The 131,062-nt window shown below is 39.7% G+C and overlaps 2 protein-coding genes across 7 annotated transcripts; one reads left to right on the forward strand and one right to left on the reverse strand.

Annotated features, from left to right (window-relative positions):
• Positions 1-1,936: 1,936 nt before the first annotated feature.
• LOC124264998 lies at positions 1,937-16,122 on the reverse strand. Its single transcript, XM_046699775.1, has 5 exons — positions 16,004-16,122; positions 5,799-6,100; positions 2,558-2,620; positions 2,121-2,182; positions 1,937-2,014 (listed from the first exon to the last, which is right to left on the reverse strand). The coding sequence occupies exons 1-5, from the start codon at positions 16,048-16,050 to the stop codon at positions 1,937-1,939; spliced, it is 552 nt and encodes a 183-aa protein (XP_046555731.1). The 5' UTR covers positions 16,051-16,122.
• Positions 16,123-22,392: 6,270 nt separating this feature from the next.
• Positions 22,393-114,731, forward strand: LOC124265001 (endothelin-converting enzyme 1-like). Of its 6 annotated transcripts, XM_046699779.1 has the most exons (13): positions 22,393-22,475; positions 24,544-24,671; positions 27,472-27,692; positions 76,417-76,553; positions 80,532-80,722; positions 83,838-83,968; positions 88,945-89,121; positions 90,236-90,412; positions 95,818-95,907; positions 99,484-99,607; positions 101,075-101,296; positions 112,986-113,161; positions 114,649-114,731. In XM_046699779.1, the coding sequence occupies exons 6-11, from the start codon at positions 83,861-83,863 to the stop codon at positions 101,092-101,094; spliced, it is 696 nt and encodes a 231-aa protein (XP_046555735.1). In that variant the 5' UTR covers positions 22,393-22,475; positions 24,544-24,671; positions 27,472-27,692; positions 76,417-76,553; positions 80,532-80,722; positions 83,838-83,860; the 3' UTR covers positions 101,095-101,296; positions 112,986-113,161; positions 114,649-114,731. The 6 variants fall into 6 exon arrangements, with proteins under 6 accessions (XP_046555735.1, XP_046555737.1, XP_046555736.1 ...); XM_046699780.1 differs by lacking the exons at positions 22,393-22,475; positions 24,544-24,671; positions 27,472-27,692 and adding exons at positions 68,977-69,037; positions 70,137-70,286; XM_046699781.1 differs by lacking the exons at positions 22,393-22,475; positions 24,544-24,671; positions 27,472-27,692 and adding an exon at positions 38,884-38,970.
• The last annotated feature ends 16,331 nt before the right edge of the window (positions 114,732-131,062 follow it).

The following is a 131,062-nucleotide window of genomic DNA, read 5'->3' on the forward strand; positions in this document are numbered from 1 at the left end:
CATGTGAAATAAAATAATTTTAATTCAGTTTGATTATGTGATGTATTTATTATGGTCCCTGCGTTAGGTACCAAAGATGTTTCTGCTGAAACCCCTTGGCGTACTGGTCGTTGTGGGGAATTAGCTCAGCAAAATGTCCAAGACACAAGAATCACAGAATAATGTGGGGTGGCCACAGAGAGTCGGTACAACCCTCGTGGGCTGAGTGTTAGAGCTGACCTGTGTTGAAGAGTCTAAACCCGGCTGACTAACATTTGGATTTTCTAACTATAATTGAAACAGTAAAAAGATTACGATTCGTTGATGATACAGAATGGGGTGTGCCTATCAGGGGTGGATCCAGACGGGATGAGAAAGTATCGGAAGGTACAATGGTGTCCAATGGCAGGGATAGTAATGTACCTAGCGCCTTGAGAGTGCATGAAGCGGGGATATGAGCGACATATAAGCGACTGTTACTTACTAAGGTGCGATATTTTATATATGATGAAACATGGTAGCTTTGCATCATAACTTCCTATGGCACAGGTCGATATGTTTTCAAACAAACAGACTGTATAATTCACAGGGCTGTTACAAACTACATGTAGAAGAAATTACTAATCGTATTTTACTTCAGGACAATGTGTATTACATAATCATTGATACAGAAATGGAATAGACAACTTGAACAACTGATATAAAATGTGAAAACTAATGCAATAAATTTTCTTACATGAGCAAAACAAAGTTTCATTTACAAGACCAATTTGCCCCTGGAGTAAAATACTCCAGGAGTAAATATGGTTTTAATTTACCTGGTGTATATAAGTATATAGTTACATGAGTAAATTCGTTTTGTGACGTTTACATGGTCAGTTTACTTACCATAAGTAAATTTACTTACATAAGCAAATATACTCCTGTAAGTAAATGTGTGCATGTAAAAGCGGCTTAAGAGATAAGTCCTTATTTACAGATCGCTGTCATATAGCTGGAATATTGCTGAGTGAGGCATAAAACTAAACTCAGTCACTCACTCACTGTAAATATTCGAGTCTTGACTAGACAGTCCAGTGATCAACAGCATGAGCACCGATCTATGCAACTGGGATAGGATGACATGTGTTAAGCAAGTCAGCGAGCCTGACCAACTGATCCCTTTATTCACCTCTTACAACAAGCATGGGTTGCTGAAGATCAATTCTAACCCGGATCTTCATGGTCACCAAATGACATGTATTTATTAAATGTGACGATTAAACTCAGGTGCATCTCCTGGATGTTCCAGTCGAGACTTCATCCAGCAGCAAACATGTTGGTCGTAACAGGTGACCATAGCTCGGAGCGGTGCGTGTGTGTGTGTGTGTGTGTGTGTGTATGCGTGCGTGCGTGCGTGCGTGTGTGTGTACTTCATTGGGAAGGGAAGGAGGAACGTGCTGGACTTTAACGACATTTGTGTGTTTGAAGATACGTTTAACAGAATTCCAGACATATGAAGGCAATATCTAAATAATCTAATGTGGACCATACAATCCAGTGATCGATATTATGAGCATCATTATAAGCAGTAAGCCAAGCACAGCACTGAACACCCTATCTATTCAGTCGTTTTGTTTGTTTTTTTCAACCAGCATAGCTTCATGGGAAGGTAACACAACACAAGTAGCAAATATAAAACAACTAATTCTGATGCTTGGATTATTTATTCTTAGTCAACATTCCAACGATATCCAATAAGTTAAATTTTTCTGTCCCTTTATCTGTTTTTCCTGTGACCTACTTTTAGTTAAAATTCCTTTAGCCAAAAGCAATTCAAAAGAGACGGCAACACTTTAAAAGGAACCAGTGATTCACAGAAGAAGGAACACATATATAAAGTTGGTTTCTACAATAATTGTTTTCATCCCAATAATTGTTTTCATCCCGATGATGATGGTTTGCGATACAGTAAGCATTATGGCTCTTTCACGAAAGAACAGATAGACTTTATTTTGACCACCGGAAATAATTCCTCGCGGACATTTTTCCAGAGCTGTAATATTCACAAAAGCATTATGTGTCAACGATATTTGCCTGAGATACCCGGACGCGTAGAAATAAAGCACGTCAGCAGGAGCAGCATTTGATGCAAGACGTACATCGTCTCCAACGGCGACTATCCTCTTCGTTGAGCCATAGTAGCTCACTACCATAAGTCTTTCTGAAACACATGTGCATATCAGCTGGTGGTTTGCGAAAACAGCAAGCTCACGACACCGCCGTTTGATGACGTCTTCGAGACGCGGGCATTCCAAATACAGCTTTCTCAGAAAACCACCGAAGTAATCTATGAAGATAAGAAGACCCTGGTCTTCATCCACAGCCATGTGTTTTGCCGGGGCATTAATCACAAGTTTCCATTGGCCCGTTCTATCAAGAGGAACGTTCCAAATCCCAACCGGTTCCATCATGGACACCAGAAGCCGTCTTGATTTTGGCAAGAGGGTTATGCAAGTAATTTTACTGGCATTTCGAAGGTAAGGATATGTTTTTAATTTTTTGCGGTGTAGAGACAGTTCAAAGAATTTAGGCCCACCTTTGGACCATATTGGACCGTAGAGCAACCGTGTCCATCTTCTTTGCTGAGCCTTCTGACCACCTGCAAAAGAGACGCCGTGGTCAAATCAGGGGAACTTAGCACTGCTTATGAATTCCAGTCTTCGATACCTTAGAGGTTGACATTTTCGGTGAACGTACACCAACCTGCGGGCCTACTTCCGTGGGTCTCGTCATCGCAAATTACCCGCCCTTGATCACATTGATTGCACTACCCAATCAAACGTTGATATGAGAGGAAAGACAAGGGAGACGATTTGTATCTAGGAAGACAAATTTTATGGATAACAACTTCTTTTAACTGAGTTAATATGTGAATGCGACGTGTCGAAACAGTCGAGTGAGTGAGATTTTACGCCGCATAGGCGAAATTTGAGCCGTATACGACCAAATCAAATATACAGAGATTATTATACGAGCAAGTGTGGCATACGACTTATACGTAACGAGTGTGAAATTTTGTATACATTTCACACTCGTTTCGTCATATGACACACTCGCTCGAGTGTAATAATTTCTTTATAATCCATTTTATTCATGCACATTTGTTCAGCAAAACACATTATTATATTCTTAAGGGTGAAATACTGTAAATTTTGGTGAAAATAAAATGGTATTTTCACTGAGTAGAATAACATGTTATTTCATTGAGTAGAATATCACTTTTGCCTGGAACTACTTTCTGATTAAAGAGTTACCTCGTCGGATGTCTCGATCATTTATAAACAATGATCAAAATATAATAAATAGAATATTTTGTTAATGTTGTTAAATAACATGTATATTTCATCCCGTGGTCTGACAAAGTTGCGCCACTCGTGAACATATCAACAAATATCCTCTATTTATTACTCTCCCTTGGAAGATACTGCATTATCTTACCTTCATGTAAAATACTTTAATTTCATTGGTCAATGACGGTTTAAGTTTCCGTGTCACCCTCCCAGGAGGGTGACAACTGGAAACAAATATTACCCACTGCCACGGTAACCGCCACACTCCGGCACAGCGATGACTTAACATAACATCACTGCCACAGGCTAATTTGCATATCACGTGACCGGACTTTTCTCTAGTTTGTAATCAAACGCGCATATTCATAATAAGAAGAGACTGGACTCACGAAAGCTTATCGGCGCTCTCTTCATAATGGTTTACATTGTTACATATATATTCTTCCACAACTGCGACAGTTAGGTCTATGACTACATATTTAGATATCAAACTGGCTTCATCGTTTGCTCTCCATCAGCTTCGATGACAGCACGTGGAGCCGTACAACCTATGTAAACAAAAGGATCGCTACGCAAATCGAAATAGTGTTACATGTTTTTGGATATTTCTCAGTGAAACTAAACCATTTTATTAAAGATGTTTAGTTAGATGTGTAGACTCGTCAAAAATATAAAAGTGAAAAGAAATCTGTACATTATATTGAATGGACATTGCAAGATGTGACGAATCGTCACATTTTTCTGGCCTGTGGCAGAGATACTATGCTGGCTTGCCGCATGGAACTCTGGGTAGGAGATTGACCTAACTGAGAGGCCATCGATTATCCAATCAAATCGTTAGAATCTCAGGTCAAGTCGTTACGACACAGGTCAACGCGATACGACACTCGTGTGACGTACGAGATTAGCATGCACCTACCCATACGTTGACCACGTTGAAAACTTATAGTGTAATACTTTTACGTCAATATTACACCAGTGTAATACCGCTAGACATATGACGTCATAATGGTTTACAGTTATGGCGTCTGATGGAGACCTTGCTTGACACCTATGGCGTCTGAGAGTCACCAGACTGTAGGCAGTTTCTATCAATTTATGTTGAAGAATAATAAACAGAATACTAAACTCGTTTCCGTGAAATACCATTTACTCGTGAAAGATTTAGTATCAAACGTACGAAATAAATGGTATTACACGAAAGGTCGTTCAGTATCCTCTTTATATTGTACCGTTATCATTTCTGCTTTATACCTGTACAAGCATCTGTTTCAAAACGTTGCAATCACGAAATAGATGAAGTTGTCATCCAAAGAGAATTGTTATTATTTTACTTCCCAACTTTTAAAACGTAGCTCAAAGAAATCAAACCCACCACCAGTTTTAATGGACATGAACACACCCTTTCAATCAAAATGATTTTGAGTTCTCTCAGTTTCGCGTCGGTCAGTTTTTCAACGTTGAATATCTCGCAAACAACTCAGTGAATCAACGAGACTGGTACTCACGTTGGTATAGCCAACCCAAGATTGAGGCTTGTTTGTGACTTGAAGGGCGAAGCAAACTGGCAGATGGAAATCAACAACGGGTAATTTGACTGACTGACTGACAGTTTGGTTTTACGCCGCTTTCAGCAATATTCCAGCAACATCACGGCGGGGGACACCAGAAATGGGCTTCACACATACGGGTAATATGAGATTGCAATAACAATGGATCTGTTTTCAGGGGTTAGTGTGTGTTTACCGATCCATTCCTGAAGTAGTCCATCGTTACATTCCTTGACATCTTTATTTCTGTTTCATAAGAATTAGTTGAGTGAGTGAGTGGGTTTACGCCGCATTTAGCAATATTAATGCAGCATCACGGCGGGGGAGACATTGTAACCAAGTGGGGAATCGAACCCGGTTCTCCGGCGAGAACGCTTTCAAATTCAATTATCACAACAACAAAACAAGATTAGTGCTGCCATGTTCACACGCCAATCACAGACTTATGAAAAGGGTATCGGAATAACTACTCAGTAATCTTTACGTTTACTTTTCTGCATCTATTTGGGGTAAAGATGGCCCAATCGCCAAAGGTTAGTTGTGCAGTGTTGCCTCCCTTGGCACACCCAAAGCCTTTTATCGTGGGTTCGAACCCCGGCTCGCCCCGATTGTATGTCTCATCTCTCGAGGGCTTCACTAAAGTAGCAAAAGTCTTCAATATCGTCACATAGGGTTATCCTCGCACATTTAGCTGTGATAGCGTTCAAAACGGCGAAAATGCCAACTTACTCACTTACTCACTCTGCATATACCTTCCTCATACCCGCCGTTATGTAGTGGTACAGGTTGGAACTCACTCACTCACTCACTCACTCACTCACTCACTCACTCACTCACTCACTCACTCACACTCACACACTCACTCACTCACTCACGCACGCACTCACTCACTCACTCACTCTGCATAGTCCTAATCGTTTAGACACCACCTTCCTACCTTCCCTTCTGTAGAAATACAGGTCGGTATGCTTGGACCCATTCTGGTGAGTTTTGTCAGCGGGGCACCTTGCAGCATCACTGTAAAACTGACAGGTTCCCTGGAGGGGGTTGTAGTAGAACGACATGCATCCTGACGTCATCGTGCACAGCCGTTCACAGTGGAGTGTACGTGACACGGGACACGTCATCATGATTGACGTCACGTTGACGTCAGGTCTGTGGCCACGACTGTAGGTGGCTTTGAATATGCGGCCCAAATCCAGACCACTGACTCCCAGATGTCCAAAAAGGAGTGCTATTCTGAAAATGAACACGGGAACATATACTAAGTAACTGTGCACAACACAGTTGCATAAAATAAAAGTTATTTGAAAAAGCGTCTCAGCGCCGGGAGTGTGCTTGAAACTGGAATGGCCTAAATGAAGTGGGCAGACATTTTAGTGTCCATCGAAACACGATCTCATCTCTATGGAGACGTTTAGAACATAATGGGAACACGATAGATCTGCCTCGGACCGGCCGTCCACGCGTGACGTCACGTCAGCAAGACAATCACATTCGGCTGACCCATCTAAGGAATCGAATCCTGACTGCCAGTTTGACTGCTCGGACCATTCTTGGCTTACATCCAATCAGTTTCAGGAATGTCCGGGGCATCACATCTCATGGTTGGACTCAACTTGTCATTGTCAATGACAATCTGAGCAGTCTGCAATACAGGGATGCAGGACTTGACATTCGCCCACTCTCTCCTCATAAGACTTTATTTAATCAGAAAGTTCCGAAAAGAGTTTTGGATATTTTACTGATTTCAAAACTTTTAAAAGCCTAGTCAATAGTGACATAATTTCCATAGACTTAGATATGTTAGTTTAGATTTCATGAAAAGAGTTCTGCAGTAGAGATAGATAGAGAGATAGATAGATAGATAGAGAGAGAGAGAGAGAGAGAGAGAGAGATTCTCATCGCACTCGTATTTCGAGACGAGCGATTTCATTAGATGATACTTTTAAAATGAGCCAATCAAAATGAGCGTTGCAAACTTTTACTATTCCTTGTGTCAAAGCGATAAACTGGAAATATTTAGGTTATAGATGCAAAAAAAGTGATCAATGATCAGACAATTGCAAATACACTTAACCAAAATTGCCTGTATGGTCTGGCATTCGTCGCAAGAGTGTTGGCCACTCGACATATAAGTTCAAAAGCCGGTTCCAGACTTGGACATTCATCGAAATCAGCGATTATTTCTGCTGGTGTTGATCCAGGTTTCAGTTTTGTTCGCCTTTTCTTTTCGGTTAGGTTTTGGTGCATTGTTGATACTTGTGACTTAATAGTATCTGTTTTCATGGTTGTGCACCATGTCACAAACGACCCGTTGCATCAACCTTACGACAAAGTTTGCAATACATTTCCCCACCCCTTTCATAACGTGATATTCCAACCAGGGGAATTCCGCCACCCATTTTGTTGGAAAGTAGGCTGTCTTCTTTTCATCTTATGTCCGTTGTTGCTGGAGCTTGTCCTCTTTAGTTTTTGCGTTTTGGGTGGCGGTGCCACATTTGCCAAGAAACGATGCATTTTAAAATTGAAGCACTCGGAAAATCTAGGATTTTTTTTGTTACATTCGGAACATATCGCATTTAGACATATGCTAAACTTTCACACGTTGCCGTGTTCACTCGTTTTGCTTTTTTCATTCATTCATTTATTATTTGAAAGCTCAAAACATGTACAATTATATTGACAACCTTAAATATCTACTAGACCGTCGGGATAGCACTATCAAAGTTGTAACTGGTCCTGTCAACATTTTACTAGACCCGGGCCAGTGGGATAGCATGAATGTCGAGCACATTGGGCATGTGCAGCCGTTCATTCGAGGACAGAGACACGACTTTACACTTCAGCAAGTTAATGCCTATCAACATGTCGCTCGTGATGTGACAGATTCCTGAGACAGCTGAACATTATGGTACTCCTCTGGTCAGCCCTTTCTGGTCAGCCTTTCTCCGGACCCGTTCCCTATTGAGCATGTTTCGGGTGAAATGGAGCGACGTTTATGTCAAGCTCAGAATCAACCACTGACGTAACCTGAATTGGGACAAGCGTTGGTTCACACATGGTACAACATTCCCCAAGCTTCCTTCAATCGTCTTAGCCTGCAACAACGCTAAACGGTGGACACACACGATACTGAATATGTGAACTGACTTTTGACACCACGTCTCTTCAAGGGCGTGTCACGATGCCTAGTGTCAAATCATACAGATTTCGAGATTATCCTGTCAACAGTTAAACAGTGATTAAGGAAAACACCACAAATCATGTAAATATCTTGTGGGATTAAAATTACATATCATCAAATAATACATTTATTTCAGTAGTATATGTAGAACCAAATTCATGTTTTTTTCCTCTCGTTTGTCCCTAAAAATGTGCAAAACTCAATCAATCTATTTTTGAACCTAAAATCAAATTGTAACAAGAAATCTACTTTCTTTATGATGTCATTTATAACCTTAATTGCACTCTTCAAAAACAGAAACACATTTAATATATAAGCCATTTTAGAATAAGTTTTTGCGTTAGTTAAGAAACAGTTATATCATGTAATTTCAATGGTAAAAAGGTGAACATTCACACGTCTATAAACAAAGAGTTCGCCCAAACAACAGCAGCCTTTATTGTTGTGTTTCTGTATACTTGAGTCCACAAGACCGCAGCAATTACTGCTCGGCACCGTCTTGGCACAGACTGGATAGGTCGACGAAGTCGCTCTTGCGGAATTCTTCCCCACTCTTCCTGCAATGCGATGACCAGTTGTGGAAGTGTCTGAGGCGTGTTTTGACGTTGACGTACACGTCGATCGTGTTCATCCCATAGGTATTCTATCGGGTTTAGATCTGGTGATCGAGAAGGCCATGGCAAGACATTGGCGCTAGAACTGGCAAGGTAGCGGACCGTGACGCGTGCTGTATGTGAAGTGGTGTTGTCGTGCTGGAACAACTCCCTCTGTCGGTCCATAATCGGGAGCATGTGACGTGTAAGGACTTCGTTGATGAACAGATTTGCTGTCAAATTCCCCTGAACCACCACTAAATCAGATCTTTGAGTGCTGTATATCTCACCCCACACCATGACACCGTCTCCACCGAATCTGTCGACCTGTCGAATACAGTTAGGGGCAAAACGTTCATTTCTCCAACAATAAACACGCTGTCTTCTACCTCGCCGTGACCGGTTTTGAACAGTGCAGTTTCTATCATTATATGATATCTATACTGTCAGGCAGTCTGGTATTCCGATTGCACCTGTATGTACGACCGTGGATAGAGTAGCCTTGCTTGGTCGACTTGTCCCATAATAGTAAAGTTATAATCACTCACTAATAACCTGTTTCCATGTATAACCAGTTAAAGAAATTTGAACTCAACGTATTCCTTCGTCTTTGTCAACGTGTAATTCTGAACTAGTCCCACTGTCAACATACACGCGTTGGTCGTATCAGTAATTACCGTATTTCCCCTAAAAAGGGCCGGGAGACGAAAATTTGCAAAATTGAGAAGTTCTCTAGTACAAAGTTCTAAGGGATTTTATTATAAATATTATAAACATGATTTATCTTTTGAACCATACCTGTTTATGCCAAAAGCAATTTACATTGCCTATTCTTAAATTTAGAACTAGTAACCAAGACTGGCCGGTGGACAAATACTCCTAGATATGATCGTTTATGTAAATTATGTAACTCGCTGTTGGTGATGAGTTTCACTACCCGTTAAGGTACCAAGCTCTTCACCAACAGCGGCAGCTGTACATACCTCAGTATGTCAATACCTGGCCCAACCTTTATACACTTAAAAGATTACTTTGTTCAAAGAAAGCTAAAATGCTAAAGATTTGACAAAATTAATTAAATGTATCAATAGAAGTTTAGATATAAATACATGTAATTAAATGTTTGTTTCATTCTCTAATGGGACCCTTTTATATATAAATATGTATGTGTCTCGTATTGTACATTATCCTGCTTCAATTATATCTCTCCAATGCCATCTGTATATGTATACAAGTTCCAGTTCACTCATGTATCACCGTTGGTGGAAGTGGAGAAAAATAAAACTTCGAACCAGTTTGCTAGCCAGTTGGGCTAGCTATGCCCTGAAAGTTACTAGCCGACAAGATTATTCACTAGCCCAAAAATTTGATTGTAGAAATTAAGCAAAAGATTACAAAAAAGTAGATTCTACAAGTCGGCATGACACGGGTTTCATGATTAAGCTGCTAATATGGTGAACATTTTTATCAGGCCAGAGTCTTGCATGGTTTGAAAGTGTGTTATAACTTAACAAGTCGAAGAGAATGATATATTTACAAAATGACCCAATGAAAAATCACTAGCCAGTCGGGCCTGTGACTGTGGAGATTTACTGGCCTGACTGGGTTTTACTAGCCACGGGCAAGCGGGCCAGTGGCTATTTCTCACAGTGCTTCAAACCTTCGGTAAACAGCTCACTAACAATTACGGTAATTACACCCAGTACGCAAAACAATGCCGGGACTCCAATAAGCGCCGTGTCTGGAAGTCCGATGAAAAAATAAGCGTCCGGACACTTCTTAGAGGAAGTACGGGGTACTTTAAATGTCTGCTGAACTTGAGCTCGCTGATCCCTAAAATTAGTAACAGACTCGTGTTGTCAATTTCTATCGTACTATATTTTCTGCCTCAAACCATTTCTCGAACCGCAACCCTACAAATTGTATCAATCATTACTTAAAAAAGCCGCTGACCAGGATTGTGAAATAAAGCGAGTTGAAAATTAATGTCACGTTTTAAGGTCTCGTTTATCCCAAAAATTTGCAATAGGGAAATCTTAAACGTCTTTTTATATTCTGAAACATCACTAATGGAAACCTACAGCTTGTTCAGCTTTGACCTGCTCAAGTGAATACTAATGTTTTTGCGTGACCGTGTCTATTATTGTGAAGGTGCACCTTTGTCGCCGTTTGACATCTCAGTGTCGAGAAATCGTCAGCAGTGTCCTAACTACTGGGACAGAAATATTGCAGTTGAACATGAAATAGAAAAAGTGATAATTGAACTGGGTGTGGAGTGATAGCGAGAGTGAATCGGATTGTGAAAGTAACTGACGTCTGTACGTTGTAAAGTTAGTAAACCAAAATATGACTGTATAAACAATTCAATTAAAATATGAAATGATTGTTTTTTTCAGAAGTGTTGTTTTCCGGGACAAGTTTTGTAACGAATCCATGTATGCATGTTTTGCACGAACGCAACATTAATAACATTCTCTGCTCCCCTATTTAATGACGTTAACTCGACCTGCCGTCTGTGCCATTTGACCTCCCGGGTCATGCATATGTAGAGTAGCTCAGGTCAAGCTGAACAAGCTGTACAAATTGTAACGATCATTACTTCAATGTACTTCATGATTGTGAAAGAGTGAGTGAGTGAGTTTCAGTTTTACGCCGCTTTTAGCAATATTCCAGCAATATCACGGCGGGGGACACAAGAAAATGGGCGTCACACTGATTGTGAAAGATGTCCCAATGGATGATATGGTTACTTCAATGAATGTAATACATCAAATCTTTACGCCCATATACAAAAGCCATTTTGATATTAATTGACTTCGTATGACGTCTATGACTTTAATACAACATCCTTGATGTATATTTCAATTATGTATGAAACGCTTTCACGGAATATTATAGAGATCCATTTCTTAACATTTCTTTTGAACCAATATTATCTTTTTTCAATAGATGACATTCAGAAAACAGTACCAATTTGTGACATCCAGATAACGTGATAAATATAGTTACATCGAGGTATGACTATGTTTTGCCCCGTTCAGTGAATAAAACATTGAAAGAGTTTTCCAATATGACCATGACTGGTATCAATGAAAGCATAATGTCAAATATTTATATCGTTTTGGAAGCCATTCAGTATTCGTTAAGTCAATACTTGAAACATAATGATTGTACTACAAACTATTGTTGGAATTAATGATTCTGTAATTATATTTTAATATCAAAGTCTTTTCTACACACCGGATCTGGTGATGTTTTACCGAATTCATAATCGGAATGAACAGATTCAAACTCGAGTACCAACTTTCGGGACACATTCGCCGTCCATCTGGATTGCATGGACACAAATCTGATTATTATATCCCCAGATAACCCAAGCTGAGTGTTAATCGCTATAGAGGGTTACAGTCACATGACTTTATCCCACCGGGTACCCATTTTCTGCTGGGTGAACAGAGGCAATTTTTAATAAACTCACTTTCCTAAGGTGAGACCACATGTATCACATGTACTTCGCTGTGGGACAGGGCAGAAGTCCTAGAAACTCTCAGGAATCAAGCTGCCAAACTCGGTCACCCATGGCTTCTCCGCGCTCAACGTTGCTTAACTTCAATTGATTTGTGACCTGAGCTCTGTTCACAGGACCTCGTAACACCAGTCCCATGCTAATAACAGGACACAGAATGACAGCATCTGATAAAGCTACACCTTGTACAGATGTACAAGTTCAAAGAACCCCCGCTGATCCGCTTCACAATTGGTTTCCAACAACCCATGCTTGTCCTGCGAGGCCATTCGGGAGGTACGCTCTGGACATTAAATAAAGTAGCTTTTCATTTAAATAAAATTACGTTAAAGTTTTGTTAAATGAATTTGTTTCTGTTTTTATGTAATTGGTTGACAATTTGAAATTATTTCAGTACGTTGTGGAAATGCAGAAAAGTCCAAATGAAAGTTCACGACCAACATGATTCCGAACATTAATATTGTATTTGATCAAAGGATTACTATGTAATTATATTTATTTGTAAAAAACTGTATCAACCGTTGCTATAAACTATATCCCACTGGGATATCACGGTCTGTGGAGCGATGTGCACGATGCAATGTAGATGAGGAAGTAACTTCTGCGACCACGAACCAGTGTTCGAAATAGTCACTGGCCCGCTACCCGTGGCTAGTAAAAATCCAGCCGGGCCAGTAAATCTCCACAGTCATTGCTAGTGAATTTGAATGGGGTCATTTTGTAAATATATCACTCTCTCCGACTTGTTAAGTTATAATACACTTTTAAATCATGCAAGATTATGGTCTGAAAAAAATATTACCATATTAGCAGCTTAGTGATGAAACCTGTGTCATGCGGACAATACCATATTCTCATCTACTTTTGTAATATTCTGCTTAGTTTAAATTTCTGGCTAGTGAATTATTTTGTGGGCTAGTAACTTTCAAGCATAGCTAGCCCGACTGGCTAGCAATATTTGGAAACTATTTCGCACGCTGCCATGAACATATCCCCGCCATAGATAAGTGAGTGAGTGTGGCTTTACGTCGCTTTTAGCAATATTCCAGCAATATCACGGCATAAGAATTGGGCTTCACACATTGTACCCATGTGGGGAATCGAAACCGGACGTTCGGCGTGACGAGCTGACGCTAGGGTTACCCCACCGCCCTACATAGATAAAAGAATCATCCACGTAGATATAACAATCAAGGCCCCTATTCTCGAAACGTTCGTAGACCTAAGAATTCTTAACTTTGATCGTAGCCAATGTGTTAAGAACGTTTGGAGAATAGCTAGCCTGCTACGTATGTGAAAGCATCCTTTTAGTAAACGAAAGTATCTTTTACGCATATAAAAATGTCCATTAAATAGATGTTAGTATTTTTACGGGTTTGAGAGTATCTTTCACGTAGACGTTAGTATCGTCTAGTTTTATGAAAGTACCCTTTAAGCAGACGAAAGTATCTTCTACATATATGAAGGTATTCTTTAAGTAAACGTAAGTACATACTACGTGTATGAAACTACCCTTTACGTAAACGTAAGTATTTTCTACACATATGAAGGTATCCTTTACGTAAACGTAATTATCTTCTACGTATATGAAGGTATCCTTTAAGTAGACGTAAGTATCTTCTACACATATGAAGGTATCCTTTACGTAAACGTAAGTACATACTACGTGTATGAAGGTATCCTTTAAGTAGACGTAAGTATTTTCTACACATATGAAGGTATCCTTTACGTAAACGTAAGTATCTTCTACGTATATGAAGGTATCCTTTAAGTAGACGTAAGTATCTTCTACGTATATGAAGGTGTCCTTTAAGTAGACGTAAGTATTTTCTACATATATGAAGGTATTCTTTAAGTAAACGTAATTACATACTACGTGTATGAAACTACCCTTTACGTAAACGTATGTATTTTCTACACATATGAAGGTATCCTTTACGTAAACGTAAGTATCTTCTACGTATATGAAGGTATCCTTTAAGTAGACGTAAGTATCTTCTACACATATGAAGGTATCCTTTACGTAAACGTAAGTACATACTGCGTGTATGAAGGTATCCTTTAAGTAGACGTAAGTATTTTCTACACATATGAAGGTATCATTTACGTAAACGTAAGTATCTTCTACGTATATGAAGGTATCCTTTAAGTAGACGTAAGTATCTTCTACGTATATGAAGGTGTCCTTTAAGTAGACGAAAGTATCTTCTACACATATGAAGGTATCCTTTAAGTAAACGTAAGTACATACTACGTGTATGAAACTACCCTTTACGTAAACGTAAGTATTTTCTACACGTATGAAGGTATCCTTTACGTAAACGTAAGTATCTTCTACGTATATGAAGGTATCCTTTAGTAGACGTAAGTATCTTCTACACATATGAAGGTATCCTTTACGTAAACGTAAGTACATACTACGTGTATGAAGGTATCCTTTAAGTAGACGTAAGTATTTTCTACACATATGAAGGTATCCTTTACGTAAACGTAAGTATCTTCTACGTATATGAAGGTATCCTTTTAAGTAGACGTAAGTATCTTCTACGTATATGAAGGTGTCCTTTAAGTAGACGTAGAAGTATCTTCTACATATATGAAGGTATCCTTTAAGTAAACGTAAGTACATACTACGTGTATGAAACTACCCTTTACGTAAACGTAAGTATTTTCTACACATATGAAGGTATCCTTTACGTAAACGTAAGTATCTTCTACGTATGAAGGTATCCTTTAAGTAGACGTAAATTATCTTCTACACATATGAAGGTATCCTTTACGTAAACGTAAGTACATACTACGTGTATGAAGGTATCCTTTTAAGTAGACGTAAAGTATTTTCTACACATATGAAGGTATCCTTTACGTAAACGTAAGTATCTTCTACGTATATGAAGGTGTCCTTTAAGAGTAGACGTAAGTATCTTCTACACATATGAAGGTATCCTTTAAGTAAACGTAAGTACATACTACGTGTATGAAACTACCCTTTACATAAACGTAAGTATTTTCTACACATATGAAGGTATCCTTTACGTAAACGTAAGTATCTTCTACGTATATGAAGGTATCCGTTAAGTAGACGTAAGTATCTTCTACACATATGAAGGTATCCTTTAAGTAGACGTAAAGTATCTTCTACGTATATGAAGGTATCCTTTAAGTAGACGTAAGTATCTTCTACATATATGAAGGTATTCTTTAAGTAAACGTAAGTACATACTACGTGTATGAAACTACCCTTTACGTAAACGTAAGTATTTTCTACACATATGAAGGTATCCTTTACGTAAACGTAAGTATCTTCTACGTATATGAAGGTATCCTTTAAGTAAACGAAAGTACATAATACTTATATGAAAGTATCCTTTAAGTAGACGTAAGTATCTTCTACACATATGAAGGTATCCTTTACATACACGTAAGTGCATACTAGTTACGTATATGAAAGGACCCTTTAAGTAGACGTATGTTCTACATATATATAGGTATCATAAAAGTAAACGTAAATTTACATACTACGTACATGGAAGTACCCTTTAAGTAGACGTTAGTATCGTCTAAGTATATGAAGGTATTCTTTAAGCAAATGTACATATCTTTACGTATATGTAGGTATCCTTTAAGTAGGTGTAAGCATATTCTACATATTTGAAGCTTAGTCGATGTGAGTATCATCTGCGTTGAAGTTAAGAAATGTGACTGTGACGATAACCCTTTCCAGGGATAATCTATTCATTTCTTCTTCGACAACAACATGAGTCTGTAAAATATATTTGTATAGTCGTTACGTCATTCTGACAAGTATATATCAAGTATATACTCTGGTTCCCTACCTCACAGCTTGAAGAAGAGGTGTCAGCATTGAAGCTTGGAGTGCCATACCTCGGCTGCCGCTCGAACCTGCTGTAAGAACAGAATGATATCCGAGTCCTAGTTCCGATACATCCAGACAACTTGCTTTGATTCCAGCTGGAGCGGATTATTGGAGGTTTCCAAGCATTACAACTCGCTGACGTATAACCATTGAATTCTGTTTATGAATGTTTGATGACGGCTGACGCTTCCCTTTTCAAATAACGTTAAACCAGTTATCCACTCAACTTACTAAACTTGCTGCTGAGTGACTGAACACCTCGAAAAAAAGTTAAGCATCCCCGGTATATTTTACCATGTACGTTTCGGCTAAGATCAGTTGTGTGCACGCACAGTACGTTGGTACGTTTTCAGTAAGATCATTTATCATCCAAAACTGTGTTCCACTGGAGATATTGCTTGTGTGAGTTCAAACGATATCTCACAGGAGATATCGTTTTTTATTACCCACGTGGTCAACGTATGGGAGTTGCATACTAATCTCGTACGTCACACGTGTGTCGTATCGCGTTGACCTGTGTCGTAACGACTTGACCTGAGATTCTAACGATTTGATTGGATAACCGATGACCTCTCAGTTAGGTCATGTTGTGACGGAACTACTTTTTCATTCATAACAAACACGTGGATCCATTCATTCTACAACTAAATGCATTGTGGGAATGTAAACATCGCGAACGTTGCCGTGTCGCTGTTTTATTGTGAGTCGAACTGAGACATTATACCCGTCGAAAAACGTAAACGCAATGTTTCCACCAGTGATGTTAGCCGAATGAAGCAACTGCAAACCAAGAAACGGGTGCGACGGAGTAGTTTACTGTAGGAGGCTGTACGAGGCGAAGACAACTGACATGCATCGTGACGTCGGTTACCAAGGCAGTGACGTCATTACAGTGACGTCATGCAAATATTGTACTACAGTACAAAACTCTTCCGCAACCTCTTTATGAAACCGGTTTCGGTTTGAAACCAAAATATTAACAAAACTACGTTATTTTGTCAATTTAATGCATGTAAGACGTGGGTAATAAATAAAATACCACACTCGGTCTCATTACATACGAATTATACGAAACTCGTGACCTTCCTATGTTATCTGACCTCGCTTTCGCTCGGTCAGATACCATGGAAGGACACTCATTCGTATAATTCGTATGTAATGAGACCTCGACAGTAGTATTCTTTTTGACAGTAGATTTTGAACAATGCTATGACGTCATAGACTTGATGACGTCACAACGCTATTACATCGGTGGAATGCAGGTCTAATGGCAGTACCGTGTTCAGAGATGTACACTTAGGAGATAAACATCATGTGTTGGCCAATTTCCGGGTGTTATTGAGTATTTGAAGCACGGGAATACATTTGGAACCGAGGGCGTCAGCAGTGAAATGTCATCAGCCGGCCGTTTCGGCTGTCTCCCATGGTAGCATCAGGAACTGCTTATTTGTGTCGTCATTAGGACTTTACGTCACATTATGATTTGGATGACGTCACCACTGCTGACGACGTAACAATACAATGGTGTGTGCGATGTTTGTACGTTTTAAAATTACATAATGATGATTAATTCATGCTAGATAATAGAGCTGAACCTGAATTGTTCATGCACAATGATTGCGAATTACACAATAATTACTTGATAGTAGGCTTTTCAAAATTAATTGTAGGCTTTTCAAAATGAATTGATAATAGGCTTCACATTTATCAAAAGTTCATCAAAAGTTAATCAATAGGTCAAGGTAAACACCTTGATCACGATTCATTGCCGGTTTATGCCTTCATATTTCCACAGCCTCATATAGTTTCCTCCGAGGCCAGTCGTTGTTATTGCTCGAAAGCACCCTGATGTCATTCCACGTGATTACATAATTTATTTAAGTTATTTGCCTTGTGCTCCGATATAGCCGACTTATCATTTTGTTTACATACTGACGACTTGTGTTCAGCCACACGGGTGTTGATGGGCCTGAGAGTCTCGCCAATATATTGATATATATACAATGCCGGAAAAAATAGTCGCCATGACTACTCCACCAATCTGTAACGCAGCTCCCAAGTAATGACTGATGTGAGTGAACCACCACTATCGACTACGTCAGTGCGCCGTGTAGCCACCCGTCGAAATGATAACATCTGCCAATTTCTTCCTCATGCTAGCAATTTGGCATCGAATTGTCAGCATCGGAGTTCTCTGCCATTCCTCGGGGTGCGCCTCCGTTAATTCCTGCAGATTGTGAACGGGCGGATCTCTAGCTCGAACTTGGCGTCCAAGACAGTCCCATAGATGCTGGGGTTCATATCGGGGCGTCTATAGGGTAATGGTAATGTTCGATAGTGTCGTTCTGCAAATAGACTAAAACCAAGTGTCTTGACAAAAACGAAACATATTTTGAGTGTGAAAACGGAACGTTGTGCTCATACCACAGCGCTTGCTAGAAATGTAAACAAAGCAAAAATCAGATTTTATACTGTGCAGCATTTTCCATTTTGTAGAAATCAGTTTGTCTGCTCGTAGCATGCATGAGCTCAATAGTTTTAGAATATGCACGGAAAGAGTATCGTAGCAAGAACTAGAAAATTAAAACGGATACATAGAGAATACTACACGAGGTCTCATTACATACGAATTATACGAAACGAGTGTCCTTCCTATGGTATCTGACCGAGCGAAAGCGAGGTCAGATAACATAGGAAGGTCACGATTTTCGTATAATTCGTATGTAATGAGACCGAGTGTGGTATTTTATTTATTACCCACGTCTTACATGCATTAAATTGACGAAAAAGCGTATTTTTTATATTGTTATGGTTTCAAACCGAAACCGGTTTCATTAAGAGGTTGCGGAAGAGTTTTGTACTGTAGTACAATATTTGAATGACGTCAGACTGTAATGACGTCACTGCCTTGGTAACCGACGTCACGATGCATGTCAGTTGTCATCGCCTCGTACAGCCTCCTACAGTAAACTACTCAGTAGCACCCCGTTTCTTGGTTTGCAGTTGCTTCATTCGGCTAACATCACTGGTGGAAACATTGCGTTTATGTTTTTCGACGGATATAATGTCTCAGTTCGACTCACAATTAAACAGCGACACGGCAACGTTCGCAATGTTTACATTCCCACAATGCATTTAAGTGGTAGAATGAATGAATTCACGTGTTTGTTATGAATGAAAAAATAGTTACGTCAGTATGTGACCTAATTGAGAGGTCATCGGTTATCCAATCAAATCGTTGGAATCTCAGGTCAAGTCGTTACGACACAGGTCAACGCGATACGACACTCGTGTGACGTACGAGATTAGTATGCAACTACCCATACGTTGACCACGTGTGTAATAAAATACAGTAGTCTTTCATACGAAAGTTCTGTGCAGCGTGACGCCATGCCAGACGCAAAATCACGGAGAACGACATAGGCAATTATCGGCATTTCTGGCTTTTGCAATAAAAGCAATAGTCAGAATATTTCTGATTACTTACATCATACATTTATGGACAAAGGTACCCTCGCAAAATCGTGGGCACCCATAGGTCTATCCACGAATTTCATGAGAAATCGGTCATCGATAGTGATGCCATACGTCAACATTGTTGTACATATTTGAGGTGAAGGTCGGTTGAATAAGAGTAAACACAGTCACACTGTCCTGCGGATTACACTTTTAGTATTAATGTATAATTTGCATATTGTTCAGATATGTTTCATGAAAATAATTTCATTACTAATAATTTTAAACTTAAGTAAAACTGACAAAATAGATAACAATGATTTAAATGAAATGTATATGCATACATTCATAAAGGAATTGTCTTGTTCAATGAATTTGTTTATGTTGTTTTATAAACAAAACAATGACGTATAATCATTGGCCAGGTGCGCATTTGTCATAACTTTTTCACTATCATTGTTTTCGATAATACCGTGAACAAGTCATCACGGATATATAGCATCCTTATCCACAGCAAATTCTCTCAAAGTGATCTGAGTTACAATGACTAATTGTTAAGCATAGCAGAGTGATACCCCCTTATCTTTATAAGCGTATGAACTTTTGTAGTCATGTGACGTCATAGAGGAAAATCCATTTTCAACACAAATTGCGAGTCATTTTTTAAGATTGAGTGTATAACGTTATACATAAGCACACAAACCAATGTAATCCATACTTATGTCGTTCAGATATCAGTAGTATTTTGTCCGTTTGCACTTTCCGTAAAGATGCCAAATTAAAAATATAGTAGCATAGTACCTTTATCATTGCACGATAAATAGCGGAGACATTTACTGTTTTTAACGCATAGCAAAATTCGGGATAACATATAGCAGTGACTCTTTTTCAAACAGCCTAAGTATTTGCACTTGAGTTTACACTATGATATAGGCAATTAATATTCTACATTTCTGTGTAATTGTACAGGTGTAGGTAGATCCAATGCTGCGCAAACGAAATTCTTGCGCAACGTACACTTTTCCAGGAAGTTAATGACGCTCTAATGATACCCAAGAACCTTCAGTTAATGACGCGCTAATGACAACACGACGTCATTAAAACGTTAGTACAACAGAATTTAGCGATACATTAGTTAATAATTTCGTGCTTTGAAGTTTACACAGATTCCCGAACGTTGGTTGGAGAGAGGGGTCATGTGATCTAAATTTCAAGGTCGTACAAACTCGTAAACTCGCTAGTTCACACGAGTTTGAACAACGCTTTGACATCGTTCATTTTTCAGTGCAAACACACAAAGTGACATTCAAACCTTAAATGAACATTTAATGGCACCTTATGTTTCATCAAAGTTTGATACAACTGGGTCCTGGTGTTCAACATGGTCAAGATGTGCAGTATGGGTGATAAGGCCTGGTATATCATAGTACTTGATTTGATGTTATGTAGAGCTACATTTGGAGGCCTATATTTTTGTCTGTCACATTGAAATTATATATATATATAGCGCTCGTGAAAGGAGCCCCTGAACAGTTTTTAATTTCAAAGTTCAGGTAATCTGGACTTGGACAGTGATTCTAGACTTGAGCTGGACACTATTTTGTATTATTCCTTCTGGTCTGGGAAACAAACGTGTCCCTCGGCAATCTTGTCTGCCAACTCACCCCTTCTCGTGTTCCCGCCATATAGCTGGAATATTGCTGACTGTGGCGTAAAAGTAAACTCACTCACTCACCCTTCTCGTGTTCAGAGGGAAGAGGAGATATTTTACTACGCTTCGCGTGGTTTCGTTACGATAACATGGTCAAGATACAGTACGGGTACGTGATAAGGCCGGGTGTATCACATTACAATGTACCTGTTTTTGATGTTAGACCTACAGAGTCGTGCCAGAAGTATTCGGCACTTTACGTAAGTTCCATAGACTTACATGTTAATTTAGTGTAGCATAAATAATTTTCATGAATTTAATTTTCGTAAGATCAAAGTCAAATTTTGCACATTTGTGAGGAATCATTTTACCTACAATCACATAATTTCTGTTTAATTTTCCGTTGCTTATTTATCGAATGGCAACATTTTAATCAACATGTGTACAGTGCCGAGAACTCCTTTAACATGGCGGCCTATGGGATTGTGCATTGTGGCACCATACGTACGTAAGTTGATAAATGTGATGTCATTAGTTAAATAGTTGAAAATTGAACTGATATTATGTGCGCAGAGCAGAGATGATTTCAAATTTGGCTGTCAAATTTTACAATGATCCATCCTAAACTCACTTCATGAAAATTATTTATGCTACACTGAAATAACTTGTAAGTCTATGGAAATTACGTCAAGCGCCGAATACTTTTGGCACGACTCTGGCACGACTCGTGGTTTCGTGACGATAATGTGTTAATGCAACATTTCTCACAAGAAAAGAGTCTGGGCGCCTGAGAAATACCAATAGCTGCTGCTTAGAGATTTTTAACGTGCGCTGTTCACTGTTCAGTAGGTCAAAGGGTGATGTACAATGGGCTTTTACACGTACAAATTGCAGTGGGGTTTTCACATTACAGTGATTTTACACATTCTACTATACTTTTCTCATATTACGATGGGCCACTAGTGGTACGACTGTCGTAATCGGTGTTCCGATCGTCTTAGCGCTAAGATTGCTTTATGGTACGGGATCCTGCTGTACAACAAAATATCATTGAGTATCTTTCTATATTAATTTCTTTCAGATTTAATTCATATTTTATCCATGTCAGAAACCTCTCGCCGTGTAGAGCTCAAATTCCCATGTTTTAAAATTGATATACGCACCAAGAGAATAATCTTCAATCCGTGCTTGGATTCGAATCTGCCTTTTAAATATTACCATCACGGAAAGAGAAAATAAACGGTGAAAATGCGAGTGACCTCCCCTTAATAAACGTAAACAACTAGGAAGGGAGACGGTTAAAAACTTTGGAACACTTTCACAGGTATTTTTTCAGCTTAACAGTGAATTTGCTCGCTGACATTAGGACTAGAACATTTTCAAGATTTCATCAACTTTTAACCGAATGTCCTTCTGTATCTTTAGTGGGTCAAATAACTGAATGTGTTCAGGAAATTTTTATGACATCAGTCATACCGATCTGAAACGTTGCTTTATGTCGGATATCGCGGGTAGAACTGGGTGTACAACAATGTTTAGTGGTGGTGTTACCAGTGACAGCTTATAATTACGGGCTCCGGCTGCCGTCTGTCTATCGCTCTCTTCACTGAACTCGCTTGCTCTTCGATCTCATAAGTTGTGATAAGGGGTAAGCCAGTCCCACAGTCCCTGAACCATGTTATTTTCCCTTCTGCCCAGCCCAGTCTTTACGTTAAAACCCCTTAATGAAGCAAGTCTTGATTTCTTTGGGTTCTGAATCTCCCATCTCACTGGATCTCTTTTCCATTTAAATGAAGTTATTTGTTTATATCAATTTTTCAGAGACTTTAATCTCATAAGTGGTGTTCAGCCAGTGACTCCCCTTATAGATTTATGAGCTCCAAGTTCTCTTGCACATTTATGGTCTTTAGAGTTAGGTGCCCTTTCTCATTGAGGCACGGGCAGTTGGGTAGCCTAGTGGTTAAAGCTTTCGCTCGTCACACTGAAGACCCGGGTTCGATTACCTACATGGGTACTATGTGTGATGCCCATTTCTGGTGTCCCCTGCCGTGATATTGCTGGAATATTGCTAAAAGAGACGTAAAACTAAACTCAATCCCTCAATGAGACACCTCTTCATGATTCTTATGGCCGGCCAGTGTTCCAGTCAAATACCCCACTACAATCGTTAGTAGATAATTGTGAGTTGGGTAAATTATAGTTCTTTTAAACAGTATTAATCTAGTGTAGTTTGAGGAAATTCCATAGAATGTTTATGAAGTTCTGGAGGATATGGCTTCTGCATCTTCTCATATATGTAAACATTTGGGTGCTGATCAATTAGGAAACGAGCACTAAGTCTAACTACATGTATGTGTAAATGCAGCAAAGGTCAGACGGCAGTGTGTTGGCCAATTACATCATTAGTTTAGCTTCTTTGCTGGCAGTGCAATGTTGACCCTACATGGGGTACTCACTGAAGTCTAAAAGCTGTGCCTGATAAAGTGCAACTGGTTACACTTTGTATTTTTCCTTTTTAGTTTCTTCTTAACTATTTGAGCACTAGCACTGTTCATGTGCAGTGTGTTTGTGTAAGTGGAAAAGCTGTCCAATGCTATGGAATGCATAGTATTTGAAGTTAAGCACAATTAAGTTCCTGGTAAAATGAAAATATGCTTCATGAAAATTGAAATAACCTCGTGAGTGAGACAGTGACAGGATGCTGTCAGTTTCAAATGAAAAGGAAGCAAACGTTTCTTAATCCAAAATATTTATCATCCAGTTTAAGGTGAAATGAAAAGGGCTACTGTCAGAAAATGGATCAAAGGTATTCTACTCATTGTCCAAAGGGCCCACCTGAATATTTATGTAGCACATTTCAAACAAAATACAAACCTTTCTGTGGAATAGGATCTTGTGTTCATTCCATCTGGATTATTTGCAACTGGACAATGAATGTGTAATGCCACTCACCCCAAGATGGTGCGGATACTCAAAATATTGTTTACGGGCTGATAACAAAGAAAATTAATTTAGCCTTACAGGGTTCGATTTAGTGCTTTGTTACTTGCACTGGTGCAACCCAATACTACAAAGTACAACCTAGTTATTAGTCTAACTTGCACCAGATGCAAGTCAATTTTTGAAAAAAAACCTTGCATTTTTTAATAAAAGAGAAACTTTTATCTTTTCTGTTATTCGTTATTTGATCTTAAAGGTAATGAATACATAAATGTCAAATAACACATGCAGTTAATAAAGATAAACGTCTCATTCTGCAACATCTGTGACCACTGTGAAAATCAATATCATCCGAGTTGTCTCCCTTGGCTAACACGTTGATAAACCTGTAGCATGTTTTGTTAGACACATAGTGCAGACACATATGTGTATAGATTGGATTGATTTTGCAGATAAATGTGAAATGAAGTCAGTGTGAGAACGTAGCTGTGCGGGGCTGAAGTATTGACATGTGCATGGACAGAGCAGCAAATGCCCACACGTTCATGTGACAAGTTATCCCAACAAATGGCTGTGTAAGGTGAGTACTTGAGGATGTAGATGTAGACATGATGATGTGACTGATAACTGGCAGTAGGGTCATATTAGTTTCAAAATGTTCCAGAACTTACTGCGAAGATGAATACATTAACATTTCTAAAATTAGCCATGACATTCCACTGAAATAAATCATGCACTTTTTCAAATGCAACCGGCCCTGGGCATGGTGTTTCTGCTTTCCCAAGAAACCTGTTTATTCACGACTGTCAAGTAACCACCATGCTTGGGGATTATACAGGACGCTTTAATCATCCCGCGCTGTGTTTTCACCCAGTCAAGTTTCTTCCACGGTGATTGAATTAATTAGGGTCAAGCGCTTCAGTTAGTACAGTGGAGTGCACCCGTCTCACGCACAAGAGACGATAGACCGTCTCGATACACGTTACGTCTCTGACTGATAATTAATAGGGCCTGTTGCTTGAATTTTGTTGCCATGGTATTTGAAATTGGGAAATTCTGAACTGAAAAATTTAGATGGTAGTATGAGGGCTTGGACAAGGATCCTTTCCCTGTCAGGCCGTATTTCCAACACTGTATAACATTATCACTTGTCTATGCTCCTTAGGTTGTAGGAATGTTGTTCAACAGCTTGGTATGGTCATGTGAGAAGCTGTGCTGTGTTGGTGATAGAAGTGTTATTTTACGTATTACAACCAACCAACTAGTCATAACTGCTGCACGGAGCTTTGCATCATCTGACGCTGGTGGAATCGCACCACTGGTGCTTCCAGTCGGCAAAACGCTTGTTCACAAAATACACAAATTGATACAATGGTAGCACACAAAAAGCTTTTCCCCCTTTTTCCCTTTAAAATAGTGACCTACAATACCAAAATTATTAAAATATATAATATGAAAGCTGATACCCATCTGCTGAACGAACTGTAATTGTGTTCACGAGTAAGTTCCCCTAAAGTTGACAATAAACTAAAATACATAAATATTCATGTAATTAGTATTTTATTCCTACAGAACTATTTATGCCTGGATTAATTCCTGGCTTCTATTTGTGTATAGTCATTACTAACTATCTATTGGCTTCCCTTGTTATCTTATCACTGCTGTTTCTCATCACTTGATTATTTGCAGACCTCCGCCATATAGCTGGAATATTGCTGAGTGCAGCGTAACACATAGACTAATGCTTAGTCTCTGAATATATATAATTTTGATAGTAACATAATTGAAAAGGAGCCCCAGGGAGACCAGAGATTCCTCAACCTGAGGAAATCTAGACTTGCTTTATTTAGGGCTTTAGCACTGCAGAGAGGACTTGGCATTAGGGAAATTAATGTGGTTCAGGGACTGTGAGACAGATTACGTTAAACAACCAACCAACCAACCAACCAACCAAATCGTATGAAAATTGACACAAAACATGCTATTTGTTGATGTAGAATCACAATCCACAAATATGGAGGTTTTCTCTCATGTGGCCTACTGGAGTAGCAGCAGCAACTTCCCTTATGTTGTATGCCACCAGCTTCCTGAATGTAATGTGGCCATTGTCGAATATCAGCATACAACATAATACATATCAGCATACAACAAAATACAGATTATCCATCGTCCAGAAAGTTTATTGAATAACGGTGCCTTGGGGTCCATGGCTGACCCCCTGCGTTATACAGAACATGGCATAAAGTTCAGAACCAGTTACAGAGGAAAGAACACATGTAATATATACTGGACAAAAATAGTTAGGGATATATGTAAATTTTGAACTTATGAATAATGATCTATTAATTCATTGACACACTAATAAAATATCATTCATAAAGACACCAATATCCCTAACTTATTTTGTCCAGTATATATGCGTATCACAATACATGATTGAATGATAATTGCAATAATATATTACAAATGAATGGCTGATACTGTTCGGAATTGGTTAAAATCTCATAATTGATGATTGGTTCATTACAACCAATCAATCATAGAAAATAATGGTTTGCTTTATTTATGAAATTTTCCTGGTTATTTTTGTTTGCACAAAAACATAAGGAAAAAAAACCATGTAGTTCTTTGGTGATTTTTGTGTGTGCAAATTTCACATCTTTAAAGGATGACTAGTATGTTAGGAACATAAATTTCTTGGGGTCTTTAAGATAAATTCAATCTTGACTTGGAATGAGCTTGTAGTGCTCATGAAATGTAACAGACAAAACCAACCTTGTGAAAAATATTGTTAATGCAAAAAGTGTTCCAGAATTGTTGTGTTCGATTATGGGAAAACATGATCGATTGCTTGGTTGTTTAGTCGCTGTGACCAATCAACTGACATATAAAACTCTTAAGCAATACTCCAGCTCTATGATGGAGGCCTGTAAATAATCGAGTCTGGACCAGACAATCCAGTGATCAACAGCATGAGTATCGATCTACGCAATTGGGATACGATGATATGTGTCAACCAAGTCAACGAGCCTGACCACCCTATCACCCTTGCGACAAGAGTCACCTCTTGTGACAAGCATGTGTTACTGAAGATCAATTGTAACCCGGAACTTTACTGTGTATCTCACTGGACTGGAGCTATTAATCAGCTGAAATGCAAGCTGGGACAAGCGAAAGTGTGGTAATCTTGAACCCAACACTGGTGACCCCATTTGACCTTGAGAGAAAGAGAGAGGAAGAGGGGCCTTCATACAGTTGGAATTAGGGGATTGAGAGACAAAAACACACGCATGCATGCACGAAACTCTTTCTGGACAAGAAAAGAAGAACAAATATATAATCTGTCATGCTTCACATTTTTTTCACGTATTCTGTTTTAGGTGAATGCAACACCACGGAAGTCTGACGAGGCAACGACATAACATGTCCTCGCGCAGAGACCGACTAATTCGTGATCAGGATTCCAAGTCTTTCAACAGCGTGATGGCGAGGGAGAGAAACGGAAGCAAACAGCGTCTTGTTCCAGAGTGTCGGGACTCCGCATCAGATGGTGACTCAGACGATGAAGGGTCGTGGGGCTCCATGGATGAAGATTATATTTGTAAGTCAACTTTCCATTTCATATAACTTGGTTTTATCACTTGCATGGTTTCACATGCGTTTTAGAAGATTTTGAATGAAATGAAACATATTTTGTTTGCAGAAGTTGGCTTATAGTATTTCAAGAATAGTCGACGGAAGCCCTGAGAAAGCAGGGTTATGTACATTGTACATGTGTTGACCAATGGTACGGCTGGACACCCTTTCCACAAACACCTAATGTCATTGACTTTCACAAAAGTTTTCACTTTTACTCCAGTGGAATTTTTTTCAGCTGACAACCGTCACTGAATTTTCTCTGTCCTTTGCTTTTTATATCTATGAACAAAATATTATTATCCCTACATATACAAACTTTTCATAGTCTGTCTCACAGTCCCTGAACCACATTATTTTCCCTACTGCCAAGCCCTCTCTGCAGTGCTAAAGACCTAAATGAAGCAAAACTAGATTTCCTCAGGTTCTGAATCTCTGGTCTCCTTGAGGCTCCTTTTCTATTTGTTACAATCAAAATTATATATATTCAGAGACTATGCGTTTGTCAAACTTTGAGTGTCTACTGATATTCTATAGGGTTTTTGTCATTGTAATACTTTTAAATGAAAACATGCCTCATGTGGCAACTAAGAGCCTCTATCTTCATACTTTTGCCACTCAAAATGATTACATAGCTTGTTTTCACTGACACAAATGTAAACAATATTGAAAGAAATATATAACACACATTGGTGGAATAGATGCCTGCCCATGAGCCTGTGACATTAACATTCAAAATTAACATTAAGGTGTTCGGTAAGATAAATACGTTCTTCACTGGTCCCTCGGGGCCCATGGGTTGATGCACCCTCGATGTTTGCTGTACACTGTACATCAGCCCATGCCCCCTTCGTGACCAGTGAACAACTTATATTGTTTGAGTGACTGTAACACTGCACATTGATTAGTTGTAATTTCTGTTTAACCTGTCACAGCTGTGTTACACAAGTAATATTGACTACCCATGAAATTCAAAACCTCCTAATAACTTGCTAGCTAGCACACTAAGTCAGCACTACTTAGTAACTGTGTCGCATGTGGTGGCAAAAGTACCAGCTATTTCATCCTCATCAGCATTCTCTTCCCACAGAGGTTACTTGTCATCTTCCTACGAACCTCTGTTCTAATACGGCCATATTTCCTGGTTCTCAAAAATCCCTTAGTGGCAAAATATCACAACACGAATTATCTCCCTTCTTCCTGTCCAATCAGAAGAAGGGCGGTGGGGTAGCCTAATGGTTAAAGCGTTGGCTCGTCACGCCGAAGACCCGGGTTCGAATCCCCACATGGGTACAATGTGTGAAGCCCATTTCTGGTGTCCCCAGCCATGATGTTGCTGGAATATTGCTAAAAGCGGCGTAAAACCAACCTCAATCAGTCAGTCAGTCCAATCAGAACATGTGTCACATCGACTTAGATCCAACTTGACTAATGCAAGCAAATGTGGGGCCACAAATATCCCTCTTCTGTCGGGGACATGTGTTGATGTTACACACAAGACATTTATTGGCTAGCTTGTCCGTTGTCAACGAGGGCGATGGAGACACCATTGATTGACCATTTACATGACTGAGTTCTGTCTAGTAGAAACGTTTGCACATCGCACAGGGGAAAAGGTTCTAGTTTTTTCCAAAACATATGGAAATTACTGAGGCCTTGCGAATGATCACTTTTGAAACAACGTCGCTGATTGCACAACTAAATCTGATTGCAACCAATCACGAATCCTGAACACTCGCACCATGAAAGGGCCGTATTAGAACAGAGGTTCATAGGAAGATATGACAAGTAATCTCTGTGGGAAGAGAATGCCTCGTCAGGGAATTTTGAGCGGCCGTAACCGTTGTAACATACATAATGTTAAGTCATTCAAACGCTAATGGGAAATTACCTGGCTTTTATGCAACACAGAAATATACGTCAAATACGCAGAAATGTGTTGACTGGATACAGGAAAATATGTTTGGCGTCCACATTAATATTCCACCGAAGAGTCGGGAGACATATTGTTTTTGGTTGAGTTTCCGTTGGCGTTGGCGTCAACGTTCCCATTGTTGCCGGAACATAACTCTAAAACTACTTGATCAATCTTCACCAAATTTAGTATACTGCCTCTCCCTATCATGTGGATGTGCCTTTTGGGGGTTTGAGGTTTTTTTCAATTTTATTTTTTTCTGTTTTCATGGCAACAGTTTGGACTTTGTCTTTTTGAAGGGTTGGGTTTGTGTTCGGAGCATAACTCTCACTCCACCCATCTTCACACAACTTTGAGTTATTGATTTGTTGATAAGCAATTACCAGTAAGATCAATTGAATATAAAAATATTAAATGAAGACTTTACAAACATAATAACATGCTATCAATAATATGTATTTTCATACTTAGAGATTTTGAAAGAATCAAATGAATTGTTTGAGGTCTCAACGTTGAATTGGGGGAAGGGGGAGACATCTATTTTTACGAGTACTTTCTAGTTTTTATGCAAGTACACTGTGCAGCATGAATTTTCATAGAGACTCTCTCGGCAGCGCAGCCTGTTCTCTTTGCTGTTTGTTTGAATTAGGCTTGACGGAGTCAGTGTTTGCCCTAGGTATAAAAATTTAGGAGTCATCATGACTCCCTCGTGTCATGAGAGGGAGTCATGGAAATGTTTGAGTCAACTTCAGTTTGGAACTTTCATCAAGACATCAACTGTGATTGTTTAATAACGACAAAAAACAAGGTGAGGCAGGTCAGGTATTTAATGGGCAGTTAACTAGCAAATATTTAGTTTTAGAGGTTTAGATTATCTAAGAGCCCAGTAGCATTGCTTCAACAAAGATGCATGCTTCTAAATTTACTGCGTATTTGAGATAATTTGTGCATCAAATATGCAGGTTTTCTGCGTAATGGCAAACGCTGCAAAGTACATCATGGGTACACTTCATGGAAGTCTTTGTTTAAAACTCCTCTGGTTTTCTGAGAGGATCACGTTAATATCAAACACAATGGTTTTAAGTGTCCGCTCGTCATGCTGAAGCCCTGTGTTCGATTCCCCACATGGGTACAATATGTGAAGCCCATGTTTCATGTCCCCAGCCGTGATATTAGTGTTGGGAATTGGTTGGAATCTCACAATTGATAATTGGTTCCTTACCAGCGAGCATTCCTCGAAAAAAATTGGTTAGCGTCATTTTACAGATTTTCCTATTCAGGTTGTTATTGCAGATAAGTACAACGTGGTCATCTGTTGTGTTTTGCTTTATTTAGAAACTGTGCACATTGTATTTGCAAATTTCAGATCAAATTTATAAGGATGCAACTTGCTACTTTAAAGTGATGACTAATATATCATGAACATACACTTCCTGGAGTCTTCAAGAAATATTCAGACATGACTTTTCAGTAAGTGAAGTGATTTTCTAAGAATTAAACACGTTTAAATGTGATCCATTGCTTGGTCGTTCGATCACTGCGACCAATCTTCGATTGTTTCAATTAATTGGAACACCACACTACGTGATATTGCTGGAATACTGCTAAAAGTGATGTACAACCACACTACGTGATATTGCTGGAATACTGCTAAAAGTGGTGTACAACCACACTACGTGGTATTGCTGGTATACTGCTAAAAGTGGTGTACAACCACACTACGTGATATTGCTGGAATACTGCTAAAAGTGGTGTACAACCAGACTACGTGATATTGCTGGAATACTGCTAAAAGTGGTGTACAACCACACTACGTGATATTGCTGGAATACTGCTAAAAGTGGTGTACAACCACACTACGTGATATTGCTGGAATATTGCTAAAAGTGGTGTACAACCACACACACTCACTGTTTCATATCAGGGGAGACAACTCCCTATGGCTTAGTGCCCTGTTGACAAGATTGAAAAGCTGGGACAGGTAATTTGTGTTCTTGGTCAGTGGGTTCAGAATAATTCCCAGTAGCCACAAAACAAATAATTAATACCATGTAAGATATTGTTTTATTTATTGAACAAACTTTATGATTATAGGTATATTTTTACTTTTTGTTCACATAAAAAAAAAATGCTCCTGACAACATTTAACTGTTTAAAAGTTTAAAATGAAATGCATAGGTTACCGTATGTGAACAATTTCGAACATTTTGACATATGTATTTGGCCATGTCAAAAGTCCATAAAAATGATAAACCTTGCTGTCATGCCTAATGCAATATCTGATAGTTTTCATACGAATATTTCAAATTTTCGACAACTCTAAAACAATGACAAGTGTACCAAGAGTGCACTTGTCATTCCTCTGTCCTCCTAGTTCATCTGACCGCCACCATATAGCTGGAATATTGCTGAATGTGGTGTAAAACTCAACACACTCACTCACTCCTAGTTCATCTGACCGCCACCATATAGCTGGAATATTGCTGAGTGTGGCATAAAACTCAACACACTCACTCACTCCTAGTTCATCTGACCGCCACCATATAGCTGGAATATTGCTGAGTGTGGCATAAAACTCAACGCACTCACTCACTCCTAGTTCATCTGACCGCCACCATATAGCTGGAATATTGCTGAGTGTGGCATAAAACTCAACACACTCACTCACTCCTAGTTCATCTGACCGCCACCATATAGCTGGAATATTGCTGAGTGTGGCATAAAACTCAACACACTCACTCACTCCTAGTTCATCTGACCGCCACCATATAGCTGGAATATTGCTGAGTGTGGCATAAAACTCAACACACTCACTCACTCCTAGTTCATCTGACCGCCACCATATAGCTGGAATATTGCTGAGTGTGGCATAAAACTCAACACACTCACTCACTCCTAGTTCATCTGACCGCCACCATATAGCTGGAATATTGCTGAGTGTGGCATAAAACTCAACACACTCACTCACTCCTAGTTCATCTAATTCTAATCATACCCATCATGTATTGTTTTAAACGGTGGACTTCTAGTTTACATTTTCTGTTTCAGGACAAACAGGTTACCTAAAGTTCTGTAAAATCAAATTTGAGTCACATTAATTGCCCTAAAAGTTAACTTGTGTATTTAACTTTAGGGATAAAAATAACAAGTTATAGATATGTGTGTGTTACTGAGTGTTGAGGGGGGCGGGGTAGCCCAGTGGTTAAAGGGTTCGCTCGTCACGGCGAGGACCTGCACATGGGTACAAGCTTATTTCTGGTGTCCCCCGCCGTAATATTGCTGGAATATTGCTAAAACAGGCATACCACCATACTCACTCACCCTATTGTATTGGATGGACAGTGAGGTTTCAAATGGCAAGCAGTGATGCCAACCTCTACAATGTTATCGTGATTAAGCTATGAATTTTAGCCCCAAACTCGTAATAGGAATTTGCACTAGAAATTCTACCAAATTTGAAGAAAATTCATAAAATTCAGGATATATAGACAAATCGATTAAATACATTTTCGCCAAAAGAGATGAGATGACAAGAAGAAATGTAATACCAGCGTTTAAAATTCCCACCTGCCCTGTGGAAAGGTCTATTTTCATCTCGGACGGTCAAATTTCAAAAGTAGCCTGTCCCGTGGTCTGTAAGATATTTCTCTGATTTTGACTGTGAGGCAGAAAATGCAACAGATTTCTAGTTTGTAAACCAGGCCATGTACCTTAGCCTTAATGTTACAATATTTGCAGTAAAGATTTCAGAAACTGTTTTTTATTGTTGAAAACCGGACAGGCAAATTTATATCTGGACTAAAAAAAATTTTAAGTTACCAGTCTGGCTCAGAATTTTGGGAGTTTTAAACACTGGTAATACTGATAATTTGGAAATCTGCTGTTAGAGGTATATGAAAGTAAAGCTTCACTCTTGATTAGTGTCATATTATCTTTCTCGTAATCCATCATGATTTTAAGTATTTAGTTGACTACTAATTTATGGTCAAACTACTAATTTTGATCCTTGAAACTACTATTTGCAACACTTTGGGGTTGGCAGCTCTGGGCAAGACATCAATCTGGTGAGAGTGATCTCCCTTGGTTGTTGTGTCTCCATCGTCTGCTCCTAACTGTATTTTCTGTAAAATATGTTCATTTTAGAGACTAGATGTCAGTCTAGTTAATGTGTTAACATGTCTTGACCAGTTGATGGCTACGGCACGTGGGTGATCACCTCTTTATTCATTGTCACTTGGTGATGATTTCAAACAGTGTTCCTGGGATTTCTTAACTGTTGCTCTATAGTAATAAGTCGTATATGTAGAGAATACTACACTCGGTCTCATTACATACGAATTATACGAAACGAGTGTCCTTCCTATGGTATCTGACCCGGCAAAAGCGAGGTCAGAATAACTATAGGAAGGTCTAAAGTCGTCGTATAATATATGGTATGTAATGAGACCGCAATGGTATTTTATTTATTACCCCGTCTTACATGCATTAAATTGACAAAGTAAGCGTATTTTTGTTAATATTTTGGTTTCAAACTGAAACCGGTTTCATAAAGAGGTTCTTGCGGAAGAGTTTTGTACTGTAGTACAATATTTGCATGACGTCACACTGTAATGAGCGTCACTGCCTAGGAAACTGGCGATCCACGATGCATGTCAGTTGTCATCGCCTCATTACAGCCTCCTACAGTAAACTACTCCGTAGCACCTCGTTTCTTGGTTTGCAGTTGCTTCATTCGGCTAACATCACTGGTGGAAACATTGCGTTTATGTTTTTCGACGGATATAATGTCTCAGTTCGACTCACAATTAAACAGCGACACGGCAACGTTTGCAATGTTTACATTCCCACAATGCATTAAATTTGAAGAATGAATGAATTCACGTGTTTGTTATGAATGAAAAAATAGTTACGTCAGAATGTGACCTAATTGAGAGGTCATCGGTTATCCAATCAAATCGTTAGAATCTCAGGTCAAGTCGTTACGACACAGGTCAACGCGATACGACACTCGTGTGACGTACGAGATTAGTATGCAACTACCCATACGTTGACCACGTGGGTAATAAACAGTTTTTTGCCGCCTTTAGCAATATTCCAGCAATATCACAGCAGGGGACACTAAAATGGCCTTCACACATTGTACCCGTGTGGGGAAAAAACTGGGCCTTTGGCGTGATAAACAACTGCTTCATCCACTGCCCAGATAAACCACTGGTTGATAGTTTGACCAACATTCACTGTTATTGTTTGAGATGAAGCAGTCACCGTTGAAGGTTGACTAGATAAACCACTGGTTGATAGTTTGACCAACATTCACTGTTATTGTTTGAGATGAAGCAGTCACCGTTGAAGGTTGACTAGATAAACCAGTGGTAGATTGTATGACCAACGTTCAACCATGTTCACAAGATGAAGCAGTCAGTGTGTAAGTGCGTCTGATTATAAGGGTTCGGCATTGCAGAGAATTTTCATATTGCAATATATTGTGATATGTATTGCAATATATTGCAAGAAGTTTGTTTTAACAATAAACTACTTATAATCGAGTTAACGTTTTATTTATAAAGCAAAAACATAACAAAATCACTAAGCTTTAATAAAAACTTTTGATCTTAAATAATATTTGGCACAAATGAAACAAAGCAAAAAAATAATTTAACATCAACAGAGTGGTTACCAGTTTGAAATACTTTCTCCACTCTCAATAAAAAGCCATGAGATAAACCGGTTATATTGTGCAGCCTTACTGATTATTGATCCAGTCAGTTGAGCAGCACCCCACGTTTGTTTGGCATCCATGTTCTGACAATATGAAGGATGATGCAGTAGCAGATCTTTATCATCAGTCACAGCTGCAAGCTGGCCAACGTCTGGGTGAATTATATACATATATATATATGTAGAGTATTCTTCACTGGTGCATTTTGATATGGGAAAAGTGAACTCAGTTTTATAGGATCAGTTAGTCACTGAAGAACCAGGGCTCGATTTAAGAGATGTTAACCCACTTGCACCAGGTGCAACCTAAGATAAAATCCTAGTTGCACCAATCAAATTCAAGTTGCACTGTTTTTATTGCAATATGTAATATCAGAAATATGCTATTGAATTATTTAGATGTTTTATTCAGAAGTTTACCCACTGAAAATTGACTTGCGCCTGGTGCAAGTGAGACTAATAACTAGGTTGCACTTTGTAATATTGGGTTGCACCAGTGCAAGTAACAAAGCACTAAATCGAGCCCTGAGAACATTTGACAGTTAATGGGATGAAGTTGATTTCTGTTTGAAATAGATTAAATGGTTAATTCTATTTATCATTTCCAGGTTCTCGATTTAGAAACAAATGGACCAAAAATTGTTAAAACTTATTGTATATTTTACAAAGAGATTTATTCCTAACCAAACAAAGAGACCCAAAAGTCATGGAACTATGTGATGAAATATATTCAACCTTGGCACTGGAGATTACTGGATTTTCATTGGTTACATTACCAGCGCAGGTAAACCCTGAAGATCCGGGTTAGAATTGATCTTCAGTAACCCATGTCGTAAGAGGCGACTAACGTGATCGGGTGGTCAGGCTTGCTGACTTGGTTGACACATGTCATCGTATCCCAGTTACGTATATCAATGCTCATGCTGTTGATCACTGCATTGTCTGGTCCAGGTTCTATCATTTATAGACCGCCGCCATGTAGCTGGAATATTGCTGAGTGTGGCGTTCATCAGTACACAAACAAACAAACTAGTTCCAACCGGTGTGTCAGGTTGTTGGTTGTTCAATGTATTTGTGGAGCTGAGAAGAATAAAGAAAAAAAGTGTCTGTGATGGTTGTTTAGTGTGAATTTAATACAGTCGAACCCCGTTTATCCGGACATTTTGGTTACTCTCGGAAATCGTCCAGATAGTGAGGTGTCCGGTTAACTGGATCAAACAAGCAAAACGTATTGATGATGTATATTGAAAATTTATTCAGGTACAGTACAATTACAATGTAGTTAATCCTAATCCTAATTAACATGTTTTTTCGTTACTGATGAGATGTTCTCATGCCTGCCAAATCCTAATTATCAACTGAAGTGACACCCGTCCCTAGTGTTTTCATGGGTAATTCATAAATTCACATCAAACGCCTGCTGAGAGAGATTAACAATGAATACACTTAGTCGTGCTGTAAACATACACATGCACATGAGTACAGATCTTTCCGTCCGGATAACAGGATCATTTTTGAAAGGAAATCTATGGAAATGGTTTGAAAATTCTCCATCTAGCTCCAGAAGTGTGGGGTCCGGCTAAGCGAGTACAATTACTGAAGGTAAGTTTTGTTTCACCTAAAAATCGTCTGGAAGGTGGGGTTTCCGGATATACAGGGTCCGAGTAAACAGGGTTCGACTGTATATCACTCTAGATGATCCCAATACCGGACATGCCACATTAAATGAAACAGCTGTCTCACATGTCAGCCAGCTAAACATCTCTCCTGGCCACTCAGTTGCAAATTCAGTTTAGCATGGTTAAATCAACAAATTGCCTTTATCTCCGGAAAAATCTAAAAACACATAGCGTTTATATCCAAATAGTGGATATGAGATGACATGATTGAGGTTTATTGGATTTACCATTATATCTCAATCTCATTAAAATCTGTTAATAGTTCTTTCAACCATTGAACACTGAACTAAAGAATATGCTTGAATGTCTAACAGATGTCTTAAAATCCTCTTATTCTTTCTGTATTCTTCTGTCGCTCAAAGGTTAGCTGACATGACCTTCTACTGGGGTTTGTGAGACTGGGTACAGCAGTGTAACAATAATACAAAGTTTACTTAGACTGTGTACCTGTGAAGGTCCGGGTTAGAATATTGATCTTCAGTAACCCATGCTTGTCGTAAGAGGAGACTAATGGGATTGGGGGGTCAGGCTCGCTGACTGGGTTGACACATGTCATCGTATCCCAGTTACGTAGATCAATGCTCATGCTGTTGATCACTGCATTGTCTGGTCCAGGTTCTATCATTTATAGACCGCCGCCATGTAGCTGCAATATTGCTGAGTGTGGCATTTATCAGTACACAAACAACCAAACTAGTTCCAACCGGTGTGTCAGGTTGTTGGTTGTTCGATGTATTTGACACGCTTTCATGGTACTTTTAAGGATGTTTATACCCCAGAATTTTACGTAACTCATCCCATGCCCCGCCCATACAGAAGTGCATATGCTAAGTTCAGATGCGGCACTGCACCAATTAATATTGAGCTGGGTAGATATAACAATATTCCACTTAACGACAGAAAATGTTTTCATTGTAAACACTGTGTTGAAGACGAAGTTCATGTTTTAATTAATTGTCCGGTTTATAGTGATGAACGTTTTAGTCTTTTAAATACTTGTGATAGCCTATGTCAGAATTTAGTAATCTTACTGATATACAAAAAACTGCTTTTATCCTGTCCAATAGCAACATCTGTTTTATAGTTGCCAAAACCTGCCATGTTATTTTAAAAAGGAGAAAATCCATATTATATAACTTAATTATTGTTACACATAATACATGTACATGCAATTTTTAAAAATTTTTAATCTCTCGTAATTCCGTATGGAATGGCCCTTATGTAAATATATGTTTAATTAGTTTGTATATATGTATAACAGGGGTGAGACTTTAATAAATAATCTGTCTGTCTGTCTGTCATCGGTTCCCAATTGCGCAGATCAATGCTCATGCTATTGATCACTGGATTATCTGGTCCAGACTCGATTATTTACAGACTGCCGCCATATAGCTGTAATATTGCTGAGTGTGGCGTAAAACTAAACTCACTCACTCACAACTTCAACTGTGTGATGCTCTCAAGTAAAGCATGTCAGTTATGTTGAAAATCATTGTGCATTCAAAGTGTTAATGAATTAGGTTCCTGAATATTTACAAACTGTAATCTCTCTGTCTGGCATGAGTAGTTGAACATATGTTACCAAAGCTGCTTGTAAAATCTAAATGACATTCAATTGAGACAGCTGATGCTGCTTTTAAACATCTCTTTACCTCACTCTAAAGCAGAATGGATAAAAAAGATATTAAATACAAGTGACCTCATTTAATAACAGGATTGACTTTATTGAACATTTATTAGGTCCGAGAACATCTAGGTTTTTTGTATCTGCAAAGTTAATGCATGTATACCAATTTCGTTGTTATAATGAAGTACGATATGATTTAGTCGTGATGTTGCGGACCCAGATTACTCTGTGAGATACTGTTGAGGGAGGGAGTCAGTTGGTTTTGCTATGCCTGAAAACTATCACTCTTTTGAGGATGATGAAGGTTGGTCGAGATTTGGATTCATATTTTTTAGTTGCAATTTGATGTTTAATGCATTAAGTCTGTCTCATTTCCAGCACTTATCAGTAAGTTCAAATGTTTCGTGAACCCAGACTTTCATGTGTTATGAGATAGGTACTGTCCTTTGTCCACAGGTTTATATGTTCAGATTTGGTGTCATGAATGTATGACTTGTGGTTTTTTTTGTTTGTTTTATATATTTTATTTCCTCCTTCCCTGTTACATATGGGGTATGGTTAGAGCGTCCCGGAGAGCGGAAGGTCGAGGGTTCGATCCCCAACCGCGTCATACCAAAAGACGTTGAAATATGGTACTTGTTGGTCCCTATATAACATCCAAGTCTGGTAGAACTTATGTTGATGACTGTTTCTAAAAGCTATGTCCTTTTGTATGGCTTGTTTTAGTCACTATATGGCAGAAATACTGCCGATGTGAGTAAAACTCTTAACTCACTCGATCACTTTTGGGATGAGTTATTCTATGGAGCTGACAGTTGTTTTTTCAGAGGAAGACATTGTCAGTTCTTGTTTCGTTCATCCTGTTGTGGTGGTGGGTAGCACAGCGGTGAAAGTGTTGGCTTGATTGAGCCCAGGTTCGATTCCCCACAGTTGGTGAATATCACCCTCATTCTCCCTGGCGGGGAGATCTGAATTGATGCAGACAAAATGATGACCAATGACATCAACCACCTTTGAAATTTTGATATTAGAATAAATACTGACATTATGTTTAAACATTATTAAACAACTGATTTGTTGATGTTGCTATGACAACCATTGATATATTCTCAATAAGGTACACAGTTCTACTTTTCCAGTTTTAAATATTAGCTTAAATAATGATCAGTAAGGAACAGTATTGTTTTTTACCAGTCCATGAGTTTGTCAAAGTTGTCAGAATTCCCAAAGATGTAAAGGCCAGGCCTACCATGTACATGTATATGTATATTGTCAAATAAGTGAGTGAGTTTTACACCACTTTTAGCAATATTCCAGCAATATCACTTTGGGGACACCTGAAATGGGCTTCACACATTGTACCCATGAAGGGAATCAAACCCGGGTCTTCGGCGTGACGAGCAAACGCTTTAACCACAAGGCTACCCCACCATATTATTGTCAAATGAAATGAAACACCTTTAAGTAAATAACATTAAAACTCCATTATATTTTTTGTGTGTAAATACATATTTGTTTTTAATAAGTTTGCATCTTATCTTATACATACAAATCTTCGAAAGTCTCACTTCTTCAGTATTGTTTTTTCGCTAATGCAGGCCTCCCAAATTAACTTTTGGCCAAGTTGCTGTATGCCTAAAAATGTATTTTCCAAGTAACCTCTTGTAAAATCAAGATGCACAAAGATGTTAAAGGCACAATGTCTAATCACACTTCTCTAGAAATACAAAATGCATTTCTCTCAATAATACTAACTATCAGCCCTCAGGGGCTACCATATCTAATTCAGTTCATGAGTTCATGAAGTCTTCATGAACTTCATGAAGAGTTCACTTAAGAGTTCATGAAGTGTTCATCAACTTCAACCAAAATCTTCATGAACCTTCTTCATGAAGACACACTTCATGAAGACTTCATCAACTTCATGAAGTTAATTCTTTATGAACACACACTTCATGAAGACTTCATCAACTTCATGAAGTTAATTCTTCATGAAGACACACTTCATCACCTTCATGAAGACACACTTCATCAACTTCATGAAGTTATTTTACACTTCATGAAGTTATATTTTACTTCATGAAGTTTTTGTTCATGAACTAAGACTTATCTTATTCACTGTAAATTTCCAGAGTAAACTACATTGAAAAGAAAATACAGACAAAATATTACAAGATACAATACTTTTATTCATGTTATATCAGTGGTTTTGTAAAGGTGAAGCATAAAAATATTTTCAATATATTTAAGAAAGTTTAAATTATCTGAATCTGATTTGTACAATTTTGCTTACATGCTTGATGTAGCTGTGGTCAGTTTGAGGGAATCTGACAAGATCGAGAGCTGGAGAGTGGGTGCTTGTATTTACTACTGGTTCAAAAAATGAATGAGGCTATGATAACACAGTTTCACAGATGGATTTTTCAGCATCAAAGACAAGAGTCAGAGGAGACAAACTTTTAAGCAATTTGAAGAAATTGGACACAGCCAGGTTGGCTTTCTGTATACAAGTTACGCTTTTAAACCGAAATATAATATATTTTAATAATTGCTAAAAGGGCACTGCTTCGAGAACGCACTTTGGCAGGAAATCACAACAGTTACGTAAAGGGTATTATGACATATTTTTGTGGTGCTGTAAGGTTCTTAAAATTAGGCCAAACATTCAAAAATCTAAAGTTGGAAAACATCTACAGCAGAAACGTGTCTTAGATTGTGAGTAGTAGTGTTTCAAACTTTACTTATCCGATAAGTAATCGCACGTAACTGCTGTAGATTTTACACACTTCCTAATTTTTAATGGATCTTTCACGTTATCTACACCAATATGTCTATGGGGCCTTTTAAAATGTTTAATATGCCAAATAAGAATGTGTGGACAATATCAATGTTTATTTCTTTACTATGTCTCTGGGTCCAGTCTGAATATTAATTACGTGCAGTCGAGACTCGGCCAATTCTGAATTTTCGCAAAACCGATCGAACACTGATGTAAACAACTACTGTCTTAGTCCAAGTAAAGTGTGAAAATGACTTAAAACGCTTTTTGTTTTGAAGCCAGTTTCCACCACAGATGAGACATTCAAATTTGACATCGTGTATTTTGACGGTATTTCCTTCTTTTCATGATGGAATCGGTAAATCTACCTCCCGTGAGTCGGGTGCATCCGCCATTTTGGAACGATGGCTGGTACCGGATGATCTCGTCGATTGTGATTTTTTAAAGTATGTATTAAAACTATATAAATGATACAATAAATCTTATGGAGCTTTTAAAAACTGTATTGACTCAGATTTGCTTCTTTAGATATGTTATTTATTTTGAAGAGACAAAAATCCAACTCAACTGATTAACGGTCTTGGCATTGGTTCAATTATGACATCGAAAGAAAGAGCACCTCTAATTGGCTGGAAGCCATTTTGGCGCTTTTCTAAAATCTGAACATGGCGGTACCGAACATGACTGCATCTATGGACGACACTGATCGATCGTGGTGAACTTCCAAAGTTGTCTTCTTTGGTAACGATGGAAAAATCTCTGACAATTTCTTCACCAACCAGGAAAGAAGTTTAGGCAAAGTTCTGTGTCAAACTACCGCTACCGCCGCTGTGGGAATCAAAGGTAAATGATCGAAGTTTAAGTTAAAAAAATATTTGCTTCTGTGTTGAAAAATCGCGGTGAGCCTGTCACATTTGTCAATATTTTGATAAAATCACATCTTCAGCTTGTATAATTCAGTCTTAAAACCCGATTCGGGTTAGAACTGGCCTTCAGTAACCCATGCTTGTCGTAGAAGGGGCTTACCCACGGATCGGTGGTCACACTCGCTGACATGGTTAACAGACAGCCGCCATATAGCTGCAATATTGCTGAGTGCGGTTTAAACCTCCAAGTTCTGTATTCCTGTGATGATACTTTTTGTGATTGCTTGTTTTGTTGTTTTAAAATTGATGTGACAATACCAAAGATATAACTTCATTATCCGGGAAGAAATTCTTTGTGCATCCTTCGCCTAAAATAAATTCTTTTATTTCAGCAAATTCTGTTCTTCAGAAATTGGGATTTAATGTCGATCTTTTGGCAGTAAAGAGAAAGGTGTTTTTCAGAAAAGGACCAAAACGTTTTCAATATCAGGAATGTGATGTGCTTTGTGTTGTATTTATTAACATTGAAGTTCCCAATGATTAGTAAAATATACTATAGCTCTATGACAAAATTAATTACTATGACTCTGTGTGACTAAAGTATCATCACAGGAGCCACTTGTTCCGCTCCATTTACATGCATGAATTTAAACATCATCTCATTGAATTGTTTTGTCTACCAGATCCCAAGGCCAACCTATGTGCCTTCAGGGTTAAACATAAACAGTCAAAACAGACTTGGACTCGACAGGAACCAAAGGTAGAGTTTATTTGTGTTCGAAAGGTATAATTTGTAGTGATGCACCAATGGATCAAATGATCAGATAATTTATCATTTGACAATCAAACTTTGATTATATATTTGAATAAATTCCAATCGATAATACTATACTGTTTTCAAGAATAACAAAGATTGGTGTACATGCAAGATTTGTAAATACCTCCAGGTAGGCCATAATACAGGAGGTCAAGGCTTTTTTAGCTTGCCAAGGAGCCATCGCTTTCTTTGCAGGCAGTGGATAAAAATATTAGTTTTAGGGTGGATGCATATATTATTTAGACCCATGTTTAATAATATGTTGGAATATGCAAGCATTGATGAAGGTTTTGTAAAGGCATGTAGTATGTTATGAAGACATATTAAAAACAACTCCCAAGGTTGGAATTATCAATTAACCCGTTGCCTAACGTCCATGTCCACTGGGTTTTTTTCTGTTGGCAAGCAAATTTGTATATTACACTGTACCGGTGTCCATTTGACTTTCCAATGTTAATTATGTTGTTTACTTAAACCATCAGCAAGAAAACGGTCGGTATAGTGGAAACATTATCAGGGCAAGTTACTTTACATGTGCCACTGTATCAGAGTACACAATCAATTTTAAAGTTATTTCTACCCCTGAATTCCTGATAAATATATCACATTGAAATCGAAACAAGCTGAGCAGACTGTGAAGAAACTGTCTGCTTCCCCACCACATATAATCGCGATCAATTAAAACATTCTGTATTTATGAAAGGCTCAATTCTTATTGAATTCAAGAACATGGTTGGAAATGTATACATTTATTGATATTTGTCACATTCACTCTTAGATCTATAGTCGTTCTATTCTGATTCTACATGGAAGTCGACACATAGATATTGAGGTCTACTTTCTCAATTTTCGCACACACAAACAATTGGCAACATAAGTATCTAATCCATAAAAGTATCTTGGACATCAATGTACAACTTCTAAATGCCACTGAAAGACATCATAAGCATCTATGTCGAAACGTTGCATGTAAGTATTAAAGAAGTTGTTAGCCATAAAATTATCCTTGTCCATTCTTTGAATATTAACTAGTTAATGCCAGTACTACCACCCTTTATAATTTTGTTAGTATTGAAATGCTTAAAGTTTCTTACCATATGTCTTGTTATTTTCTATGCTTCCAGGTGATCCTGCCATCTCTGGAGGTTAAAAAGGGCACGGCTGTCATTTAGTTCAACAGAAGGTAGCCGCGAACATAAAAAATTAAATTTTGTATTCTGCTTGAGCTGAAGAAGGCATGACAGTAATATTAAATGCACCTGGGATATCATTACCAGTATGCGCTGAAATTGGTTTTGAAATATTTCAAACACTTTTAGTGTCACAAGTATTTTATGGCAACTTATGGATGTATAGCATATTTTGTATCCTTGTTATATATTGTATATTGATAATGGATAGACCATACAGAATGTGTTTAATTTGTAAAAGACATATCGAGGATGAGTATCTTTTTTATTTGTATTTGTAGTGCCTAAGAAGAAATTAGAACCAAATATATACCTGAATAATTTGCCCATCCTATATGTCACAAATTTGCAATATTGATGTGCAGAAACAATGAAACATGTAACAGGTTGGGGGTGGGGAACGTGGTCGTCAGGATATATTTTATGTCCCATCCCAACCGTCAATTTTGAAAGTTATGTAAAAATGGATTAAAAGAAAATTCTAACAAATAAATTAAGTCAATGAATCTTTACTCACTGTTGTTGTTATTTATTTTATAGGTGGCAATAACAATTCAAGGATAGGCAACTGCAAGAGTGAATTAAACTTTTGCTCGTTTACTGGCTTGTTCGTTATAACAGTTCAGAGTACTGTAGATCTATTATTCCTATAACTTCCAAATTTCCAATTTCACAAGAATAACTACTGTGCGCAAAGGCAGAGCCAAGAATGCAGCACTGTAATTCAAATATAAAACTCTAATAAACCCAAAAACACTAGAACTTATGTTGAGTCTGTTGTCTCTGTAACTGCTTTTGAAGGAAAGTATGCTATATGAGATGCCGTCATACTTCCTGTAATGCATGTAGCAGAAGCCACCGAATGCAAGAAGAATGCGATCTAACATCCAAATAAGATGTGACATTAAATTAAATGGATATAGTGTACCAATTGCAACCTCCAGGAACACGCCTGCGTAAGTACTTTTTTAATATTCATTTATATTTTAGCAGATTTAATGTATAAACAATCTCTGAATCAACAACACATGTTTTGATGACGTGATCGCGTGACAATTCGAGCATATCTCTGGAGTGAATCATAACCATTAAATCTTACGACAAAATACATTAATATAAACGTGTAACTACAATATACAATGTTTTTACATACAATACATGTATGTTATAAGATGTAATCATGTCTTGAGAATGTCTTTCAGTGGCATTTCCCCCCAAAAAATAACAAGTCTACTATTCTTTTTTGGAAAGCCTGCTATCAAGTAACTTTTGTGTAATTAGCAGTTGTTGTGTATTGACAATTCAACTTTCAACTCTATTATTTAGCATGAATTTTCATCATTATGTAAATAACTCCTCAAACTTACTTATACAGTACTCTCCCTAGTGTACTGTGATGTCACTTGCATTGTGACATCATAACTCAGTTATGACTTCATAGTCCTAACTGTCAGTTCACCTGATGAAGGGACCTGGAATGGTCTCGAAACGTTGTGAGAGAAATTACAAAGAAGTTAAATCCATAAAAATATCTTGGATGTCTTGAGAAGTTAATGAACATGATCTCATAACGTGATAAAAATGCAAAGTCCTCGATCATGTATAGAACAGTGATGTGGGCCTAAGACCACCCCACATCAGAAATAAACTTGACTTCAATAAGAATTAAATATTATTCTACTAAATTATACCCTGTCTTTTTATCTTTAGAGAGCATGGGGTTTAGATGTGAAATTCTGTGTCTTGTGTTGCAGAAAAAAGATGCGTTCGTGAACTCTTCAGGAGGTCTTCATGAAGTCTTCATGAAATCTTTGTTAACTCTTCCAGAAGTCTTCATGAACTCTTCAGGAGGTCTTCATGAACTCTTCAGGAGGTCTTCATGAGTTAACTCTTCATGAACTCTTCAGGAAGTGTTCATGAACTCTTCTTCATGAAGAATTCATGAACATTAAATGAGACATTTACTTCATGAAGTTCCTTCATGAAGACTTCATGAAGTTCCTTCATGAACTCTTCATGAAGTCTTCATGAAGTAAATGTCTCATTTAATGTTCATGAATTCTTCATGAAGTATTTCCAATGAAGACACTTCATGAAGAGATTAACGTAAACAAAATCTATTTTAGTAACTCAAGTCAATATGACTTTTGGTTGGTCCTGGGTTGGAGTCAATGTGCTTCTCTGTCGACAGTCACGTGACCACCTCTTGACCAATCAGGTAGCCAAAAAAATATGCTTGCATATAATTTATTCCAAAAACAATTATGTATTTAGATTACAATATTAAATTGAAAAGTTTGAATGAATGAATGTAATGTTGCATTAAATCGACCCTCACACACTCTACCGGCCCCACATTTTTTTCAAGCGAACCCCATAGAGTTATGTCCCTTGGAGCACCCTTTACGAATATCCTACCCACAACTTGTGATTGAAACCAGTTCGGCAAACATGAACAACACTGTGTGCAGCAGTTTTCGATGTACGGAGCAATTGTTTACATTCCATGTATTGCAAGTGCTCTCTGTTTGGAAGCTGTTGGCCGAAGTTTCAATTATCGATTTCAGGCAAGTCGTAAGGGATAATAAGTCTTTTATTGCATCAATAGGAAGCTAAATTGAGTGCATATGCCCCCAATATATAAAATATAGACCAAAATATTGTCGAAAATGTGTGACAATGTGCCTTTAAGGGCAAGGCATACCCAAGTTATTGTTTTTCAAAATGGTGGATGCTTGAAAAATGTTTCTGGTTGGATTTTCAACTGTTGTTTTTGTGTCGAAATTTACCACAAATGAACATTCTTTGAATTGGTTTCAACCTTGAGGAATTGCATACACAACCAGCCAACATACTCAAACCAAACTGCCAAAATCCAGACATTGAGCCTTTAATGTCTAGACACAGCTACGGGTGTGTAGTGCTGTCATCAATCAGACCTTAGATGTCCAGAAACGGTAACCTCCCACTACGCACACAGGCTGTTCGCGGACGCCTTAAAATAACAGCATTTACGGTTCAATGTATGGATTAGCTACTACCTGTTACCTACACATTATAATGGAATAGTCCAAATAAAAACAAGAAAAATATTTAATGCTAAGTATATATTTATTTGAAAACAAGAATGACATGATATGTTTCAAATAAACAATGTATGATGTATAGTGAACACCTTGTAATGTCATCAAACTGTTTGTATAAATGTCTAGACAGCTTGGAATCTCCATTATATTTCATCAAACAGGCTAAATAAATGTCTAGACACAATAGCTCCCCCCCCAAAAAAAAAACAAAACAAAAAAAACAACCCAAAACAACAACAAAACAAACCCAACATAAATTTGAAAAAAATACAAAGAAAAAAGCTTACTAACGTTTCTGTCATAATCGCCCCTCCCTTTGATCAAACACTGATGAAAGGTCTGGTGGTGGGCCAGTGTACAAAATACACATCATGTCTGTTGGAAAGCATGGAACCATCATTTGTATTCATCAAGCATGTTCAGCAGACCAGGGGTTCAAAAATGTTTTCAAAAGTCACTTGCCACAGGGCAAGTGACTTTGAGAAAGTAACTTGTCCTGACTAATTTTCCACTTGCCCTGATTTTATGGTCCTGACTAATTTTCCACTTGCCCTGATTTTATGAAATAATCGTGATGCTGTAATTATGAAAGAATAAATCAACATCATGATGGTATTTGATGTTAATGTTTACTGGACTATTTATTGAAAAGTGATAAATAGCAAAAAAAGATAACTCTACTTTATTATCATTGCGAAATTGAATAGCTACATTTTGAGCAGATATGAAATTAAATCCAAGTTTATTTTCAGTTTGAAACCATAAGTGGAAATTATCTAGTAGACCACGGACAAGTAAGATACCATTATTTGAAATGAAAACTGATTTGTCCCGGGCGTCGGGCGATGGGATTTTTTAACCACTGTAGACCCAGCCGGGGAGGTACCAGTCAAACACAATGGCCCCATATGTTACTACTGTGACTTTGAAGTTAGCAATAAGCAATTTCATCATGGCCGACAACACTGCGTGCATGATGTATGCTTATTGGATACAATGGTTGAAAGCGTTTTAGTTGACAAAGCACAAATTTACAATCAATTATAGTGAAACCTGTCTAAACCGGCACCCCACGGGAACGAGATAATATGCCGGTTTAGACAGGGTGCCGGATTAGACAGTGACGATCATTTTCCAACATGGCTGCCATTTACACTCGTCGATCCCTTAATCTCTATAATGCTGTTGATGTTTTGTAATTGTGCAACAAATTAAAACAATGTTGATGACAGATAATATTCCTTATTCAGCACTAAACATTGTTCAAGTAACACTTACTAATCAACCAATGCCTATTTATTTACTCTCTGACACATGTCACTCACTAAACAATTAATGCAATCCCCCAGTGTTTATAAAGCATAACCGCGGTAATCCTACAAGCGTTTGATTCACTGCGCAATAAAACTTCCTGATTATCTAGCGTGTTAAGAGGAGTAATTAGTGTATTGGATTATGGGTCCTTTGATTGGCCTGCTCATACCCATGCCGGGTTAGACGTGTTAAGTGTTAAGGCCAACAACAAAAAATGTGTGTTTACAGTAACCCGACCGACCCCTATCCTAGCCCCGACCCTAAATATTTTTTTAACCAAGTCAAAATCATGACTGGTGTGCATTTCAACTCATCATTTTCATCCAAATTGAGTATGATATTTTCATGTTTTTCAGTGTACTTAGGGCTAAAATGGATTGCACAATGAATTGGCATAATGGGCTCTCACTGACAAAACCTGCAAATAAATAACATAAATAATGATTTGCTATAGAAATCTATCAATGTTTCATCACCAGTCATTGTCACAACATGATATGGTATCATTGAAGACATTCTCAGGTGCCCACCTGGTGCTACTTAATAAAAAAGAAGAATACAAAACCGACCCACCTACCCTATTTTTAAAAAAGCATGTAACAGGAAACAGAGATATATTTTGGGGGGGCCTAATTACAGTTAAAATTGCTTGTTGGAACCGGAAAGTCATGCCGGAATACGGAATAGACAGGTGCCGGATTAGGCAATGTTTTAATGATCAGAATGTTGTTCTAAAATGGCGGGACCAAAATTTTATGCTGGTTTTGACAGTGTGCCAGATTAGACAGGTGCTGGTTTTGCCAGGTTTCACTGTACTCAGCTTAATTTATAGCTCAAGTGACTAAAAGTCAAGTGAGCTGATGTCATGGGCTTTGTTGTGTGTCCATTGAAAGTTTTGCGTTGCCATCAGTCGCCACCAATGATGACACCCGAGTTGGTTCATGTGGGTGTGGTGGTGGTGGGGTAGCCCCAGGGTTTTACATGACGCGTTATTCCTGCGTATTCGACGCAACAATTTTGTAAAGGACTCTCAAAATATTATCATACGAGTCAAGCTTGATGCAAGTTTTATAAAATAAAATCGATTTCATATTAAGCAAAAAAAGATATTGTCAGATTGTTCCAAAGAACTCGGAGGAGACAGTAACCCTGGCTGTTTGAATTGAACAATGCTGTAGTTTCATTTGGTGGTGTGACATGCATTTACATACTGAGAATGATTAGCACAAAGAAATATTAAACTTTTCATGACTCCCAAATATTGAAAATGACTCCCCAAAATAAATATTGTGAGTCACCATGACTCCCATGTTTAAAAGTCTGTGTAAAACCCTGTAGCCCAGTGGTTAAAATGTTCGCTCGTCACGCCAAAGACCCGGGTTCTATTCCCCACATGGGTACAATGTGTGAAACCCATTTCTGGTGTCCCCCGCCGTGATATTGCTGGAATATTGCTGAAAGCGGCGTAAAACTAAACTCAGTCACTCACTCAAGTGGGTTTGAAACTGATTCAACATGACCGCCATATTGGAAAACATATTTAGAGACATCACTCAATTTTTCTGATTGAAAAAGTAATGAAATTTGGTATGTGTAAAGGCACAACATATAAATGTCTGATTTTATTGGTAATATATATAATTTTGACGTTTATTTGACCTTTATATCATGATATGTTTAACAGTATCTTTTTTTCTTCCTTTTAGAGATCATAGGTATAACCTCGTGTAATCAATATTCGCGCACCTAACATGTTTCGGCACGGTAAGCGGAATTAACAAGGTACATGAAAATCAACAATTATACAACCTTCATCAATATAAAATGAATATAAAAACATAAGGTTCAGCCTTTGACACATCGCTATCGTAGTGGGACGAAGCCATCATCCACACCACAGTATGTAGGTCAGTTGCGTGCAACGTCATCAATATTCGTGAAAGCTCAAATCCGGACAAACATTATGGTGAATAGTTTACGCCAAAGGCTGATACGGATGTAATATTGTAATATTGTCTAATTTTGATTATTTTTATAAAAAAAGATGCACTTAAACAAGTACAAATTCGAGTAATCTTGAATGAAAATTTAAAAATATTTCACATCACTTTGGAGACTTTAACTGAATAAACACAAGCTTATTTTCGTAATTCATTAATTAAAACTATTTGAATTCATCATGTAAAGTCATTATAATTGCTTTTACTTAGTAACTTTTCATGAAAATGTGTTGTTAAGTTATAAAGATTGTGTATGAAATGGGCTTCCAAAATTATTTTTCCCGGGAAATGACCTTTCAGCATTACCATTCACCAATGCAGACGATGGGTAGATCGGTGCTGTCATGAATGAAAACTATTTTTTAGGGCTCATTTTCGCCTGGATGTTTTTGCAATAGTTCAGAAGCATAAAAATATGTTGGCTAGAAAACTTTGGATAAAAAACTCTCATTTGAAGCTTGTGATTTCCAAATTATGACAGCAGGAATACGAAGACGACTTCATGTTTACAAACACAAGCTCTGACATCATGACTTTATGTGTAGCGACCACGTGAACCTGGAAATGATAGGTGCGCGAAAATAGATGTCCGCGAATTTACATTACGCCAGGATATTACACACAAAATTGAAGAGAACGTTAGTAGGTAAAAATAGAAAGAGTTATTTCAGCTTCGTACAAACAATATATTGTGGTGAGCACTTTCATTCAGTTTAAATTTCACTTTTCATGGCAAGTAAGGTGAGGATACACACTCATGGTGTGTGTCTGCTGATAACGAGTTCTCTTTGATAAATTGCCATCACAGTCATTACAAATACTTGACACAGATCATGAAATCTGTCATTTGTAGCTGTATCAAACTGGATGGCACATGGCCTCCCAAGCATATAATGGAGTAGTGTCTCTTCATCTGTAGTGCATAAAGTCACTCCAAGATCTCAAGGGAAACTGTAAAACTGATGTGAAGAACTTATCAGAGCAAATGTTTGCATGATGTTGACACATGTCTGATTTGATCAGAGTATGAATTGTTGCATAATTGTCAAATTGTGTCTGTGCTCTGTGGAATGAGTGAGTGAGTGAGTTTAGTTTTACGCCGCACTCAGCAATATTCCAGCTATATGGTGGCGGTCTGTAAATAATCGAGTCTGGACCAGACTATCCAGTGATCAACAGCATGAGCATGTGTCAACCAAGTCAGCGAGCCTGACCACCCGATCCCGTTAGTCGCCTCTTACGACAAGCATTGGTTGCTGAAGATCAATTCTAACCCGGACCTTCACCGGTGCTATGAGGAATGGAAATCCATAGTTGAGCTAAATTGAATATTGAGATTGAAACAACTATTGCGATAGTGATAGTCTATTGCAACCAACTATTGCAATACCATTAAAATAGTTTGTTTTCACCTTGAATTGTCTCATTTGAAGTCATTTCCCAAATGAATGTATAGTTTATATGAAATAACAACAAGTTGAAGTAGTTCGTCTATTTTAATAACTGACACGTAACTTGAAACCCAGATCAAGTAAACAGTTAAAACATAAACTTATTGTTATTCACAATTTCATGCCAAGAGGTAACAGGGGCGGATAACTCTAAAACAAAGTGAACGAATCTGGTACTTCCAGTATTTTGTGCTGCGCTGTCTGCACTACCCGTCTTGTGAGGAACACACAGTTCATACCGACAAACAATCTCATTCTTCACAGCGATCCTTCGTAGCTTCGTGGATAAAACCGCCAAGCTAGTAAGCGAAGGGTTGCAGGTTCAAAACCAGATATCGGCACTATATGTTGGAAGTTTTCAATAATGTGATGTAATAGATCGCATTCAGTGATAGCAACACAAAGTTATATCAATCTTCAAAACAAGTAATTTGAAGTAATATCCCGGGGCAGAGGAACAATATTTAAGTTAAATGCCCCCTAATCGACGGGCCATCGGAATATGACTAGAAATACTGCCTTGCAAGAACAATAGAGTGACGTCACTGGAGGTTTATAACCCTAGATCACTTTTAGTATATGAGGTATGAATCCGCTGTGAGCTCTGCAAATTTCGGTAGTCTTCTACAGTTGGTGATGAGGAGCAAGGTCTATGTAAGAACATCAGTTGACATTTGGTTATTTCTTCTTCCACTAGTAGCTCGTTTAGCATATTGAGACACATGTCAGTTCTTGTTCTAATGTTTAATCCTTGTAACGTCTATTCAATATAATGCCATGTTGATGATAACTCTCTCTTGCCTCACTGTGAAAGTTGTGGCCAAAGTTCGTAACTGTAGAGCATGAATGGTATTACTGGTTTGTGAACTCAACTTGCTGAGATAATAATAATAAATAATAATAAGTCATCTTCTATAGTGCACAGTCTCCAAACACCAAGTGATTGCTCACGGCACTTAATCAGAATCTCATTCTTATTACCCCGGATAACCCAAGCTGCCTGTTAGGCGCTAGAAGGTTATAGTCACATGACTTATCTAACCGGGTACCCATTTTCTGCTGGGTGAACAGAGGCAATTTGGAACAAACTCACTTGCCTAAGGTGAGGCCACATGTATCACATGTGCTTCGTTGTGGGGCAGGACTGAAGTCTTAGACACTCTTAGGAGTCAAGCTGCCAAACACGGTCACCCATCCAAGGGCTGTGCAAGCTCGACGTTGCCTAACTTCAACTGATTCGTGACCTAAGCTCTGTGCACAGGACCACACGCCACCACTAGGGGGTTGACATTTAGTATCCAGCCGATATGCTGACTCAGCACTTGTTGAGAGACTATGATAGACATTTTGTACCATTGACTTCTTCAAGTGAGCTACAGTGCCTCAGCCTTCTTGCTTTATTTCATTTATTGTATATGTGAGGGATGTCTTACGACATAGTTAGGGCCAATATTTGTTCATTGACATAGCATCAAACCACTTTTTCTAAAAACTGCAAAAATATCATTTAACGCCCAACCGGGGTAATGCAGGAATTACAATGACTGGTACTCAAAATGTATCCAGCTAATTATCAGGTGATGTCAACATCTTTTTGATATTATGACAGAGTTTAGAAAACTCAGTCATTCACTCTTATGATTCACAATAATTACTTTTCTCTTACAATAACCAAATTTGGATATATATTTTTAATCCTACCGACTCAAATGTTGAGACAAACACTTTAAAAAATTGAAGACTTTCAATTTTATTTTTATTTTTATTTCGACCACCAACCCTAGGTTTTTTGGAGAAAAATCTGTAAACCAATTAATAACAAAAACCTAGCCTAATGACTAGATTGACAGTGGGCACCGACTCAGTGGGAGAACAACTGAAATGATGTACTACAGACAGAAAAAAACATGTAAAGATCATAATGTGATAAAATACCAGAGCTGCAGATAACTTTTTGGGTCATTGAGTTATCTACTAACTTGCGTTCATCTTAATTGATTATCTTAATTTTCCTTTGAGTAACCAAATAAATTGTACTCACCTCACTCAAACTCAATTGGGTATTTTGTTGTTTTCCACTGATTTTAAATATATAATAAAGTTTAAATGTTAGTCTTTGTTAAACAATTTATATTTGATCTGTAATATGAGAAACCATAAGAAAGACTGCAAGTTCTCAAGTTCATGTGCTGAAATAGAACCTCTCAATATACCTGTTATTTTTTCTATCCACCGGTACGCAAGCTAAGATTTGACATTTTTGCATGTACGCATGTAAGATCACACTTATTGAGTATTTACCAAAATTCAAGCGTACTTGTACACAATAGACTTAATAGGAATTGAGTTTTCACATAAATATTTGCGTAATTTACGTAGATACACAGATTATCTGTACCTCCGAAATACTTGTTACAACCAACGTAACTGCATTTTGGTGGGGCAGATTGACAGATGTGTTTTTGTTTATCAGCAGTGAAAAAAGGTCCAGGTATTTCCTGTAAGCATTGCTCCGTCAATAAATGATTTCTCCCAGGACCCACCTCTCCAGGTGCCCTTGGAATCCTTACCCATTATCCCCCCTCGTTATCCCTTCCATCCCTCAACACATACTTTCTGAAAAGATTTGTACCCAAGCACACCGGAGACACAATGCACTCCTATGTGTAATGAGCACATTGATGAACTGAACTGATGCTAATCCTGTCTGAGAGCGGAGGTGCAGCAAGACAAGAATGCACATGTTTATTCAACACAGGCTCCAGTGACCTGCACAGAACCTGTTGCTGTTTAATACAGGAAGCATAATCTGTCTCACAGTCCCTGAACCGCATTATAATTTACCTACTGCCTACCCCTTCCTGCAATGTTAAAGCCCTTAATGAAGCAATTTTGATTTCCTCAAGTTCAAAATTTCTCATCTTAGTGGGGCTCCTTTTCAATTTAAAATGGGGTGGTGGGGTAGTGTAGTGGTTAAAGCGTCCGCTCGTCACGCCGTAGACTCGGGTTTAATTCACCCCATGTGTACAACGTGTGAAGCCCATTTCTGGTATCCCCGATGATATTGCTGGAATATTGCTAAAAGCGGTGTAAAGCTAAACTCACCCACACACTCACTCACGCACACACTTCTGTCTGCTGTTATAAGCTGACACAATGCTGTGATGACAACCCATGCTGTTTGCCAGTAAATGGCGCTGAAAAGGGACATAACTCTTGTCTAAAGAGGTTAAACAAAATATCATGCTACAAACAAAAATATTTTAGTAGTTTCTCAGATGGCACGACATTGAGGAATGTGAATTTTGGTATATTGTGAAGCAACATGGAATGATTTTTTCAACATATGAAATGGAAAATTTGCATCTGTTTGTTTTGTCAGCAGACAACTACCATTTGACAGAAATGGATGCAAATATTATTTTCAGATTTATGGCAAAACGATTAGCATTTATGATAATGTAAATGTGAATAATGGTTGTCTCCGAATTAAGTGTGGACACAGCTGCTGCTGTTGCAACTGTTTTTTTCTCGGCATGGATGATCAGTCTCTCAGCCTTTGGTGATACAAGTGGATGCATAACTCAAAAATGACTGAGCGCGTGTTTGAAAACATAAACATTCTCTGCATATATCAGCTTGAATGTTGACTGTATCTTGAATTAACAAAATAGTAGCTTAGTGTTTGTTGAGTCAGGACGTGTGCTGCGGACCTCTGACGAAATGTCAAAAATTATTAAGTAGACAACAACTTTCAAAAACTTGAAGGTCACAATTAACCAGGTATTTTGTGTCGACAAAATGGGTTGTAATTCTGAGACGTTTCAATACCGAATTTGTTGCTTTCAACCAGTTTTTATCACGCTTCTGATGAATCAGGCAAGACGCTAATCAGCGATGCATGTCCACGTACTGCACGTGCGAAGATGTGCAAGTGTTTTGTTTAAAAGCTCTTTGTTCCTCCCGTTGTCAGACCAAGTTTTCGATTCCCTACTAGTGTTGGGAATGGGTTGAAATCTCACAATTGATAATTGGTTCATTACCAGCAAGGAATCATCAAACAAAATTGGGGTTAGCATCATTTTTCAGAGTTTTCTATTCAGGTTGTTATTGGAGATAAGTATAACGTGGTTCTCTGTACGTTTTATTTTTGGTTTTATTTAGAAACTGCGCAAATTTCACATCCAGTGTAAAATGATATCTTGCTACTTTAAAGTGGTGACTAATATATCATGAACATAAACTTCCCAGAATCTTCAAGAAATATTCAGTCATGACTTTTCAGTAAGTGAAGTGAGTTTTCTAAGAATTAAGCATGTTTTCAACTTCTAAGATATGTTCTATTGTCGAGTGTTTCCAACACTAAAACAGTAGTTCCAAAATTGTTTATGTTCGATTATGAGAAAATGTGATTGATTGCATGGTCTTTTGGTCACTGTGGCCAATCTTCGATTATTTCAATTAATAGGAACACCACTATTCCCTACATGGGTACAATGGGTGAAGCCTATTTCTGGTGACTCCTGCGATGATGTTGCTGGAAGATGAAGTCACCCACTCACCCATCATGAGTTAAGATCTTTGCAGGAGATTCTGACTTACAATTGGTCCTCAGTAACTGGGTGTCATACATGGTGTCAGAGTGGATTGGATGGTCAGAGTCTGTCATCGGTCATTGTCAATATCAATCACTGGAATATCTGGTCCTGGTTCCATTAGTTTCGGTTGCCGTCATTAGTGTTGGAAATTGGTTGAAATCTCATAATTGATGATTGCTTCACTACCAACAAACAATCATCGATAAAAATTGGTTAGCGTCAATTTTCAGATTTTCCTATCCAGGTTGTTATTGCAGATATGTATAACATGATGCACCTTGCTACTTTAAAGTGATGTTGATATATCATGAACATAAACCTTCTGGGGTCTTCAAGAAATATTCAGTCATGACTTTTCCGTTAGTGAAGTGAGTTTTCTAAGAATTAAACAAGTTTTCAGGCCCTGACAACTTCGAAGTTATGTTCCATCGTCAAGTGTTTCAAAGACTAAAACAGCAGTTCCAAAATTGTTTGTGTTTGATTATGAGAAAATGTGGTCGATTGCTTGGTCGTTTGGTCACTTTGACCAATATTTGATTATTTCAATTAATCGGAACATACATAGCTGTAGTGAGTATGGCTTATGCAACTTTGAGCACTTTTGCAGTAATATCAAGGTATATATGTAGCAGGAATAGCGCTGAGAATACCATTAATCAACAAACAAAGATAAAGTGGAGACAGCATTGTCAGTGCAGTACCGGATACAGTACAAGATACTTGTAATGGTGTTCCTGTCCCTCCACAACAAAGCACCAGATTACCTCAGCAGCCTGCTGACCAGATAATAATAATAATAATAATAATACAGTAGATTTGTTATGGGCCAAAACTCCAGGCACTTGGTGTCTGCTCATGGCGCTACACAAAATTAAAAAACACTGCAGTAGAGGTGCTATATTTTCACTGGTATATCAATCTTTATAGAACTTTTGGAAGAGATGAGTCTTTATGCAGCTTTATTTTAAAGATTGTCAATGATGGGGATTTCTTTACCACCCACCTAGGACACTGCACTCATGTGACAAGTCTCTCCTAGTTGTACCCTCCTCCAGTACAAAAACGTTTGGTGACCGCTCCTTTAATCGTGCAAGACCCCTTCTCTTGAAGTCTCACACTTGACATAAGATCCGAGCAAACATTGTCCACGTTCAAATCTAAGCTCAAAACGTTCTTCTTTAATATGGCATTTCAGTGATCCTTTAAATTATCTCAGACACTAGCACTTTTGAGCAGCTAACACTGGATACAAGCACTTTACAAATGTATGTATGTATTATGATGATGATGATGATGATGGTGATGATGATGAATGCCTATACTGTATGCCCATTTCTGTAGATCCTGTAAGTTGATCAAATGTGTCTGTGACTTTATTTTCATCTGTTCATCATATCTGTTGTCAGGTTATTTCTATTTGACACCTCCAGTCAGTGATACCCAAATTATCTCAAATATGTAGTGAATTTAGAAGCTTGCGTCATTGTTGATGCAATGCTGCTGGGCCCTTAGTTCAGATAATCTAAACTTCTAAATGTTTGCCAGTTAACTGCTCAGTGCTGATTAAATACCTGACCTGCCATATCTTGGGGTTATTTTTGTCGTTATTAAACAATCACAGTTGATGTCTTGATGAAAGTTCCAAACTGAAGTTGACTCTGAAAAACATGTCCATGACTCCCTCTCATGACATCAGGGAGTCATGATGACTCCTAAATTTTTATTCCTAGGGCCATCACTGTAACGTGTGTCACTGTCGGGGAATGTACTGCATGTTAAATACATCGCAAACTGGATGCAAATACTGTAAATCAAAACTACCCAAAAAGGTGGAAATTACAGTTAATTGATCCCTGTACAGTGAAACCCTCATCAATCCAGACACTCCACTTTCTGGACATTTGCTGTTGAAGACTGCAGTGATGCCTCTTTGTTTCGTCTTTTTTTAGAATGCGACATTTGGCTACTAGATATTTTAGAGTTCAAAAATGTGTTGAGAAACAGGTCATGTTTTTAGTCTTTATTAATCAACATACACTTGTATGTTAATAAACAAATATATTTCTTAAAAACAAACTTTGATTCAACTTCAGTACATAAATTGTTAGGGGCGGTTGGGTTGCCTAGTGATTAAAGACCTGTGAAGGTCCGGGTTAGAATATTGATCTTCAGTAACACGTGCTTATCTTAAGAGGCGACTGATGGGATTGGGTGGTGGGGCTCACTGACTTCGTTGACCATGTCATCGATTCCCAATACCGCAGATCGATACTCATAGTGTTGATTACTGGATTGTCTGGTCCAGACTCGATTGTTTACAGACCGCTGCCATGTGGCTGGAATATTGCTGAGTGCGGCATAAAACTCAACTCACTCACTAGTTGTTAAAGCGTTCGCTTGTCACGCCAAGACCCGGGTTTGATTCCCCATGTGGGTACAATGTGTGAAGCCCATTTCTGGTGTCCCCCGCCGTGATATAGCTGGTATATTGCTAAAAGCGGTGTAAAACCAAACTCACTCATTAAATCATAAATCATAAATAAAGTTTTAGTTCACCCACAAGAAAATAGGTACGCGGTGGAACAAGTCATATGACTGTTAACCTTCTAACGCCTCACAGACAGCTTGGGTTATCCAGGGTCATAATGTCCATTATGTTGTGTGTATACACAATCAGAGTATGTCCATGTGGCCAAGGGCTACATAAGTGGCCTAATTATTATTATTTCATTGCTTTGATCAATTCTAAACGCAGATCTTTGAAGAAAAGGGAAACTAGTCTTGAAAATGAACAGATCAAATGCATGCAGAACTATTTGTTCTTCTTTAAGGCTTCAAACAGAGAGCTTTTTGTTGAACAGTGTAATTAAAAATTATACAGACTATAGTGGTTTCAACTCAACTAATGAAATTTGATAATGGTCTTGAAAATGAACAGAACAACTGCTCTTGAAGGAAGTAAGTTCAGTTTTGAGGCTTCAGACAGAGTGCTTATTTGTTGAACAGTGTAATTAAAAATTAAACAGACAATAGTGGTCTAAACTCAGAACCGCTGAAACAGACTATAGTGGTCTCAACTCAGGACTACTGAAACAGACTATAGTGACTAGGCCCACCCAGTCAACCATAGCAGCCAGTTGAGCAGAACCAACAGAGTAGGACTAACATTGAGGCCTGACTTCCACTGTACAACACAGCACTGTGGCTGGGCCACCTGTTGTACTCACACTAATGAATACACCACATCCATTATCCCATGTGAGAAGTTTCTGGCTGACAGGAGGACAGTGTACCTGTGTGGGCAGACTTGTGAGTTCCTGTTGGGAAGTGTTGGGCAACATCCTGAAAGTTCCCACCCAATGGGAGGCGGTGATGTTTGACAACATTTGGAGTTCTGGATGAGAGGCATGTATAGATTTGGTAGATTCTGTAAGCGTGGAGAACTTGTTGCTGAGAGTGATTTGACAGAGAAAGGACTGTGGCAGATGTGTGATAAATCTGGCTGAGCTTGTTGCTCAAACTTGACTGTATGTTCTCAAAGAATGTTGTGACAGTTTTGAAGGAGGGTAAATGGCATAACGGATAATTTTGATTCAGATTTTATTGATATTTGAGTGTCTGTACGTAGGTATATTGTTTCATTGCTTGTGAGGTGAATGTTTGTTGACAGAATGTGTTTGGAGAGAGGATGTATGATAATGACACAATTGATAATTTTGATTCACATTATATTTATTGATATTTGAGTGTCTGTTCACAGGTATTTAATTTTCATTGCTTATGAGGTGAATGTATCTGGAGTGTGTTTTGACAGCTTTGATGGAGGGTATATGTGATAAATGACACAACTGATCATTTTGATTAAGATTATATTGATATTTGAGTATACACAGTATATTCTTTTCATTGCTTGTGAGGTGAATGTGTGTTTTAGAGTGTGTTTTGGCAGTTTTTAAAGAGGATATATGTGATAAATGGCTTAATTGATAATTGTGATAGTTTATATTGATATTTGAGTGAGTGTACATACACTTACAGTGTATTCTTTTCATAGCGTCTGAGTAAATGTGTTTTGTCAGAGTCTGTTATGACAGTTTAGGAAGACAATATGTATGATATATGGCATAACTGATCATTAATTGATTCAGATTATATTTGATTGATATTTGGGTGAGTAATTACTTAATCGGACCGACACTAGTATTTTGACAGCTTTGAAAGAGGACGCATGTATGATAAATGATAAAATTGCTCATACTGATTTAGACCATATCTGATTGGTGATTGAGTAACTGTTTGTTAGTAACTGTTTTCATTGCTGGTTCTGGGAATGTTTTGTCAGGTTGGAAAGGGGATTTATGCATTTGATATATGACCTTTGAAACAGGATATATACGAGGTGTGACTTTTGAAAGAGGATACATATATTATATATCACAAATGGTATGTCATTCAGGATTTTGAAATTAAGTTGAGATATACGATTTTTGATAAGTTGTAATAATGAAAACAATTATAAATAATATATAATTATTAGGTTTGTTTTAGATCATATTTGATTGATGATTTAGTGACATTTGTTGGTATATTCTTTTCAATACTAATGGGGGCCGTGGGGTAGCCTAGTGGTTAAAGCGTTCACTCATCACTCCGAAGACCTCGGCTCGATTACCCACATGAGTACAATGTGTGAAGCCCATTTCTGGTGTCCCCCGCCGTGATGTTGCTGGAATATTGCTAAAAGCGGCGTAAAACCATACTCACTCACTCGCTTCAATACTAATGTGATGCAAATGTGTGTTTATGAGAGTTTTGAAAAATTTAAGTTAATATATGTATGCTAAATAATTATCTGTTGTCAAAGTGTGTGATGGTTCAGAAACAGGATATATAAACAATATATAGCCTTAAAAACAGGATATAGACATTTTGTGTATGTCATGTGATATATCTCTCAGGATTTAAGAGTTTAGGCATAGATTAGGATGATTTTTGTGATAAATTGTAAAAATGTAAATTTTCAGATGTTTTTAAGTATAACTAACATAGTTTCACTGTAAATCATAATTTGAATATAAGATGATACTATATTGATATGAATTTGGTTTATCTATTTGGTAATAATGTATACAATAGCTCAAATTTCCTTGTCTTGTGTTGAAATGGCAGTAGCTGTGTAATAGACACGATATGATATTTTAATTAACCTCTTTAGACAAGAGTTATGTCCCTTTTCAGCGCCATTTACTGGCAAACAGCATGGGTTGGCATCATGGCATTGTGTCAGCTTATAACAGCAGACAGAGGTGTGTGCGTGAGTGAGTCAGTTTAGCTTTACGCCGCTTTTAGCAATATTCCAGCAACATCACGGAGGGGGACACCAGAAATGGGCTTCGCACATTGTACCCATGTGGGGAATCGAACCTGGGTCTTCGGCGTGATGAGCGAACGCTTTAACCACTTGGCTACCCCACCGCCCCACTAATATAGTAAATGTAACCTGTGCTGAAAACAGGTTCCTTTATGCTTGTCAACTGACTGACGTGACGATTCAGTGTTTGTTTGTTTGTTGTTTAACGCAGCTATTTTCCAATTATATGGCGGCAGTCTGTAAATGGTCTCGTCTCGACCAGACAATCCAGTGATCAAGGGCATGATAAACAAAAAAAAACAACCTTTAGTGAGATGACCTCATAGGTTTGTTTAGTGATAACTAGGATCTGATATGCAAAACACTAACTCCAATGTGGTCTTTTGTCATTTTCAAATGGGGGAGGAGGGGTTCGAACCCCCAGAACCCCCCTTGGATCCACCTATGGTATGGGGTCACAAAAGATTGTTAACACGCTGGCATAAAGGATGGTTAAGGAGCAGTTATTGGAGCTTGATGCATATTATTAGGGAGAATGCAGTGCTATTTCACAACCCAATCTTGAACTGAGAAATTTCGCATTTTTATTCTTGTGACTTGACATTCTGTATATCCATGTTTTGGAACGGCGGTGTAGCCTAATGAAACTGATTATGGCACTGTCAGTGTATCGAGTACATCACTGAGATCTCAGCAATGAAATAATAAAAATTTAACCATCTTACCATCTCTTGTTCTTTTATAGTGCCCTGAAGAAAGAATGTGAAGTTTCTTTTTTGACTCAGTATATATGGATATTGTGAATGTGAGGTTGTTTTTTAACCAAGAACGTGCCTTGTACAGCAATAGCTGACATAGCTATGCTCAATCGGTTCTTAATATTGTTCCTGTTGGATGCTTTCAAGGAATGTTGTTAATGGTGGTTTCTCTTCTACTTTCCATCCCTTGGATTAAGGTCTATTAACATGACCTACACCCTGTAATGTAGGTGACAGGTCCCGGGGTAGGATTGTTGTAAGCAATCATTCAGTGACTTTTGGATGATTTCTTTGATAAATGGTTGGTTTGTTGTTTTACGCCACACTCAGCAATATTCCAGCTATATGGTGACTGTCTTTAAATAATGAAGTCTGGATCAGACAATCCAGTGATCAACATCATGAACATTGATCTACGCAATTGGGATACGATGACATGTGTCAACCAAGTCAGCGAGCCTGATCTCCCGATCCTGTTAGTCTCCTCTTATGACAAGCATGGGTTGCTGAAGACCAATTCTAACCCGGATCTTTGCGGGTATCATTGATAATGGTAGCCCAGTGGTTAAAGCATTTGCTTAAAACACAGAAGACCTGTATTTGATTCCTGACATAGGAAAAAAGCTTTTATGTAAACAACTCACGTATTCGCTTCATTGCTAACTGCATGGCACCAGTAGTGTTTGTTCAAAGATAATTTTGATAAGATATTCGTCATTAACAATAAAAAAATCACATTTTCTTCATAATTTGATGTCCCAGTTTGGATTGGTGCTTTAAATAGGTACCCAGCAACCGATCGTATATGTATGACAACTAACTTCAATGGGTACCATCAGACTTGGCGACTTGGTTGATCGTGTGTTCTCATACCCAAGGAGACTACCCAAACATTAAACAAGATTTTATTATACTTTTTTTTATAATGCTTTCTGCTTCCAAATAAACTTGATGTTTCTCCCAAAAAATTAAAAAGGATCTTTTAGAAATGCTTTGTTCTTCACATGTTAGTATTTTTAACAAAAATATGGTTATTCTTTGATTATCAAAATGCATATATTTACATTAATTCGTAACAGATCCAAGTCCAATGTTAATGCAACAGGATGTTTTCCAAATGATATACTTCTGTTAAGTTTAACAACACATCTTCAGCTGTTATGTTTATATCAATAGATACCTCTGGTGTATCCCAGGTTGTGGTAACGCTTCTAGGCATGTACGCTCTAGTTACCCAGGTTGTTGTCGGTGGTGCTTGTGTGTGTTGTAATTGATACCAGTGATACCAGTGATAGAACATATATAGAGGATTCATCACGAGTGTTCTTTATTATGGGAAATATCAAATGAGTCTTAATCAGCATTTGCCATGCCTTTATGATAAATTTATGTGAATTATTAATTCGCCTTTCCATGTTCAAGGCACATGCTCAAAGCACTATCACACTATTCATTACCCTGGATAACCCAAGCTGTCTGTGAGTGCTAGAAGGTTAATAGTCACAGGACTTATTCCACCGGGTACCCATTTTCTGCTGGGTGAACAGGGGCAATTTTGAACAAATTCACTTGCCTAAGGTGAGACCACATGTATCACATTGTGGGGCTTCGTTGTGGGGCAGGACTGAAGTCCTAGAAACTCACAGGAGTCGAACTACCAAACACGGTGACCCATCCCAAACTCTCTGCGCCCAACGTTGCTAAACTTTAACTCATTTGTGACCTGGGCTTCATGCACAGGACCACCGCCATTGGTGAGACAACACCTATGATGGGATGAGTTTGATATTTCCAATATTAAACAGCACAAGTGATTAAATCTATTCATAAATAGATAAATACATAAAATTTTCACACAACTGTTTCCCTTATAAGATGTAAATCACAATTATCATGAAAAGCTTTGTGTATAACCACAGATTTTATTCACTCATGAAAAGTTTCAGCTGTGTATATAACGCCAGATATTAGGTAAAAACTCCATAAATATAAAAATATTGATGTTGATCCTTGAATATACAGCTGAACACTGAAAATTTATCTGCCACTGAGAAAGAATAAAATAAAAATTAAAAATTAATTGGTAATGAGGATAAAAAAAGAGTATACATTTAAATAGTTTTTTTTTTTCATTAATACTAAAATATAATTGTTTACATTAATTCTCATACATAGAGATACAGATTAGAATTGATCTTGAGTAACCCATGCGTGTAAGAGGCGACTCTCGGGATCGGGTGGAGAGGTCCGTTGACTTGGTTGACACATGTCATCGTATCCCAGCTAAATAAATTTATGCTCATGATGTGGACCAATAAATTGTCTGGTCTTATTTACAGATTACAGACCGCTCTGATATAGCTCTGATATAGCTCTGATATCAGCAAGTGTGACTTTAAATAACGAAAAACAAATAAACAAACAGCATGTTTACCCACTCAGGACGTAGTCTCAGGAATCCGTAGTCAAGGCAACAAAACCGGGCTCCATTGTTGACAGACTTTCCTGATACCAGCAGAACATTGCAGAGCCACGGAACTAGAGTCAAATACAGTTCATTCATGCTCAAGTACAGACGACCTTCAGAGATGATTATGCTTAATATGATATAATGAGTACAATCAAAACTAATTGTTGATATTCAAAAGTAAGGCCAATTTACTTCACCATTTATAAACCTATTGTTAGCTGCACCACCCACAACCAGACTTCAATTACACTGACCGTCAACCTTTCATATTTATGTCAAGGCAATATATGAGGAGTATAAATATTTCTGATGTTTACGAAAATATTGTCAAAATCGTGTTCATATACGTACAAATTTGAGAATAAGTTATTTGCTTTGTTATTGGTATATAGAAAACTTGCAGCAGTTTATTTTGGAGTTTTGTGTCTGTAATATATACTAAAATGCATTAGAAACATGGCACCCACTTTATTGGTGATAACAGTGAGGGGTAATGCAGTTTACTTTCTGTTGTACCATGCTCATGCCAGTGACATGCAGGCTATTTGAACATGGTCTTGGCGACATATATTTTCATGATGATTCGCAATACTTTCATTAACAAGTGTCAAGTTTTTTATTTGGTTGAGTATATGATGACCAGAAAATGTAAACATATTCTATGTAGCTTGGCCAAATATGTTTCTGGTTTGCTTGTTACACCTATCTTTGTGGAAAACAGAAATATTGGTTCATCTTTTTCAATTGCCAGACGGAAATTCACCGATAAAGAGAAAAGGTTACTTCATGTTTCAGACATCAACAGCTTAAGTGAATTGTATGTAGTCTGGTAAACTTCAACACATATTTTAGTGTAGTGTATGTACATGTGGGTAGTCCTGTTACAATTCACTTGTGTATTCAGTGAACCATATCCCTTCATGAATTCAGGTCATTATTCGTAGTCACTAGAATCGAATATTTATTAATATATTTAAGAGAGTGTTTTTACTAGGTACTAGTTTTTTGTTTATCTAGGAGAGATATGCAAAATGGAATATATCCAAGCTATGCAGTAGCATAACTTGTGTTACATTCAGTGGTCGATTTAAGAGATGTTAATCCACTTGCACCAGGTGCAACCTAAGATAAAAACCTAGTTGCACCAGTCAAATTCCAGTTGCTCTGTTTCTATTGCAATATGTAATATCAGAAATATGCTATTGAATTATTTAGATGCTTTATTCAGAAGTTTACCCACTCAAATATTGACTTGCGCCTGGTGCAAGTTAGACTAATAACTAGGTTGCACTTTGTAATATTAGGTTGCAAGAGTGCAAGTAACAAAGCACTAAATCAAGTCCTGACATTGTAGCATAACTTGTGTTACTTTGTAACGTAACTTGTGTTATTTTGCAGCGTAAATTGTGTTATTTTGTAGCATAATTTGTCTTATTTCACAGCGTAAATTGTGTTATTTTGTAACATAACTTGTGTTATTTTGCGATGGCCTCTTACAGCACTGTCATTAGGCAATAGGACGCTCTTTTAGCAATGTATTGCTCTTTTAATGTTTCAGAAAATATCATTTAAAAGTTTAAACTTAAGCAATTACTGGACATGTTTGTTATTTTAATTTCTTGATATTAAATATATAGTATTGAATAAGTATTTGTAAAATCAATCATATTTGCCTCATGGTGATTTCGTTGCAACCCTACATGTAGGTGTTGGAGATGTTTTTGTGTAGAGTGGGCTGGTTGGTTTGGATTTAGTCTAATTTTCACTCCTTGGCAATTCCGGGTTCAAATTAGTTCGCAGTGACACATTCTTCCTGTAAGGAGTGACATTATTGACTCGGAAGTCAAGATTGGTAGCTTGTAGGGCTGCAACGAATACACCATGTGGTGAATATGATACGTATCATGAATATTGGGTAACGAATACGAATAATTATTCAAGAATACAATATTGTAGTTAAGTGATTGATGTACAATATGGAACGCCCATGTTGACAGGTTTGATTTGTCACAGCAATAACCAGCGATCTCATGACACTCAAATTTGGTATGGAAATAGTTATAGTCGACAGTACCATGTGTGGCCTTGGCAAACTAACGTGACTTGCACTACTGCATTGCTAGTACATATTCAATCCTTGCATATCTCACTTTCCAGAAGTACACAAGGGTCCAAGTAAAACATGCTCCCAATTGTAAATATTCGTTAATATTCGGTTCTGGTGACCACGAAAAACGAATTGAATTCATGAAAGGCTACAGTTCGATTCACCGAATATGCGAGTGAATCGTTACAGGCTTAGTGGCTTGACTAACTAAATGTCTTTGTACCCCAATAACGTGGATATTATATTATGAGTCAGCTATCACTGAATTCTTGGGGCAGTGGGGTGGCCTAGTGGTTAAGGTGTTTGTTTGTCACGCCGAAGGCCCGGGTTCGATTCCCTACATAAGCACAATGTGTGAAGCCCATTTCTGGCGTACCCCGCTGTGATATTGCTGGAATATTGCTAAAAGTGGCGTAAAACCATACTCATTCATTGAATTTTGTGGTTTTAATATTTAGTCATCAGAGTCAGAGGCGCAGATAAGCTGCGTATCTAGGTAAAATATGCATAGAAAATTTCCAATTACGAATTGAAAAATAATTGTTGCGTACCAATTATGCATTTAAAATGTTAAATACACAAAAAGTTTAAAACAAATGTGTACAGAATATATTTATAAAAATCGCTTGCGTAATGAAAAAGACATGGATTGCTATCAAGTTGTACTGTTAGTATAGGACTAGTGTTGTACTGTCAGTATAGGGTGAGGGAATTTTTATGAAATCATTTCCCTTATATTTAAGTTGGTTTTGATTAGGTATGACATAAGGCAGAACATACCTGCTTAGTAAACTTACTCAATGACATAATACTTAGGTGAGTTAAATGACTGAAATACGCACATATTTGAAAGCAGTGGGTAACAGAAAATGAAATACCCACTCAACATTCATAATACCCACTCCAAAAATATACAGTGGGTACAGTACCCACATGAGCTAAATGTTATCTGGAGCTCTGAGAGTGATGCTTTAAATAACAAACAAATGTTTAGATAACTTTTTTCAAGAAGAAACATTGTATACTAATTACCGAAATACTGACGAGTAAACAATGCATAATACACAGCGGAGTGAAGTAAAGTTGAATACCAAACCAGACCATGCAATGCTGTTATTGAGACAATCTGGAATAGTCAGACCAACACAGTTCCTTTAATCGACCCACGAAGCCTGTTTTTGCAGATTTTTATTCAGATAAAAACATGCTTTTCTGTAGGCTTACGAAGACTCAAACCAGTTTGAAAGGTCAGGACATCATCTGTTGTTATTCTAGACAACAAGATGTACGTATGTTTATACGTTTATCTCTGTTGTGTTGTATGTTTACAGACTCACCTTGTTCTTACTGTAATCTCTGTGTAAAGTTGAGTCATTTCACACCTTATCTCTCAACACACAAACATGTTGATCTGAGACGCTATCTTGAGGGAAATCCGTGAGATAAAGAATCTTGTCAAAGATATGTCTGTGAGACTATTAAGTGAAAACCATTCCATTTTGCAGGCAGCTTGTAGGTGTTCTTGCTGTGTTCAAACTATCAGATCTCAAACTTTCACATTAAGGTAACACAAGTTTTGTAATTGTTAAGCAGCTGTTTTTTAATGTTTTCTCGAATCAGAATTTCATTATTAGTATTTCAGTTTGACATGTATGATAATGCATGAAATTATTGAGTGAGATTCAGTCCTGTAGATAATTGACAATCAGTGATTGATATAATGAACAACAACTGAGTGGTCCGGTTACAGTGAGATGCTGTCAAACAAGTGAAGCTGACCACCCAGTCATTCAGTTTCCCCTTCCGACTGACCCGTGAAGATCAGGGTTAGAATGGGTCTTCAGTAACCCATGTTTGTCGTAAGAGGCGACTAACGGGATCGGGTGGTCAGGCCCGCTGACTTAGTTGACACATGTCATCGGTTCCAAGTTGCGCAGGTCGATGCTCATGCTGTTGATCACGGGATTGTATGGTCCAGACTCGATTATTTACAGACCGCTGCCACATAGCTGGAATACTGCTGAGTGTGGTGTAAAACTAAACTCACTCACTCACTCCTCTTCAGACTGGTTGCTACAGATTTGTTCTAACCTGGACTCTCTGTAGGTCAGTAAAAATAATAAGGAAAATAATAATTATGTTGTTGCAAGTAATTGTTTTAATGTTAGTAAATACGTATGGTAATATATGGTAAAGGATGTTTGAAATAACCAGGTTTGAAACAACAAACTGTTAATTGTTTATAGTGGCAAAAATGATGTTTACAGTGCTAATTGTGAAAATGATAGTTATCATGATGCTTGGTGCTTGTAGTGTTGATCATTGTGCTGATGATGTGACTGTTAGGATGATGATGATGGTGGTAGTGATGATGGTGATGATAGATGTGTTGATGATGGTGATGATAGATGTGTTGATGATGGTGATGATAGATGTGTTGATGATGGTGATGATAGATGTGTTGATGATGGTGATGATAGATGTGTTGATGATGGTGGTGGTGATGAAACTGATGATGAAACGTGTAGATAATGGTAATGATGAAAGATGATGATGATGTTGAAAGATGATGATGATGATGAATGTATTGATGATGAGGAAGAGAAAGACGAGGATGGTTATTCTGATGATCATAGTTTTGTGATATGATGATTGTGTACTAGGTTCACGTGAGTGATGAGGTATGGAAAGTGTGTCAACTAAGACCTCCCCTTTCCGAAAACTCCACTCTCGAATCATGGCCACGGGCTATCAATATCTGCAGCTGGAGGAGGGCCAAGAGATGGAGGAAGCCATTGCAGTGGAAAATCATGGTGAGTCTGGACTCACGTCAGTAGATGATGGTGGGTCACTTGGTAATAATAGACCACTTTTATGCCGCCATTCCAAGATGAATATCTTGCTCAAAGCGCTGATATTATTACCCCGGATAAACCAAGCTGTCTGTGAGGTGATATTGAAGGTTAATAGTCGCATGACTTATCCCACCGGGTACCCATTTTCTGGTGAACTGAGGCAATTTTATACAAACTCACTTTCCTAAGATGAGACCATGTGTAACACGTGTGCTTCGTTGTGGGGCAGGACTGACGTCCTAGAAAATCTCAGGATTCAAGCTACCAAACACGGACCCATCCAAGGACTCTCCGCGCTCAATCAGAGCTCCAGATAAGCTGCGTATTTGCGTAAAATACGCTGTAGAAAAGTTGAAATTTGCAAGAAAAATAAATGCCAGCGTATGAAAAAACACTAAATAATTATGTTTACGCTATGTCAAAATAACAACCCTTATTTACCCAATACATCAAAATCATGTTGTGTATCATATCAATTCAAGCCAATTGAACTTAAAGATTTTTCATCTCTAAATATTTGCGATTAAAAAAATCTTGAATAATTCTAAATGCAATTAAAATGTGCAACAGAGATAGAATACCAATCGTGGTTTGTTAACCCTTCACTTATTGGCCCATCTATAAACAGCGACCAATCAAGTAGCTATTTTCTTTCTGTAAACAAATCGATAATGCTGAGCAAGTGTGGTCGAGAGCCTCCACACACTCAAAGTTATATATCCAGTTTTTTACAAACAAAACACCTTCATTAGGGGACTGCTAGATGAATTAATAGGCAAGTACTGTGTTTCACAATCAGAATCAATTGCGGATGATATTTTAAATGAACTTGTTAATATTATCTAATAGCCATCTTGTTTTACACCAAAACGGATGTAACCTAAGGCACATATTATTTCTCACAGCACAAGTGGATAAAGCTGTATTAACCATTATTGAATAAAAAAATGTCGCACCTGTTATGCTTATTTGAAATGAATACCCGGATTTTAAAAAGATGGTAGGGTAGCCTAGTGGTTCAAGCGTTGGCTCGTCACGCCGTGTTCGAATCACCACATGGGTACAACGTCTGAAGCCCATCTCAGGTGTCCCCGGACGTGATATTGCTGAAATAACTAAACTCAGTCAGTCAGTCAGTAAAAAGATGGTGGGTATCTAAAGTATAGACACCCACTTGAAATTAGAAATACCCACTTAGTTTCAAAAGTATGGGTATCATACCCATATGGCCAAAAGCTTATCAGGAGCTCTGCTCAGTGTTGCTTAACTTCAGCTGATGTGTAACCTGAGCTCTATGCACAGAACCCCACATTACCACATCTAACTTGACGATGGTGCTGTCCGCAGGGAACAGATCGCTGGCTTGTTGTTTACGAGTGCACGGGCATTGGCTGATTTCACGAAAGACTACAGTTGGACAAAATATCAACGGCCATTGGTCCCCAGTATTAGTTGAGAGTATAGCAGACAATATGCCACATACGTGTGGAGTAAATTTTATTGGTGCAAATCAACACTGGCAGAGCTGTTACATTACCATTTTTATCACCCATTTTTAGGTGAAGCCATGTTTTCGTGTTTTTTTAACCATTGTATTTACGGATGGGACAATTCACACCTAAACAGAATATGGTACAGTTTTTAATGACACAGTCTTCCACCACCTGTTGACTTGAAAGCTAGAAACTGGACGGGCTGAATCAATAAACAGTGGAATGGTTTATTATGTCGCAATCAGTTGTAGTTTCACCTCTGGGTTGATGGAAACAAAGATGGGTGAGCATATTTAACAGTCTCTGAATCAACAAACAGTGGAATGGTTTATTGTGTCGCAATCAGTTGTAGCTTCATCTCTGGGTTGATGGAGACAAAGATGGGTGAGCATATTTAACATTCTCTGAATCAATAAACAGTGGAATGGTTTATTGTGTCGCAATCAGTTGTAGCTTCATCTCTGGGTTGATGGAAACAAAGATGGGTGAGCATATTTAACAGTCTCTGAATCAACAAACAGTGGAATGGTTTATTGTGTCGCAATCAGTTGTAGCTTCATCTCTGGGTTGATGGAGACAAAGATGGGTGAGCATATTTAACATTCTCTGAATCAATAAACAGTGGAATGGTTTATTGTGTCGCAATCAGTTGTAGCTTCATCTCTGGGTTGATGGAAACAAAGATGGGTGAGCATATTTAACAGTCTCTGAATCAACAAACAGTGGAATGGTTTATTGTGTGCATAATAATCAGTTGTAGCTTCATCTCTGGGTTGATGGAAACAAAGATGGGTGAGCATATTTAACATTCTCTGAATCAATAAACAGTGGAATGGTTTATTGTGTCGCAATCAGTTGTAGCTTCATCTCTGGGTTGATGGAGACAAAGATGGGTGAGCATATTTAACATTCTCTGAATCAATAAACAGTGGAATGGTTTATTGTGTCGCAATCAGTTGTAGCTTCATCTCTGGGTTGATGGAGACAAAGATGGGTGAGCATATTTAACATTCTCTGAATCAATAAACAGTGGAATGGCTTATTGTGTCGCAATCAGTTGTAGCTTCATCTCTGGGTTGATGGAAACAAAGATGGGTGAGCATAGTTAACAGTCTCTGAATCAACAAACAGTGGAATGGTTTATTGTGTCGCAATCAGTTGTAGCTTCATCTCTGGGTTGATGGAGACAAAGATGGGTGAGCATATTTAACAGTCTCTGAATCAATAAACAGTGGAATGGTTTATTGTGTCGCAATCAGTTGTAGCTTCATCTCTGGGTTGATGGAGACAAAGATGGGTGAGCATATTTAACAGTCTCTGAATCAATAAACAGTGGAATGGTTTATTGTGTCGCAATCAGTTGTAGCTTCATCTCTGGGTTGATGGAGACAAAGATGGGTGAGCATATTTAACAGTCTCTGAATCAACAAACAGTGGAATGGTTTATTGTGTCGCTTCATCTCTGGGTTGATGGAATCAGTTGTAGCTTTCATCTCTGGGTTGATGGAAACAAAGATGCCATTTGGTGAGCATATTTAACAGTCTCTGAATCAACAAACAGTGGAATGGTTTATTTGTGTGTGGCAATCAGTTGTAGCTTCATCTCTGGGTTGATGGAAACAAAGATGGGTGAGCATATTTAACAGTCTCTGAATCAACAAACAGTGGAATGGTTTATTGTGTCGTAATCAGTTGTAGCTTCATCTCTGGGTTGATGGAGACAAAGATGGGCAAGGTTGGGTATTGCAAAACTTTTCGTATTGTGATATATTGTGATATATTGTGATATATTGTGATATGTGTTGGCGTATTGCAATATGTATTCAACACCAGTCAACCAGAGACTTTTACTGCCATTTGTTATCATATTATTAAAATAATATAACTACAATTTAAATAAGTTAATTTTAGGTAGGTTCCAAACATTATATGTCATTTTGATGTGACTACTGCCTGGCCGGTTTTCCGCCCTACAGTGTTTTGGCCGGTTTTCCGCCCTACGGTGTTTTGGCCGGTTTTCCGGCCTGTGGTGTTGAATGGGTTAACGAAGGTTTGAAATTACTGTTTTCCTTTCTTTTAAAACAATGCCACTGGCCACTGTCAGGACTCAGATGTGATTGACAAATAAACATTCTCAAAACTATTAATGTATAATAATATACATGAAATACAAATGTTATTAGTATTTTTTACTACATCACGAAAATTACCGATCATGGTCACGGAAATTGCTGATCATATCGGGTGAACTGGTTTGCAAAAAGTGTACCGCAATATATCATATTGTGAAGTTCTAATTGCAATATACCGGTTAACCAGTATTATCGCCCACCCCTACAGATGGGTGAGCATATTTAACATTTTCTGAATCAACAAACAGTGGAATGGATTTATTGTGTCACAAGTCACTTGTAGCTTCATCTCTGGGATGGTGAGCAGGAAGATCTGAAAAATGACCCTAACCAATTATTTGAGAGGATTCTTCGTTGGTAATCAACCATTCATCAATTGTGATATTTCAACCAATTCCCAACACTAATAGTTTAAACATATTTTTATTTCACAAAACTGAAACCTGGATAGGCGAGCAAGTAAGTCCCAACACTAATTAACATCACGACACTCTCAGCAGGCGCTTCGTTTGTAGGGAGTCTGGTACCACAATGATCATGTGACGATGGACAACACGGCTACCAACCCATCATTAAGTGACCTACATTTGTACATGTACCAGAACTTGCATAAATTAGCCGTCCATGTGTGGAAATGTACAGAGTAAAATATAAAAAAGGTTAATTTTAATCATTATCATTTTTCAATTTCAATTTCAATGTCCCTTAATTCAGAAGGCAGCAGATGCATAAGTCATGTGACATAATGCACTGAAGGATTGTATCCATCAAAATTTATATACATAATACTTAAGGGAAATTTAGAGTGAAATTTATTAAATAATATAAACACATAAAGGTAAATTGCCTAGGTCCAAATGCTGTAATAATAAAGCAAAAATGCATCATGCATGATATATTTCTGGCTGCATGCAACTTGTTATAGCCCATGTTTTATGTTGTAAATAATGTTTTAATGCTAAAATGTGTATATAAATTTGCTTTCAAGTATGACTTTGTGTTTCGATGTATGGCTGAAACAAAGATGATGCGATGTTAGATTATAACTCACTGTCATGCTTGGAAAGAGAAAAGTCAATACAAGTTGGGCATCCAATCTGGACAGCTGCAATCTTTGAATTTGACACCCATGAAGATCCAGGTTAGAATTGATCTGCAGTAACCCATGCTTGTCGTAAAAGGCGCCTTATTTCGAAGATGAAGTCCCATATGGACACTTCTGACAGAAAATGTCCATTGCCTGCAACTCGACAAAAGAAGATCTGAGCACAGGTATAAATTAATGTTAATTAACATAGACCTGTTGATTTGGAAAACCTACATTTAGAAATATTAATTGATTTTGAAGCATGGAATTACTTATGCCTTATTCTTTGTTATCATCAATTAAGTTTTGGTTCCGCAATTTACATGTCCATTTCAAGCACGACTGCCGGCACTGATTGGTGTCCAAGTCGTGCATTTTCCTGAAAACTTATTTTCATGTTATGGCAGCTACTGGAGATGTACATCTGTAAATATCACAGAACGCTTTAATACTGTTTTCTCCTTCAACCCCAGTATATCAGATAATGGAAGAAATAAGAGCGGGGATATGAAGAGAGGATACAAAAGAGGGGATAGGGGCATATGATAATATGTACTGGACAAAAAATAGGGGTGATATTGTCATGTGTGTGGATCTGATGAATATTGTTAGTGTCAGGCAGAACTGTAACGTATTCTTCCTGTGTGTTTAGTACCTTCTTTGAACATCTTTGACAGTTGGAGAATAGAAGTTTTGGTTTGGTTTGCTTCTTGGTTTAAAGCTGTACTCAGGTGTAGTCAAACCAGCAGTGATATGGATAAAATAATGTGGAACATTCCAGAATGGTAGGCAAACAAAATGTGACATTACCTGACTCAGCTTCCAAATCAGCTGCAACTTTCAGCAATAACTCATTCTAAAGGTATTACTGTAATTCCCGAGAAGTTACAGCAATTTGCCATCTGTAAATACATGTAATCGAGTCTGGACCAGACAATCCAGTGATCAGCATCATGAGACAAGGAGTGGATGAGGCATTTGATAATCTGATAATTATCCATCAGGTATTAGGTGCAGGCAGTGTAACAATGAGTACCTTCCAAGAACATCTTTGACGTGAAGCAGATGGAGATGTTCTATCCTCTAAAACGATGCAGGCAGTTGATGATGCTCAAAGGGAGATATTAGCATCATCATATTGCAGAACTTCTGCAAAGTTTATCAAAATGTTGCAAGACCTTAAAGGAATATTGATTTATTGGGGTCCTTGGGCCAGAACATAGTTTCTAACCTTCCCTTCATGTATGTTTTCACTTACAGCATATTTCAGCCGAGGTAACGACTAAACAGGGTTTTACCTTACTCTGTTGTCGACAAGTGGCTGCGTGCAGACTTGATTTGTGTGGAAACTGCATGATGTCTTTCTCTGGTTGCAGACACTCTCAACAAGAAACCCAAATCCAAGAGTTCCGGAGACTGCAAACTCAAGGCCATTGCCATCACATCGTTCCTCATCATCGTCGCCCTGGTCATCTTTATAGCATGGCAACACTTCTCCACAAAGAAATTGGAGGTGAGTGTCACGTCCTCTCTTGTCACTGTTGAAGGGGCGGTGGGGTAGCCTAGTGGTTAAAGCGTTGGCTCGTCACGCCGTAGACCCGGGTTCGATTCCCCACATGGGTACAATGTGTGAAGCCCATTTCTGGTGTCCCCCGCTGTGATATTGCTGGAATATTGCTACAAGCGGCGTAAAATCACTCACTCACTGTTTGGATAGAATGTAGCGTGTGTCTAATGCTATGCTTGTTGTAGCTGGCCAAAATATTCCCAAAACCAGATCTTCCCATTCTCCGACCTCATGTTCAATAAATTTCAAATCTAGTGGAGGGAGATCGGACCTAGACTGAACCTAATAAGTATGAAATTCAATGAATGGAGATCTGACCAAGGCTTAACCATCCGCTTGTAATGTTTAATATTATATGTCAAGTCTAGTGAAGAGAGATCTGTCCTAGGCTGAACCATCCCCTTGTAATGTTCAATAAATCTCAAATTCAGTGAAGAGAGATCTGTCCTAGACTGACAGGGGTGGAAATAACCCATTGCCCAACACCCGAGTCCAGTGTTTTTTTCTGTCGGGCAAGCAAATTTGTATATCACACTGTACCAGTGTCCAGTTGATATTCCAATGTTAATTATGTTGTTTATTTAAAAAATCAACAAGAAAACGGCCGGTATAGTGGAAAAATTATCAGGGCAAGTGATTTTACATGTGCCACTGTACCGGAGTACACTAGCAGTTTTAAAGTTATTTCCACCCCTGACTGAACCGTCACCTTGTAATGTTCAATAAGTATGAAATCCTGTGAAGAGAGATTAATCTAAAATTCAGTGAAGAGAGATCTGTGCTGGACTGAACCATCCCCTTCTAATGTTCAATAAATCTGAAATCCTGTGAACGCATGTCATGTGTAATTGTACAAATGTACATTATCACAATCTTCATACAACCACAATATGCATCTATGTAGCAAAATTAGTATTTTCAGTTGAAGCAAAATGTGATGTTCTTTTGAAACAAAACATATTTTTCTGGTTCTGATTGTCTGACAACCTGTAGACCAAAATATTTTCCCTATGTATAAATATAAAATATTTTCTGATAACAATATATGATATTCCTGTGTCAGACCTCCGTAAAAAAAAATATTCTCATAAGGCCAGACCAATTTTATTTCTTGTTATACAGATTTTTGTCTTGAGAAAATCTAAAGGCAGGAGAAAAAAATATATAAGTAATATTCTGTTTAAATACTAAAAGTATTTTAATTTTGGAAGTTCATGAAGTGTATATGGGGCAAAAAAACAATCTAAAAACCATTTTCTTGCACATTTACATTTTTGGCCAACAAAAGTATTAAAATTTTATTTTTTGAGCGGGGAAAATTAATTTATTTATTTTTTTCTTATCCTTGAAAAAATACAACCGGCAGATCTGTAAAACATAAAATTAAATTGGTCTGGCCTAATGCCATGTTGTCACTACAAAAGTCACTATTAAACAAAACTGTACATAGACCCAACACCACTCCGCTCATACACAATGTTGAGATACCACATGTTACTGATTCCATTTGTCATGGGATTTACGATTACATCTACGTAATCAGACAGTAATGACCCTCTGCTGCAATTACACCAGGAAATGGTAAGTGGCCAATCAGAGTCAGATAGCACCCTGTGTGGATATTGTGCCGTCATTAATAGCTGCCACTCCTGACAAGAGTGAACAGGGAGACCTGTTGCCAGTGTACATGGTAAAATGAAAGTCGTCCTGTTGTTCCATGTGCTGATAGCTGGGGCTGTACCAGCCGATGAGTGCAAGGTTTGTGATTTAATCCCTTGTCCAAGTCTATCAGTGAGTGAGTATGGTTTTACACCGATTTTAGAAATATTACAGCAACATCACCATGCGGGGGACACCAGATATGGGCTTCACACATTGTACCCATGAGGGGAATCGAACCTGGGCCTTCGACGAGCGAACAATTTAACCTCTAGGCTACCCCATCACCCTCCATGTTTGTGATATATGTGATAGGTTTGTTCGTTTGTTAACACCGCACTCAGCAATATTCCAGCTAAATGGCAGCGGTCTGTAAAAAAACGAGTCTGGATCAGACAATCCAGTGATCAACAGCATGGGCATTGACCTACGCGGTTGGGATGCGATGACGTGTCAACTAAGTCAGCGAGTCTGACCACCGGATCCCGTTTGTCTCTTACGACACGGTGATTGAAAGGATCAGGTGGTTGATTGCATGTTATTGTGTCACAGTTGTGTTGATCTATGGATCACTGGATCACGCAAATATAGTAATAGTAACAGTACGCTTGTATGGCGCTGATATGCAGGAACATTACCTGCCCATGGCAGTACGTACATTACTATCCCCGGTCATAGGACACCATCGTTCTATCCCATACGTTTATCAACTCCCTGGGGAGCATACAGCCATGCTGTCTGTCAGGCGCGATGAACTAAACATTCACATTGCCGGCACATCCTCACAGGTACCCAGTTTACAGCTGGGTGAACGGAGACAATGTGGAATCCAAGTATCTTATCCAAGGATACTATGCAAATGTGCCCACCTCAGGACACGAACCATGGTGGCTCCACTAGGGATTGAACCTGGTCCTCCAGAGTGATAGACAGACGCCTTAACCACTGCACTGTTGCGCTCCAAATATGAACAAGCTCCCATCGTATTGCTGGCAAGTTGCTGAGTGCAGTGTCAACAAAACACACACACAAACAAATACAAACTGTTGGCACACATCGTGAAAAGTGTGTATGCATATTTGCAACATTCTAGCAGCCGTTGTGTCACTTCAGCCACTGGTCCATAGTTTCATTAAATGTTTATCTGTCCGGTAATCTCAGCTAATAAGGCCAGAGACGACTTTGAATGACCTGTCATGATAAGAATAGCACATACTCTAAACACCACATTTAACACAGGCTGCATGGAAAAATCAAAGACCCTCTTTACTCTGACTAGGTGAAAGACTCTGACTAGGTGAAAGATCAAAGACCCAGTTCCTCCTGAATAGGTCAGTTGCCCTCTTCAAGCAAGGCTATGTTCTCCCTGCCGCTGATACAGGTCATTGGCTCCCTCCCTCTGCAAGCCGTCTGCGTTCTGCTGTTTATTTTGTTGACAGTTACATAGACAGATTCTTTACTACAAATGCATAAAATTGGTGATTTACAATGTGATTAGGTTGTCTGACAAAACATCCACTTGCACAGTTTGAGATCGACTGAGTCATTGGATGAAGAGATATTTTAAAAAAAACGGGTCCACATGCATTTCATGCCAAACTATAGTCCATATATTGTTATCCTTCCCACAACACATCTATGACTTAACTAGATGTTTGGTTGTTTCTTTCATAGCAGTTACCTGCATCACTTCAACCATTAGTCCATATGATCAGTGATTCATTCCTGACACTAAGAAATTATCTACACCTAAAAGGACCCTTGTATTGTCTGCAAGGACCCTTAAAACTAATAACTGGGGCTTCCTGGGACCCCCATGTTTGTGAGTTGAGGTAAAACCCTCTAGACTCTCACTCCATTCCAGTGTGCGAATTAGCAACTGGACCGCCAGCCAGTGGCTAGTAAAAATTGAGTAGGGCCAGTAAATCTCCACAGTCACTGGCCTGATTAGCTAGTGAATTTTCATGGGGTCATTTTGTAAATATATCACTCTCTACGACTTGCTTAGTTATAATACACTCTTAATCATGCAAGAGTATGGCCTGATTAAAATGCTCATCATATTAGCAGCTTAATGATGTAACCCATGTCATGCTGACAATATCATATTCTCATCTATTTTTGTAATCTTTCACTTAGTTTCTACATTTCAAATTTCGGGCTTGTGAATTATTTTGTGGGCTAGTAACTTTCAGGCACAGCTAGCCTGACTGGCTAGCAAAATTTGGAAACAATTTCAAACACTGCTCCATGCTTGTATTGCAGGTCTGCACAACACCAGAGTGTGTGTCCACCAGTGCCTACATCACCTCCTTGATGAAACACAACACAAGACCCCTGTGAGAACTTCTATGAATATGCATGTGGGGATGGGAGCACAACACACTTATCCCCCTGACAAAGCCAAATATGGCTCCTTCCAAGAAGTGGAGACTAAAAACAAGGCCCTTTGAAAAGGTGAGTAAAACTGCAGCTTATTATCCCCAGCAACACGTTTTGCGGGGGGTATTAAAATGGACTCTGTCCGTGCGTGTGTGCGTGCGTCTGTCCGTCCATCCGTTCGTGCACATTTGTCTTCTCCGGAGCAGAACTCTAAAACCGTTCAATATTTCTTCACCAAACTTGGCACATAGATAGATCTGGTGGTGTACTGGTGCCTTTTGGTAGTTTTGGAATTCTGAATAAAACATTTTTGGCATTTCCATGGCAACAAGTTCGACTTAGAAAGGAATTAGTGGTAGTGCTCTTTTCCGGAGCAGAACTCTAAAACCATTCACTATTTCTTCACCAAATTGGCACAAAGATAGATCTGGTGGTGTACTGGTGCCTTTTGGTAGTTTTGGAATTCTGAATAAAATATTTTTGGCGTTTCCATGGCAACAAGTTTGACTTAGCCTGAAATTGGTGGTTGTGCTATTTTCTGGAGCAGAACTCTAAAACCGTTCTCTATTTCTTCACCAAACTTGACACATAGATTGGTCTGGCGTAGTACTGGTGCCGTTGTGTAGTTTTGGAATTCTGAATAAAATACTTTTGGCATTTCCATGGCAACAAGTTTGACTTAGACTCCTTTCTGGAGCAGAACTTTTAAAACCTTTCAATACTCTCCTTCCACTTTTCTATATACACACCTAAATATTTGACATAGTCATAACTCGTAGACATAATCATGACTGACTCTGACTGAGTTTGGAAGAGTTTTTGGGGACACCAGAAATGGGCTTCACATGTGGGGATTCGAACCCGGTCTTCGGTGGACGACGAGCGCTTTAACCTCAGGGCTACCCCACCACCCCTACATAATGAAGAGTATTTTGCCATTGTTAGGGATATTGATGACTTTGTCTTCTTGTTATAAACTAATGGATGGATGGATAAACTGATGGATGGATAAACTAATGGATAAACTGATGGATGGATGGATAAAACTGATGAATGGATAAACGGATGGAATGGATAAACGGATGGATGGATGGATAAACTGATGGAAGGATGGATGGATGGATAACTGACGGATGGATGGATAAACATGGATGGATAATGGATGGATGGATAAACTGATGGATAAACTGATGGATGGATGGATAAACTAATGGATGGATGGATGATGGATAAACTGATGGATGGATGGATAAACATGGATGGATAAACTAATGGATGGATGGATGGATAAACTGATGGATAAACTGATGGATAAACTGATGGATGGATGGATAAACTAATGGATGGATGGATAAACTGATGGATGGATGGATAAACTGACGGATGGATAAACTAATGGATAAACTGATGGATGGATGGATAAACTATTGGATAAACTGATGGATGGATGGATAAACAGATGGATGGATAAGCTGATGGATGGATGGATGGATAAACTGATGGATGGATGGATAAACTAATGGATGGATGGATGAATAAACTGATGGATGGATGGATAAAATGATGGATGGATGGATGGATAAACTGATTGATGATGGATAAACTGATGGATGGATGGATAAACTGATGGATGGATGGATAAACTGATGGATGGATAAACTGACTGATGGGATACAACATACTGTGGGTTTTCTAGTCATAAACACTTGTTATACATTGTATACAACAATGGTTACAACAAAGTAATTGATTGGTCCCTCATAGTTTACAGTAATTAATTATTTAGGCCAGACCAATTTCATTTCTTGTTTTATGGATCCTACCGGTCATATTTTTCAAGAATAAGAAAGAGAAAAATTATTTTTCCCGGCTCAAAAAAATTTCTAATGTCTTTATTGGACAAAAATGTAAACTTGCAGGAAAATATTTTTCAGATTGTTTTTTGCCCCATATACACTTCATAAATTACCAACAGTAAAATACTTTTAGTTTTTAGAAAGAATATGTCTTGATTTATTATTTTTTTAAATTCCCTCCTACCTTTAAGTTTTCTGAGGAGAAAAATCCGTAAAACAAGAATTAAAACGGTCAGGCCTGAAAGGATTGGGTTTCTTTCGAGAAAATATGAAAGTTTGTGCTATCTGATGATACGTAAATGAGAACATCAGTCTATTGAAAAAGTACTATTGCTAGTTTTATTCAATGTATAGGGGTGGGTAGCCTAATGGTTAAAGCGTTCACTTGTCTCGTCGAAGACCAGGGTTCCATTACCCACATGGGTACTATATGTGAGACCCAATTCCAATGTCACCAGCTGTGATATTGCTGTGATATTGTTAAAAGTGATGTAAAACTAAACTTTATTACCCACGAGGTCAACGTATGGGTAGTTGCATACTAATCTTGTACGTCAAACGAGTGTCGTATATAGCAGCTGACCTGTGTTGTTACGACCTGACCTGAGATTCTAACGATTTGATTTGATAACCGATGATGGCCTCTCAATTAGGTCGCGTTTGTGACGGAACTATTTTTCATTCATAACAAACGCACTTGATTTCATTCATTCTACAACTTACATGCATTGTGGGAATGTAAACATTGCTAACGTTGCCGTGTTGCTGTTTATTTGTGAGTCGAACTGAGACATTATATCCGTCGAAAAACATAAAGCGCAATGTTTCCACCAGTGATGTTAGCCGAATGAAGCAACTGGAATCCAAGAAACGGGGTGCTACGGAGTAGTTTACTGTAGGAGGCTGTACGAGGCGATGACAACTGACATGCATCGTGACGTCGGTTACCAAGGCAGTGAAGTCATTACAGTGTGATGTCATGCAAATATTGTACTACAGTATAAAACTCTTCTGCAACCTCTTTATAAAACCGGTTTCGGTTTGAAACTGAAAACATAACAAAAATACGCTTTTTTGTCAATTTAATGCATGTAAGACGTGGGTAATAAATAAAATACCACACTCGGTCTCATTACATACGAATTATACGAAACTCGTGACCTTCCTATGTTATCTGGGGAAGGACACTCGTTTCGTATAATTCGGATGTAATGAGACCTCGTGTAGTATTCTCTATCACTCAGTTCATGTATTAGTTTACTGTAGTCACCAGGTATGTTCAGGGGAATCATATTGATCGAGCTCTGCTATAACACTGCCGTTATTTGTTGCCAGATCCTCGACTCCAAGGAAACCATGTACAAAGGGAAGAATTCAACATCTGTCGCCAAAGCCAAGACCTATTACAAGAGCTGCATGGACAAGCAGGCAGTGGAGAGTCTGGGCATTGTTCCAGCTCTTGAGGTAACTTCATATATGGTTTCTGTAGGTACCTGTGATGATCCAGGTTAGAAGTGGTCTGTAGAAACCCATGCTTGTCATCAGAGGCCACTAGCGGGATCAGGTGGTCAGGCTCGCTGATTTGGTTGACACATGTCATGGTATCCCAGTTACATAGATCGATGTTCATGCTGTTGGTCACTGGATTGTCTGGTCCAGACTTGATTATTTACAGACCAGTCAGAGGCACAGATAAGCTGCGTATTTGGGGAAAATATGCATAGAAACATACTTGTTGTGTACCAATTACGCATTGAAAAATGTTGGATACGCAAAAGGTTTAACATTTGGGTACGGAATATATTTCTAAAAATCGTCGGCGTATTGCAAAAGACATGAATTGCTATTGTTTGTGTTGACAGGTTGTGTTAGCACTTTCTGTGAGCAATATCGCAAATGCAGCTTATATATTTTGCCATCGCGACGCTAATTGGTCCAGTTAAAAATATCATCCAATCAAATCGCTCGTCTCACGAACCCCATAGTTGTTATCAACAAACATGGCATCCCGGCATGGTAAAACAAACAACTGTCAAAGAAACTCATCAAAATGAAATGAAGTTGTGTTGTATGAACTGTCAATCGGCAAGATCTCAGTTGTCTATCAAAAAGTGAATGGGCTTCAGAAGGACACAGAGCATACAGATTTCTAGCATTATCAGACATAATGAAAGTTAATAGAACACAAAATGCTAGTTCGCGACATCGAGAGAGAGAAAGGAAATGCGATATTCTTGATGAAAACTTAATTGAAATTAAGGATAATGTGGATAGTTGTTTCAATGACGTCAAGATTTTTTTTAACACCGTGTAGTATGCTGCCAAATCAGAGTGCCCATCTGAACAACTTAATGGATGGTTGGTGTTGCAGTCTAAGAACGGACTTAATGTGAAATACAAGAATCTCAGTTGGACAACTGTTACAGAAATACAGAAATCAATTTGCCATGTACTGACAAAGACCCATGTGAATGACATTAATTCATCTGTGGTATTTGCAATCATGCTTGATGAAAGTACAGATGTGACTGTTTTGAAACGTTGAAGCGTATGTATTAGGTTTGTGAAAGCAGGAGAACCTGTCACCAAGTGTTTGTGTAATGAGCCTATTGATGATGGTTGTGCCCATACTAGTGTTAACTGTGTGGCAGCGGAGTTCCAGAAGTTGGGTATAGACCTGACCAAATGTGTGTCACTGTCGACGGATGGCCCTGCAGCTATGATGGGCAAAGCGAACTGATGCAGGGTAACAAATTCAAGGAAAATACTCACCCCTTCTGTGTACAAACCCATGGTGTGGCTCACAGGCTAAACCTGGCTTGTGTTGACTCAATCAAAGGAAAATACTCACCCTTCTGTGTACAATCCCATAACCAACACCATAACCAAATATTTATAAATATTTATTATTCAATCATTTTTCTGAGTGTAATTTTGTCCCAGTATTATTCTTTTCTTGTCCGTCTATTTCAAATATGTATCCAGCTATATTGGAACCGTGTACTGGAGCGGCGTTTATATAAGCCACTAGGCTTGTTCGCCCATCTAGGTTTCTGCATTGACGGAATAAAAATATGTTTAAACCATGTTTAAACCACAAACCCATTGTGTGGCTCACAGGCTAAACCTGGCTTGTGTTGACTCAATCAAGGAAAATACTCACCCTTCTGTGTACAATCCCATGGTGTGGCTAGCAGGCTAAACCTGGCTTGTGTTGACTCAATCAAGGAAAATACTCACCCTTCTGTGTACAAACCCATTGTGTGGCTCACAGGCTAAACCTGGCTTGTGTTGACTCAATCAAGGAAAATACTCACCCTTCTGTGTACAATCCCATGGTGTGGCTAACAGGCTAAACCTGGCTTGTGTTGACTCAATCAAGGAAAATACTCACCCTTCTGTGTACAATCCCATTGGTGTGGCTCACAGGCTAAACCTGGCTTGTGTTGACTCAATCAAGGAAAATACTCACCCTTCTGTGTACAAACCCATTATGCGTGGCTCACAGGCTAAACCTGGCTTGTGTTGACTCAATCAAGGAAAATACTCACCCTTCTGTGTACAAAGTGGCTCACAGGCTAAACCTGGCTTGTGTTGACTCAATCAAGGAAAATACTCACCCTTCTGTGTACAATCCCATGGTGTGGCTAGCAGGCTAAACCTGGCTTGTGTTGACTCAATCAAGGAAAATACTCACCCTTCTGTGTACAATCCCATGGTGTGGCTCACAGGCTAAACCTGGCTTGTGTTGACTCAATCAAGGAAAATGAGTACCTAATGAAGTTCAGAGACAAATTTAAGGGACTTCACCATTTCATAACTGCATCAAGCAGTAGGACACTTTCACTGAAAGAAATTCAGAAGCAGTTGGAAGAACCCGAACTAACTGTGAAGGAACCATGCTCTATTCGATGGCTGGGACTGGAGAATGCTGTGGAGGCAGTCTTTGAAAGTTATGAATCAGTCCTCACAACACTGTCCAAGTTTGCAGCTGAAAGAAATGCAGTAGTGATAGGTCTGCACAAGTACTTTGCCAGCTACAAAGTAGCACTTGTCACAGCATTTATGCTTGATATCCACACAGAACTGGCAGTGTTGAGCTGCAGCCTACAGAAACAAAACCTTGTCTTCAGTGAGCTGAAGCCTCTGATTGAAGGAACTCTGTCTAAGGTTGAAGTCATGAAGGTTCAAGATGGACAGGGCTTGAAGCAAATGGAGGCAAGGATTTGAATTGAAGACAACAAAGCATCTGTTGGTGGGGAAGACTTGGTATATGCACAAGCCATGGATGAACAATTTCAGACTCTGAGTCCAGGTTCAAGGAGGAGGAGGACAGTGCCATATTCATGGATATGAGAAAGGTGGTGGAGCCACTCACTGTCAACAGTGTATCTCATGAAGAGTCAGACGATGCTATTGCACATCTCAGTGACTTGTATGGCATCCAGAAACAGGGCTCCAGATAACTTTTGGGGGTGTGAGTGTACTTACACATCATATTGCAAGTGGAGGTGTACTGAGAATTTTGAAGGAGTACTGACATGTTTTTGTGTGAGCGAGTTGGTGATGTGGTTTGTCTGGACTATTCATCGATCACTATTTCCAACCATGTATTTGTATTTGAAGATGCGTGAGAAATAACTGAGCTGACGCGTGTGATGCTAAAATGTCAGGTCCGACTAGATATAAATAGGAACAGTGTAGTTTTTAGCCAATCGAAAAATAGTGACGATATCGCTGCATGGCAACGCTAAGGGATTCCTACTGTCGGGTTTCCTCATGTGTCAAATCGTGTTTCAGAAAGGAAACTTGACAAGTATTTATCCGAAATAGATTTCCATTTGCACGATACACACGGAAATTAAATGTTAGACGCGTACAGCAGTATTTATGTGCGCATACACGACACGCTTTGAAATCTTATATTATGTCAGACTTATTTGATTTTGAGGCGTACATTACGCCTGTACGCCCTTTATCTGTAGCCCTGCAGAAAGATGTAAAGGTGATAGATGGTAACCTTCAGGAAGGACTTGAGTATGTGAAACACGTTAGTCCCCTACTTGACCATGAGCAACTCCTTGACTAGTTGCCCAGGCTGAAAGGTTTGATAACTGGCACATACTCAGCTGCTACTAGATCAGCTGTGCAAAGAGTGGTTCTTCCCAACAGAGCTGCCATGCCAAACTGTGCCATCCTGCCACCATTGCACTCTGTATACCACTCACCAGTGTTGAATGTGAGATGAGTTTCAGTGCTCAAAAACCGTCCTGAAGACTAAGTCAGGGCTTCTCTTGGTTCCAAAACATTGGATGTCCTCCTCAAAATAAGCATGCTAGGCCCATCTCTGAGTTCATTTTGACCCTCATTCCTCTATCCGTCACTGGCTGAGGAAAGACAAAAAGGAAGACTGTAGAGTGAATACAAGCCTCGGCTAAAGTGCCAAAATCCAGAAGTCCCACCTAATCACCATACACGGACTATAAGTTCTCGTATACCTAGCTAATAACACAAGGAATCATGTAAAGTGTCAGAGCAATTAATCTGAAGTCTGTCGAGAGGCTGAGCGATACTCACTTTGTTTTTATTATTTTGTCAAAGATGATTTAATTTACTTTTGTTCACTCAGCAACTTATCATGAACAGTGGTTACCATGGTTACACATATCAGTGATATTTTGAACTGTTGATTAAGTTACAGTCATTGTGAAAATGCTAGCATGGTCGACTTGATTGTAAATGAATGATTTATGAAATCATTTCCATTATGTTTAAGTTGGTTTTGCCTAGGTATGACGTAAAGCAGTACATACCTGCTCAGTAATCAAACTCAATGACATATAGTCAGGTGAGTAATATCACTGAAAAATACCCACATCTTTGAAGGCAGTGGGTAGCGGAAAATGAAATACCCACTCAACATTCATAATACCCACTCCAATAAAATACAGTGGGTACAGTACCAACATGAGCTAAATCATATCTGGAGCTCTGCACCACTGTCATATAGCTGGAATATTGCCGGTATTAAAATAACAAAGCCAAAAGTTTCTGTGGGAGTTGAATTAATGAATACATCAGGAATTGCCTGAATGAAAAGGGATTGGATGTCTGAATGCATCAGGAATGATGCTGGAATGGCCCTTGTTGTGTTTCTATGTTTCTGTGCACCATTCCTGAGCATGTGGTTTTCACGAGAAGTTATAAACATCAATCAATTTGGACTTGACATTAAGCTGACTCGCTGTGATGTAAATGACTACTGTTCCAAGTAGCGCGGAAGCCACAACACTCATTCGATTCTCTACATTAGTACTATGTGTGAAGGTCATTTGTGTTATAAGAGCCTCTGATATTGGTGGAATATTGTTGAAAGTGCTGTAATAACTCACTCACTCATCTATCTCATTCACTCACTCACTCACATTTCACTGTTTCAGTTGATCAAGCAGTTGGGGTCATGGACAGTGACCTCTGACCCTGTTTCGGGGACATGGCAGGAGTCCAGCTGGAATTTCCTGGACTCTCTGTTGGTCATACACAAGCTCAACCTTCCAGCGTTCTTCCACTTGACCGTCGGTCAGGATGACATGCACAGTGATCAGAACATCATCACAGTAAGTCCATCAACAGTCCCCAGAGATTCAGAGAGAACAGGCCCCTCACCACCCATCCAAAGTCTGTGTTGTACACAGAATAATAGAATATATACTGAGGGATAAAAATAAGGGATGACATGAAAGCACAAGTGTACCTTTATTTGTTTCCAGGTTTCTTCACAAGCTATGCGATACAAGGCTTGTGAAGAAACCTGGAAAGAAATAAAGGAACACTTGTGCTTTCATGTCATCCCTTATTTATTTCTCTCAGTATATTTCTTTTGATAAAATAATAGATTCAGATAATATATTTTTAAAGATCACTGCATCAGAGTTCCTCTTGTTATATTATCGGGTACGTTTGAACTAAATCACCAGTAGGGGAACGTGTACACTGCACAGCTGTTTGCTATTTCCGGCTCTGTATACGAGACAAATACACACGGTAATCTTAATCCCTGCATATAAGATATTACATTGCAAAACAAATTAGAACTGAATAGGTAAATAATCTTGTCAAGTGATGTTTAATTGCAAATTTGACATCAAAACTGACAAAGTCGTCTTCTCTTGTTTGTTTGTTTGTTCACACAAAGCAACACGATGTCGTTTTCTTACCCCATGAAAAAAAATTTGACGAAAGTGTAACCCATAGATAAGCCGACCCCCTTCTACAGACTGCTTTTTTCGGTTCTCAAAATTCGGCTCATCTATGGTAATATACGGTATATGGTGAACCCGTGAAGATCTGTGTTAGAATTGGTCTTCAGCAACCCATGTTTGTCATAAAAGGCAACTAATACGGGTGTCCCAATTGCATAGATCGAAACTTGTGATATCGATCACTGGATTGTCTGGTCCAGTCTCAATTATTTACAGACCGCTTTTACAAACACTTAGTCTTTGAATATATATAAATTTGATAGAAACAAATAATTCTTTTAAATTGAAAAGGAGCCCCTATGAGATGAGAGATTCAGAACTTGAAGAAAATCTCGACTTGCTTCATTGAGGGTTGCAAGAAGAGAAAATATGTGTTCAGGGGCTATGAGACAAGCACACTGTTATTGTGTCTTTGTATTATGAAGGTCTTGTGTTACAGGAGTTGTTACATTATCCCCCCCTGTTACAGTTCCAGCAGAGCGGGCTGACTCTGGGTGAGAGGGAGGAATACACCGGCAACCACACAGAGAAGTACAAGACAGCTTTCCTTGGCTTCTCGACACGGATGGGAGAGCTTTTAGGGGGAGATAACTCTACTCGGGACAAAATGACAAAAGTCTATGACCTTGAGAAAAGTCTGGCAGAGGTGATAATACTTTCGCTTGTGTTTTAGTGTTTTAGGTTCAGCTTTTGTGTTACTGAAAACAGAAAACAATCCATAGCTGTTTTTTGGACATTTTGAACACATTACATCCATTTTTATCTCATAAACATAGACGTAAGAAATTAGTGTATTAATGGATATATCCTGAAAAACATACCTAACTTCTCAAATTGATAATACATCTTTTCTTGTAACAGATCATGTCTCTCCTGTGTTGTAACAGATCATGTCTCTCCTGTGTTGTAACAGACTCTGTCTCTCCTGTGTTGTAACAGACTCTGTCTCTCCTGTGTTGTAACAGACTCTGTCTCTCCTGTGTTGTAACAGACTCTGTCTCTCCTGTGTTGTAACAGACTCTGTCTCTCCTGTGTTGTAACAGACTCTGTCTCTCCTGTGTTGTAACAGACTCTGTCTCTCCTGTGTTGTAACAGACTCTGTCTCTCCTGTGTTGTAACAGACTCTGTCTCTCCTGTGTTGTAACAGACTCTGTCTCTCCTGTGTTGTAACAGACTCTGTCTCTCCTGTGTTGTAACAGACTCTGTCCCTCCTATGTTGTAACAGACTCTGTCTCTCCTGTGTTGTAACAGACTCTGTCTCTCCTGTGTTGTAACAGACTCTGTCTCTCCTGTGTTGTAACAGACTCTGTCTCTCCTGTGTTGTAACAGACTCTGTCTCTCCTGTGTTGTAACAGACTCTGTCTCTCCTGTGTTGTAACAGACTCTGTCTCTCCTGTGTTGTAACAGACTCTGTCTCTCCTGTGTTGTAACAGACTCTGTCTCTCCTGTGTTGTAACAGACTCTGTCTCTCCCTGTGTTGTAACAGACTCTGTCTCTCCTGTGTTGTGACTCTGTCTCTCCTAACAGACTCTGTCTCTCCTGTGTTGTAACAGACTCTGTCTCTCCTGTGTTGTAACAGAGACTCTGTCTCTCCTGTGTTGTAACAGACTCTGTCTCTCCTGTGTTGTAACAGACTCTGTCTCTCCTGTGTTGTAACAGACTCTGTCTCTCCTGTGTTGTAACAGACTCTGTCTCTCCTGTGTTGTAACAGACTCTGTCTCTCCTGTGTTGTAACAGACTCTGTCTCTCCTGTGTTGTAACAGACTCTGTCTCTCCTGTGTTGTAACAGACTCTGTCTCTCCTGTGTTGTAACAGACTCTGTCTCTCCTGTGTTGTAACAGACTCTGTCTCTCCTGTGTTGTAACAGACTCTGTCTCTCCTGTGTGTTGTAACAGACTCTGTCTCTCCTGTGTTGTAACAGACTCTGTCTCTCCTGTCTGTTGTAACAGACTCTGTCTCTCCTGTGTTGTAACAGACTCTGTCTCTCCTGTGTTGTAACAGACTCTGTCTCTCCTGTGTTGTAACAGACTCTGTCTCTCCTGTTTGTAACAGACTCTGTCTCTCCTGTGTTGTAACAGACTCTGTCTCTCCTGTGTTGTAACAGACTCTGTCTCTCCTGTGTTGTAACAGACTCTGTCTCTCCTGTGTTGTAACAGACTCTGTCTCTCCTGTGTTGTAACAGACTCTGTCTCTCCTGTGTGTTGTAACAGACTCTGTCTCTCCTGTGTTGTAACAGACTCTGTCTCTCCTGTGTTGTAACAGACTCTGTCTCTCCTGTGTTGTAACAGACTCTGTCTCTCCTGTGTTGTAACAGACTCTGTCTCTCCTGTGTTGTAACAGACTCTGTCTCTCCTGTGTTGTAACAGACTCTGTCTCTCCTGTGTTGTAACAGACTCTGTCTCTCCTGTGTTGTAACAGACTCTGTCTCTCCTGTGTTGTAACAGACTCTGTCTCTCCTGTGTTGTAACAGACTCTGTCTCTCCTGTGTTGTAACAGACTCTGTCTCTCCTGTGTTGTAACAGACTCTGTCTCTCTCCTGTGTTGTAACAGACTCTGTCTCTCCTGTGTTGTAACAGACTCTGTCTCTCCTGTGTTGTAACAGACTCTGTCTCTCCTGTGTTGTAACAGACTCTGTCTCTCCTGTGTTGTAACAGACTCTGTCTCTCCTGTGTTGTAACAGACTCTGTCTCTCCTGTGTTGTAACAGACTCTGTCTCTCCTGTGTTGTAACAGACTCTGTCTCTCCTGTGTTGTAACAGACTCTGTCTCTCCTGTGTTGTAACAGACTCTGTCTCTCCTGTGTTGTAACAGACTCTGTCTCTCCTGTGTTGTAACAGACTCTGTCTCTCCTGTGTTGTAACAGACTCTGTCTCTCCTGTGTTGTAACAGACTCCTGACTCTCTCCTGTGTTGTAACAGACTCTGTCTCTCCTGTGTTGTAACAGACTCTGTCTCTCCTGTGTTGTAACAGACTCTGTCTCTCCTGTGTTGTAACAGACTCTGTCTCTCCTGTGTTGTAACAGACTCTGTCTCTCCTGTGTTGTAACAGACTCTGTCTCTCCTGTGTTGTAACAGACTCTGTCTCTCCTGTGTTGTAACAGACTCTGTCTCTCCTGTGTTGTAACAGACTCTGTCTCTCCTGTGTTGTAACAGACTCTGTCTCTCCTGTTGTCAGTGTTGTAACAGACTCTGTCTCTCCTGTGTTGTAACAGACTCTGTCTCTCCTGTGTTGTAACAGACTCTGTCTCTCCTGTGTTGTAACAGACTCTGTCTCTCCTGTGTTGTAACAGACTCTGTCTCTCCTGTGTTGTAACAGACTCTGTCTCTCCTGTGTTGTAACAGACTCTGTCTCTCCTGTGTTGTAACAGACTCTGTCTCCTGTCCTGTGTGTTAACTGACTCTCCTGTGTTGTAACAGACTCTGTCTCTCCTGTGTTGTAACAGACTCTGTCTCTCCTGTGTTGTAACAGACTCTGTCTCTCCTGTGTTGTAACAGACTCTGTCTCTCCTGTGTTGTAACAGACTCTGTCTCTCCTGTGTTGTGACTCCTGTTGTAACAGACTCTGTCTCTCCTGTGTTGTAACAGACTCTGTCTCTCCTGTGTTGTAACAGACTCTGTCTCTCCTGTGTTGTAACAGACTCTGTCTCTCCCTGTGTTGTAACAGACTCTGTCTCTCCTGTGTTGTAACAGACTCTGTCTCTCCTGTGTTGTAACAGACTCTGTCTCTCCTGTGTTGTAACAGACTCTGTCTCTCCTGTGTTGTAACAGACTCTGTCTCTCCTGTGTTGTAACAGACTCTGTCTCTCCTGTGTTGTAACAGACTCTGTCTCTCCTGTGTTGTAACAGACTCTGTCTCTCCTGTGTTGTAACAGACTCTGTCTCTCCTGTGTTGTAACAGACTCTGTCTCTCCTGTGTTGTAACAGACTCTGTCTCTCCTGTGTTGTAACAGACTCTGTCTCTCCTGTGTTGTAACAGACTCTGTCTCTCCTGTGTTGTAACAGACTCTGTCTCTCCTGTGTTGTAACAGACTCTGTCTCTCCTGTGTTGTAACAGACTCTGTCTCTCCTGTGTTGTAACAGACTCTGTCTCTCCTGTGTTGTAACAGACTCTGTCTCTCCTGTGTTGTAACAGACTCTGTCTCTCCTGTGTTGTAACAGACTCTGTCTCTCCTGTGTTGTAACAGACTCTGTCTCTCCTGTGTTGTAACAGACTCTGTCTCTCCTGTGTTGTAACAGACTCTGTCTCTCCTGTGTTGTAACAGACTCTGTCTCTCCTGTGTTGTAACAGACTCTGTCTCTCCTGTGTTGTAACAGACTCTGTCTCTCCTGTGTTGTAACAGACTCTGTCTCTCCTGTGTTGTAACAGACTCTGTCTCTCCTGTGTTGTAACAGACTCTGTCTCTCCTGTGTTGTAACAGACTCTGTCTCTCCTGTGTTGTAACAGACTCTGTCTCTCCTGTGTTGTAACAGACTCTGTCTCTCCTGTGTTGTAACAGACTCTGTCTCTCCTGTGTTGTAACAGACTCTGTCTCTCCTGTGTTGTAACAGACTCTGTCTCTCCTGTGTTGTAACAGACTCTGTCTCTCCTGTGTTGTAACAGACTCTGTCTCTCCTGTGTTGTAACAGACTCTGTCTCTCCTGTGTTGTAACAGACTCTGTCTCTCCTATGTTGTAACAGACTCTGTCTCTCCTGTGTGTTGTAACTGACTCTGTCTCTCCTGTGTTGTAACAGACTCTGTCTCTCCTGTGTTGTAACAGACTCTGTCTCTCCTGTGTTGTAACAGACTCTGTCTCTCCTGTGTTGTAACAGACTCTGTCTCTCCTGTGTTGTAACAGACTCTGTCTCTCCTGTGTTGTAACAGACTCTGTCTCTCCTGTGTTGTAACAGACTCTGTCTCTCCTGTGTTGTAACAGACTCTGTCTCTCCTGTGTTGTAACAGACTCTGTCTCTCCTGTGTTGTAACAGACTCTGTCTCTCCTGTGTTGTAACAGACTCTGTCTCTCCTGTGTTGTAACAGACTCTGTCTCTCCTGTGTTGTAACAGACTCTGTCTCTCCTGTGTTGTAACAGACTCTGTCTCTCCTGTGTTGTAACAGACTCTGTCTCTCCTGTGTTGTTGTAGACTCTGTCTCTCCTGTGTTGTAACAGACTCTGTCTCTCCTGTGTTGTAACAGACTCTGTCTCTCCTGTGTTGTAACAGACTCTGTCTCTCCTGTGTTGTAACAGACTCTGTCTCTCCTGTGTTGTAACAGACTCTGTCTCTCCTGTGTTGTAACAGACTCTGTCTCTCCTGTGTTGTAACAGACTCTGTCTCTCCTGTGTTGTAACAGACTCTGTCTCTCCTATGTTACAGCAGATCTTGTCTCCTCTACGTTGTAACAGATGCCACTGTATGGTTGTAATCAGGTTTCCGTGTGTTGTAACAGACTCTGTCTCTCCTATGTTACAGCAGATCTTGTCTCTCCTCACGTTGTAACAGATGCCACTGTATGGTTGTAATCAGGTTTCCGTGTGTTGTAACAGACTCTGTCTCTCCTATGTTACAGCAGATCTTGTCTCCTCCACGTTGTAACAGATGCCACTGTATGGTTGTAATCAGGTTTCCGTGTGTTGTAACAGACTCTGTCTCTCCTGTGTTGTAACAGACTCTGTCTCTCCTGTGTTGTAACAGACTCTGTCTCTCCTGTGTTGTAACAGACTCTGTCTCTCCTGTGTTGTAACAGACTCTGTCTCTCCTGTGTTGTAACAGACTCTGTCTCTCCTGTGTTGTAACAGACTCTGTCTCTCCTGTGTTGTAACAGACTCTGTCTCTCCTGTGTTGTAACAGACTCTGTCTCTCCTGTGTTGTAACAGACTCTGTCTCTCCTGTGTTGTAACAGACTCTGTCTCTCCTGTGTTGTAACAGACTCTGTCTCTCCTGTGTTGTAACAGACTCTGTCTCTCCTGTGTTGTAGCAGACTCTGTCCCTCCTATGTTACAGCAGATCTTGTCTCCTCTATGTTGTAACAGATGCCACTGTATGGTTGTAATCAGGTTTCCGTGTGTTGTAACAGATCTTCATGCCGAAGGAGGAGCTTGTAGATCCCGTGGCTATTTACCACAAGATGACTCTAGAGGAGTTCCAGACCATTATAGGCAGCCAGGTGGGTTTATATACTTCATCCTCTCTTGTCAGGGAATTGTAAATTGGCCATACAATCATCATTGGCATGTAATATATTAATGGTTATTGTAAATTGTAGAAGCATAGTCGAGTCGAGCACCGTTGTGTCGAACTCTGATAACTTCGATATCCCAGTTGTCTCTCAGCAAAATCCTTATTAATTTATCCTATTCAAGCTCTTTTGCGATCACGGATGTCTCGATATTTCTCGGATATCTCGATATTTTCATGGTCTTAACAAGCAAAATTGCCCTTTTAACTCGATAGTTGCAAAGAAACCTGATATTCACCTACCTTTCATAAGCAAGTATCCTCTGTTTCCAGCCATTCACGGTCGTTTACAGGGACTTTGGTAGTGCCAACTAGTTAGGGCTAATTGAGTTGAAGGTGTAACTTGCTTGTTGAAGGTGTAACTTGTTATTATAGTATTAGGCTCCATCCAGATCCATCTGTACGTCCGTATTAATTGGAATATCTTAAGAACCGTTGACTAGATTCTTTTCATATTTGGTACCTAGCTTCATCACAGTATAAGAAAGGTCCCAGTCAGGTGTGGTGACCTTGACATTAATTTCAAGGTCACAAGGGGACTTTGACATTTTACTCTTGTCAGCGAGATATCTCAAGAACCGTTCACTAGATTTTCTTCCTATTCAAAACCAAGCTTTATCTATGGAAAGCACAGGGCGCAGTCGATTTTGGTGACCTTCACATAATTTTTCAAGGCCATGGCGACACTTTGAAGATTTCAGCATATTACCTGCATGTTATGCTTGTCAGCGAGAGATATCTCAAGAACCATTTACTGGATTTTCTTCATATTTGACACCATGCTTCATCCAGGGAAGGCACAGGGCCCAGTCGAATATGGTGACCCTTCACTTTATTTTCAAGGTCACAGCGACACTTTGAAGATTTCAATATGTTAACCTGCATGTTAAAATGGTCAGCGAGATATCTCAAGAACCATTCACTGGACTTTCTTCATATTTGACACCAAGCTTCGTCTAGGGAAAGTGCAAGGCCCAGTCGATTTTGGTGACCTTCACATAATTTTCAAGGCCATGGTGACACTTTGAAGATTTCAGCATATTAACCTGCATGTTATGCTTGTCAGCGAGATATCTCAAGAACCATTTTCTGGATTTTTCTTCATATTTGACGTCATGCTTCATCCAGGGAAAGCACAGGGCCCAGTCGATTATGGTGACCTTCACTTTATTTTCAAGGTCACAGCGACACTTTGAAGATTTCAATATGTTAACCTGCATGTTAAAATGGTCAGCGAGATATCTCAAGAACCATTCTCTGGACTTTCTTCATATTTGACACCAAGCTTCATCTAGGGAAAGTGCAAGACCCAGTCAATTTTCGGTGACCTTCACATAATTTTCAAGGTCACTGTGACACTTTGAATATTTCAGCATGTTAACCTGAATTCACTGGATTTTCCTAATAGAGCTTTCAAGACTTCCCTTTGAATGTTTTTCAACAAGCAATTTCTTTAGTACCATTTTGCATATTCATACACTATGACATTCATGTCAAGGTCAAAGTCAGTCTTGAAAATATTTGTGTGTTTGAACAACTAAAGAGCAAGATATCAAGAGAGGTTGACTGGTCATGTTTTGTTGACATTTAACTTCATCTTAAACTTTCATTACTTTTAAGTTTGATTTGATATTTGCGCATTAGGGGATTATGTCACCTTAGTGTTGCCTTTAAATTAGGATTAATTAAGAAGGAACTAATTAGGAAGTACTCACTGTTATGACTAAACACAGATTATAGTTTCAGAATCAAAACATACTGAGAAGTGTTTTGTTTTCTTTCATAGTGATATGATATGACAGGCCCTGGTCGCATGTCTCAAGTTCAGATAACTTCGATATTTTTCTTGGTCCCATGAATATTGAGACAACGGTGCTCGACTGTAGTTACCTTCTGTAGAGAGGTAATATTCTGATATTGGAGGAAAGAAGAATTTCCTTTCAGCAAAATTGAAGTTTTTCTAATCTGCCAACTGATACAAATGTTCCCTTTGTGTGATGTGAGTATTTGACATCTATTTATTTCTCGTCACACAGAAGACCCGGTTCGATTCCCCAAATGGGCACACTATGTGAAGCTCATTTCTGGGGTTCCCATATGATATTGCTGGAATATTGCTAAAAGCGATAAAACCATACTCACTCACTCACTCACTTTGACATCTATGGAGATAACTCTTGCATACATTCAACTAGATTTGATTTGTCATGTACAGGGTGTGAAACAGCTGCCTGTCTCTAGCCCATTCATAGCAAAATTTTGGTTGTGCTAAATGTCTGAAATGTCCCTACCTCAACAAGCCACTGTATTTGTCGCAGGGAATTTTAATGACTTGTGTTCACCAAAGCTGAGCTCATCCAGTCCCACCTATGGCACTTGCAAGCGAAACCCTTAGTTCATGAAAATAAACACAGAAGTTCCCCTTTCTTTGATAAATACTACCATCAAGCATTTTAAAAATCTAATAAATAATCTTTTTCTGAATCAGAGGGTACCCACGATCAGAGTTTCTCCCTCTTCATAATATACTTGCCGGGTTCGATTCCCCACATGGGTACAATTTGTGAACCCCATTTTGTGGTGTCCCCGCCGTGATATTGTTGGAATATTGCTAAAACGCGGTAAAACTGTACTCAGTCAGTCAGTCAGAATATGCCGTATTTTTTGCTTTGAGTTTACTTAATTAACCGGATTGCTGTCATTTCCAGCAGTTCACACAGTTTTCATTTCACGCCTATCAAGGTCATGTAAGTGTCGCGTCTTGAGCATGCCTGTCGGCGTGTATATGCCTCAGGGATTTACCTGGAGTCCTGTATTTGAGGGTCCCTGGGACTCATACTCTTAACTTTCATGGGTCCTGGACAACACAATGGGGATCCCAGACACTTAAATACTATTATTAATACTGTTATTGCATTGTGTATCATGATCATCACATTGTTTCAGTAATTAAATTGCAAATGATACCATAACCCAACTACTAGCAAACTCAGTGATAACTTATTGTTACTTGATTGGAATCTTTACAAAAAAATATTTGGACTTTTTCTGCATCCCGTGGATTCTTTAATAAATTTTATTGCGTCCATTGTCAATTTTTATGCGTTTAGGATGCAGGAATTTGCGTCCTGTAAATCCCTGTGCCTGTGCCTGTGCATGTGCCTGTGCCTGTGCATGTCCCATCTTCATGCAACTTTTCAGTTGGTGACAGAAACATACGGTTGGCAGTGTTTCAAAATCAAATACTCGTCTTTTGTGTGGCAAAATCGTCATAGATATGAGTGAAGGTATATTACAAATCTGTCCTGGCATTCTTATATACTCAGAGTTTCTGGAAAAGTACACAAATGTTTGCTTAACCTTTTGAAATTTAAGACTGGTAACTTTGATGCCAGACTATTTCACACACATTGGTTAAACCTGGAAGATTGTTATACAAGAAACTGTGTCTGTAAGAAAACAACCTGATAATACAGAATCCTAACCTCTTCATCCTCTTCCCCAGTTTACAGTCAAGACACACGTTGATAAGCTGTTTAAGGCGAACATTCCTTTGTCGGAGGAGATTGTGGTGTACACTGTGGACTACTTTAAAAGCTTGGCGGCGTCATCAAAACACCCAAGGGTGAGTACCATTGTACAGATTTGGGTTATAATTTATCTTCAGCAAATGTTGTCTTAAGAATTGAAGACTAGCGGGATCGGTGGTCAGACTAAGCTGATAGAAGAAATCACGATACACAATCTCCGCGATCGATCGATATCGCGATTTGAAGGTCCGCGATCACGATGCGTATCGCGATGCATAATTTTAGCACCTTTTCATAGCATTACCTTACGGCAGCGTCGGCTCGCTGATTGGTCCATCAAAATAGTCTAGCCAATCACAAAAGCTGTTAGTTTCAACCTATTTTTAAGTAAAGCTAGCAACATCTATTTATCGGACGGTCTGGTATAATTTTACTATCAAGACTTTTGGCGGAGATGGATATAGCATAAAAATTTGAATCGATAAAGTTTTAAAAAAGGAATCGATACACGCAAGCATGTATCGCGTATCGTATCGTCAGTAAAAATGTATCGATGCATCGATACATTCGCGTATCGCGACACCCCTACTCGCTGACTTGGTAGATGCATGTCATTGTGTCAAATTGCATAGATCGATGCTCATGCTGTTGATCACTGGATTGTCTGCAGACCGCTGCCATATAGCTGGAATATTGCTGAGTGCTGCGTAAAACTAAACTCACTCACCCAATTGCATAGATCAATGCTCATGCTGTTGATCACTTGATTATCTGGTCGAGACTGGATTATTTACAGACCGCTGCCATATAGCTGGAATATTGCTGAGTGCGGCATAAAAGTAAACTCAAACACCCAATTGCATAGATCGATGCTCATGCTGTTGAAATGTGTGAAGCCCATTTCTGGTGTCCCCCGCCGAGATGTTGCTGGAATATTGCTAAAAGCGGCGTAAAACCAAACTCAGTCAGTCAGTCAGTCATGCTGTTGATCACTGGATTATCTGGTCCAGACTCGATTATTTCTGAAACCGCTGCCATATAGCTGGAATATTGCTGAGTCGCGGCATAAAAGTAAACTCAAACACCCAATTGCATGGATCGATGCTCATGCTGTTGATCACTGGATTATCTGGTCAGACTGGATTATTTACAGGCAGCTGCCATATGGCTGGAATATTTCTGAGTCGCGGCATAAAACTAAACTCACTCACCCAATTGCATAGATCGATGCTCATGCTGTTGATCACTTGATTGTCTGGTCGAGACTTCGATTATTTACAGACCGCTGCCATATAGCTGGAATATTGCTGAGTGTGGCATAAAAGTAAACTCAATCACCCAATTGCATAGATCAATGCTCATAACTGTTGATCACTGGATTATCTGGTCCAGACTGGATTATTTACAGACCGCTGCCATATAGCTGGAATATTGCTGAGTCGCGGCATAAAACTAAACTCACTCACCCAATTGCATAGATCGATGCTCATGCTGTTGATCACTGGATTATCTGGTCCAGACTGGATTATTTACAGACCGCTGCCATACATTGAGTTCATGTTACAGAGTGCTGGCCAACTATATGATGTGGCAGGTCCTCAGCATGCTTCAGGATACCTGCCCGACAAGTTAGGTGGATGCCTCGCGCTCATCCTGGCGAAAGGCGAGACCGGGGTGTCTGGCGATCAGCCAGCGGTGGCAGCTGTGTCTTCAAGACCAGTGATGCCCGTGCCGTTAATGGCGAGAACCCTCGTGCAGGAGAAGTTCCGCCAGACAGCAAACAGGGAGGTGAGTAAAGCAGGCGGCTTCTTTGTGTAGCATTCTAGAAGTTTGGAAATACGATATTCACAAACTGTTTGGGTAACAACTTCTTATATTTCTCGTGAGTCGCGAAGTTTTCGGATGCTGAGTGGCATTGAAGAATTTTGGAAGTAAAATACACAAACTTTATAGATGACTTTAGGGATGGATTAAATTGAGTGTGGCGTTTTAGACCCATGTGGGGAATCATACCCGAGCCTTAATACATTGTACCCATGTGGAGATTCATACCCGAGCCTTAATACATTGTACCCATGTGGGGAATCATACCCAGGCCTTAATACATTGTACCCATGTGGGGAATCATACCCGGGTCTTAATACATTGTACCCATGTGGGGAATCATACCCAGGACCTTAATACATTGTACCCATGTGGGAATCATACCCAGGCCTTAAGTACATTGTACCCATGTAGTCATGCCGGAATTATGATGGGCTTAATACATTGTACCCATGTGTGGAATCATGCCGGGGATACCTTAATACATTGTACCCATGTGGAATCGCTGGAAGCATGCCGGATTCTTTGGGAATCATACCGGGCCTTAATACATTGTACCCATGTGGGGAATCATACCCAGGCCTTAATACATTGTACCCATGTGGGAATCATACCAGCCTTAATACATTGTACCCATGTAGGGAATCATACCCAGGGCATAATGGGAATTGAGCCTTAATACATTGTACCCATGTGGGGCCTTAATACATTGGGATGGTACCCTTAATACATTGTACCCATGTGGGAATCATACCCAGACCTTAATACATTGTACCCATGTGGGAATCATACCTTAATACATTGTACCCTTAATACATTAATACATTGCACCCATGTTGGGAATCATACGGAGGTCTTAATACATTGTACCCATGTGGAGAATCATACCGGAGCCTTAATACGTTCCCATATGGGGAATCATACCCAGGTCTTAATACATTGTACCCATGTGGGGAATCATACCGGGTCTTAATACATTGTACCCATGTGGGAATCATACCCAGGCCTTAATGCTTGTGGGGAATTGTAATACATTGTACCCATGTGGGGAATCATACCAGGTCTTAATACATTGTACCCATGTGGGAATCAGGCAACCGCAGGTCTTAATACATTAACCTTGCATGCCATGGGGAATCATACTCAGGCCTTAATACATTGTACCCATGTGGGAATCATACCCGAACCTTAATACATTGTACCCATGTGGGAATCATACCATCAATGGGGGCCTTAATACATTGTACCCATGTGGGAATCATACCGAGTCTTAATACATTGTACCCATGTGGGGAATCATACCGGAGTCTTAATACATTGTACCCATGAATCATACCAGGTCTTAATCATATGTACCCATGTGGAGATTCGGACCTTAATACATTGCTAACTATACCATGTGGGAATCATACCCGGGTCTTAATACATTGTACCCATGTGGGAATCATACCCGGAGCCTTAATACATTGTACCCATGTGGGGAATCATACCGGTCTTAATACATTGTACCCATGATCATGCCGGGCATTGTAATCATGGAGATCCTACCGGAGTCTTAATACATTGTACCCATGTGGGGAATCATACCCGGGTCTTAATACATTGTACCCATGTGGGGAATCATACCCGGGTCTTAATACATTGTACCCATGTGGGAATCATACCCGGGTCTTAATACATTGTACCCATGTGGGAATCATACCGGGTCTTAATACATTGTACCCATGTGGGGAATCATACCGAGTCTTAATACATTGTACCCATGTGGGAATCATGCCGGTCTTAATACATTGTACCCATGTGGGGAATACCCGATACCGGGTCTTAATACATTGCCATACTTATACCGGAATCATACCGAGTCTTAATACATTGGCCCATGTGGGAATCATACCGGGTCTTAATACATTGTACCCATGTGGGAATCATACCGGGTCTTAATACATTGTTGCCATGTGAGGGAATCATACCGAGTCTTAATACATTGTACCCATGTGGGGAATCATACCGTGGTCCTTAATACATTGTACCCATGTGAATCATGCCGGATCTTAATACATTGTACCCATGCATTGTACCCATGGGAATCATGACCTTAATACATGTACCGTGTAGGAATCTTACAGGTCTTGCATTTGTACCCATGTGGGGAATCATACGGGTCTTACCACCACCAACACTAAATCTGTTCCACTTCCGTCTTGAGTAGGGATGGGCGATAATATCGGTTAACCAGTATATTGAAATTTGAACTTCACAATGCCATATATTGCGGTACATTTTTTGCGAAGCAGTTCACCCGATACGATCAGCAATTTCCGTGACCATTTTCGTGATGTAGTGAAAAATACTAATAGCATTTGTATTTCATGTATATTATTATACATTAATAGTTTTGAGAATGTTTATTTGTCAATCACATCTGAGTCCTGACAGTGGCTAGTCTTCATGAAGTCTTCAAATTGGAAACATTTTCATTTGATCTCTTGTACAGTTACATCTGAGTCCTGATAGTGGCCAGTGGCATTGTTTCAAAAGAAAGGAAAACAGTAATTTCATTACCTTAGTTAACCCATTTATATTATTATACATTAATAGTTTTGATCATGTTTATTGGTCATATATAATTGCATTTGGGTGACTTTTAAACTATATAAATAAAACAAAATAGAATTGGTACTGGCACTTTCGTTGTGGGATAAACAAACCAAAATGGCGGACGCCTTCTGAGGCGCTTTTCTCGAGTTCCAAAGCGAAGTCTTCAAATTGGAAACATTTTCAATTGATCTCTTGTACAGTTACATCTGAGTCCTGATAGTGGCCAGTGGCATTGTTTCAAAGAAAGGAAACAGTAATTTAATTACCGTAAACCATGTGTTACACTTTCACAATATATTGCAATGCGAAAATTTTGGCAATACCCAACCCTAGACTTGAGTGATTGTGAATTGCCTCTGTTCACCCAGCAGAAAATGGGTGCCTGGTAGGATAAGCCGTATGACTACATAACCTTCTAGCACCTAACGGGCAGGTTGGGTTATCTGGGGTAATAATGTTGTGGTGTTTGTGCGCTCTTTGAGCATGCCCCTTTGTGGTGTGGAGTATTGAGCGGTATAAGTACCCTCATTATTATTATTAGGTCTTCAGACGAAAGTCTGGAAGACCTACTGTTATTATCCGAATATTATTCCTCTTCTTTTTATTATTATTTGTACAAATTTTGTGACAGCTCTCCTGACCTAACCGCTGGGTCGATGTTCGTGAAACTTTCAGGGATGATAGCCTTTGTGCTGAAATTGATACATAGTTGAAAAAATCCAGACTTCCGGCTTCCGGTTAGGGCCGACAACCCAAAATGTCGAAATCTTTACACCTCAATATCTCAAAAACTATAAGAGATAAATTGACCAAATTTTCACTCAATGTAGACAGCACCATTCCCCAACGATTCAACCCATAGCAAAAGTTGGCCGGCAGGTCAAATTTTCCGCTATTTTGAAACAACTGAAATTTTTGCCGATTTTCACGATTTGACGGTGCCTGTGTTTGAAAATCTTCTTCTCCAGAACGGCATAAAGTACAATCGTGTTTGATACGCCGTTGGAAAGCCAATACTCTGGACACCTTAATTTTTCAAAGGCATAACCGATATCTTGAACTGTTTGGGAGTTATCGCCCTTGGAAGTCGGTGAATTTTCTAAGACACATTTTCATAGGGTTAAAGAAAGGTCAAAACTCTGCGAAAAATCAATGGATTCCATTCTTCTAAGTACCAACCTGTAGGTAATTGAATGGGAAACATTTTGCTTCACATCATGGTTATGTAAAATCAATAATTACGTCACCATTCGACACAAACACAGCCAGCGATTTTGCACATTTCGCGCTTTTTGGCCGGTGCCTGTATTTAACAATCTTCTGCTCCTGAACGGCAAATAGTACAATAGTGTTCTATATATCCTTTTAAAGCCCACACTCCGGACTTCTGAGTTTGTTCAACTCATGTCGATATCTTGAATAGTGTCGGAGTTATTGCCCTTGGAAGTTGGTCAATTTTTGGTAAAACGCATTTTTATAGGGTTCACAGCTCTGCGAAAGCACAATGGATTTCATTTTTGAAGGTACCAAACTGTATATAATGAAATGTGGAACATCTTTGCTTCACATTATTATTATGTAAAAGTCAATAATTACGACACAATTACGACACAAACAGGGTGGCACATTAGGATTTCACATTTTGTCAATTGTGACAGTTGTGAGATAGCTGGAGGAAGTGTCGTAAAATCTAGCAACACTGCCCACGTCCTGGTTTTCTAGTGCCCACAGAAATAGTTCCCTCTGTAACAGGCCGTAACTCCGTTGTTCTTAGGTGTACATTCAAAAGAATTAGTGTTCTGGAATTGCCAGGATGTGATCTCTCCAGCAGTTTACCAGCCTCAGTGTGAGAAGAATACACTTGACTTTTTGACCACAACAAAGTCTGCAACATTTACCAGTAATCTCTCTTATAGTATATGCGTCCTATAAAGAGACTACCACTGCAAAGCGTGGTCCACGTGCAGATATGGGAGACGATGTGAATTTCACCGACAGATGTAATTGACAATGACAAGGAGCTGTCAATTCTTTTTCAGAAGAAGTCCTCCTTGGGGTACATATAAGCATTAAAATGTCCATTTTAAATCCTACGACAGTTGTAACTATATTTTTAATAAATATTTACAAAACAAAAAACTCGTTTTGTCTTGTGAGACAGGGCCCCACCGGACCAACACAGCCAAGAGCAGGTAACTCTCGCCGTCTACCTCGTACCTCACTTTTCATGCTGTCGTTCTGTTGAATAGACATGCGTGGTGTTCGTTTCGAGTTTGCTCTCCTACCGATCGATGGGTGTAAAGAGTCTCAATCTGTATGTATGGTTCCTTTTCTCTGCATACAGGCGTTAGATGGACGTCATATGTGGATATTTTCATTCATCTTTTTGTTGTAACTTTGCCGTGGGTTCTCTGTTTTCCAGCCATGTGGCAGGCAAAGATGGTAGCGGACCGTAGCGATCGTGGTTTCCTTGCTATATGTTATTGGTAGCTTGTAGTAGGGAGTTCATATATTATGTTTGCATATTATATGGTAGGCTTGCCTAAATTCTCTTTCTTTTCAGCGAATTTGTGGTAAGTCGTTGTTGAGTAATTTTGATAGTGTTAGTTTACGTATCACTCAACTTTACTCTATCACTGGTAGTACGCAGGGTGGCTAGCCTTTTCTGCTTTGCATTGTATGTTTTAGTATTTAAATGGCTGTGGCTTGTAGCATTTATATATAAGCCCGTCGCGGTTATTCTTGCTATTACTTGTGTTTATGTGTTTGCTGCTTCACAGTTCCTGCTAGTAACACTGGCGTGGTTCTGTTTGTTGCAGTTTAAAAGCCCTGTCGCGTTGTGCCATGCACACTACGCCACAGGATGGTTATAAAGTGTGCCTCCGGTGTTTAGCCGAGGGCGGCTCCACGGCGATCAAGGATGCTCATAATAAAGCGCCCTTGCGTCAATATTCCTGTTACATTATGTTGTATTATGATACATATTTCCCTACGTTTTACACAAGCGTGGCTCATAGGCCGAGGTTGTGGTTTTATCTGGGTTTTCGCCTCCGCGGCGCATTCTTTCCGATGCGCCAGATTTTATGTTTTCACTAATCTGCTTCAGGCGAGGATGATATTTGATAAAAGGTTTCTAAGGAAATCCCTTTATCGTTTCCCAAAACAATGTTGCTGACTTAAATATGACTCAATTTGCTTCACTATTGCAGCAACATATTCTTCAACATAATGTCAATTCGATGATTGATAGTCTTGCGATGTCGGGCTCCGTAAGGGCTTGGCTCGCAAAGTGTTGATCTCGAAGGTAAGTTCACCAGGTGTGCGTCTGTGGTGAAATTCCCGCCCGATTGACCGCGGTGCTGTCTGGAGTTCCGCAAAGGAGCTCAAGCGCCTGTCGAGGGGGTGGATCCGGACGGCGCATCTGGGGGTTGGCTGCGGCCGGAGCTCTGGCTGGAGAGACGCGCCTCCTCCCGGGCAGCTTGATCCTGGCTTTGGCTCAGGTGATGTGTGACGCCCGGCACCTTGTAGCGACAGCCCGGGCTCAGGTTCGTCCGCGGAGCCTAAGCGCCCGGCGATGCATGTTTTGCCCTGTCTTAGCCTGGTGCCCTGACTGGCGATCATGCGCCGAAGCGCAAACGAACCAGCTTCGGACACCTCAGCCGGCGCACCTTGTGGCGACCTAGCCGGACTCCAGGTTCGTCACGAGCGCCTGGCGCCCGGCGATGCAGGTTTTGCCCTGCAGGTTTTGCCCTGGTGCCCTGACTGGCGATTAAGCCTGAAGCCGACCAGCTCACCGAGGACCACCTCGGCAATGCGTGGTCAGTCGGGGTTGCCGGGAAACCTGTATATCGGCAGGTTCCTCTCCGGCCCGGTCTGGGTTCCACTGAGCTGCCGATCGCCTCAGCGGCTCCTAGGTCTACCTGTGTCCACCAGGCGACCTGCATTGCCAGGCTACTCCCTTGTGTCACCGGGACTGCAGGTCGGACTAGCACCGACCTGGGCTTGCCCCGGTATGGAGCAGATCCCGGCTGTTAGCTCAGGTCTTGGCCTGATGTCTGCTCGATGCCCTGGCCAAGAGGCGTTGAGTGTACTGAGCTGCCGATCACCTCGGCGCCCGAGGTCTACCCGTGTACACCAGGGAGGCCCTGCATTGTCAGGCCACTCCCATGTGTTGGGGATCGGGGTTCGAACTTCGAGCCGCCCGACCCGCACTTACGATACATACATGTGTATGTATGGGTATTTATATAGCTATAGGCTATGTTTGACTATCTCGCTCAGTCGCTTTTGGAAGTGCTTGGGAAACCTGATTTATCAGGCTACTCCTCGTGTCTGGGGATAGGGTTGGGTCTAGAACAGCTGAGCCGGCTCGCGGTTCTCTGAACCCGTGGGTAGCGCCGACCCAGGTTACCGGCACTGGTAGGCGCCAGATTCCGACTCCGGTAGTTCAGGTCTCGGCGCCCGGTAGTTCAGGTCTCGCGGCCTGATGTCTATCGGCGTATTGACCTAGATGCCATCGAGTGTGCTGTGGGTGTGACTGTCACCTCGCCCGCTCGAGAGTCTGTCTGAGTGCTTGTGAAACCTTGATTGTCAGGCTTATCACATGTGCCTGGTCGGGGTTCAGGCTTCGTACAGTGGACAAGTCGATTTGAGCCGGCTCATTTTCGGCTACTTTGAACTTACCACTAAGTAGGTTAGATCCCTGAGGGGTAAGTCTTGAGATAGAATCGCTTTGCTGTGTTTGCCTCAGGTGTTGTCCATGTCGACTACCGAACGCCGTTGGAGTTAAGCCTCCGGATACCTGCCTTCAGCGGCATCCGGGACAAGGCCTCCTCACACTCTCCCTTAAGTCTGCCGTTCTTTCCCCTTCACAGCTCAGCGGCTGTATGCTCCACTTCGCATCTCTCGGCGCTGCTGAGGAACTGGTGGAAAGGAAGGAAGCCGATTGGAGACCACACCGTCGGCGACTCTGGGCGGCATCTGGCGAGGGCAACTCTCATCTGGCTAGGGACTGCATTGTAGCTGTGCCAGTCAAATGATGAAGGCGATTTATGGGCATATCGCCGGGACAGTTCGAAGAATCACGGAAGTCTGTTGAGCTTCTCGTTACTTCCTCAGGTGCCCCAAACATCGACAAGCGTTAAGTTACCGACTGCTGGGGATTACCTTATATTCTGCCGCAAACACGGTGGACGACACACTCTGTGTCGGCTTCCCGGAAAGGCGGTGACAATACTCCGTGCCCAGATCCAGTCTTTGCTGGGCTAGGCAACCAAGTGTGGTGGTTTCAATGGTCAGGAATATGTGGGGTTTGACTCACTTATTTCATAGTTGCCATTACTGAGCCGGAATGTTCAGACCCATTCTCATCTGAGAAGCTGAACAAGTTTATAGAATTTACTGTCCTTCAAGATGGAACGCAGCTCGGTGATCTCATCTGCGAGACGAGGATTGGCGCCGTCAATCGACCTCAGTCGGCGTCCCTCCTTGTTCCATTGCACCCTGATTTCAAGATTTACCTTCGGTTTCTTGTTTGGTGGGGCGATGCTACCAGTTTAGGTATTGCTCTCCTTAGGGGCTACATTCACGGTGCCAAGGGTGTTCACCAAATTGAGGGTTTATTACAGCTCAGATAGCCAGATCGCCAGTGCGGTGTTGTCACCCGTTAGGCGACTGACTCATCGTGGTTTCAGATAACTGTTGAGTCCTCTTGACCTCACGATCAGATTCTGAAACTGGCGAATTATTAACCAGCTACCGCCAGATGGACAGGCGTCAGAAATCTCTACCAGGGTCCCGAACCCCTGGAGACACCATTAAGCTCTCAGTCCAACCAGATACATCCCTACCGGGTTAGAGGCGATGTTCTGGGTGACCTGCAGCCTCTTGAGGCGAAGTCACAACCTGCACATCAATGTGCTGGAATTGACAAGCAGTCAGGTTGGTGTTCGATCCCTTGCGCCCGGGTTCGAATTACCTCTTCGACCAGACATTCTCACTCTGCGCGAGCCACGCGAATCCACCGGTTCACTGGGTGGCCCGGCCTCTGTCGGGTATAACACCGCGAGATTCCTGCAACCGTTGCAGAACACAATTCTGCCTGGGATTACGACACCCGTTCAGTGTGTTGATAGGTGAAGTAGCTGGTGTGCAGATAGAGGATTTCATAATCCCTATTCTGCGGACTTAGTTGGGATATTGGAGTTACTATAACCTTCGTTTTGGTTGAGAGCCTTATGACCTCCACCATTGCGGGTACTCCATGGCTATTTTCCGCGTTTCACACCTCGTTCGATGGTGCTCTGCCTAGAGCAGCATCCTCTGCATTACATCGGCGTCGTAGCGCTGGCATGAACAGGGTTAGACAGCCCCGCGTCGTGACCAGCCCACCTTAAAAATTGCCACTTATTCACAATTGGCTGTCTGGCCCTAATTTTCAATTATATCGTCTCTCTCGCTTCACTTGTTGGCGGTGGAAGGCGACTTTATGTTGTGGTGAACTCTGGTAGAAAGGTCGAGATTTACATCCATCACGATTCCACTGACCCGACACTGACAGTATTTTATACTGATCATGTCGTATTCGACTCGGATACCTACCACTCTCAATGCGATATTGCTCCGCGTGACTGCTCATGTCGCGCTTCCACTACTACCAACCCTTCGCACCGGGGACCAATCTGTCGATTGCTCACCCGTGCCTGTCGCAAACGAAGCGAACAAAGGGATCCGTCGCGGGTACCCATACTTGCTGTTTGGTGGCGGAAGACTAGGGGAGTCTGCTAACAAGCGCACTTTATCTCATTGGCTTGTTTCCGTGGTGTATGGTTACAATGATCGGTTTACCTCCCCTGAGGGTTGAAGGCGAACTGGGTGAGGGCGGATGCAGCTTTGTTGATAATACACAGCGGCACTGCTCAATCGAAAGATCGGTTCTGCAATAAGCTCTTTGGAGCCAGCAGAGCGCCTTCGTCGCCATTACCAACTTTGACGCATTCTAAGGATGGATTGCTTTCCGGTTGATTTCGGTTCTCTCCAGTGGAAGTGACCTGCCACCCTGACCAAGTTAGTAACTGGTCATTGGTATCGATTCTGTGTTCAATGTCGATATATTTCATATCACTACATCATTATTAGCCCATCGCTTTCGGGATGGGTGCAGTTTAGATGTACATCGTCCCTTCGTCCCCTTCAAAGCGAGGGGTCCGTTTGAGCAGCTTTAACCAGTCCTATGCTATTAACCCGTCTTGCGGCCAGATTGGGTCGCGAACCCCCACGGGGGCACTGTTTGGTATGCTCTCTTCGAGCGTATGTCGCGTGTCCAGGTTAGTGTAATGGTGAGCCAACATATGTTGCGATTTCGCTTTCGGCTATTCAGGGGATTTTTATGCGCTTACAGTTTTCCCTCTTCGAGCCCGTTATTTGGGAGTCTGTGTTAATCGGCTTTTGTGGGATGGTGGCCTACACTTTACCCTCTCCGCCGAGAGGGTGTTTGGTGGGGGTGTTTTCACGGTCATTACAATGCATGGCGTTTGTACTGGTTCGATTTCCTCAGAAAGTTTTAGCCCGAGGCTAATAATTTCTCTGGGTTTTATCGAGGTCGGCAAGCCCTCTTCCAAACAGGGGGCTGCATTGAGCAGTAGTTTGCAGTACTTATTAAGCTTCGACTCCTGGGTTTATTGGCTTTGTAAGCGTTTAAATTTTTGAAACTTTACTGTTGCCTTATATACCTCTCGTACGATTGTCTGGCTGGGGCTATATTAGGGTTGGGAGTTGTTTACGGCATGTTCCCATACATTCCTTCCATTGTAATGGTTGGAAGGGGTTTTATGTCATTGATATTGAGCCAATTGACATATAAGCTTGGGCTCTCTAGTTCCATGCCCGTCTGATTGACATCAGCGGTCAGGTGGCTCGGTGTTTTCTATTTCCATTATCGGTTGTAGATTTCCTCCACCCGGGTTTAGTTGTTGCCAGACAGAATGCCACTCCCGTCTCAAATATCTTTGGGGAGTCTGTCCTTATGCTTATATGTACCCCAGGAGGACTTCTTCTGAAAAGAATTATACAAACCTGTAGGAGTTATGAATTCTTTGAAGAAAGTCCTCAACTGAAGTCGCTCCACCGCCCTCCCCTCATTCTGTCTGACCGTTCAGCATGAAAAAGTGAAGAGTCACGAGGTAGGCGCCGAGAGTTACCTGCTCTTGGCTGTGTTGGTCGGTGGGGCCCTGTAGGGAGTGGTCTCACAAGATAAAAGCGAGTTTTGTTTTGTAAATATTTTATTAAAAATATAGTTACAACTGTCGTGGGATTTAAAATGGACATTTAATGCTTATTTGTACCCCAAAGGAGGACTTTCTTCAAGAATTCATAACCTCTACAGGTTTGTATAAATCTTTGCTGAAATGTCATTCAATGCCTAAAGAAATACTTGCCCTTGAATTGACCTTTACATTACATCGGCATTATCCATACAGCGTCGAGAACAAGTTTGCATTAATAAACATTGCCAAGTACAGAGTCAGAAATGAGTTTTATTTCAAATTTTTGAATGGTTGTTTAAGAAATGCACTATATACACACATAAATCTATGGTTGTTTCACAAGGTGCAGTATAATGCACGTATCGTCAGATAGCTAGGATCATGGCGATCCCAGAACACTAATCGTTTGGACCCGAGACCCAAGGACAGCGAATTCCAGCCAGTTCATGAGAAGAACTATATCTTCTCAGAACTACTTAAAAGGTATGACCCGCGACCCGGCTGCATTTCACCGATCCAGCTCCGATTGTCAGCGTGTTCTGCCTGGGTTTTGAGCGGCTTTCTAGCCCTTAAATCGGCAGCTCAGCTGGCGTTCAAAAGCGGTACAAGTGAAGAGGTAGCCCGCAGGGGAGTGTATGGGAAGGTCTGAAAGCCGTCAGTATTGTGAGGAGGCAATCCTAGTTATTATTATTATTATTATTATTACGCTAATCCACCAACATTAGCATGACATTAAACCTGATTCCACTTTCTATTGAGTGATTGTGAATGGTTTCCATTGTTTACAAGAGTCCTGAACACTATCGACAACATTGAAACTGCATTCACGAGAAACTTGAACACAGTCGCCTGGATGGACGACCAGACTCGGGACGTTGCCATTGAGAAGGTCATTACCGTCTCAGACATGATTGGATACCCTGACTACATCCTTGACCCCGTTAAACTGGACACGCATTATGAGAATGTGAGTTGTAAAGTCATCCACAAAAATGTCTACAGGATTAGATTGTTACCTCAGACTGCATTGAATGACATGTGTTTCCAATATTTGAGCAGTTGTTTTTAAATGTCATATTTGGTTGACTCGATTCTTATACTCTCCATCTGTTGTTGGTTATTATCAACCTTTCAACACAGCATTGGAAACTTTACCTCAAAGTAAGAGATTTTGAAAAGAATCTTGGACAGTAACAGGTCCGCCTTGTCAAAATGGCCCACATCAAACAAATCCAGAGATGCCAACCACTACGATTTTATAAGTAGTTGCTACTAAATTTTAGCCTCAAACTACGCCAATATGATTGGACTAAAGATTTTCAGAAATTTAAAGCAAAATTACCCTTTTAACTTGATATTTGCAAAGAAACCCGATATTCACCTACCTGTCATGGGCAAGTATCCCTCTGAACTGAGGTCGTTTCCACACGTTTACACGCGGTGCGGCTTGAATCAAAGGGATGCGGCAGTGTAAACTAACTAGGGCTAATTGAGTTGAAGAGGTCACTTGTTTGTTATTTAATTTAGGATTAATTAAGACGGAAGTACTCACTGTTACGACTAAACACTACTGATAAAGGATTACAGTTTCAAATCAAAAGATACTGAGAATCCAACGAGAGTTTTGTGTAATCACTTGACTAGCATGTGATTGTGGAGTAGTTTCTAAATTGTTTGGTTTCCTTTCTGACACAGTGATATGTGATGATATGCCCTGGGCAGATGTCTCGAAGTTCCGATAACTTTTTCTTGGAGCCATGAATATCGAGACAACGTTGCTTGACTGTATACAAAATTTAACACTAAAGAAATGACTGACTGACTGACTGAGTTTAGTTTTACGCCGCTTTTAGCAATATTCCAGCAACATCACGGCGGGGGACACCAGAAATGGGCTTCACACATTGTACCCATGTGGGGATTCGAACCCGGGTCTTCGGCGTGACGAGCGAACGCTTTAACCACTGGGCAACCTAACCGCCCTCTAAACAAATGAAATAAACAACAACAACAAAAATTGCCACTCTGTGGTCTTCCAGATATATAACACTTTCTCGTGAGAAAGTCAGTGTACATCTGTTCCACTTTTATGACCGTCCTGTGTATTGGTGTTGTACCTCTCCCCATCCCAAATAATATTTATAAATTAATATATAAAATTATTAACAAAACCTAACACAACAATTACAAGAACTCACTAAAATAACTAAAAGCCCCAAAATTAATTACAATATATAGGGTCGAACCCTATAATGTAATGTTTCCCCTAAAATATGGTAGGGAACCGGAAGGAACTCCTTCCCTCTCACACACTTAGCGAAGGTTTCCCTCGCTGGAGTAGAAAGATGCCTGTGTAGTTGATGATGACGAGATATTTTTCACCTCCAGTTTTGTTTTTTTCTGCGGTTTTGTAGTTATTTAACCAGATTGTAGCAGATTTTCCCGTGTTTACAGATGACAATCACCGAGGGGCAGTTCCTGGTCAACCGCATATCTGTCATGTCCTTCCAGAAACAGTACAACTTGAACAAGAGAGGGAAAAAACCTGACAGGACAGAGTAAGCTCTGAAGGCTTTGGACGTTTTATCACCTGGAAATTTAGATTTTTTTCATCCAAAAATGTTGGATAGGTGTGTGGTTGAAAGACAAAAACAAAAGTTTATATCTGTGCAAAATATGGTAAGTAGAAAAAATCTGAATTAAGAAAGTCTTTGTTATGTGGAATAGTGGTGTTCCTATTAATTGAAATAATCAAAGATTGGTCACAGTGACCCGAGCGACCAAAGCAATGGATCAGATTTTCTCATTATCGAACACAAACATTTTGGAACTACTTTTACTGTTTTACTGTTTGAAAGACTTGGCGATGGAACATAGCGTAGAAGTTGTCAGGGCCTGAAAGAAAACATGTTTAATTCTTAGAAAATCACTTCACTTACTGAAAAGTCATGACTGAATATTTCTTAAAGACTCAAAGGAAGTTTATGTTTATTATAATTCTAGTCATCACTTTAAAGTAGCAAGTTGCATTATTTTGCACGGATGTGAAATGTGCAAATGCAGTTTCTTGCCAGTTTCTAAATAAACTAAAAAACAACAGATGAACCACGTTATCACTTATCTTCAATAACAACCTGAATAGGAAAATCTTAACAATGATGCTATCAATTTTTTTTCGATGGTTATGAACCAATTATCAATTTTGAGATTTCAACCAATTCCCAACACTAATGTAGAATGGCATTTATCAGGCCTACCAAAGAAAACTTTCCACTGTGCAGAAAAACACAGAAAAGCCCACATTAATCAGTGGAAATAGCAGCATAAACAAAATACCTTGCTACTGAAATAGTAAAAGCGGCAACTTTAAAAGCGCTAACACTGCATCATAAAGCGAGGAGCCCGAAACCCGATTTTTAGCATGCACATGGAAGAGGAAGTCTTGACTGCATGTTGACATTTTCCAGCTTGGACAAAGTTACATTCCTTTTTAAGTATTTCTGTTGTGTTATTTGGCATTTATCATCATGATACTTGTGTGCACACTTGTTTAGTTTACTTTCCATTAAGTATGAAACCATTGACAGCAATTATTTCGACATATTTAATACTTTATTCTCGCGAGGGGTGATTCGGTTGCTTCGGAAACTGGAAGGAAACCGGAATGTAATGTCATGCGCCAGTAGAGGTCAAAGTTAAGCTGATATAAAAAATGTTGCAGTTTCATGGTTTTTCGTTTGCCGTTTTACTGTTTCAGTAGCGAGGTAATGTGTTTATGTTGCTATTTCCACGATTAATGTGGGCTTTCTTGCGTTTTTTCTGCACAGTGGGAAAGTTTTCTTTGGTAGGCCTGAATTATGCTACATTAAAGACTTCCATTATCCAGATACAGACACACAGCTGCTGGACAGCAACAACACTTTCGGCGATGTTTTGTTTTGACTTCACTAGATCCTTGATTAATCTTTTGCATTATATAATAGAATAGAATATTATTGCTTTCTGTAGAATTTAGGTAAGAAAGGTAACTGAAGAGACTGGGATATCCAGAAATATCCAACAAAATTTGAGAAAATGCAAGTTTCGGATACCAAGGTTGTACTGTTTGTGTGTCAAACATTCAGAATATTTTTAGACAGTCCGTTTCACTTCCTCTGTTTCAGATGGGACATGGGGCCTTCTGATGTCAATCGCGTACTACAGTCCTTCCAACAACCAGATTGTGTTCCCTGCTGGAATCCTGCAGAAACCATTCTTCAACCCACTGTTTCCATTGTATGCGGTTACCATGGTTACATACCTGTTTAGCTCACCTGACTCAAAATGTCTTGATGGATTTAGCTGCTATGTTTGTGCATGTTTAATACTTTCATCAGATTTTTTTTTAAAAATGTAATCAAATTTGGTTTCATTCATAGTCAGTGGTAGGGCTTAACTTACGTGTTAGGTCTTTTGTGATGTTTTAAATTTTAACCTTAATTTCAGTATCCACAAAATTTATTTCCTCTATTTTATCAGAAACATCTGAATCAATGAGGCAGTTCACATACATGTTCCGACCTCTTGTGACATTTGAATTTGTTTCGACCCGTGAAGGTCCGGGTTAGAATTGGTCTTCAGTAACCTATGCTTGTTGTCGTAAGAGCGACTAGCGGGATGGTGGTCAGGCTTCGCTGACTTGGTTGACACATGTCATCAGTTCCCAATTACACAGATCGATGCTCATGCTGTTGATCATTACATTGTATGGTCCAGACTCGATTATTTACAGACCCGCTGCCATATAGCTGGAATATTGCTGAGTTGGGCGTTAAACAACAAACTAACTAACTAAAACAAAAACTGAATTTGTTCAATAGGTTTGAATGAATTGTATAAAACATTATTATGGCATCCAAGGAAGCTATGTTGAAAAGAAAGTTATGCTGATTGTTCTCCCATATCTGTCCAAAATGTGCCTTATTGCTCTTTGATTGTCTAAAATTTCTGAAATTGCGAGACTCTTGCTGTGGTTGCGATCGTTGAGGTACCAGTGCTATTTATTCCAGGTCATTCCGTTACGGATCTCTTGGAATGATTGTCGGCCATGAGCTGACCCATGGATTCGATAACAAAGGTGAGTCCATCAATCCATCACTCCATCAAACCATACCAACCTTTATCCATGTATTTACTTCCAATAACATCGTAACAGTTCATTACACTTTCAGTAACCATACAGTTCTGTGTAATTATCAGAACACAATGTGTAGTTGTGTCCCTTTGTTGTGGCAGGATCTGGCAGATACACCCGTTAGGAACTGTAGATGTTTTCACCCATATTGCACTTAGTGGCAGTGTTGTTTGCTTTTTATACCAATTGTACCCTCTCATGGTCAGTTCTAGCTGGTATCTCACACTCACCCAGTGCTGACTCACGAGACCACTCATTCACCCGACTTAGGTTGTCAGTCAAGGCGTGATGAGGTAGTTTTCTGACGATGATGTCATTATTGGTCTGCAGTCGGTTTACTCATGACTATTTTGCTGAATACGGATGGGGATGGACCTCCCATGTGTGTCTCTCTTGCGATGAAGTGTTCACCATCAAGCATATTCTGCTTGACTGTGTGGACTTTTCAAATACAAGGGATTCACATTATGATGCGAGAAATCTGAAAGATCTATTTTCCCGCGTGAGCGGGCATCTCATCGTTAACTACCTGGGGTGGTTGACCTGTATCATAAATTGTAACTATGTAATGTGAATAACGAATTGATTGCTTTTAAATTTGGTGCTATAATGCAAACAATATATATGTTTTCAAAATATAACTCATTTGGACTTCGGACTTAAAATGTTTATAAATGCTGACTTGGTCTCATCACTATATGGCTGGAATAATGCTGATGTGACGTAAAACCAAACTCAACTCACTCATTCTCCCAACTGAACCTGTTCACTCACTAACTCACCTCTCTCACTCAACCCACCCAGCTCATTCACTAACCCAGTTTACGAGTTAACCCAGTTCAACCAACACAACAGGTTCATCCAACTCAACCAGCACACTCACACACTCACTCACCTTAAAGGGGTGGTGGGGTAGCCTAATGGTTACAATGTTGGCTCGTCCGTCGCCGAGACTTGGGTTCGATTCCCCACATGGGTACAATGTGTGATTTCTTGTGTCACCTGCTGTGATATTGCTGGAATATTGCAAAGAGCTGTGTACACCTACACTCACTCACTCACTCACCCAAAGGGTACAATGTGTGATTTCTTGTGTCACCTGCTGTGATATTGCTGGAATATTGCAAAGAGCTGTGTACACCTACACTCACTCACTCACTCACCCAAGGGTACAATGTGTGATTTCTTGTGTCACCTGCTGTGATATTGCTGGAATATTGCAAAGAGCTGTGTACACCTAAACTCACTCACTCACTCACTCCACTCACCCAAAGGGGCAGTAGGGTAGCCCATTGGTTAAAGTGTCCAGCTCATCACGCCAAAGATCCGGGTTCGATTGAGTACAAAGTGTGAAGGTCATTTCTGGTGTCTTCCGCACTGATATTGCTAGAATACTGTTGAAGAGGTGTAACTCATTCATTCACCCACTCACTCACTCACTCACCCATCTCACTCACTCACTCCAACCACTCAGTCACTCAACCGCTCACTCACTCAACCAGTCACTCACTCAACCACTCCATCATCTCTGGCTCACTCACCCATTTCACTCACCCATTCACTCCACTCACTCACTCACTCACTCACTCACTCTCCTCCCTCACTCACTCACCTCACCCAACCACTCACTCACTCACTCACTATCTCACCCATCTCACTCCACCCACTCACCCATTTCTCTCACTCACTCACTCCACTCACCCCTCCTCACCCACTTCCCCCACTTCCTCCTCGCAGCTCTCCAAGCTCTCCAAGCTCCCTCTACAGCCTCTCCCTCTTGTCCACAGGTCGGAACTCACGACAAGTTTGGCAACCTACACAGCTGGTGGACCAACTCGTCAGCCAAGAGCTTCAAGAAGAAGACTGAGTGCATGATCCACCAGTACAACCAGTATACCGTGGAGGGCATACATGTAAGTCCTGGCTGCCCTGGTGTGTGATCATACCCTGATCATCTACTGTAGCATGTACTTACAGAAGGTGGCAGCCACTCTAGAAATGAACAAGTAACATTTATGAATCAAAACAAACAAGTCTTAGAGTAATTACTACTTGAACACAGATTGTGAATTTGAAACCTGCATGTAATGCAGTTAGTTGAGCCTGAAATGTACACCACAACTCCATGTCCAGATATCTGATATAACAGATAATGACTTTACGATGCTGTTTAGAAACGTTGTTTGTTTGTTTGTTTGTTTGTTGTTTAATGCCACCCTCAGCAATATTCTAGCTGTATAATGGCCATCTGTAAATATTTGAGTCTGGACCAGACAATCCAGTGATTGACATCACGAGTTTCAATCTGCATGTTTGGGAACCGATGACATGTGTCAACCAAGTCAGCGAGCCTGACCACCTGATCCCGTTAGTCGCCTCTTACGACAAGCATAGGTTACTGAAGACCGATTCTAAGCCAGATCTTAACGGATTAATTTAGAATGTGATTAAATGTAACATATGATAAATTTGTGATTACACGTTCTCAGTAAAGTACAGATTGCACATATGTAGTGGTTCCATCTGGGATTCCAGCCCACACTCTCAGAGTCACGTGACCTGTGAAGGTCTGGGTTAGAATATTGATCTTCAATAACCAATGCTTGTCGTAAGAGGCGACTAACGGGATTGGGTGGTCAGACTCGCTGACTTGGTTGACACATGTCATCGGTTCCCAATTGAGCAGATCGATGCTGATGCTGTTGATCACTGGATTGTCTAGTCCAGACTCGATTATTTTACAGACTGCCGCCATATAGCTGGAATATTTCTGAGTGCGGCGTAAAACTAAACTCACTCAGAGTCAGGTAGCTAATTGCAAACACAAAAACTAAACAATCTAACCCACTCAGCCACCACAGCTTCTACAAAAATGGAAAAATACAAAACAAGTCTGAGAACACTTCAGAAAGCTGTGGTGTTTCATTTTGTCTCCTCTCCAAATGTTTTTTAGCTCAATGGAGAATATACTCTGGGGGAAAACATTGCAGACAATGGTGGACTGAAGACATCATACTCTGCGTACCAGCTGGCCAAACACACCGCAGGCCCTCCACCTAAACTCCCCGGCATGAACATCACGCCAGATCAACTCTTCTATGTCGGATTTGCTCAGGTGCGGCTCTTCCATCATCTTTCAAAGAAATCTGCCTCATTCTACTAACAATCGTCAAAAACGCCCCATCTATCTAGCGGTACATCATCCTTGAAATAATTTTAAAATCTGCTGAAGTATAATTCCTGCTTTTAGCAAATAAATTGTACTTGTGGAAAGAAACAAATGTTTGAAGAATAATTTTATCATGATTACAAAAAGCAAAGGAAAGACAGGAAGGGAGGTATCTCTGTGGACTATTACTGTGAGGGTTTTCACCGACATATCACATTCACATTTTATATTTAAGAAATACAGTTCGCTCTACCATGTATAGTGTAATAACTTTCGCCCTAAACTATTATAGTTAAAGCACGAGGACGCTTGCTAAGATGACAAATTTAATACTTTCTGAGGATAATTAACATTAATCTAAGGCAGAAAACGAACGACGGTGTCGGTGACTTAAATTAAGAATCCTCGCACAGGGCTAACTGACGCGCTGTTCTATTGACGTGTCTGCCCCCCCACGTTAAAACGAACGTTTCCAGAAAAACAAATGATATAAGGGTAATGCTATTTTTGAGGGCATTATCATTTGCAGAAGCTCGAGGTCTTCTATTAACTGCCCGACGAAGGAGGGCAGTTGAAAAACACCGAGGGCTTCTGCAAATGATAATGCCCTCAAAAATAGCATTACCGTTATTATTGCTAAAATACATGGAATTTGTGTTGAAAAGAAAAAGGAAACAATGAAGGAATTTGACTGTAAGTTTACCCAAATCAACTTCTGACGGGGTTGACTGCCCGAATGCAATTACGTCATCGAACAATTCAAGTGACGTCACAACAGAAAGTGATGATATTCGACCTTGGCCTTTGACAAGACCATAGCCTGCAACATGTCAAACTGTGTCAGTGTTCGGTTTTGGTCTAACAACAACGTTAATAGTGCAATTGTTAAGGTTAGCACCAACAAGAAAGCCAATATTACCGCTATTTAAAGCGGGAATTCGGGTTGCTTTGACTTGTTTGACCCAGAATATCTGCCAGTCGAAAGCCAGGTAATGTCGAATGAACCGTAAGCCCACGCACCCACTATGACGTCACAGAAGTGAGACAACAGAAGATAACAGAAGTGATAGTGGCCTGTCGTTAAGGTTGAGCGGTCCAATATCATTTGCAGCGTCCCGCAAATTTCTGATAATTTCATGATAATTCCATGTATTTTAGCTATAATAAACAGTTTGATGACGGTTTATGTTCGGGTTAAATATCTTCTCTAAATTATTTTAATTTGGTCTGTGATTATCGTAAAGCATATAGGTCAATATAAACATCGCATTTCTACAAACAATGTAAGTTTAGATCAGTACATCCAGATGAAGCTGACTGGTCAAGCGACATTCCACGATTGTATTGTGGGATTGTAAACATTGCAAACGTTACTGTGTCGCTGTAGATTTGTGAGTCGAACTGAGACATTTTATCCGTCGGAAAACATAAACGTTATGTTTCCACCAGTGATGTTAGCTGAGTGAACCAACTGCAAACCAAGAAACGGGATGCTACGGAGTAGTTTACTGTAGGAGGCTGTACAAGGCGATGACAACTTACTTTGTGACGTAATGCAAAAGTGTTTGATTATGATGGGGAAGACTAGAATGGGCAGTGACGCCAATACATTGTGACGTAATACAAAAAGTGTGCATTATCGTCTGATAAAGTACTGTCGGTGCCTTTGATCTTTCACCGAAGCATCTTAGAAAGGAGAATATCACCTACTATTAAGCTCCATGCTTCACGTAAATTGTATTGCCTTAACATTTTTAGTATGCATGTTAAACTGTTTGTTTTGTTTTTGTAGATATGGTGCTCGTATTACACCCCCGAGTATGCCAAACAGACTGTGATGACTGACGTGCATAGTAACGCCAAATACAGGTGAGTTAGAACACAGCTAGAACACAGGTAGAACACAGACAGACCCAGTTTGCTCAGACAGAACACAGACATGTGTCAGCCAAGTCAGCGAGTCCTGACCACCCGATTCTGTTAGTCGCCTCTTACGACAAGCATGGGTTACTGAAGATCAATTCTAACCTGGACCTTTACCCGTGTTTGAGTGATTGAGTTGTTTACAACGCCCCACTCAGCAATATTCCAGCTATATGGCGGCGGTCTGTAAATAATCGAGTCTGGACCAAACAATCCAGTGATCAACATCATGAGCATCGATCTGCGCAACTGGGAACTGATGACATGTGTCAACCAAGTCAGCGAGCCTGACCACCTGATCCCGTTAGTCGCCTCTTACGACAAGCATGGGTTACTGAAGATCAATTCTAACCCGGACCTTTACCCATGTTTGAGTGAGTGAGTGATTGAGTTTAGTTTCACGACGCACTCAGCAATATTCCAGCTATATGGCGGCGGTCTGTAAATAATCGAGACTGGACCAGACAATCCAGTGATCAACATCATGAGCATCGATCTGCGCAACTGGGAACTGATGACGTGTCCACCTAGTCAGTGAGCCTGACCACCTGATCCCGTTAGTCGCCTCTTACGCCCATGTTCGAGGTATAGGTTATTGATCATAATGGAGAAATATTACTGAGGTGGAGGTACAGGTGGTGAGATATTGAATCTGTTCATGTCAAGCTGCGTACAAAGTGGGACCGATATCTACACTTACACTGGATGCTCAGGTTGTGTGTTTTGTGCCCCCTTCACAGTCTTATTTGATGGAATTGTTCCAAGGTGTTCATGAATGCATGTAGACATACGCTTGATCATATCACTCAAAGAGATCATTCTCAAACTGGTTTGTGGTCCAAAAGATCCCATATGTGAACATCGTCACACCCAGGTTCCGGTTTGAATCCTCACAGGTGATATTACAATGTTGCTGAAGCCCATTTCCAGATGTGTCTATATTCAGTATTGATCTCTGCTGGAATGTTACCTTGTCAGCTTTGCTTAGGTGACAGGGTTAACAGATGACATCCTTCTTTCAGTCATGTGGACAAGGCGTCCGACTTCTAATTAGAAGGTCCATGGTTCGAATCCCAGCACGGGACTCATAAATTTTATGGCCGCTACACAGGCCTCAGAGTTTCAGGGTCATGTTGTATGCCTTGTACTACACGACTGGTGTAGGTTTCAATATTTAGTCAGGAATGGTTACATTCTAAGATGGTTGAGCATTAAGCCATACTCTATATCTGTGAAGTCCATGGGATCCACGTCCAAGATGAAACAGAGTTACCTCCCCTAGACCAGTATGTGCCTGCTAAGCAGCTCTGTACAGTTAACAAGAATGTCTTTTATGAGCACTCTGATTTCCTTTCAAAATGGCACAGACTGGATGTATATTCAGTTAATACAGTTGTATTGTTGCGTCGTCAGAAGTGGTGACGTCATTCAAATCATATTGTGACGTAAAGTTGGAATGATCTCACAAATGAGCAGTTCCTGATGCTACGATGGGAACCAGCCGAAACCGCCGGGTGATGACATTTCACTGCTGTAACTGTACTTGATGTCAATGAGTGTAGACACAAAACATGTGTGCACCTTTTGGTTTACTTTTTGTGTTTTTTGTTGATTACAATGTTCTATAAACAGAGTGATATTGAATATTTCAAAGCACGGGATTCATTTTGGAACCGACAGCGTTAGCTTGAGGTTTCAAATGTCAATGATCCTCAGACACAAAATTTATATCATCGGATCTCTGTTCTCTCTTTGAAAATATTTTCAATGAAACACTTCAATGAAATTATTTTCACTTAACATTATTCTCTAGAATTCTGAATGTAGATCTTTTATGCTATTATTTTAAACACTGTTAATTTCTTAATCCTGAAAAATGTCTGAGCAAATAGGTTTTAGTCATTTAGTTTTATTGGATTATAAGAAATCTGGTAATAATGTTTTGTTTGGGGAGGTCTGCCATTGTGCCTTATGAAAGAGAGCTTCCCCTTGCCAACTAGTTCATTGTTCAACTTGAACAGAAATATTGGGTAGACTATATGCATCTTGTTTATTACTTTGTATAATCTTTTTTATGTCTCTTTTATATTCTCCTCTATAGTGCTGTTTTTCTTAATCTTTTGGGGATGAGATAGCACAGTGGATGAAGTGTTCACTTGTATCATCGATGGTCCGAGTTTGATTCCTCACATGGATACAATGTGTACTGTGTCATTCATTCCCTAGCACCTGCAGGGAGATGTTATATTGTACAACAATTTGGTTATTGTGTAGACCCCCAAATAATATTAATAATTCAACATTTTGATATCAGGTCAAACAACAGAAGCATTTCTTCAAAGGTTTGACGAAAGTGTTATCCGTAGATAAGCCGACCCCCTTCTACAGACTGCTTTTTGGGTCTTCAAAATTTGTCTTATCTACGGTAATATACGATAATTGTTTCATGTACACTCAAATTTTAACAGTTTGATATCAATTTCATACCTCAAAGCTTTTCTTTATTTTCATTAAACTTTAAAATATTTCTAATGTTAATACATTATCATCTTGCAGGACAAACAGTTTTTATTAAAAAAACCTCAGATACTTCATTTATTATGTATTTTCTCCGTGTCATTTCTTGAATGTGGAAAGCAATCAGGCTCTATTGTACGATGTCATCTATCCGTTGAGACTATCATTATTATGGCGGTACGGTTGTGGAAGTCAATCTTTACAACAGTCTTTCATTTATTTGAAAATCTGCATATCATGCGAACTTCATATTTGAATATTTGACTGTAAATGTATTACTGTCTCTCCTTTCATATGGTTTTAAACGTTTGGCAAAGCACAGACCAATATGATTTTGTTTTGCAAATGAACCAGCCCCAATGTAGTGAAGGAATAGATTCAGTGCTTGTTTGACTAATACTGAGACTGGACTGCTTGTATTTATACTAAAAGAGATTTGGGGATATATATCTCAAATAAGTTCTGACAATAGTTGGTAAAACAAGACTTAAATTGGTCTTGTAATTTTGTGATGATTCCTATCTGCTTTTTGAGATAACATAAGTGATTCTACAATGTTACAAACTTCTTAATGCCCTTTTCAATGTCTCTGACATAAGCTCATTTGTATGTGTGTGTATACCAAGTAGGCCACAACCTTGTAGTTCTGCATCCTACAAAACCTTATTTGGTTTTCAAAGAGAATTGTTTTGGGAAAAAAGGTATGATATTGGTTATTTTTTCAATTTTGAAGTAAATGAAGCCTTTGAAGTATTGGTAAGAAGATTATCTGATTGAAATAGTCAAATAAGTGTTGTCAGAGAAATATTGTTTCGAAAGTTTGTGATTGAAAAATTGATATTATCAAACAAATATTTGTAAGACTGACCATCTGGAGAGTGTTCAGATAGAATTACTCTTATATTTCAGGTTGTGATGTTAGATGTTTTTCTCCCAAAATGTTTTAATGATGAAAGTTTTAGTTTACATTTTAAGAATACATTACATTCAGTCTTTCTTTCTGTTGTGTATATAATAGGGGAAGGTTGCTTGTTTTTGTGTATATTGGTGACAAAGTTACTGTAAATATTTTTACCATCGTTAAAAGAATTATTTATTTTTGTTGAAATGTTTACATGATGAGAAATGTGTTATTAAATCCTGGGGTCATAAAAATATTATCACAGAGTGTATAAGACTATATTATTTATAAATCTCAATTATATGATTACTGCTACGTAACAGATTAATGCCTTTATGCTTGTAACAAGTCTTGTTACTTGCAGCCAATTACTTCCCAATTAAACACATGATGACAGGTATAAGATGTTGGAGGTTTTATTATTACCTGCACCGGGTGCAACCTATTACTAAAGGCAACCTGCACCAGCCATTTTGAACATGCTCCAGTGCAGATTGTAAAAAGCAAAATTGCTCCCTAGAATGTCAGAGTAGATTTTAAACTAAACCATATTTTAGGGAGGGAATAGATTCGCAGGGATAGACAAGTTGTAAATCAGATGTAAAAAAATTAATGATTTGTCATGCTCACCATTGTATTAACTGCAAAATTTGACATGGGGTATGTTTTTGTTAGAAATGTTTCTCAGATTTTTGACAGAAATATTTAAGAAGGTGCACTTTCTAGTTATATCGTATGGGATGGAAAAAAATGAAAATCATTTGTGAGGTGTGTGTTTTGCTTTTTATAGGAATAGATCATTCAAGCAGGAAGATGATATAAAAGAAAAAATATTGTTAAAAGTTCTTTTCAAAACAGCTTGATGAAAGAAGACATGTTGGTACATGTAGATTAGTGTTTCATGCATGCATCGAAAGAAAAATACTGGGACTTTTCGATGACAGAATTTATTAGAATTTTGCTTAGTTTATGTCTTATAGCAGCAGTTTTCATGACATGGAACCCTCATCTTTGTGAATGGTGATGATTGGAAAACATACATCCATCAGTGGTCGTTCTCACAGAATCAAAAGTACACCCTATACCAAAAACACCATGAGACAGAAAGTATGTAGTGGCAAACAAGGATTAGTTGAGCACCGACCTGACAATTGACCTGCATTAGCATGTATGAGTGCCGCCCACTGGCTTGCCATTGTTAGCGAAGGGGCCCCAGGTTGTCCGCGATCAAGTGTAGTGCGATGGGTGAAGCAAGGCACTAGGCGTGTGCAGCTACGCACGGAATCAATTTCATCGTCATGCAATGCATGTGCACTAGCCTACATCTGCTCTACCTTTCACAAACCAAATGGGTTTGCTCATTGCTGTGCACCGCCTATTTCTCGTAAACGCGTTCTCTGTGCGGTCCAACTTATCCTTGTTTGCCAGTAGAATCCATTTATGTATGCTAGGTTGGGGCCTAAAGATCTTGACATTGAAGCCCAGGTGATGGATGATTGATTACTTCTGATTGCAATTTTTATCCATGTTTGGGGCTGCTGGTATTTGCAGTTTTGCCCTTATTAGGATTTATTATACTACATTGGTTTAGATTGTATGAGGGTGTAAAGTGTTTGATGACATAATGTCAGCATAATAATTCATGTTCAGGGCTTCATCGGCTGATACCCTTGCCCTGATGCTGAATATGTAAAATATTTAAATATGTATATAGGTTATCAAGGCCATTGCCACAGTGCCTCCACAGTCTAAGTCTTCCAACATGTACTATAGCAATATATATATATTCAGTAATAAACATTATTTATCTTATTCTTATTGTTTTAAGATATCTTCTGCATGAGTGAGTGAGTTTAGTTTTACGCCTCGCTATTCCAGCAATATGGCGATGGACTGTAAAAATCAAGTCTGGACCAGACAATCCAGTGATCAACAGCATGAACATCAATAACCTACCATCTTCAATTACCAAGCATCACACCAATTCTGACCAATGTGCATTTTGGTATTGATATTTTGCAGGGCAAGTGAAGTATGATGTGGGGGGTGGCACCGTTTTTACTTTACTAGCCCTCCTGGTCAGTGACTTTTCAAAATTTACTTACACACGGACACTAACCCATGGATCCATTCTTGTCATTTTCAACATCTCAAATTACCCGCCCTTGACTTAAAGGTCGCATATTCCAGCCATATGGTGGCGGTCAGACGATCCAGTGATGTAGAAATGGACATCGAACTTCAGGGAGTGAGTGAGTGAGTTTTACCGCCGCGACTCAGCAATATTCCAGCTAGTGGCGTAATCTGTAAATAATCGAGTCTGGACCAGACAATCCAGTGATCAACAACATGAGCATCGATCTACGCAATTGGGAACCGATGACGTGTGTCAACCAAGCCAGCGAGCCTGACCACCCGATCCCGTTAGTCGCCTCTTACGACAAGCATGGGTTACTATTTATAGTATCAAGTTTATAGTATCTATGTCGTCTGACAGTTTAGGGATTCCAAACTAGTTATGTCGCCTCGTATATTAGTTCGAAGGTTTTCCGGGCAGTGATTCTCTGTGAACGAGAGTGTACAACGGCAGTAATACCTTACCCCAAATATTTGTTCAGGGGCGGATACAGCTTATTCACCCAAGTTTCAATGGTCATTTAATAAACTTTCAGGATAAAAGGTGTGGGGTGGGTGGGTGTGCACCCCCTGGCAAACCCAAACCATCACCACCCCATTCCCCCCACCCCCACACACACACACACACACACACACACACACACCTCTCTGGATCCGCCTATGTAGTTATATCTTCCAATTCCCTCCCTTCAGGGGAAGGACATGTATATTTGCCCGGGCCCGACATCCCTAAGCAACTAAGTGCTCGAATAAAAGATGAAGCATTGACGTATCTGATACCTATCCTGGGCCTCCTTTCACAAAGCACTAAGGTAATCGTAAGTCACTAAGGTAACCTTAGTGCAGTGTTAAAGAATGGGAGTTAAGGTTAACCTTAGTAAAGTTTCTTCGTGAAAGGAGCCCCTGGGCCAACTTGCACAGAACAATCTTAGTTACAATCAATCTTAGGCCCTTACAATCAACATTACAATCACCATACAATTGCCTTAATCCACTTGCACAAAGCCGGTCTTAGCGCGATTGTAAGATGACATGGATTTAAGATCGCGATCTTAGCTAACCACTCCCATCTTGCGTAAAAACTAAGATTAGCTGCCCTTGAGTTATTGAAAAGGTCGCGGCCATTGTTAATCTCGTGCAGACACCTTTCGTTACTATCCTTTCCTCGATTATCTAAAAGGTAGATCTATGTTGTTTCACACTTCTTCCAACACTGAGCCGGGTGGGAATAGTACTTTATGATATCGACTGATAGTTATGTAGTTCACTACCGCAAATAACGATGTTTCTGACTTTAAATCGGTGGTGCATCCTCCCTGTTGTTGAAGTGTCGAGGCGAATCATACAATTTTATGTTATATTTAAGCAAGCTCCAAACGTAAAGCTGATTATTTGCGTGAAAGATAAACGAACTTGAACGCCATTTTGTTGTAGCGCTAGTTTTGAGATCGTTCGTTTTGAGGAAATTGGATGGGCCCTGGACGCCTAAATATATTGTCAGTCGTTCTCTTGAAATCCTAAATATATTGTCAGTCCTCTTGAAATCCATCCTCAGTAGCTGCCAATCAGTGTCAAATCAAATGTTTTTATGACATCGCCGAGCACGTGCATCACGCTGTATGTTCATTTCCCGCTCGTTCCACTATCTTTGTGATTGACATGACTCACTTGCTGATACCGCTTCTGTTCACATGTCACGGCGGAGGGACACCAGAAATGGGCTTCACACATTGTACCCATGTGAAATCGAACCCCGGGTTTCGGCGTGACGAGCGAACGCTTTAACCACTAGGCTACCTCACCGCCCAGATAATTCAGTCATAGTGTGAGGAATTATCACAAGACTTTATCAAAGGAAAACCTTTCTTGTAAAGTGTTTTGAGTCTAGAATAGAGAATAGCAAAACCCTCTGTACATGGACTCTGGACAGCTTGACAAGTTTGTCTTTGTGATTAGTGACCGGAAATTACGTCACTGAAAGTAATTAAACTATCTTCGTCAGATATGCGTATCCCGAGCCGCAGTGACAAAGTGTACAATGTTTCAGTCAAGATAAGCCTGTGTGTAATTGTAAGACAACACCTGTCCCACCAACAGGTGTGCCGTTTACCGTCAGTCGTGATGATCAATACATGCCTGTTGACGTGGCCAGCGTCAGCTTCACATGTTGGATTCATGTATAAATCATAATAATTATTTCATCTGTCAAACCACTCAAAAAGACTAAGTTTTAACATAAATCTAAAAATATTGACAGGGTGATAATCAAATTACAAACAGGTCACACAATATTAAATTCCCACACAGGCGCGAAGCTAGCCAATTTTTTCGTGTAAGCCCGATAGGTTGCAAAGCCTTATATTCAGATAGTACTGAGGGCTTGCCCAGCCTTTTTAGCAAAATCATGTGTAGCCCGGGCTTTTTATAATGGTAGCTACGCCCCTGACATCTGCATAGAATTAAAACATAACCACATCAAACAGACCAGTGCACCAGTGTTTGCAATACTTTAATTTGCCAGTTGGCCATCAGGGCCTGCTGGTGTCAGTAGGCTTTCAAATCTGCAGGCCCAGAATGAAATCTGCAGGCCCATTTTGTTAAAGTCAAACAAATAAACACAAAATCGACCACACTGTACACAGTTTCACACTGTTTAATTCTGTCATTATAACCAGTACAACACTGGAAATGTGGAATGATATCAAATTCCTGTTAAAAACAAACTTGACAGATAATTTACTGAAAGCCACTAGGGCCTGCAAGTATTTGAAACTGCGGCCCCATACAATAACAACCGGCGCTGGGCCTCCGGGCCGGTGATTATTTCGAAGGCTGCAACACACACTGCACTGAAATACCTGAAAACGTCCTACTCCGTGTGTGAAATACACACTATGTGGGAAAGCGTATGTTAAGTCTCCAAATCATCATCATCATCATCACCACCATCATCATCATGTCCTACTACATTGCATATACAACGACACGGAATGGTGCTCCAGAGTTCACTGGACACAAACACACACCTAACACTGCAAACACTCCTAAG

The sequence above is a fragment of the Haliotis rubra genome, unplaced genomic scaffold (genome assembly GCF_003918875.1).
Source record: "Haliotis rubra isolate DU_JTF1 unplaced genomic scaffold, ASM391887v1 Scf955, whole genome shotgun sequence".
Lineage (NCBI taxonomy): Eukaryota > Metazoa > Mollusca > Gastropoda > Lepetellida > Haliotidae > Haliotis > Haliotis rubra.

Coding starts and splice junctions, on each gene's coding strand:
- LOC124264998 (XM_046699775.1), bottom strand. CDS start 16,050: ATGGCACTCCAAGCTTCAATGCTGACACCTCTTCTTCAAGCTGTGAG. Junction 6,101..16,003: donor CCTCTTCTTCAAGCTGTGAG/GTAGGGAACCAG, acceptor GTTCATTTTCAG/AATAGCACTCCTTTTTGGAC. Junction 2,015..2,120: donor TAGTCGCCGTTGGAGACGAT/GTACGTCTTGCA, acceptor TGAATATTACAG/CTCTGGAAAAATGTCCGCGA.
- LOC124265001 (XM_046699779.1), top strand. CDS start 83,861: ATGTACAAAGGGAAGAATTCAACATCTGTCGCCAAAGCCAAGACCTAT. Junction 90,413..95,817: donor TTGAGAAAAGTCTGGCAGAG/GTGATAATACTT, acceptor GTGTTGTAACAG/ATCTTCATGCCGAAGGAGGA. Junction 99,608..101,074: donor ATCAAAACACCCAAGGGTGA/GTACCATTGTAC, acceptor TTCATGTTACAG/AGTGCTGGCCAACTATATGA.